Raw genomic sequence first — 144,179 nt, forward strand, 5'->3', positions numbered from 1 at the left:
TTTGTCACTGAGCTCTAGTGCTTTTTTGACGCAATAAAAATTAATCTATGGCGATTTCTGGGCTTGATACTATCGCTCGGCCTTCGGCCTCGCCTTTTTCTACGTTAGCTGAGCCCCCCTGCATACAATTTGTATGGAGAATTTAGTTCCTTTAGGAAAACGGGTGAACGCTTGGCGGCCACCAAATCTCTCAAAGTATGGCAACACTGGAAATTTTCGTTTTTCCAAGCGATACTCCTTAACAAACTACGTAATCGCCCTATACTACTCGACTTTCCCAAATGTTGCCAACTACCCGAGAAACGCATTTGAAAAATCAGAAAACTGAAACTTTTTACAAAATGGCCGCCCGCTCAGCCGCCATCTTGAATTTCTGACATTTCGGATTTTTCCCATAATCTGGGTCGTATAACCAACCAAACGTCATTTTTATTTTTTTTCTGCCATATCTCCTTCTGTCCGTCCTTAACTTTAAAGACACCCATGTCGAAAAAAATACTTTTCCCCGTAACTCCCAGTGTTGCCAGGTGATCGAGATGAAAATGGTCAAATGTCATTTGCACGACCCTTTTGCAGGAGGCGTCGTCCAAATTTTTGACCGGAAGTCGTTATTTCTACTTTCGACATTTTTGGACCAAATCTCCTAAGGTATGGCAACACTGGAGAAATTTCTTCACCCAAGCGAAACCTCTCGACAGGACACACAACCGCCTCATACAACTCGAATTTCCCAAATGTTGCCAACTACTCGAAAAATGAATTCCAAAATTTCGAAATTTTCAACTTTTTACAAAATGGCCGCCCACGCCGCCGCCATCTTGATTTTCTGACATTTCGGATTTTTCCCATAATCTGGGTCGTATATCCAACCAAACGTCATTTTTATTTTTTTTCTGCCATTATTCTTTCTGTCTGTCACTAACTTTAAAGACACCCATGTCGCAAAAAAAACTTTTCCCCATAACTTTCAGTGTTGCCAGACTTTTTTGATAAAAATGGTGAAATGTCATTCGGGTCCCCAAATGTCACCAGACTGCATACCAAGTTTTTGGAATTTCTGGAAATTTCCATTTTCTACTATCCGGGGCCGTGGTGGAAAATTTTCTTCCAAAATGGTAGTTTTTTCCGATTCATGGCAACACTCGAATAACAGACCAACAATCGCCCGGAACATTGTACCCCACTCCGGTGTCGCCATCTGCCGGAAAATTGCTACCAAAGTTTGGGAATTTTTTGATCGCAACAAAATGGCCGACGGCTCAGCCGCCATCTTGTTTTTTGATAATCTGTGAATGTGGCCTTGAAGCAGACTATATAAGTCACAAAAACTCAAAAAAAAATTTCAAAAAAAATGGCGCATCTCGGAGTGACACCTCCCTAAAAACACCTCGAAATCGCATTTTCAATCCAAGATGGCGGCGCGGCCATTTTGTTTTTCCGTTTTTTTCTCACATTTTTGAACACACTTTGGCAACCCCAACAAACCACCAAAAAAGAAAAAATTCAGGATGAAAAACAAAAAAGTTGGAGTTTCAAAAAGTGCCGCCATTTTGTTTTTTGGTTCAAAAAATGTAATAAAGCTGTCAGTCAAAAAATCTAGTTTAAAACAAACACTAACAATTTTACCCCTCTCCCCTCTAAATACCCCAAAAATACCCCTGATCAGTCAGTGAGTGAGTGAGTGAGTGGTAATCGAGCTTTATATAATATAGATTAAGTATAGATTTCCGAATATACACGAACGCCTAAGAGGAACGAGAGGTGGGAATAGTCCCGTATTTTTTTCGTGCTTTCTAGTAGGTAATTTTGCCACACCTACTATGAACAACAGCTATTACCTACCAAACCAAAAATGCAAACTATAGGTCTAGCCAGTCAGTGACTGAGATGTGTTTTTGTTATGTCAAATGTCACCGAGACTTCAGATTTTTATGCTCTGTCACGTTATAATTTATATCAAATGTCAAAATCATCCTTCCCGTGTCGCTCACATACCTCAGGCACTGAGTTAAGGGCTTGATCTATAAATGATGTTTATGACTTAGCCATATAACATATTGAACTATACACAGACAACAAAATCCGTTTAAGATATTGACAGTATTGTAAAGTTGCCAGTAAAAAATAAACGGGTATTACAAAAGTTGCCAGTACAAAAAAAGATAAATTAGTTTACGGTGAACAGGTTTTACCTTTGTAGTTTGCTGCATCGTCTTCCCAGAGCTTGGCAGGTCTGGTCGGTGACTTTTTTGCATTTGTTCAGGTTTAAGTCTTCGATGTTTGGGCATGACTGAAAAAATAATCCTCAATGAGAAACGTAGTAAGTTAGAGCGCTTTCACATTTAGGCGACTTTAGCAGCTCGATAAACGCGGGACAGACCCGCTGCCGATAATTTCATACTATGTGACAGCGGATAATGCCTTCACATTCTGTGACGGGTTTGGAATCTGGATGTTTTCTATGTATAATATGTATGTATTTACAAAAAAAAGTATTTAAGTATGTTTATATCCGTTGTCTAGTACCCATAGTACAAGCCTTGCTTAGTTTGGGACTAGCGGCGCAGTGTAAAATGTCCAAGGATATTTATTTATTTAGTAAAAATACTGTATTTTCATCAACAGCCCTTTACAGTCCACTGCTGGACTATGAGCCTCCTCCACTATAGTGGAGGGTTTTGCCATAATCTCCACGCTTGGCAGGCGGGTTGGAGATCGCAGTTTAAAAGATTGATGTTTTTCAGAGAGCGCTGCTGCCCATTCTCTGTTTGATGTGTAGTCCCTAAGTCGCCTCTTACGACACCCGCGGGAAGAGTAGGGGTTGGTGACAAATGTATTCTACTCTGCCGTCACCACACGGCTGTTGATGACTGTATTTTAACCCCCGACGCAAAAAGAGGAGTTTAATCTATAAAAGCCAAATTTTTGTAATGGTTTATTGTTCCAAAAATTATGTCTCCTGCCTCCGGCCAAAGCTCACAAGTATTTAAACGTATACAATATTATTATACCTGCGCGAGAGTCTTCATCGACCCATCGGCTATGCTCTCGCAGCCTCGTAACGACAGCTGTCGTAGGAACCCGCCGCATCTTTGAGATATGTTCTCGATCACTGGCCCCTGAACAAGTTCAAATTGAAACTATTAGTATGTAGACCCTTTTCAGGGTACTTATACACGTCTCGAAGGACCTGGATGCGGGCGGCGCAAGACCGGTCATTATGGAAATCCTAGGGAAGGCCTTAGTCTAGCAGTGGATGTCATTTGGCTGAAACAAACGAATATACGTCCCGATAGTTTGCTCTATCACTACTTCGGGCTGGTGCTAAGTGGCAGAAGAAACTAAGTCACCTTTTACTTCATCATAATCCATTTAAAAAGAACATTTAGAAACGACTATCAGGATTAGCTGCACGGAGCTGTGCCCGCTTTGTTTGCATCATCATCGTTTCAGGCACAGGACGTCCACTGCTGAACATAGATCTCCCTCAATGATTTTCAGATTGCCTGGTTGGTAGCGGCCTGCATCCAGCGCCTTCCTGCAACCTTTATGAGGTCATCTGACCTTCTTGTGGGTGGATGTCCTACGCTACCCTTGCCGGTATGTGGGCCTACACTTTATTTATTGTTACTTTTACCAAAAATATAAATATTATTGTGTTTTCATATCGCCAAACTTAAAACCCCATTCCATCCCAGTAAAAGGATGTTTTTGGGAGAAAAACTAAAAAGTAATATATGGATACGAACCTCCACGTCTCTTTGGAACTCGAACAAGTCTATCCTCTGCCAGTTGGAGCCGTCCAAAGCCAAAATATTCCATAGTTTTGAGACCTGCAATTTGAAATTATGTAAATATTAAGTTTGAGCCAATTTAGGACATAATATTCCATCGATTAAGACTCCCCGCAGACTGCCGACTTTTAGTCAGCCTATAGTAGGTTTCTTGTTGTGTAATTCACGTTAATCTAATGATTTCGGGCAAGTGGGTGATTAACCTGCTGTACCCTAGTCCGGTGGTGGGGCTGCCAGATCAAGTGTCGCAAGTGGAAAAGTGCTTTTTTAAGCAAGCAAGCAAAGCCTACTTACAGAAATAAATGAGTTTTACTGAGTTTTTTTTACTGAACTGGATCGGCCACACTCTCCGAAGGAAACCCGATCACATCCGCAAGCAGGCTCTGGATTGGAGCAAGGAAAACGCAAACATGGTCACCTCAAGCAAACTTGGCGGCGCACTATAGCAGATGAGGCGAAGAAAATCGGCAAGACTTGGAGCGAGATCAAACACGAAGCTCAAGACCGAACGCGATGGAGGACTGTTGTGGATGCCCTCTGCCCCATCTAGGGGGCATAGGACCTTAAGTCAAAGTTTGATCGGCTTTTAATTTGTATGAGGAATCGGCCGATACCAAATTGGTGTAATGTGTGCACTTCCATACATGTTCAGTTCATACTTAATCAACAGCCTGACCAAACTATCGCCCAAGAAAGCCTGTTGTCTGCGGGGAGTCTAAAGGCGATGATGGTCGTAAGAGTAAGCAGGGTACTCATCTAGCCGTGTGTGTAGCATGTAATGTCAGATACTGTATCAAGTGAGTACATAGGCACGAGCCCGCTGCGAGCTGCTCGCGCGTGGCTCGCAGGGAGATCGCAGCGACTCGGTATCACTGCGAGCACAAAGGCGGCTCGCAGTCAAATACGCGATGACCGTGGACGAGCCGTACTCACTTGAAGGTTGGTTACGTTACATGCTACGTTACGTGCTACATGGCAGGTGAGTACCCTGCCTAAAAGAGCTGCCACACTGGCGGATTGCAAGCGTTTTCAAAGTGGAGCGGCGACGCCGCGTGTCTGCGGCGAACACGAGGTGAAAACTCTAGGCAGAATCGCCGCTCCGATTTGAAACCACTTGCAATCCGCCAGTGTGGCAAGGCCCTAACATGCTTTCCAAAGTACTTACGGAATAATGTGTCTTATCAGCCAAGAGATAAAGTTCCGTTTACCTGAGCACATCGGCACAGCGAGACCACGTCCAGATACGACAGGATCTTGAGGAGCAGCTCCTTCGGCAGCTTTTTGTTTATGTGGTTGTCGTCTTCCCCCGTAAACCGGGATATCTGGAAAGATAAAGAAAATTCTTGAGTATTTTTATCATTATCAGAGGGCCTAGTGTGTTTTCATCAAAAAATGTACGTGGAGTTACTTCGCTCCTTAAAAAAACCAGTCCAGATCACCTCTTGGCTATATGGAAAGACTAGCTTTTGCCCGCGGCTTTACCCGCGTGAAATTTCGTTTGTCACAGATCGTCATAAATTATAGCCTATAGGGTTATAAACAATAATATTGTAAAGTTTCATCAAAATCCGTTGAGTAGTTTTTGCGTGAAAGAGTAACAAACATCCAGATATCCAAACATTCGCATTAATATTAGTAGGATATGACGTGGTATATTTACAAGTCTATTATAAAGAGAAAACATTATTTGATTGTTTGTTCTGAAAAGGTTTCGAAACTGGACCGATTTGAAAAAATATTTCACCATTATAATCCTACATTATTTCTGGTGAACATAGGCGGTACGAAGTCCGCCAGGGCAGCTAGTGGGGATGTTATGGATATGTAGTTTCGGTTATGGATACGGTTACGGATATAAGAATAATATTATACCGGCTTCGGTTACGGTTACGGATATTTTTTTATTTCGGATATCCGAAAGTTTCGGTTACGGTTACGGATATCCATAACATCCCTGGCAGTTGTTACACATTTTTTGACCCAAGATTATTCATGTCGTAGCTAGCCTACGGTTACAAAAGTCATTGTGGCGATATAGTTCTAATTGTTGATTTTATCAATTCCATGCCCACGCGCTAAGCATTAGCGGTAATATTGAGGTGCTGCGCAGTAAAATTATTGACAAATTGCGCGAAAAACAAATGTACTGCGAAAAACAACTGCGAAGTTATGTACCTGCGACTTAACTTATAGACAAATCGTAAAAAAATAAACGTATTTAGCACCTGAATGTTTTATCAAAACAATGCTTATGTGCTAGAGCATAGAGTTGTCTCTAAACTTCTATCAATGATGAAGGTAATTTCTGTCTTTACGGGTTTAATCGGACGGACGACATTGCATGTCAACAGCGGCTAGAATTATTTCTTTAGATAATCAGCTGAGACTGGGAAAAATATGCGCCATCTGGGAATTGAACCCAGGACCTTATTTTATCCTACTAATATTATAAATGCGAAAGTTTGGATGTCTAGATGGATGTATGTTTGTTACTCTTTCACGCAAAAACTACTGAGCGAATTTTGACGAAACTTTACAGTATTATTGTTTATAACCCAGAATAACATACATATAGGCTATAATTTATGTCGATCTGTGACAAACTAAATTTGACGCAGGTGAAGCCGTGGGCAAAAGCTAGTTTTGCATAAAATTATAATAATATTTATGACCAAAAACATTTAGGTCATTTGTTTGTATTGAAAATTATAATCAAGATAGAAAAGACAACAAACAAAGGTAGACAAAACAAATGAATGTGATTAAACAATTACGTTGACACCTATTGATAACAGCTGATAAGGAATCAATAACAATACTACAATAATATACGTCAAGACTATCAGGAAATGTTTAATATGAAAATTTTAGTAACATACAGTCATCGTCAAATAAACTCAACATCAAATAAACCGCACCTTCCGCGACGCGAACTTTAACGATTTTCTTCTGACACAATCAAGGTGCCCCAACAATATTGGTGTTATTTGAAAGCCCAATAAATATCCTTAAAGTAAAACACATTTAATTTCTTAATAAATGATTAACATATACCATAAATGTGACTTGAAAAAATACCTCACTTTGGGCTCACCTATGGGATCAATTAGACCAATTTTTATCGTTATAAAACCAAATAATGATTTCACGTGTCCTCTTTAACAGATGGATAGCGATTAATCCCAACTTAACAGTTTTATAGCCATAAAAGTTGGCTCTAGCGTAACTACCTATTTTTTGAAGAAGTGACTCTGGATCCTTCTAAAGACACATTTTTGGGGTAAAAACCTTTCCTTTAATGAAATGAAGGTTAGAACTAGGCTTTTAAATGGTGCCAATATTGGTGGGAAGTGGGGATGCATAGGTTTGAAAATGCTTGTCGCGGGAGGTGCGATTTATTTGATGTCGAGTGTAGTTTGTGACACCGAAAGTGACCAAAAAGTTGACAACACAAACCTTATTCCAATTTTAATAAAGATGTTTTGCAAAGTTTTTGGCTGCATGTGGCTTATGTATATTATTATTCGTCATAGTCTGATGTATAATATTGTTATGTCCTTCTAGCATCTGCTTTACATGGCCAATACCTAATTAAAATAAAACAGATGCAACTCATTAATGATTAAAATATAAACTTTTATGTATACTTTTCAGGTGCATGTTATAATTAATTATTTGAATGTAACGCAAATATGTAAATATATTAAAATTTACAAATTGCATAGCAATTTAAGTTTCTATTTTATTATTAAGTTTGCTATAAAAAAATGTGATAAATTTTATGAAAATTACATTATTAATAAATTTTACTGTTTCCTGGTTTCGAAAAAAATATTTATTGCACAATATTGCAATTGCTATATTTACTAAATAGAAAATACCAAAATTATTTTCACTTAAAAAAACATGAAAAAGAATTTTGTGGCCAAAATTGCAAAACCCAATCACCGAATTTGGGGGTCATTTCCATCGCGTAACGGTACCATCGGAGTTGATTGACCTCCACAGAGGTTGATAAACTGACAGCAAAAACTACGAAATGCAACTAAATGCGCAGAAAACGCGTCGTAAACGTTCAAAAAGTATTTTATCTGTACACTAACAGCGTCGGAATGCTTCCGTGCTTGTTCTAGAGTCAAAAATAGATTCGGATTGTTTATTATGATTACGAACGTACCAGCCGAGTGTAACTTTTATAACTTTGCTACATTTTAATTTGAAAAGGTTATGCATGGAGAAAATTAAACGTGATAGCAAACAAAGGGCTAGGAAGGGCTGTACAGGCATCCGTCAGCTGTTCAGAACAAAAACAAACAAAGAAAACTTGTTCCACCAATCGATAGACCCACCTCGAACTTATTTCTTCCTGAGTACGCCATACTCGGGTACGGAGTTACCTTGGCCACTATGCAAAATTTCACTTACACCAGCACTGAAATTCACACTGTCTGCACAAAAGGTTTACAAAGAAATATGGACGACAAATTGATTTGATTTTTTACAAAATGCAAGCGACAGACCAACTCGTTTATTTTTTCAATCTGACGTTTGTATGGTCCGAATCGCACAGACCTATCTCTACTGCACTTTAAAAAAATATTCACTATTCATCAATAATTCAATTAATTGTAGAATAATATTTACTTAACTAATATTCAAGTCAATTTTGTGTTTTATTCTTTATTTTTAAACATTTTAATACAAGTTTACAAGAATAAATGGTTACAGAAATTATTTCACTAACTAAAATCGGAACGGAATCAATACTTACTTTGACACTTGCAGTATGGTGTTGCCACCGCTAAGCTAACTTACATTTAATATGGTAAAAAATTGCCTTCATGTTTAATTTTATGCAAGGAATCGTTGCATGGTTTTACTGTACTTTTATTACAAGCTTTTTATTACTTTCACATGTCTGGTGTCTGTCGTCAAATCTTGCAACTTAAAATTGACCCACTTCCCGGTTTCCTATTGAGCTGAAATTTTGCATACATGTGTAAGTCCGATGACAATGCAATATTATGGTACCATTGAGCTGGTCTGATGATGGAGTCGGGAGGTGGCCATAGGAACTCCTAAACAAAACGGCGGAAACTCATCGAGTTTGGGTTCGTTGGATTTGTTTTTTCGAGCACTTTAGTGTTAGATAACGTCCAGGGTCCTGAGATTAAGATATAAGCTTTTTATTACTTTCACATGTCTGGTGTCTGTCGTCAAATCTTGCAACTTAAAATTGACCCAGTTCCCGGTTTCCTATTCAGCCGATTTTTGCATACATGTGTAAGTCCGATGACAATGCAATATTATGGTACCATTGAGCTGGTCTGATGATGGAGTCGGGAGGTGGCCATAGGAACTCCTAAACAAAACGGCGGAAACTCATCGAGTTTGGGTTCGTTGGATTTGTTTTTTCGAGCACTTTAGTGTTAGATAACGTCCAGGGTCCTGAGATTAAGATATAACTAAAAAGTGTAAAATAAAATTATAATAAAAATAAACTTTTTTAAAAACAAGCTTTTATTCTGAATTTCGAAAGCTTGTAGCGCAAACAGAGAAAAAGAGGAATAAATTCCATGCGCGATACAAACTTTCGAAATTCAGAATAAAAGCTTGTTTTTAAAAAAGTTTATTTTTATTATAATTTTTATTATCTGTAATCAAAATGAAGTTAACTATGGCTGATCATCATCATTACATAGTCATACCTACATTATACTCAATAATCAATAAGAAGGGTGTGAAAAATAAAGAAAAATAAGTACAAAAATAAATTTCATTCTTTAATACTGTTATACTTATCTTGAATTCACATTAATTATTAAAACATCAGTACAAAAATTTCATCAAAGAAACCTGACTTTTTATCACAATAATAAATCATAACATTTACTGAGTAACATAATCACATCATCTGTTAATCTCTAAGAAAAGGATTTGCTGCCGGGCTCGCAATCTTTTCGAAGGGATAATAGGGATGATCCTGCCAGAACGAGGGTAGAGTGTATCTAGTATTAGAGTTGTAATCGTTGATCCTGTTTATTTCTTCCGGAGCGAGCTTGAAGTCGAATATATTGATGTTTTCTTCTAAACGCTTCGGGTTTACACTCTTTGGTATTGGCACGATGTTTCTGTCAACCTGTAAAAAAATATTTCTATCAATCGGACTTTCAGATACGCATCCCAACTAATCCCAACTAATATTATAAATGCGAAAGTAACTCTGTCTGTCTGTCTGTCTGTCTGTCTGTCTGTCTGTCTGTCTGTTACGCTTTCCCGCTTAAACCTCGCAACCGATTTTGATGAAATTTGGCATAGAGATAGTTTGAGTCCCGGGAAAGAACATAGGATAGTTTTTATCCCGGTTTTTGAAACAGGGACGCGCGCGATAAAGTTTTTCTGTGACAGACAAAATTCCACGCGGGCGAAGCCGCGGGCGGAAAGCTAGTTCAAAATAAATTATGATTTGTTTTTGTGGCTAAAAATCAATAAGTCTCAATTTTAAATTAAAAAGGCAAACGAAGTGAGAAACATAACAAAATACCAAACAAATAAACATTTAAGGAGTTATTACAAAAAGTTAAACGGATGTTGAACTCTTGTTTAAATTGACATTTCGTATGCTTTAATTTGAAACACGTGGTTAACGTCTGTTTAAGTTTTTTTGTAATGACACCGGTCGGTAGTGTAAGCTTTAAAATACTACTGGATCATCACATCACACAACGTTTCTAGCTACAGATCTAACTGTCAGATATAAAGAATTTATACGTACCAACCACCGCAACGCTACTTGAGCTGGAGTTTTGCGGTATTTCTTGGCGACATCAGCCAAACGTAGGTCGGTGAATCTGGGGCCAGGCAGTTCCATGCCATACCTCATCACAAGCGCGCCGAATGGACTGTAACCCATGACAACTATTCCCTCAGAGTGGGCAAACTGTACCAGCTCCGTTTGGATGATTTGAGGGTGGACCTGAAAAATGAATAAACTGAATTAGATAGGTATCGTTTTTATTTATTATGGTGCATTTTTTCGTTAACTTCAAGTTGACAAAAATCTATCATGAGATTTCTTTAATTTATAACTACGTGACTTTTAATAAAGGCATCATTTCCCAGAAGTTTACACTACGATTAAGTGACTTGCACAATAAAAACCGCGATTCAGCATTTTGTTTGAATGATTTAAACATTAGGTATACTCTCATTTCATCCGAATGACGTTCACTGTTAGACCAGGCCTCCCTCAAGGATTTCCACAAAGACCGGTCCTGAGCCGCCCACATCCAGGCACCTCCCGCGACCTTCACCAGATCGTCGGTCCACCTAGTGGGAGGCCTGCCTAAACTAAGTCTTCCGGCTCATCACGAGCCGGACACCACTCGGGTATAGGTACTTTACTCACCTCAATTTGTAAAGCAGTTGGTTTAATTTCCGCTTCTCTCAATAGTCTTGTTAACTGTTCCTTGTTGAAGTTGGACACGCCAATGGACTTGGCCAGCCCGAGGCGTTGGACATCTTCCATCCCACGCCATGTCTCAATGTAGTCAGTATCAGAATGAGAGTAGTCCTCCTGGAAAATGTGGCACTTATGAACGTCAACATACACTAAAAAAAAGGTAGCACCTAAGGAACACTTTACATTTCTCCTTATCTTTTGGGCCGGCCAGTGACGTAACTATAGGGTGGCAGGACTGGCAAAATGCCACGGGCCCTCGACCCTAATCGCACCCACCCCCTTGCTCGCGCTGCTTCAGCGCGATGGTCCCGCGGGCCCCCCTGAAAAATAACTAGATACGCCACAGGGGGCCTCCATGAACGGAATTTACCACGGGCCTTTCATGGTATAGTTACGACACTGGGGCCGGCACCATTTCTTAGAAGATTATAATTATTATCTATTTATTTATTACTTCACGCATAAACTACAATTACATGAATAAATAAATAAACAACATTTTCGTAAAAGAAATCGTACAATTAATTACATCAGTTCTGTTTTCAATGTTACTCACATTGAGACCCATTGGCCAATGCATCAAGTACAAGTCAACATAGCTGAGTCCCAGCTTCGTTAGAGATTCCTTCATTGCTTCCATTACTTCTTCTCGCTTGTGGTCTGTATTCCACAACTAAAAAAACAAGATTGCATGAGTATAGCAATATTCGATTTACTATAGATTTACCGCTAAATTCAGTAAGCGCCTGAGGTATAGGAGCGGCACGGGAGGGTGTTTTTGAGAGTTAAACGTCAGTGAGACTTCAGACGTCAACGTCACCCCTCCCGTGCTGCTCAAATTACATCACCCCCAGGGACTGATTGAGTTAAGCGCTAAACTAAAACTATAGAAATCATTAACATCTTCTTTACAAAATAGTTTGAAAAATACCTTAGTGGTTATAAACAGATCCTCTCGTTTGATTTCACCGCTAGCAAGCTTCATCCTCAGTGCCTCACCAATCTCAGCTTCTGTATTGTAAATAGCAGCTGTGTCGATATGACGGTACCCAGCGTTCAATGCGTGAATGATTGCATCGTGCAGCATGTTATTTTCAGATTTAATTGGGCCATCCTGAAAAATATGTATAAAATATGATTAAATACTTTACGTAGAGTTGCGTACGCTTTGAAATGTTATGTTGTAAGTGTTGTAATTTTTATATCTTTAATTTTAAATTAGCAGTGAAAACTTTTAGGCTTATGTATAACTCATTTTTATATGCTATCTGTATTAAACTATAAGCTGTATGAAAATAATTGCAATTAAAGAAAACAAAATAATAAATAAGCAAAGTTGAAAATAAAAATGTTTTGACTAAAATGGTGAACCAATCACACTCAAAAATAGTGCCCGTATCAAAAAATGGGTGGTGGGGGAATAACCACAGCCGACACTTATAATTGCATTTAAAACAAATATTTTCCTTAAACTAATTAGGCCAAAAAAGTTATCCACAGCAACAACAAATGGGGTAATTCAAAATTAAGAGTTGACATCCCCAAAACGCGCGCTTTTTAAAAACATCCGATTACGTGAAGGTCAAAGGAAACGCATGCACTCATCCAATCGATCAAAATGACAAACGTAAATATTTTTGTTTCTTTTAAATACGTCAGATAAAATTAAATGTGTAAATGCTAAGGTGTTAGGTATTTCCATTATCTATGAATAGTTAGTTACTTTACCTTTCCAAATCCTAAATAGGTGCCAAGAGCTATCGCTGGCATATAATTTCCGTCGTTCATTTTCAATTTCGGAACTTCTACCCCGACCACCATCTGTAAAAATGAAAAAATAATGAGGCATTAAAAATTATAAAATCTATTGATTTTGCCGCTAAATTGTTTTACAACAGACCATCATCCCTCAATCGTTTAGGTTATGTATCGCCACACGAGTTACGTAGAATCAAGTGGCTTGCCTTAGCTCTGTGTTCGTGAATGAATATTCATACTGTAGTCAACAAGATAGCTGTTAATCGCAATTTAAACTAAAGTTAGTGTCGCGCAGCTTCGTCTGCAAAAATACCGGTTTGGCACAGACTATCAAATACTCAACTAAAGTATGAACTTGAAGACCCTTTCAATTTTATTTTTACCCGACTGCGCCAGGAGGGTTATATTTTAAACTTAAAGAATTTAATTGAATAATTTAGTAATAATTGAGTATAAATAACGCCGACAGTAGACTTTTTTGCAACTGTTAATGTTTATTATCTGCAATTATTATAGGCTATTTCAAAGGAAACAGCCTACACGTACCTATAGACAGCCCTTGTGCTATTCTCCTACATTTTATACTAAGTACCTATCTAATATTATGGAGTAACGCCTGACCTGATACTATTAATTATATCATTGTTTTGCATCAAAATCCGTCCAGTATTTTGCGTAAAAGAATAACAAACATCCATCCATTCTTCATAAACGCACGTTTTTAAATAATTTTGTTAAGATTAAATTAAAAGACCTCATCACCAGGAAAAAGGGCTCTAAGATAAAATTAGTAAAATAATACCTAAGCTTTTTGTGTGATAAATTAATGTAATTTTATCCTTAAGATACCATGAAGTTGAACAAAGAAAGAATACCTAAGTTTTTTGTGTGTTAACATTGTTTAAGACACAACAAACTTACTTGTTTATTTTTATTATTATTTAATTTTGTAAGTTTTTTGTGACCGAATTTGCTTTTGCATGTGTAGACTTACAATGTTATTTTTAAGTAGGTATAGCCACAAGAGCACGTTAAACCAAACACTGTGTTCTTATTACAAGCTTTTTTTAAATAATAATAGGATTCATTTTGAAGCGAAAATGTACAGTCTGTAATCCTATAGAGTCCGTGAGGAATTTAGAGGTCAATTGAAAATACATTATCAAGATTACCGCAGTAATGCTAGTTTGCCATTTAAAACAAGATTGCCTTCAATATTTTCCTAGACGATAAGTGCAATTTCAAGGTATAGTTAGTTCATTAACATAGACTATCAGTACCTCTAGTAGGAAAAACTTTCGAAAAATTTTGTATGAAAAATTAAACAGCGCCCCCTAGGGCGGCTATAATATAGGGGGCGCTGTTTAATTTTTCATACAAAATTTTTCGATGACACTTTGAATACGCAACGAAACGAACTCGAAAGTTTTTCCTACTAGAGGTACTGGTCATTATCCACTACAGGATCACGACCTACTTAAATAACCGCTGCGCTGCAACTCTTGTGTAGCCAGGATCTACAGCTTGACCGCCAACAACCCAACCAGTGAAGGTCAAGTTTGTCCCAAGGGAAAGTTAAACTGTCATTGGACGCGCAACGAAATTAATCAGAAGAACATAGGAGTTCGAAGTTAAGGTTCGACTTCCCTCCATTGCAAAGCGGATGACAGGTGACAAAATAAAGGTTTTAGTAACCTTTAAGAAAAGATAGGTAGGTAGGTACGCAAAACTCCGAATTTGTGAATAAACAGGAAATATTAATTACTTACATACCACACAAAAGTACTTAAAACTACAGTGATATTTTAAAGAGGAAAGATTTTATTGTTCGTTTGTAATCGGCCGAAATTACTGGACCGATTTAAAAAATTCTTTCACCATTAATCCTATTATTCCTGATGAACATAGGCGGTACGGAGTTCGCCGAGTCAACTAGTCTTCACTATTAAATGCTACTTGTAAAGAAATAGAAAACCCTGTAAAAATTTAAAAAGAACAAATTGTAACGGTAAAAAATTAAACTTGCCTACTTACGGTAGGATTAATAATTTAGATAGGGCAGTCGCCCGGCAAACGAAAGGTCGTGGGTTCAATTCCTGTCTCAGGCAGTTCGATAGATTAAAGTTGTTTTTTTTTTATTTTCAGTTGTTTATTATTTAAAATTTAGTTTGAGAAGCGACTCTAATCGCTAAGATATTTTTAAAAACTTACGGTACTATCTGCAGAACTCCTGTTCCTGCCAAAACCAAAGTAACCACGGATTCTTCTCAGTACTTCGTTGTCTCCGAAACACATAATATTAATTTGCAAAAATTACAATTAATTTCAATTATCAGCAGTAAAACGCTCGGTATGCTATCCACCCACGAGTAAAATGAGTGTGAGTAGGATGATTTGAAATGAGATAACTACAACTACCTACAAATAAATTGTAAATAATAATATGTAGTACCAACCTACCTACAGTTGCAGAAAGCTAGTTGTTTATGGCACACAGCATTAGACACGCACACAGGTGACTTGTCACCGTGACGGTGCCATATTTTTTTAATGACTAGACCGTTTATGGTTATGTATGGCTTATAATATTATCGAGGCGAATAAAAAAATTAATGAGGTATTACCACAGAATAATAAAATTTAAGTACTAGGTACGTATAGAAGGTTTTCTTCACGAAGGTATTTAAAAAAAATATGCTCAATGTCGTTAACAATTTATTGGTGTAATTTAGCTTGTCTCAAGAGTCGAACACCATTTTGTTGACAAACGTCAGTGATCGGTACTGCGCCGAAGCCATAGGGCTGACTTCGGCAAAATGATGTGTGACGTGAGGTGCCAAACTGCGGAAAATTGCGGAGGAAATAGTACATGAATAAGCATGAATTACGATTTGTGTTGCTATTATTATTCAGGCAGTTAAACTACTGCACAGTATTAATTTACACCACCGTTTTCACATATTTTATTGTCTTTACAATGCAAATGGGTGAAGAATACACGTGCGTGCGTCAATGCTCGCTCTTGAGTGTCCTGTCGATTAAATATCCCAGTAAGTAGGTGCCCGTCACGCGTGTTTTGTTTTCGATGAAAACTCGCGGAGATGAACCCGGCCATTAAAAGCCTACATAGTTTTGCTCATACTTTGGAATAGTTAATCTCAGATTCTAACTTTGTTTTATTTTATTGCTTACGTCAAACGATATTATGTCATTTCAGTTATCTATTTGTTTACCTAAAGATAAAAAAATTAATGAGAGCAATATATTGATGAAAATGATTTTACAACATCACCCTACGTCACACACTTGCGTAAAATGAATCTAAATTAATATTGTCGGCTAACTATACATTAGAATATCGATTATCCGGACTTCGATTATCCGGATATCCAATGAGGATCATTTCGATTTTTAGCTGTGAATGCAGATTTATAGGGCTAAGAAATCCTTAATACACAGTGCAAAAATTTTTGTTCTACGNATATCTTCGTAAGTAATGGTCCGATTTGGATATTTCAAAAAGATATATCTTTCTTATGTCTTAAAGATTAACGTAGATACTAGTTTTATTGAATTTTCTACAACAGTACTGATCCTCATTATCCGGATTCATTCTTCACGATTTCTAATTACCAATTTGAGGTCTGGACTGGACCCATAAAAACGGAAGGCGCCGCCACCGTAACACGGTACGGACGTCGTTTAGTTCATTTTGAAAATACATCCAATGGTCTAAAATTTAGATTTTTAGACTCTAAATGATGTATTGAAAACCCTTTCTATTGTAAAAAGTTAATTATTGTTTGATTTTATTTTGAATTCGATTATCCGGATTTTCGATTATTCGGAACACCCCTGGTTTTAATTGATCCGGATAATAGGGATTCTACTGTACTTAGTGAACTAAAATGAAAAAAAATATATAAAAATAAGGGTGCGCGCGCACGGATGACTTTTGTCACCGTGACAGATGTCTCTCAAAAGATTAAGTACCTACCAGTCCATCCTAAAAAAAAGAGTAGGTAGGTACTACATGGTTCTATATTGGCTCACATAAAATTCTAAATCCTATTCTTTGTCTTACTACCGATTTGAGTTCATAATAATCTCTCTTCATAATTTTATTTTTCATACTTTTTTTATTCATACATTTTTATTACTACCATCGGAGCTCATAACAGTTAGTAATCATAATTTTTTTATCAATACTGTTACTACCAAGAACCATTTAAAATACATAATTTTTATTTTCAGATCTTTTTTCTTCATAACATTCATTGATCATATTGTTTTAATTAATAATGTTGTTACTAAGAACATACTTCAACTCATAATGTTGTTGTTCAGAATAATTTACTTTATAACAGACATACTCGTATCTTTAAAAAAACATGTATAATTTAATAGAGTAGATAAGCATGCAGAGCATGCAGCATGAAAGCAAGCATGCAGCATCCATTGGTATCTCCTCGTCTCCGGCGCTGCGGGATGTGCAGCCCTTCCGCCCTTGCGTAACGAGGCTCAGGCACCCACGCTTGCTTCCGCAGCTTCGGCTTTTTGGATCGCCATCGGTGCCTTCGGCGCCTCGGCGACCAGCCTCAGCCGCTCCAGCTCACCCGGGCGCCTGAGCCTCGTTACAGCGGGCGAGGGCTGCCCTCCCTCCGCGCCTCCGGCTTTTAAATTACACTCTAGGGGTAGGGCAGACAAGACTACGTGGAGTCGGTTTTGCAGCGATTCGTTTCTGTCACGTTAGTTTTGTGGCACAAAATATTGCCTGTTTTGGACCATTTCAAATTAATTTAATGTTAAAATACGATTTAATACGAATATAGACATCATGATTTTCAATAATATGGATAAATACACTTATGAGTAATAAATTTATGAAAACAAATATTAGGATACATCACATTTATGAATATTATAGTTATTTATTCGAATGATTATGAGTTTCGATCATTAGTATAGAAAAATATATGAAAACAAATATTAGTAAAAACTAAGTGTATGATTAGTGATATTATGAATATCAATGATTATGTTTTTAAATATGTAGGTTTTAAATTTTTTATGAAGAATGATCATTATGATATCAAATTGTATGAGAAATATTTTCGGACCTCCAATGATAGGAATTGAAAAGTTATGTAAGAAAATGCGCTACCGTACTACATACGTTGTCTCTCTTTTTCTCTTTTATAAGTGTAAAAGAGAAAACGTCACGGGCATGGCGACAAAAAGTCAACCTGTGGCTAAGATAGTGGTAAAATTGGTTTAATCCTATCCTACGGTCCTACTAATATTTATAAATGCGAAAGTTTGGATGTCAGGATGTTTGTTACTCTTTCACGCAAAAACTACTGGACGGATTTTGATGAAACTTTACAGTATTATTGTTTACAACCCAGAATAACATAAAGGCTATAATTTATGACGATCTGTGACAAACGAAAATTCACGCGGGTGAAGCCGCGGGCAAAAGCTAGTTATAAATAAACTAAATAAGTATGCGTTTTCAAGGCGAGAGTGAATAGGCACTTACAGGGCAGGTATGTACCATCCTAGACTGCATCTCACTTAACACCAGGTGCGATTGCGGTCAAATACCTGCCTTGGCTAGCATAAAAAAAAAAAGTATTTTAGTAAATTGTTCGTATTGGCCGCTGCGATACAAGCTCTCTTTTAGTAATAAATCCTTTTTTACTTTTTTTTTTAAATAATAATATGAAAGTTATAATTTAAAAAAGTACTTACCGAGATAACCGGTAACAACAACACACAACTCGACCACATGGCTGCTGGCATGCAAATGACACGTTAAATCGTACGTTACAGAACTTATTCTATTTTTATATTGTGCGGGAGAACTTTTTGTAGCTTTAAGTTGTGCAGTGCATTTGGTTTCGGTAGGTTCACTTTGTTGTTTTATTGTTGATTCGACCAAACAAGAGTAAATATTAATCTCGAATAAATCGTCAGTTATTCGACATTTTGACATAATTTCCCATACTGAAACTGTCAATGTGCCAGTTATACCAGGAGCAGGCGGCGTAGCATGGGTTGGCACCGGGGCGATCCCCCCCCCGTCATAACTCCAAGGCACCCTCTGGTACCTGGGGTTACCTACCGATTCGAAGATTGAAAGACAATCCCCCCCCGTATCATGACATAGACCGCAGATGTGCCAGTGAGTTCTAATCTGCGTAATGTTCCCCTGAAAGTGAATAGGTACCTACCTACTCAAGAATCTTTCGCACAATAGTTAATTAAAATAGATTTACAACTCACAATAATGAAGTTAGAGCTTTTAACTGTATTTTTAAGAATTAAAAAAAAACTTCTGGTCTTAACACTGTCAAAATTTTAGACTAACCTACCTAATATCGAGGACTAGGAGACTTTGATTGATCAGAAAAATTAAAAATCATAGATTTTTTTTCAAAAACTCGATGATTTCGACGCATGAAGTTTGAAAAAAATAATTTTGCGACTTTTACTTACAGTTTCAGGACTCTGAAAAACTACCAAATCAATTTACCTACCTACGTTTTCATGTAGATATCTCCTACTATACTAACCATCTGGGAATAAAATACTCTTTGAAACAAAAAAAGTAAGTCTTATTTCCAAATTGGTCCAGGCGTCTTCGAGAAAATGAAATAAAAAAAAAATAAGACCTGCTCCTTTTTTTGAAGGCCGCTAATAATTGATAAAAACGAAAGCGCAAGTTATTCTTACTCTTTCTATCCTACATGTTTAGAATGAAAGGGTCGACCCAAAGGATAGTAAAAGTGGTTATGGGACTTGTTTGTTAGGTTTTTTACAAGGACGGGATGTCCAAGGACGATCGCACCATAATAAACATAATGGAATTTTATTCAGTAGTCTTATTATAATTGTAGACATTGTATTGATTTGCTTTCTATAAAATACTTTATTTATTTAAACTTGTATGCACATAGAGCAGTGTACATAAGGCGGACTTAATGCCTTGGCATTTTCTTCCAGTCAACCTTAGGGCCAAACTGAAAAGTAGGCGACTAGGAGACTTCAACGTGTGTAATAGATTTAAAATATTTTATGAAAGAAAGAAAGAAAGAAACATTTATTGCCACGGACATCACAAAAGAAAAAAGAGATAAAATGAAAAAAAAAGCAAATAAGACAGAGGTGACATAAAACATACAATGAATGAGCAAGTAAACTAAGCAGTGCCACCCTGTCGCACAGCGATGCCCATCGCAATGGGACCCCACTCAGCATATGCCGTGGCCCCCGGTGAGGGAAGCCACGACGCTGGTTTTCAGTGTGCCCCATGCCGAGTGAGAGTCACGGACACTAACCTATACTGCATAAAATATACATACATAAATAATAATTATGCAAATAGGCTTTAAAAAAACATTTTACACGTCCCAGTATTAACCCTACCGCTGCTTCGGGACAATAAATGGGTCAGTACCTACTGAGTGCTGAGAAGAAGCAGCGCAAGAAACTCAGTCACTATTAACTATCATTTCAGCCATAGGACGTCCACTGCTGAACATAGGCCTCCCCCAATGCTTTCCATGTTGATGGCCTGCGTCCAGCGCTTCCCTAGATGATGATAGTTATAAAAATATGACGATTCTACTTTGTAAATTGACACCCAAAAACCACACGTCTTGAACCACGTGAATCCATAAAAATCATTTTTTTCAAAAAGTTATTTTTTTAACTACGGACCTTGATTCTCAAATAACGTCCTAAACACAGTGCGTTAGGGTAGTTATTAGATTGTAGTGCTTTGCCGGATACATGGGAGGAATGTTGGTAAATATCAGATTTTTACTGCGGCCTATTGTACAGTCGGAGGGAAAGGTTTTTGTGGTCATCTCAGAGGGAGGACTGTTTTTTGTTAAAGTTAAACTAAAAATAGAAAGATAGCACCCCTGATACATTGAGTTTGAACGACCCGATTTTGTTTGAGTTACGTATATTACCTACAGCTTTTAAATAAATAAATAAATAAATAAACCTTTATTGTATACCATAACAAAAAAAAAATACAACTTTAACACAGCTTAACAATTAAAAATAAGGTGACAAGGGCATCCGGCTCAGCGTAAGCTGTACGGCACTAGGTCCATGCCCGCGGCTTCACCCATGTGAAATTTAGTTTGTCAGAGAGCGTCATAAATTATAGCCTATATCTTATTCTGCGTTATTATAAACAATAATACTGTAAAGTTTCATCAAAATCCGTTCAGTAGTTTTTGCGTGAAAGAGTAACAAACATGTACAACCTCCAGACATACATACAAACTTTCTCATTTAAATATAGTTACCAACTTCCTCAAAAGCTACATTTTTTGTCATGGCTCGATCTTTGAGAGCTTCGCGTTGTAGCTTTCCAGGGCACTTATACACGTCCCAAATATAGCTTGCCCTACCACCACTTCGGGACAACATATGGGCTAGTGCTGAGAAGAAGTGGCGTAAGAAACTCAGTGTTAATGCGAGTCAGACTTACGTTCAATTTGAGATTCCTTCATCATAATTTCAGCCACAGGAAGTCCACTGCTGTACTTGGTCCAATGATTCCCAGTTTGGCCGGTTAGAAGCATCTCTCACCCTTCTAGCGTTGCGGAGCCTTCCTGGGACCTTTTTCTTCCTGCGATCTGTCCACCTTACAAGATTGACGTCCTACGCTGCGCTTAATTACCAGTTCGTTCGTTTCAGCCGAAAGACGTCCACTGCTGGACAAAGGCCTCCCCCAAGGATTTCCACAAAGACCGGTCCTGCGCCGCTCGCGTCCAGGCACCTCCCGCGACCAATTAAGTAGGTAATTACCAGTACGTGAACCTGGCTGCCCCATCGGCCAGTCAGTTCTGCGTGCTACGTGACTAAGTAGTACTTAATTGCTATAATTTTTCTTAGTGTACATTTATGAAACCATTAGTCGTCGTTTCAGCCAAAAGACGTCCACTGCTGGAGTGCTGGATAAAGGCCTCCCCCAAGGATTTCCATAACAACCGGCCCTGCGTCCAGGTTCTTCCCGCAACCTTCACCAGATTGTTGGTCCACCAAGTGGGAAGCCTGCCCACGCTACGTCTTCAGCCCGTGGTCGCCAGCACCACTCGAGAACTTTTCTGACCCACCGGCATTTTTGTACGGAACCTTAACTTGCGAGATAACATGAACCTAACTGTTTTTTTACTTCACACTTCTGCAAAAAATCTCCCAAAAAACTTTTCTCGCTAACTGTACGAAATCATAAGCAGCGATTCTTTGAAAATGCTTTCATTTCGCTCCTAGTGACTGAGTCTGCCAGTTTGAAGTATAATGTACTGAGTTTGGCTCAAGATCTACAAAATGATAGTTGTGTTGGTTGCTATGCTAGCTGCGGCTATGGCTGGGCCGGCTACGGAAAGTTACAAAGACCAGTGTGAGTTTGAGTTGTGTTTATATGTACATTATTACTAGCTTTCCGCCCGCGGCCGCGCGGTTTCGATTTTGTCCGTCACAGAAAAACTTTATCGCGCGCGTCCCTGTTTCAAAAACCGAGATAAAAACTGTCCTATGTTCTTTCCCGGGACTCAAACTATCTCTATGCCAAATTTCATCAAAATCGGAGCAGTGGTTTAGGCGTGAAAGCCACACAGACAGACAGAGTTACTTTCGCATCCCAACTAATATTATAAATGCGAAAGTAACTCTGTCTGTCTGTCTGTCTGTCTGTCTGTCTGTTACGCTTTCCCGCTTAAACCTCGCAACCGATTTTGATGAAATTTGGCATAGAGATAGTTTGAGTCCCGGGAAAGAACATAGGATAGTTTTTATCCCGGTTTTTGAAACAGGGACGCGCGCGATAAAGTTTTTCTGTGACAGACAAAATTCCACGCGGGCGAAGCCGCGGGCGGAAAGCTAGTTTATAATATTTCGCATTTATGAATTCAGGTACCTACTTAATGGGTCTCTTATTGACATATTTCTCGAATGTTCCACAGACTGCACCGACCCTCGCACAATGCAGAAGCACGCAGCATACACAGAGTGGGCTGACGCGTATTCCTGCACACGTCATCGCTGCCAGCCTGGGGGGAGAAACCTGGCCATTTACACTGTGGGGTAAGTTCTGTAGTCATTTAAAGAAGTCCACTGCTGGATAATTTCCCAAGACATCCATTTCTGGACAAGAGCCTGTTCCTTTCAAAGACCAGGCCAAGCAGACCTGGCGTCATCATCCCTATCCACATTACTTAGATGGTTGGCAGTCCACAGTATCTACCTTTCTCTAGAAACTTCCTGCCCCGTACAACTAAACTGTGGAATGGATTGTCGTCTACGGTATTTCCAGAACGATATGACCTGCAAGCTTTCAAGAGGAGAGCGTATCTACATCTTAAAGGCCGGCAAAAAAAGAAATAGACTTGTCCTGAACTGACCGCATCCAGGGACCTACCGAGATAATCACCAAACTGGTGCTACACTGATTGGGAGAACTAATATGCACTCTATTCTTTAAGTCTACGAGAGACTGTAAAAGCCTCGGTCCACAGTCCAGACCAGAGAAAGAAGCTGTTGAGGGCGTTTAAACTAAATAATTTGTATTGCATAATTTACAGTTAGTTCTGTTAACCTCTCGTGCTATGTTAAATTTAATTATGCTTGTGTCACGAGACAATAGTCCAGCGGGAGGCGAGTTTTGGACCAACGTATCTTGGATCTCGAGTCGGGCAGTCCGCACCTTCAACGTTGGACTATTGGCGCCTCAAATGTCTTTTGATTTGATTGTCATTGGTGTTTGCTACTGAAGAGACTAGTCACGCTACCATGACTGATTTTTTTTTATGCATAACAAGGCAGGTATTTGATGACAATCCACCACAACTGATATTGGATTTGAGTTTCAAATGTAATGACATTTTTTAATTTTAGGTGCAAGCGCGTAGAAGCGCCGGAGTCGGCTATCGAGTGTGAGGAAGTGGTCGAAGACACCAACATGCAGTTTCCCTTCTGCTGCACCAGACTTAGGTAAGAGAGATAATGTTTGTGTATTTTATTGTCATAACAACTATCTAAAAGTAATCTTACAGCCTTTAGTTTTCCCATTTTAACGAAGTTGATGTTGATGATGTTGGAGCGCTGAAACTCATTCAGTATGCGGGCACGAAACTGGCGACGGCCAAGCGACGGCGACGCGACGCGACGGCGGAGCGGCGGCGATGAGGAATAGTATTGCGATCGCCCCTTTTCGTGAGCCTCACCATAATACTGTCCATGTTGCATCACTGCCGCTCCGCCATCGCTCGGCCTTTCGCCAGTTTCGTGCCCGCATACTAAGTTTATTATCAAGCGGTAAAGTCCGGTTTCCGAGCACGTAGATTTCGTCCAATGACCCCAAGCTACCCATCCTTATCGCTCGCGCGTAATTAATGCTCGCACACTCACTGCGGCCGCCCGTCGCACAATCGCGACAGCAATATCACAAAATATAACAGAAGGTAAACTCATGTATGTACCTCGCTTTGCATACCTCTCTCGCTCGCACGCTCGGCCGTCGCGCTAGGGTTGTCTTGTCATGTGTTGCGTTTATTTCGTTATGATAGAAAAATGTAACTCTTAATACTATGCAAGAAAGACAATAACAGATATCCACGTATACTTATTTATATTTAGTACGTTATTATAGTAATAGTTTGCAAACAAATACACGAGAAGGAAGTAGTATTTAGTTGAGTGGTTGACACTATTATCCAACTAATATTATAAATGCGAAAGTTTGGATGTCTGGATGTTTGTTGCTCTTTCACGCGATCACTACTGAACGGATTTTGATGTAACTTTACAGTATTATTGTTTATAACCCTGAATAATATATAGGCTATAATTTATGACGATCTGTGACAAACTAAATTTCACGCGGGTGAAGCCGCGGGCAAAAGCTAGTTATCTAATAATTCCTAAAACCTCTCTAAACAATTCGATATTCCTAATAATTGAGTTGGCTTTCAATTTCAATTGAAATTCAAATAAATAACTTACTTACCTCCCCGAATCAACTGGTAATTTAAAAAATGAAAATTCGGCATTTAATGATGAGTTTAAGCAACCAAATACCGAACAATTAAAATACGACTTTTTCTGTTCACTCATTTTCGTCAATTGCGCAAAACAAAATAATATCACAGGCGGTTGACCGGCGCGTGACTCAAGCGAACCACAGGGAACGTGTGGCGAACGTCTGTCTGTCGCGCCACGTCGCGCTCGCATTCGTCCAAGACAGTCTTGCTCGAGCGGTGTCTGTCTATGTGTGCGTGGCTCGAGCGCGTTTAGTATGGAGTTTGTCTTCTGTTATATTTTGTGGCAATATACCTAACTACGCGTGACCGATAAGGATGGATGGGTAGCTTGGTATCCTTCCGTTTGGCCAAATTACTTTTCGCCAAATTTCACTTCGCAAACAACTTATCGCCAAAGTTTCATTTCCCAAATGAACTTTTAGCAAATGTACTTTTCGCAACTGATTCATTTGGTCAAATTATCATTTGGTCAAATTTTACTTGGCAAATGTTTAAATAGCAAATGTTTTATTTTGCCAAATATTAGATCCCAAATAATTTATTTGGTCAAATTGACACTTCACATTCTTACCCACCGTTACCCACAAATCAAAGCACAAGGCAAATGATCATGGTTTTCACAAGAATTTTATGTAAAACAAAGAGATTGCAGAAAATAGTATAGATGCGAAAGTAGGTTTTGCAGAAAATAGTAGGTTAGGTTAGGTTAGAACAGTGACCCTTAACGCGCGAAGGCGAGCGAAGCGTGCCGCGGCAGCGGCCGCCGAGCGCTAGAATCACCTCTATTGTTAATTAATCATTTAGTTTCGATAAAAATAATGAAATATGAAAATAAATTTAGAACAAATTTTATATTAACTACCCACTAAACAAAATAATAACCACAAGCTAATTTGTATTCCATTTTATGCACCAATCAAATTATTTTGTAAATAGTTTATCGTGAAATATTTTTGCCAAATGAAACATTTGGCAAAACATACTTTGCCAAACAATAATTTGCTCAACAATAATATGCCAAAAAAGACATTTGCGAATTAAAAGTTTGCAATAAGTTGTTTTGCCAAATGAGAATTTGCCAAATGAAAATTTGCGAAACGTTGTTTGCCATGTGATAATTTGGGAAACGTTTTTTGGCCAAACATTAGTAATCCGGGTAGCTTGGGGTCATTAGACGAAATTCTACGTGCTCGGCGACCGGACTTAAGACTCTGGCTAACCAGGAGTTGCCTAAAACCAGATCTGAAATCAGTACATTCTTCAGTTTGTGGTAGCTGCCAAGGTATAGATCTTGGCTACACAGCAGTTGCAGTTGAAATGGGCAGAACGAGGGTTGCAAAACCATTTACCTGTGTTCTTCTAGATGCCTGGTGGTAGTGAGGGGTGAAGTCTGGACCAGGGTGCTGGGGCAGCCGTGGGAGACTCTCCCTGCCGCTCCGTGGAGCCACATGTACAAGATGAAGAAACCGCCTCCAGGGGACAGCACCTTCTTGCCCAAGTGAGTATCAACTGGTCTTCTTAGCCCTTTTGAATCGCGTAATTAAAAACTCTTTCAGTTCATGCTTTTTTTGACACTGTAGGCCCCAGACATGATTCTGAGAAAGGACTAAACATTATGTACCCATGCACTGAAATTATACGTACAGAGATAGTATATATCAAGTTACTGTGGTATTACCTATTATGTATTTTATTTCATTTTGTTGTTATCATCAAGTTTTTTAGACTCCACTGGACCACGACCTTCTATAATCTACAATGACCTATGGAGGATTTGGTCTTCCCACACTGGCCAGATGGTTAGACCTGGTGTTAAATCACACTGAACATAGGCCTCCCCCAATGATTTCCATATTGATTGGTTGATAATGGTCTGCATCCAGCCCCTTCCTACCTTTATGAGGTCGTTGGTTTACCTAGTTGTAGGTGGACGTCGCACGCTGTGCTTTCCGGTATGTGGCCTCCACTCCAGAACCTTGCTGCCCCATAGTTACTGCCCCATCTAATTTGCCAGAGGCTATCTGATCGTTTTATCCACGAAGACGCGCCCCACTAATTTTTGGTCGCGGGGAGTTCGGTCCGGGCAATCCAAGCGTTATTATTGTGGTGTGCGTGTGCACTCATGGATGATTTAGCGTGTACCGATAACACTCAAACATTAGCGGAAGAATGGTGGGGCGCGACTTCGTGGACGATCTATAATGGAGGAGGTTTGTGTATTTCTCCCTTAATCGCATTAACATCATGGGAAGAGTGGGCCTGGTCCTCTCTGATCCACGACTATTATGCTCGTTTTCGCCATCAGTCCCTAATTTTTAAGTGACCCCTATGGTAACACATAACAGGAATTTTGTTTCTTTATAGGGGTCACTTAAAAATTAGGGATTGATGGTGAAATTACAGGGATGTTTTTTAGATCTCCCAACGAAGGTCCGATCTACGAACTAGCGTCAGACACTGAGGACAGGGAGAAGGTGCTCCGAGCCAACAAGAAGAGTACCACGGAGTCGCCGGATTGCAACGAGGTGGCGCCACGAGCGGTGCCCACGCCCGACATCGTTGTGAGAACATTTTGTATTATTACGAGTATTTTTAAATCTCACGTCACCCTATGATTTTACAATCTGTTAGCGAAGCTGTGCAAGTTTTCAACTGTCTTGTTCTTCGCAATCTTACAATAGCATAGAGCTGGGATGATGAAGGTGAACCTATGGCACGCGGTACAATATTTTGGGCACGCCATCGATCACAAAGTATGAAACAAAATCAGCCTTGCTAGCGATATTCTTTGTCAAAACTGAGTTATCTACACTAATATTAAAAGAGGATTAAGATTTTATTGTTTATTTGTTTAGATCTTTTTATAGTCACTCTGCATTTTCGTAACAGTCACTCTGCAATTTTGCCATCTTTCAATACTAACTGAAGTCTGCAATCTTGCAATATTCACTTAGTACCTAATGCAACAGTCACTCTGCAATTCTGTAATTTTTCAATAGTCACTCTGCAATTCTGCCATCTTTCAATAGTTACTCTGCCAACATTTTGACACTTTGTAATAATTTACCATAGGGTTTGCGCTTGTCTTTCCTTATTAACTATTATGTTTGTCGTTCGTTTCCTCTACAACAAATAGAATAAGCAACGTACAATTTCTGCGTTCACAGATCGCGCTGTCGACCAACAACGACGTGAAAGAACACAAAAAGAACGAGAATACAAGGTTAAAGAAATATAGACTTAAAATAAAACTACTAGATAGGGCTCAAAATAATAAATTAGGGCTACAGCAGACATGCTACTTTTTCCTAGGCGCAGACCACCGACAGATCAATAAGTAAGTATGTACCTAATTGAAGGGAACGTTCCTGAGTGACGCTGATCGCTCGGCGCCGACGCTTAATACATTTCAGCTGTCAGCGCTGACGGTCAGCGTGCGTCAGCGTGACTCTAAAACCAGCCTAAGACACCCGTGCGCGCGCGCCTTTAGCAGCGCAGTGATAAAATTTTATCGATGTATGGGCTATCGCGTAAAATCGATAAAAATGCCGCGATAAAAGCTACTGCGCACCTTATGTGAGGAATACCTTCGTTCAGTCCTATCTAGTATGTAGTTCGTAAGTCTGTGTAAAACAATAATGTTTTCTGGATCTATTATTTTTTTATACTTTTGAAGATATTAATGTACCGGTTTGAAGGAACAAGTTGCGTAGGTAAGGGTTAAAAAGATTTTATTATACTTATTTTTATTTTCTGGAAAGGGTTGGCCATTTCACCCTTTATAGGGTAGCCTTGCTAATATAATTTGAACCATATTCACTTGACATAAGATGGAGGAAACAATTTTTTTTAACATGTGCCATAAAGAGGGTAGTTAAAGTTTTTTATTGTAAACGACTTCACCCTTAAGATCTCGGACTGATACGAAAGTTAATGGGTCAAAAAACGCGCTCGTAAAATAAATTCTAAATGATTCTTTTTTACAAGCTTTTTATTACTTTCACATGTTTTTTATAGTAAACCAAGCATTTAGCTGAATGGATAGGGGGCTTGTTCCCACGAAGACATCCTGTTTTTTGCAGGAACTGCTTTTTGTAGTCGATTTTTGAGTGACCCCTATGGTCACACATAACAGGAATTTTGTTTTCATAGGGGTCACTTAAAAATTTGGGATTCATGGTGAAAACGGGCATAAGTGTTTTAATGTTAAGGTTCACAAGAACATCCCCTTTACTTAGTGTCCCGCAAAAAACGGAACCATTCGAATTTATAATTGGTGTTTCCAGTTTGCACGAACGTCCAGATTTGCGGGATTCTTCTGCATTACTCGATTGCCTTGGGAACAAGTTACATGGATGATAATATTATAAAAAATCCATAATATTTTTACCCGACTACGCCATAAGGGTTATGCTTATCCATTTTTTTAAATTTATTATTTTTTTTACCAACTAAAGGCACAAAAGAGTAAGGAAGCAGCCGCCTACCGGTCCATTTTACGAAGAAGAATTATCTGAGCACCACAACGAAGTGGATAATGAAGAATCTATGCCGACTGAGAAGGTAAGAACTGACCTAAGAGTTCACCTAAATAATCCATTCTTTTTCCTTAGCTTAAAGGATCACTGGCAGAGAATGCTTTATGGCATTAAGTTCGCATTAATTATGTAGGTAATTAATAACATAACAAATATAATTTTCTTATAAGGAATACGAGGAATGAAGAGTTAGAAGGCATGTTTTTATAATACTATACTTACTAGGTATAACTGTTTTAGTTAATTAAATTACTTTATACGTTTCAGCCAGCTGACCCTATTTCGGAAGAGAAATTCTACGTAAACGCTTATGGAGTCACACAAAAACCATACAAGGTAATAAAAACAAAAAAAATAAATTATTTACTAACATTGAGGAAGGCGATTTTATGTTTAACTAGCGGCCGCCCGCGATTTCGTACGCGTGGATCCCGTTTTACCCCCTTAGGAGTGGAGTTTCGTAAAATCCTTTCTTAGCGGATGCCTACGTCATAACATCTACCTGCATGCCCAGCCCGATCCGTCCAGTGGTTTGGGCTGTGCGTTGATGGATCACTATGTCAGTCAGTCAGTCAGTCAGTCACCTTTGAGTTATTATATTTAGATTAAAATGTATGTTTATTTATTACAGTCTCAGCACCACCAAGTGGCGTGGACGGAGATCCCGAATGGCCAGTGGAACGAACACGAGCCTATTCCAGATGTTGACACCACGGTCCGGGTATGACATCAATTAATGACTTTCTTACTTGAAATAGCAGGCCTTTCCAAACTTTTTACTGTGACGCCCTTGGGAATATGCCATTTTTTCGACAAATCAATTAAAATCAAAACATAAGAATGCAAATTAAATGAGGTAAGCAGATTTTACAGCTCGTAGACATGATGACCACCCAAGCAGCTTGGGGCAGAAAAGTTCTCAAGTGGCGACCACAGGCCGGAAGACGTCGTGTGGACAGGCCTCTTCGGCAGATTTATTTATTTATATTAGGTAGACCAGGGCACAAAATCCTATTTTGTGACCAGGGTTTACATAGTCTCAGTTATTATTAGTACCTTCTACCGTTTTTTCTATTTATATTTCAACCGGCAGACAGTGGTGACTGAGTTTGTTTCGGCGCTTCTTCTCAGCACTTGCCAAATGTTGGTCTCGAAGCGCTGGTACAAAAAGATTATGAGACATGTGAAGGTTCCATAAGAGCAAAGCTTCTTTTTCATTACTCTTTTTTTTAAATGAAAATATTTGACGATTTGACCTACTTACTATTCTAAGCAATTAAGAAATTTTGACTTAAACTTTGACTTTGAAATGTCTTCAGGACGGTAGCCACCAGCCCGAGTTCCCACCTCTAGAAGAGAAGCAGCCAGTCTTCAAGGAAGAGAAACCTACCAACCTCCAAGCGTTGGTAGACGCCATCGGCACCAGGATGAGAGACATCGAAAACGTGGTGCAAAGGATGAGCGAGAAGGTACATCAGGCAAAGACTCCCACTCCGGAGTTTAGCAGTGCTGAGAAGAGGTAAGAACTAAGGGCTCTTAGAAAACGTTTTTGCAGGCACCGTTTTTGTAGGATAGGCTAAGGCTGGTTTTAGTGTCACGCGGACCGTCCGGTGCGGACCCGCTCCGCACGGGCAATCTGTATGAACTTCTAGGGAGCGTTTTAGAGTAATGCGGTCCAGAACCGCTCCGCTAGGTCAAAGCAGAGTTATCAACTCGGAAATGGATCAACGCCGTATCGCATTTCGCGAGCTGTCATCGCCTTTCGCAACCGCGAGGTGAGGCGTTTATGTTACGGTGCGGATACGTGTGCGTTGCGGTATGGAGTTTCATACGAATAATACTGAGCGCCTTGAGTGGATACGGTTACGATCCCTTTCTGGGTTGATAAGTGTGCTACGACCTTAATACGTGTTTTAATATGACATTCACACAAACGACCCGTTTGCGGGAACCTCTTCTTTCTGAATCTCGTTCCCATCGCTGCTAATCCTGTGTAGCCAGGACCTACAGCTTGACCGCCAAAACCCAAGCAATCCAGGCCAAGTTTCTCCCGGGGGCGGGGGGAAAGTTAAACTGTCATTGGACCCGCAACGAAATTAACCAGAAGAAGATAGGGCAAATTTAAAGAGTTTTTTTTAACAAACTGAGGAAAAAACAGTAATTGTCCAAAGTGGGAATAGCCCGTTTTGAACTCCTCAATTTGCGTCGAAACCAGCAGCTACCTACCTAATGGTTTAGGATGCGCGCTTCGACAAACTTTAATCGATTTTGCACGATAAGCCCATACATTTGTCGTCTAAAATCATCGATAAGATTTTATCAACTCATCTTGACAGCCAATTGATCAAGAGTCCAAATGTCTAATTAAAATGTTACTAGCTGTGCCCCGCGGTGTTGCCCGCGGTAAAACGTAGCCTATATGTTAGTTCAGGGTGTCAGCTAACTCCATACCAAATATTAAAATAGCTCCAGCCGTTTAGACGTGAAGAAGTAACAAACATACACACTCACAAACTTTTGCCTTTATAATATTAGTGTGATTATCCGTACCTACTACCAACGAAGTTACATCGACCGTGTTTCAACAGGTCACTGTCAGATGTGGAAGGAACCCCTCCACCGAGGAAACACCATAAAGGGGAGAAGGAACACGGCAAGGACCGGACTAAGAGACCCAACCCTGATGGAGACCATTACAAAAGGTAACTTTTAATCAAACCGAATCTTACTAATTTTCTCTTGCAAGTTGGATAAAAGACTCCCCCAAGGTTTTCTACAACGATAGACGGAAGACGTAGTGGTATGTCTCCCAATCGGTGAACCGATGCTTTCATGAAGGTCGCGGGAAGCACCTGGATCCGGGCAGGCACTAGTCATTGTCAATATCCTTAGCAGGCCTGTGACCAGCTTTCCTTTGGTTGTAACGACTTACAATAGTCAACGGTGTTCTTCTTCTTCTTTTCGTGTCGACAACAAACCTACACAGTGTCAGCCCAAAACTTCGCCACAAGAGTGGCGTTGTCAGCAGCACTCATCAAATCCTCCTGAGTGCAGTTGCTTGGGCACTCAGGGCACGACATCAGGTTCTTCATCGACTGGGGAACAAAACCGCACCGGCCACTCCATGTTTAAGGCATCCAAGGATCCCCAACGGTGGTTATAAATCTACTCTTGGGGCACACTGAAAACCAGCGTCGTGAGTCACAGCATATTATGTTGATATGCCCTTCGAGCATAATTATCAAGATAAATGGTAAGTACTTACACCGCAGGAGAACCAAATTGACTGACATAGCCCGCTGAATCGCTAGAATCAAGTGGCAGTGGGCGGGGCACATAGCTCGTAGAGCTGATGGCCGCTGGGGCAGGAAAGTTCTCGGGTGGCGACCACGAGCCGGAAGACGTAGTGTGGGCAGGCGTCCCACTAGGTGGACTGACGATTTGTAGGCCTAGCGGTCAAGCGGTTATCACGCCATTTTATCGATTTTGCCCATACATTTTGACGTCGATAAAGTATATCACTTACTTACTCACGAAATCCTTGGGGGAGGCCTTTCACCTTTGTCCAGCAGTGGACGTCATTCGGCTGAAACGAACGAAAGTACTTACTGTCTATAAAGACTTTCTATACTATTTTAATTCACGAATTTCCCCAGGTTCTCAGTAAGGAATAGAGGCAGCAAGTACCTCCACGCAGCGACAGACAGCACGACTGAACAGCCTCTCTTCGTGGAAGACAACAACATGAACGGCTACTTCAGCGACGCTAGCAACAGCGTGCTGAGGAGAGCTAACCCTCCCAAGGTTGGTACTTGAATCTATAGCTATAGTTAGTTTTAATCCGCGGGCAAAATGCCCTGAATCAATCGGCTTGACCATTACTTTACCATCAGGTGAGGATACAGGCCAAGAGCTTCCTCGTTGTGGATAAAAAAAATGCAGTAGACTCGAGAGGTCTGAGAGACTGGCTCATCAACACAGGCAACAAGTTTGTTTTTAACATGTGTGCGAGGAATACAATTTTTTTTTCGAAATTCAATCCTTTAGAGGGATGAAGCTATTTCTGTTATAAAAGTTCACTAACTGATCTATCCACACTAATCCACACACAGCTCAAACACCTAAAATTGCACTAAAATTCAGTACGCAGGTAAGTAGGTACACATAGTTATTAAAACGTAGACATCCACTAAATAATTTTCCAAAATTCACCCCCTAAGGGGATGTAATGGGCGATGGGGAAGGCAAATTAGATTTTTTAGGGAACACCCCCTTTTCGTTTCCCCATCCCCGTTTCGATACCGATCGGAAGTTCCATTTAGTGTCCGACCGAATATGGATTTTAAGCCGAAAACGGAAACGAAAACGAAGCTTCGGCTGCAGTCTCATTTTCGGCCGAAAACGAAAACGAAAATGACCTTCAACTCTCAAATTTTAATCTGAAATTATGTAAAAACTTTGAAAACCGTTAATGTTTTGACCAAAAACATAATGATGTTTGACAGTTGTTTTTGATAAGGATTGATTAAAGAAAACCGGCATTAAAACACAAAAAAATGAATTATGAATTCTTAGTAGAATATTATTTCCGGTGTATATTGAAATATTGGGAAGTGAAGAAGAAATAAAGGGTGTCCAGTGGGAATTTTTCAACTTCAAAAATGATTCATACAAATAAATTAATATTTTTTTATTAATTATTACTAATGCAAACTGGAGTTTAACAATGCGGATATATTTTTTTATAGGCAATGTCTTTTTAATGATGCCCGTTTTACTATAGGCACTCTCACAGCCGGACCCTTACATTCGCAACTATGCGAGAGCAAATCGCGATAATAATTTTCCTGCAACTTCACGGCGGATATTTTCTTACAGAACCTGAATTATTTAAGGATAGTTTTGCTGTAAACTTTTGACTTGAGATATCCCCACAAGAAAAAGTCGCATGGTGTGAGATCTGATGACCGAGGCGGCTAGAAAAAATAGTCCTCAGTGTCTCCTTCGAGGTACTCTCCGTGTGTGGTGAGACACCTTCTTGCTGTGAAGCAAGACACATCGACCAGTGACTCATGGCGTATTTCAAATCCGCATTAGACTCTATTTTGAAACAATTAAACTTATTGAAAACTCTTTGGTTTTATTTGTATTCAATTTTGAACTTGGAAAATTTTCGCTGGACACCCTTTACAATGTAACCTCACTTCAAAACTTCAAAAGAGTGTGACAATACCGCGTCCGTTCAAGTCTGATTGGAACCATGAGTGCATCAGATTCACTCCCGAAGATATCGGAACGATAAACGTCACCATCTTATTCACGTATTTCTGATATTCGGTTTGGCCGAAGCTTCGGCTGGTTTTTGGCCGAAAACGAAAATATGGCCGAATGTCCATTTATTGGCCGAAAATGGCCGAAAACGAAAACGAAAACGAATATTCGGTCGGTCACTAGTTCCATTTCTAGCCCCCCTAGACCATTGCAAGACATGACCGTTGCGATTTCAAAATCCATTCGCTCCCGCGCTTACTCTTTAGTTACTTCGCTCCGTGAAACGATTTCGATATCGCAGCTGTTACGTTTTGCCACTTATCTAGCCCTGAAGTGATTTCGAATTAAGTAGGTACAACTGCCACGTTTTACCACTTATCTAGGGGGGTAGTTTCCCCTGCCCCCCTCGTCATTGCCCATAGACGCCTCTTAAAGGACGAAGCACACTTATCAAAACGGAAACGGATCGTAACCGTATCAACTTACTGCAACGTACACTTATCCGCGCCGTAACGCAAACGCCTTCCCTCACGGTGGACAGCGCGCGAAAGGATACAGTGTTGATGTTGCAGTCAAAATTATTAGTCGGTCAAAACCAGTTTTGACTGATTTCAAAAGTGGTATATTGGTGGATATTGACCAAGGGCATCAGTCAAACAGTGGTTTTGACCGATTATTATGAGTTTTGATGGTTACAGGAGGGCCCCCGCTGAAAATCAGTTTTAAGATAAGCCGCCAGGTCTTGATGTATGCTGAGCGGGTGCCTTTTTGTCACAGGGACACAAGCAGTTATCTGTCCACTTATGTATCTCTCTCTGTATGTATCTATGTCTTGCCTGCTTGTATACCTTTCTTTCAAATAAAAAGTTTTCTATTCTATTCTTAGTCAACCCCTTGATCCCTTTCCGAGTTGATAAGTGTGCTATGACCTCAAAGCTTCCTGACCGATGTTTTTGCCCTCAGCTGAGGGACGCCGACGCCAACTCGACGAGTGGCGAGCGCATCGCTCCGGAGGCTTTGGAGGGCCATGACGACACATACATAAGCCATAGGCACTGCAACCATAGCGCTATTGTGAGTATAGTCTGGTCTGTGAGCACGTAGAATTCTGTCCAATGACCCCAAGCTACCCATCCTTATCGCTCACGCGTAATTATGTTGCTGTCGCGCTCGCACATTCACTGCGGGCGCCCGTCGCACAGTCGCGATAAGGATGGGTAGCTTGGGGCACAAAATATAACAGAAGGTAAACTCATGTATGTACCTCGCTTTGCATACCTCTCTCGCTCGCACGCTCGGCCGTCGCGCTAGGGTTGTCTTGTCATGTGTTGCGTTTATTTCGTTATGATAGAAAAATGTAACTCTTAATACTATGCAAGAAAGACAATAACAGATATCCACGTATACTTATTTATATTTAGTACGTTATTATAGTAATAGTTTGCAAACAAATACACGAGAAGGAAGTAGTATTTAGTTGAGTGGTTGACACTATTATCCAACTAATATTATAAATGCGAAAGTTTGGATGTCTGGATGTTTGTTGCTCTTTCACGCGATCACTACTGAACGGATTTTGATGTAACTTTACAGTATTATTGTTTATAACCCTGAATAATATATAGGCTATAATTTATGACGATCTGTGACAAACTAAATTTCACGCGGGTGAAGCCGCGGGCAAAAGCTAGTTATCTAATAATTCCTAAAACCTCTCTAAACAATTCGATATTCCTAATAATTGAGTTGGCTTTCAATTTCAATTGAAATTCAAATAAATAACTTACTTACCTCCCCGAATCAACTGGTAATTTAAAAAATGAAAATTCGGCATTTAATGATGAGTTTAAGCAACCAAATACCGAACAATTAAAATACGACTTTTTCTGTTCACTCATTTTCGTCAATTGCGCAAAACAAAATAATATCACAGGCGGTTGACCGGCGCGTGACTCAAGCGAACCACAGGGAACGTGTGGCGAACGTCTGTCTGTCGCGCCACGTCGCGCTCGCATTCGTCCAAGACAGTCTTGCTCGAGCGGTGTCTGTCTATGTGTGCGTGGCTCGAGCGCGTTTAGTATGGAGTTTGTCTTCTGTTATATTTTGTGCTTGGGGTCATTGGACAAAATTCTACGTGCTCACAGACCGGGCTTTAGAAACACTGAATAATAATATGTATACGTACAGAAAGTTTTCTTTGCGATGGTATTTAAAAAGAAAACTACTCAATGTCCTCAACAATATGGTGTAATTTAGCTGGTCTCAGAGCCGAGCACCGTTTCGTTTACATGCGTCAGTGATCGATACTGTGCCGATGCGATTGGGAAAGAAGAAAAAATACGCGTGTGGTGCGCTACACCACACGCGTATTTTTTCTTCTTTCCATACTCAGATTAAGGATCCTGGTCTTAGTTTCCATAGCTTTTGAACCTTCTGGATTGAACCGCGCGTGTTTTGTTTTCGATGCCTACCTACTCGGGAGATGAACAGACCTGGTAGAATGTATTAATTTAACTGCAGATCCAAGGTAGGGTTCGATTCCCAGAGCGGGCAGATATTTCTGTTCGGTTTGGTTGGTGGTAGGGCTTGTTCTGCCACCTGGCTAGCTACCACCGTCTTACCTAAGTCTGTCACACCCAAAGTAGCCAAAAACACGTCTTTAGGGATGTTTCCTGGGTATAAAAGCGAGAGTTTTAATTAGTCCGTCAGTTACTTATCAAAAAATACTCGACACGTATTTTTCACTTTTTCAAAATAATGAAAATTTTAAGAGATAAAGCGCGCCAAAGTTCAAAAGAAGAGGGCCGTGACGTCAATGAGTGCTTAAATAAAAGTGCAGCACTGTGAAAAAAAAAATTAAGAAACTCGCCTAATAAGGTTGTGTTGCCATCTTTTTGGCCACTTTGGGTGCAACAAACTATTTTACGAAAATAATCTAAAATACAACTTTCAAATTGTTCCAGGAGCCCCAAGCCACCTACATGGCCCCTGTCGAAAATCGTCGCAAGTCCACCCACATCCTATCAGACGTCTCAGAAGAACTGGAGAAGAAGAAGAAAAAACACTCGCATAAGAAGAAGAAAGGCAAAGGCAGAAACCATAAGAAACACCATAAAGAAGACAAGAAGAAGCGAGTGAATAAAGTTAACTCCGTGGAGCTGGATAGGAATGTGGTCTCGCTAGAAGACAGTAGTGCTATGGCTAGGAAATGATTCCCAATAGTACTTACAGACAAACCTATCGAAACAACACACAAAGGCTCAGAACAGACGGTGAAACGCAAATGCAACGAAACTGCAACTTTCTGATCGTTCTGATGCAACTTTCTGTTGATTCTGATGAATGAAACTGAAACTGAAAGTTTCAAACTGGTCGCGTCATGTGTGGTCTCTCAACGGACGCTATGGCAGAAACTTAGATGCAATTAACTCAAAAACAGTTGCAGTTTCGTTGCAGTTGCGTTTCACCGTCTGTTCTGGGCCTAAGTTCTCTTCAAATAATGATCATTTTAGCCACAGGACGTCCACTGCTGAACATAGGCCTCCCCCAATGATTTCCATATTGGCCGGTTGGTAGCGGCCTGCGTCCAGCGCCTTCCTGCTATCTTTATGAGGTCGTCGGTCCACCTTAGGACGTCCTACACTGCGTTTTCCGGTACGTGGCCTCCATTCCAGAACCTCGCTGCCCTCTTCAAATAGTAATATTACTAAACTAGACAAGCTATTTGGAATAAGTCTGGTTATAAGTACTTAATGCCCATTTTCACCATCAATCCCTAATTGTTAAGTGACCCCTATTGGTAACACATAATAGGAATTTTGTTTTCAAAGGGGTCACTGAAAAATTAGGGATTGAGGGCGAAAACGGGCATTAGTCTTTTATTTTTGATTTATTTAAATAATAGCTTTTGATGAGCTTCCTTCACGCGTGAAATTCAGTTTGTTACAGATGTAAAAATTATAATATTGTAGTTTCATCAAAATCCTTTCAGTAGTTTTTGCGTGAAAGAGTAACAAACATCCATACAAACTTTCGCCTTTATAATATTAGTAAGATTTTGTTGCAAAACAGCAACAAAATCTTACTATATATTCAAATGTAGATTTTAACTGTATTATGTTCTTCATAAGCCTTGATAAATGGCTCTGCCATTATAAAAACTTGTGTATTTTAGTAATCCTTAGCCATTTGTTGAAGTGTTTTTTGTGGTTTTATTTGAAGGTATATTTAAGTATAATAAAGTTAACTACTGACCTACTTAGATAAAAAAAATTAAATCAATAAAACAATAAAATATACGTCTTTGCATTTATTTACAACATAATTTTTAACAAGCTTAAAATTTAACTATCATCTATCTACATATACTAGTGTACAACAAAATGCATATAATACATATAATTTACATACAAGTCTATTCATTTATTATTTATAATATTCAGTAGAAGAGGTATAGATTGTTTCATCCACGAAGACGCGCCCCACCATTCTTCCGCTAATGTTTGAGTGTTATCGGTACACGCTAAATGCTCCATGAGTGCACACACACACTACAGTAATGCCTTACGGCTTGCTCGGACCACACTCCCCGCACCCCGCGCGACCGAGACCAAACATTTGTGAGGCGTGTCTTTGTGGATGAAACGAACTATTATGTATATGTATAGATGTGCAAGTTACTTGGTAGACAATACATAGCAAGGTGTTATATTTATTCATAAATAAATCTAAGTCCTGTATTAGTTTAAAACTGAGAAAGTCTCTCTGATATGATCTGTCCAAAGATATTTTTCCATGAATGGTGAAACCAGTTGGCTTCTATCGAAAATATTAGTATTGCCAACTATAATCCCTGGCTATTGTATATGTCACCATTAAATTGTACACTCCGTCAATTTATAATATAACACGTGAGATTATACTAACGCGCGTGGACGGCGCAGGGTGACACACGAACCAATCACAGAGCTCTATTCAACGCTGTGCGTTCGATTTTCTGCTTCACTTAAGCAAACATTGTTTGTGAATACTGGTATAATAGTGGTTTAGGTTACATTAGATTGTAATCTGATGGAATTCACAATTTAATGGTGACATTTACATTATACACCCAATAAAATAAAGTCACTAAAAGACTTGACGTTCTGGAAACTATGTAGTTAGTTTGTATACGTAATTTGACTGTGTACTTACAGTTCCGAGCTAGTTCATTCACTAACTACATCAGACTATTGGTTATTACGAGTATTATAAATAAAAAGTTTTGTTTATAACACAAAAATGGGCAGTGCAATATAAAACGTATACTACCCGTTCGTGAGTGATGTCATATCGTCAGCGGCAAACTTATCGCGAACGGAGTACATTATTGAGGGTAGAAAGTGTAGCTTAAAACAAGTTAAAATTATTTGTGTAAAACATTTTGTTCTTTATAGATTTTGTTTTTATGACTACAAAACAACTTCTTTTGAATATCACAAAAGCTAGCTGTACTTATTTTGAATATTGTAACATCTTTTTAGTAGCTGCAAATAATTTTCTACAAATATTTCTGTAATAGCATCTGAGTTTAAACCTAAAAAACATTGAAATTTTTCACAATTAACAAACACAAAAAGTACAGTGATATCTTCGTAAAGCTGTAACGGATAACAATCTAACTTACATTTTACTGGTGTATATTTTCGATCACTAGCTTCTCTGTGCTGTACATATCTCCGATCACGACCTGTAATACGTAAAAATTACATTTAACTGACGTAGATTTGTTATCTCTGAAAACCTGGATTGTGGAGACCAGAAGACGGACATATCAACAGGTTTTATTAAAACTTGTAATCGTAATAAACTGTAATTGAAATTTCAATCAGCCGTTGAGTCAGCAAGACTGGTAGAGATTTTTTTTTCTGCATAACAAGGCAGTTATTGGACCACAATTGCACCTGATGTTAAGTGGGATGCACAGGTACATAATAATCTGCCCTGTAAGTGCCTATTCACTCTCGCCTTGAAAAGGCCCGGATCATAGTCTTCGGGAAAGACAGCAGCAGATGTTATAAGGCATTATCAAAAATCAAAATCAAAAATATTTATTCAGTTTAGACCACAAGTGGCACTTATGATTAAGTTCGCCAATCGTATTTTCTTCATGGGATAAGGTTTAAATAAATATACATACCTGACGTCTAATGATGCCCAAGTTTTCCTTTGCATAATCAAACTCCTTCTTAACAAGTTTAGGATTTGATAGAGTTTTGTTAGCCCTAAATGCATCTTGAACTTTCCTAAGAGCGTAGGACCTGAAATTTATTAACTACAATATAGAGAAAGTGACTTGAAACTCCATGTTGAAGTGAAAATAGCTCAATTTGCTATATTTAAAATGTAAAGCAACCATGAAACTGTAATAGGAATATTTTTAGCTAGCAGAAAACTACAAATTTTGTTGCAATCTTATGCAAAATACGATAATTTATACAATTTTGAGGTTATGTAATATTTTTCAAATAAATCTGCAGTTACCTGAAGTTGTAATTGGGAAACTTCTGAGATTCTCTCATAAGTAATTTATACATCGAAAGAATTTGCATCTTTGGTACGCCTGAAGACATTTTCAGATTTTTTTAGAAGGTTCAATTTTCACAAGAATTTTTCAGGGAAAATTGTGTAAATAAAAGTACGTTCGGTTTTGCGCAGTTAATGCTTATGTCAAAAGAAAAAGTTGATTTATTTCATAATTATTCATTTTAAAAATCAAAATTACAATAAATAAGTAAAATTGTTGTTTTAAATAGACATACAAATAAATAATTTATAATAAAACAGACTAATTATGATTTAAATCAGTATTAAACATGATTGTAAAACTTAGAACGGAACGTTATATCTACACTCGTTCCGTTTAAGGCACTTGTTTATTCAAAATAAATAATAAAAATATGAACTTTTAGGACCCGTAATATTCTTATTTGTAAGAAAAAATTTTTTACTCTAAGTAAATAAATAATGAAAATATTATGTAATAAATTAAATTAGAAACCAAACCTTCCTACAAAATGTTTACGTGATCGCACTTGCACAAGTCGACCGACAAAAAAATTTATATGTCAAAAAAGTGTTGCTATTTTAAGAATTTCTCCACTTAATTAGGATATTTAATTGAAATACTCGAAACTAAAAGCAATATCATAATATAGGCCCTGTTGTGGCCCCTGTGCCACTCATTTTTATACTTTTACATACATAAAAAAGTTCACAACCACTTTGTAAGACAAATCCACCAGGAAATTTGACTACTACAAAGGTTGATGAGAATCATTCGTTTCTATTATTAAGTTAAAAAATAAAGAAGGTTAAAAACATAGGTGTTATAAGAATAGGATAATTCATCCATATTCATTTAATTTTCATCATGCAACTAGTAGGTAACTTACTGTACCACCATCCATACAAATATTGTAGGAACATCCGGTGCATTTTCAAATTTCAACTTAGGGAATTTATATGAGGTATCATGGCAACACCAAATTAGTCGCAGTCATGTATTGAGCGAGGCATAGTGTATCAATGTGAATTTTAACGTTAAATTAAATATTTAACCACCATAACAACATCAAAATTTATTTAACCAAAACTGCTATCATTTGGTGATCGTTTGCAATCGACCGAGTTATTTTACAGTGAGTATTTTCAGTTGAAATACGTACGTACATATTGTGTTGATATTTACGTACATGTAATTTAGTTTTCAGCATAATCTGGTGTCTAGAATAGCCTTGTATACCTAGTAGTTGCGAAGAACGTGGGATATTAATCATATTCTTTATTGGAAGTAACTATTCTTGAGCTATAAATAACCTCTGAGGTAGGTAAACAATCCAACACTCTTGTTGTGTAATTTTTTCTTATTGGGTTAGGGTACTCATCATGCATGCAATGTTTATATTAGTAACATCGTTGCTCCAGTTGGTCTCTGACTGTCTAAGTAATATTAATTACTGTGTAACCTTATTTCTGGTGTTGAAATCATGTTGAGTAACTTAACTTTGTAAAGATCTAATAGGCTATCATACAAGAAAATTACTTTTTTTAATGGACAGTTTTACAAGGCATTCTGTAAATTCTCAGTAATTAATTTTAATGTAACAAAGTGGGTATTTCCACGCGACTTTGTTGTGTTTTAATTGCTTTTATGATAGATATTTACATATCTGTGTATTTTTATACAAGTGTGTGTGACATTGGTCAGATTATGAGGACAAGTTTTATTCTCATTGTTAATGTTTTTTTTTAGAATAATTTAAATAATTTAAATCTTATGTTAGTACAATTTTTCAATTGAGTTTCCTGTAGTAAAGCCATAAGTGACTAAAGTAACTTTCATAACTTTCTATTAATCCTAAAGAAGTGATAGGACTACATATGTCTAGGGACGTACCTACTGAGTGCTCTAAAGTTTGGTAAAATTTTTCTAGACTGCATTTGATTTTGTGTTGAATCTTTGGTCTTTACATCTCTAAAAGGTAGGTAGGTTTGTCTTTCCCCAGAGATGTGCATAGTGGATATAAACAAATTCTTCTACTAATATGAAGATCTTAATTTCTTAATATTCACTATATGTATTTTATTGAAAATTCACATTTTTACAACTGCATGAGATATGTCAGTGCTTAAATGAAATATGAACGGTGATAAGTTAATAATCAAAGTAAAAAGTGGTTTAAAATTCAATGAAGTTCAAAGTTTTAATAAATATTTTTCTGTTTTAAAAATATGATAGTACGTCTTCAATGAAACCAAATAAAATCTATATCCTGGTGCCTCTGACCAACTTTATTTACAATAAACAGATTTTTTTTTTTAAAACTAAGGCAAACTTAACTCTAAACAAAATAAAAATATAAACTTATATGTATTACTCAAAAATAAAAGTGTGTCCGTGAGGCAAAGAGGCGAGAATGCTGGCTGCATTTCCTCGCTGAATGGCAATACTAAGCCTTTGTGCAAGGAAAGAGCCAGCATTTAGATTTTCCGAAATTTTAATTAATTTAGGGGAAATGTTCCGAAACAGTAATTTAGCATTCGGTCCCCAAGGTCCGAAGGTCTCGACACCAAAAGGCGCAAATATGTAGTCATTAGAAAGTGACTCATATTTGTGCCGTTTGGCTAACTCAGCCGACTCTGCTGCAGCCCCAGCTTTAGCAACTGATTCCCTGAGGTGGGAAGGGGCTAAAGTGTCGACACATGTAGCGTCCCAAACTAAAGCCCGTCCCCGTTCCCAGGGAACCAGAGTGAGACCATCAGGTCTCTTGCCATCATCACGGACCAATCCACGTGGTTCTAACGTGGAAGGAACGTTGATGCTGGCAAGGGCTCTCCTGATGGCGTCGTTGAGAGCAGCGTGTCGGGCGAGACGACCAGCACTTTGATGGTTATAACATATACGTATAGTAGTCTGTTTGTCAGTTTAAATATTCAACTAAGCTTCATACAAATTACTTAAGTAAATATTGAGTGTAAACCAAATAGATGCTGAACTAGTGTCAACTGTATGTACCGACAGTAAACAATCTGGGTTATTTAGTTCTAAAAAGAGAAACTTTGCAACTAAATGATGTATAGGTAGTTTTATTTAAATTATTAATACTAGGGTACAAAAAATGTCTAGTTACTAGGCCCTAGTCACTTAAACAATTCAGTGCCTGTGTGACTCAAAATGTGGGATCTCTTTTCACACCCACATGGTGTAAAAACACCAAAAAAAACTGTAGATTACACACATTTTCTCCTCATAATTTATGTAACTTTCCATGATTTCACTATAAGCCATTAGTTTTTCACCATAGCTGCTACGATATTACGAAACGTATCATAAAAGTCATGGGCATAAAAATGGCGCGGCTCAAAACATCGTGTGGAACCGGTTTTCGCGCGCATTTCTTGTTATCGAACGAGTATCGCGCCAAAAGTCATTTTTGCACAAAAAAAATATAAACAGAGGTAAATATTTAAAGCTCATACAGGCTCTTAATTCATATTTTGTTTTTGTGTTTAAATTTTTCCATATGAACACTAGCGGCCGCCCGCGACTTCGTAGGCATGGACCCTGTCTTACCTCCTTAGGGGTGGAGTTTCGTAAAATCCGTTCTTAGCGGATGTCTACACCCTTTAAGGATTTCAAGTTTGTAGGTGTTAATAGTTTCTGAGATTTCGTGATTAATAAGTGAGTGGTATTTCGCATTTAGATTATTGCGATTTTTGTAGAGTTTTTCCGACTACTTTTCGCTACTACGCGAATATGTGTTAATCACTGTAAATTCGCCCACTCACGTTCCGCAAATATTTTTGGAGCAGTTTATACAGTTTACAGTAGAAGTGCATACAATGAACTAAATTAAATTAGTTAATCTGAAAATTATTTGAAGCGCGTAACATTTTCACAAAGCTAAAATATTTTCTGACATCCCACTGTCCCACACAGTTCTGTCACAAAATATCTGTCGTCTGACCAAACTTGCATTGTACATGCAGCGTTAAATCCCTTACATGATTTTCAAAGTCGCACTAAAGTAAGGTGCACGGTTTGCAGTGCAAAATCTTATGCGTAGTAGGTACTAATCAAATCCCTACTAATAATGATGAAACTACGAAAGTAACTGTCTGTCTGTGTAGCTTTCACGCCTAAATCACTGAACTGATTTTGATGAAATTTGTCAGAGAGGTGGTTTAAGACCCGGGAAAGGATATAGGATAGTTTTTATCCCGGTTTTTGAAACACGGACGCGCAGAAGTTTTTCTGTGACAGACAAAATTTCACGCGGGAAGAAATATGGGCGGAAAGCTTGTCAAAAATATTAATTTAATTTTTACCAGTATTTTGGCACTTACGAACGTCAAAGTTTAAAAAAAGGTAGCCCTTATAAGTCACTTTACATGTCTCCTTACCTCTTGGGCCCAATCTTCGAGACAAAATAATAAAGTGAATTAATATCAAGTGCCGAGAAGAAACGCCGGTACAACTCGATACCAGTCCTAATTGACCAGTCAATACTCGATGTATGAGTTGCTATTTAAGCCTAATTTGAATGGCATTACTAAAATAGAACCTGACGTCATCCCGGGCTTCCATTTTTGTCGGTCGGAAGGCATTTATCAGGTGGTGATATGTATCGAAATATAGCAAGTAGGTAGGTGTCAGACTATGCATTTTTGCTGCAAAATAGCTTCTATGACGAGGTCATAAGATGCTACGGTGATAAGATTGATATGCACAGTCTTTTATTTTCCGAACTTCCACGGGATAGGCAAGTAATATATTCAGGTATTATAGATAATTATATCATGCATCAATATAAAGTAAATATAGCTGCCAATTTTCTAGTGTAACGGAGAAAAAAATGTTTTCTGAAAATCATAAATTATTAAATAATTCCTAAATTACTGCAGCAATAACCATTTATTTTTGCATAAAGGTAGACGTTATAGTGATAGGTAAATTTATTTACAAAATTCTGACTTAATGTAATTTTTTTAGAAAATATGCTTCTAAAACTGTTTTTTTTATAAAATCACAAAATCGAATATTTCTTCGAAACTAAACAAATTCAACTACTAGTTCCTTCATCAATTTTATACATAATAGTAATATCTAACGATTGAATTAATAAAACAGGGATGTCCGCTTCTAAGCCAAAATAAAACACTGTGATATGCTGTCGTCTAAACATTTTGCGCACGCACTTAGATGGATGTTAAGTTGAGATTTTGCTAAGGATTGTCTGTATGTTTATTTTTGACATTATTATTACTAGCGGCCGCTAGGAATTCTTTTTACACGATGTGTCTCGAAATTGGATAAAGGTGACTGAGTTTCTTCCGCCACTTCTTCTCAGCACCAGCCCATATGTTGTCCCGAAGTGGTGGAAGGGCAAGCTGTATTTGGGACGTATACACGTGCCCTGGAAAGGGTCTAAGTACTGAATAAATGATTTGACTGCACACGATGCAAAACGTCAATGTCGAGTCTCTACAATATCGATGGCATTTTGACTTTGAAAAGGGGCATAAAACAGTCACCCATATTATCGCCCGTATTCACAAACGATGCTTGCTTAAGTGAAGCAGCAACTCGAACGCACAGCGTTGAATAGAGCTCCGTGATTGGTTCGTGTGGGACCCTGTGCGTCCACGAGCACTGTAAGACTTCATAGTTTGTGAATACGGGCGTGAATCTTTTCAAATTCAAATTCAAATTATTTATTGCATGTCACATGGGTAAGGGTTGACAGGAACATAATATTGAACATGTGACGCCCAGTGAAGGCGTTGCAAAAACTTAAAAATAACATTAAATAAAATAGAGAATTATTACCTAAAATAAAATTAAATAAACATTAAAATTATAAAATCAAATAAACATTAAAATTAGAAAATTAAATACTAATAGAGCCTGACCAGGAACATAAAAACCCTGGCATAGAGGCGCGTCAATTGCATTTGATAGTGCAACACTGAGTACAGTCGTACCTGTGTTAAATTAATAGTAGCCTATTAGCACGTTATAAGTTAGCACTTTATGTATCAGGATTCAGGATTACGGGCTAATTTGATATTTTCATAAATTAACGAAAATATAAAATATTATTATAGGTAACCTGATTTAAATAAATTAAATGAAACCATCAATCGAGCTAGTAGAATTTATTTTATTATTCATCAATAATCAAATTCAGAACTTGAATATTCAACTGCAATGTCTGCTCATGAACGCTTCAAATTCGGTACTTCTTTCCCAATCCCATAAAACTCAACACTTAGAAAGTGACAAAAAATTTTAAAATAGGTAGTTGAAACAAACCACATCCACAGCTAATTTTCATAGTGGACTGTACTATACGATAAACATGTCAGTCAATTTGACAACCTTTGTCGGAAACATTATTCAATGAAAATATTGTCCGAACCCTTAGTATTTCTCTTCGACAAATACTTTAACACATTGTAAACCACTTTTCTTTCACGACTATAAAAATATTTTAGCAATTTAATTCATAAAACCAATTGCGCACATTTAAAATAAAGTTTGTTTACACTTTGACAGCAATAGACTGACATGCAAGGTGACATGTCAATGAAGTTTTCAGTTACTGTTGCCATTAAAAGAAATTAGTACCATTAGTTTTCCGCAACATGGCGAGGGTTTTTATGTTCCTGGTCAGGCTATAAATTATACAATTACATTATTATTATTATTATATAAACAAAGACAGACCATTGCAAATAAACAATTATTCTATTCTATTCTATTCTACATAATATTTTCATTAAAAAATTCAGAGATGGAATAATAGCTTTTGAGAGTGAGAAACTTCTTTAATTGTTTTTCATATGATGATATTTTATCTATATTTTTAATTTCATTTGGGATGTGGTTATATATNTGTGATATGCTGTCGTCTAAACATTTTGCGCACGCACTTAGATGGATGTTAAGTTGAGATTTTGCTAAGGATTGTCTGTATGTTTATTTTTGACATTATTATTACTAGCGGCCGCTAGGAATTCTTTTTACACGATGTGTCTCGAAATTGGATAAAGGTGACTGAGTTTCTTCCGCCACTTCTTCTCAGCACCAGCCCATATGTTGTCCCGAAGTGGTGGAAGGGCAAGCTGTATTTGGGACGTATACACGTGCCCTGGAAAGGGTCTAAGTACTGAATAAATGATTTGACTGCACACGATGCAAAACGTCAATGTCGAGTCTCTACAATATCGATGGCATTTTGACTTTGAAAAGGGGCATAAAACAGTCACCCATATTATCGCCCGTATTCACAAACGATGCTTGCTTAAGTGAAGCAGCAACTCGAACGCACAGCGTTGAATAGAGCTCCGTGATTGGTTCGTGTGGGACCCTGTGCGTCCACGAGCACTGTAAGACTTCATAGTTTGTGAATACGGGCGTGAATCTTTTCAAATTCAAATTCAAATTATTTATTGCATGTCACATGGGTAAGGGTTGACAGGAACATAATATTGAACATGTGACGCCCAGTGAAGGCGTTGCAAAAACTTAAAAATAACATTAAATAAAATAGAGAATTATTACCTAAAATAAAATTAAATAAACATTAAAATTATAAAATCAAATAAACATTAAAATTAGAAAATTAAATACTAATAGAGCCTGACCAGGAACATAAAAACCCTGGCATAGAGGCGCGTCAATTGCATTTGATAGTGCAACACTGAGTACAGTCGTACCTGTGTTAAATTAATAGTAGCCTATTAGCACGTTATAAGTTAGCACTTTATGTATCAGGATTCAGGATTACGGGCTAATTTGATATTTTCATAAATTAACGAAAATATAAAATATTATTATAGGTAACCTGATTTAAATAAATTAAATGAAACCATCAATCGAGCTAGTAGAATTTATTTTATTATTCATCAATAATCAAATTCAGAACTTGAATATTCAACTGCAATGTCTGCTCATGAACGCTTCAAATTCGGTACTTCTTTCCCAATCCCATAAAACTCAACACTTAGAAAGTGACAAAAAATTTTAAAATAGGTAGTTGAAACAAACCACATCCACAGCTAATTTTCATAGTGGACTGTACTATACGATAAACATGTCAGTCAATTTGACAACCTTTGTCGGAAACATTATTCAATGAAAATATTGTCCGAACCCTTAGTATTTCTCTTCGATTTTTAAAATATGCCACATAGATTTTTTTTTATATTTTTCTGATAACCAGCACAACTTGCCTCAACACCCAGTTCCGGCTTGACGTTACATTACGGGACACCCTGTATATTTTTATTAACATTGAGTGTGGCGCGGAAGAGTATAATTCGAGTTTAGTAGTTGGTATCTTCAGTTTGTTTTGATAACGATTATTGCGTATCGTCATCTTCTTTTCTCACAGCATAAAAACGAAAGTTTTCGTACATTGCAGTGCAGCAGTGATGACTCACGACACTGAGATGTGGCCCTTGACCTCTTAAATACACTTCAAGCACTTGAGAGAGCTACGCTTGGAGTTTCTCTACGTGATGCCACAATGAGAACATCTGTATAAGAAAAAAAATCATCGTTAGCTTCTCGAAATAGCGGTGACAATCACTTTCACGGCCAACTTTCGCATCTTTAAATTATGTATTTTACAGGAGAGCGTTTTGAAAGCTTAAAACGAACATATGGTGCAGTTTTTTTGACTAAATATGATTTTCACTAAGCCTAAGCGCAGACCACCGATTTTTAGTGTAATGTGCGCATTTCCATACATGCCCATATTGATCAACTGCCCGACTAAACTATCGGCCGACGAAAAATCGATGGTCTGCGTCTAGGCTTATACGAAATATGGTGCAGTTTTTGACTGAATATATTTCCACTAAAACAGCAGATTCTTAAGTTTGCCGTGGATGTGCTAGGAATATTCTAAACTAGCGACCCGCCCCAGTTTCGCACGGGTGCTAAGTATACATATAAATCTTGCTCTTGAATCAACCTATCTATTAAAAAAAACCGCATCAAAATCCGCTGCGTAGTTTTAAAGATCAAAGCATACATAGGGACAGACAGCGGAAAGCAACTTTGTTTTATTATGTAATGATTATTTATGAACCTTCTACAAAGTATTAAGAAAACATTAAAAATAATGAATGAAATCGTCTTATTTATTCTCAAATACTGACGTGACCAAGGGCAACACGGATTCATTTTTATTGTTAAACATAAACTGCAATAAAAGTAACCAAAACCGGTCCCACGACATTTTAAATGTCATTGTGGTTCTGTTTTTATTTACAAAAGCCCTTATCACAAGTGTTGATGTGCTACGAAATAAAATCTTGATACTTGATGGTTCAAGTAACCAAGTTGAGTCCCTTGACAAAGTATTAGTCGTGACATTTTTGATTCGAAATCGCTTCGTTCTATCTTCGGTGATCTGTCAGTCAGTCCCAGGCTCGCAGCAAGAGAAATGTATCTCAGATTTAAGAGTAGCCATGATGTAAAGATAAAGATATTTATTTGCAAGAGGTAATTAGTAATGTATTATAAAGTATTGCTATACAGTAATACCAGAGTGTAATACCTCGCTTTACGCGACCCCGTATTGCGCGGTTTCACTACAACGCTAATTTCAAATTTCGCATTCAAATGCCTCAAATTACGCGAAAGAATGTGTAAGTTGTTGTAGTCATTAACTTCTCTTTGGTCGCGGGAATCCTCGCTACCTCTGCACATTCTGATAGAAAAATTGGGGACTCCGCCTCCAACGACCTTGTTCTATGGGGATTCCCTCGTTCGTTTCCTTTATTCCGGCGTGTTTAGCTCGGCTAGCAGTCGTGTTTTAACATTTATTGATTCGTATTTTATTGTATTCTATTTTTATAGAATACAATAAACTAGCTTTCCGCCTTGTCTGTCACAGAAAAGCTTTATCGCGTGGCTATAAACCTCACGGAGCCCGAGACCTTTCCAACGAATACAAAACCGTGGAAATCGGTTCGTGCGTTCTGGAGTTATAGCATCCAGGAAGGAAAACCCGACTTATTTTTATATAGTAGATTTTTGACGATGTTTAATCATCAACCTTGATATGAATTTCAGTTAACGCGATTTTTACCGGAACGTATCCCTCGCGTAAAGCGGGGTATTACTGTACCTAAGTTTTGCTATTCCTATCGATGGAAAAAGTAGTACAAGCAATGTGTAAAGCCTGCGCTGTGTATTTGTCTGCCGCTTAGGGTTGCAATAATGGTCATAATTGGCAGGATTCTCCAGATTTTTTGTATATTCTCCCGACTCCCGACAAAACCAAAATCTTCCGACAAACATTTTAATTTGATTTGTTTCAGTACACTACATGGCACATGATGGCGAGAAACAAAGCTGGGACGATGACGAGCGCTTCTATTCTTCAGGCCGAGACAGCGACGACAGCCCTATACTATCCTACAGGTTAGTATCAGAATTCCCGTCTGCCCAGATCTTCCATTTGCCTATGATACGAGATTATTCCCACCTCTCGTTCCCACCGCTGCAACTCCTGTGTAGCCAGGATCTACAGCTTGACCGCCAATAATAACCCAACCAGTGAAGGTTTTTGCCCCGGGGTAAAGTCTGCCGCCTCTGTGGTCTAGTGGTAAGACCACCTGCTTCAGTCGCAGAGGTCCCGGGTTCGATTCCCAGTGGGGGCAGATTTTTCTGTTCGGTTTGGTTGGTGGTAGGGCTTGTTGTAAGTCCGCCTGGCTAGCTACCACCATCTTACCTAAGTCTGTCGCCATAACAACAGTGTTAACAGCATTGTTGTGTTCCGGCAGTTAGAGGTAAGATAGTCAGTTCCTCCGTGGTTGAGGATTCCGGGTGAAGCTCGCTTCCACCTTCGGCCTGATCGTCACTTATTATCAGGTGAGATACAGGCCAAGAGCTTCCTCTTTGTGGATAAAAAAAGTTAAACTGTCATTGGACCGGCAACGAAATTAATCAGAAGAACATAGGAGTTCGAAGTTAAGGTTCGACTTCCCTCCATTGCAAAGCGGATGACAGGTGACAAACAAAGGTTTAGTAACCTTTAAGAAAAGACCTATGCCTATGGTAGAAAGCCTATGACAGTAGAGGGTCGTGCTCCTTTAGTGGAGACTCTATGACCTGACGATGATGGTATATCTTTAAATACATATAACTCAAAGGTGACTGACTGACTGACATAGTGATCTATCAACGCACAGCCCAAACCACTGGACGGATCGGGCTGAAAGGCATGCAGGTAGATGTTATGACGTAGGCATCCGCTAAGAAAGGATTGTACGAAACTCCACCCCTAAGGGGGTAAAACGGGATCCACGCGTACAAAGTCGCGGGCGGCCGCTAGTCTATGAATAACTAGCTGACCCGGCGAACTTTGTTCCGCCTTAATGGCAATAAATAAACAAATTAATGGGATAAAAAGTATCCTATGTCCTTCTCCTGGCTCTAAACTACCTCCCTGCCAATTTTCAGCTAAATCGGTTCAGCCGTTCTTGAGTTATAAGTGGAGTAACTAACACGACTTTCTTTTATATATATAGATATAGATAGATAGGCATTCATAACCAGTCTGGCCAACGTGGGGGGTGAAGGCCAAATACTCCATTTGCCTGTTAAATTAGAGGTACTCTTGCAGTGGAGACTGAATGACTTGACGATGACGTAACTGCCTTATTTATTTACTTATTTATTTATTATTCTTCTAACTTCTTCTTTTTTTCGTATCAACAAACCTACACAGCGTCGGCCCAAAACTCCGCCACAAGAGTGGCGTTGTCAGTAGCCTTCATTAAATCATCCTGCTTGCAGTTGTTTGGGCACGCAGGGCACGACATCATGTGCTTCGTCGACTGGGAAACAAAACCACACCTGCACTCCAAGAACAGATTGTCCTTACTACCTGACGCTGTGCGAGTCTGCACTATGCCCATGCGGCGAGGAAGTCGAAGAGAGCCGCGATCACGCACTTTGGGAATGTAATCTCTGACGAAGCTCGACAGAAGATGCTGGATGCGACACGGAGAGCCGAGCAAGGACTTGTTTATCACCAGGACCTCACGAGTAGTCGCAGTAACTGGATCGCGCTGCGCGAGTTCGCGCACCTGGCACACAATCAGGCGAAGTTATGAGAAGAAGTGATGACATTTATCAACGATAGCAGCCCGACGCGAAGTACCGTATTTGTGGTGTCAAGCCCCAGAAGGGGGAGAATTGACTATGAGAAGGGACATGGATCAGATAAATTTGTAGGGAGTCAAGCAAAGCGCCCGGGGAAAGGAGACCAGAGCAAGTACCCGCGCGCTCTCCCGAGATTCGGTTCGTACGCCGTGAGGCAGGAAGAACCATGGGTGGTGGTGTCCTTACTACGGCTGACCTGCGTCCGAAGTCTATTTAAAGACTTCCTCATTAGTAGTTAGTATTCGAGATAATGGTTTTGTTAATCAGGAACTCAAATTAGGAACAGGCAGCTCTAAAAAAGTTTGTAGTTTAAGAACACCTGCCCGCCAAATGTTGGTCTCTTAGCGCTTAGGGCAAAAAAACTATGAGACATGTAACGCTTAGTGCCTTTTCACACGTTCCGGTTGCCGGCTATCCGGCGCCGGGTACCCGGTGGTGAAGTGTATGGGCATGGTACGTAGCTTTCACATGTTCCGGCGTAATTAATCCGGCATGCCCATACATTTGACGCCGGGTAACCTTCGCCGGTTAGCCGGCAACCGGGACGTGTGAAAAGGGCCTTACATTGTTTTTAGCCTATTTTCTTTCAATATTTTACGGTGTTTTTAAGTACTATTTTAATTTTCATCATCATCATCATCATCATTCAGCCATAGGACGTCCACTGCTGAACATAGGAATCCCCCAATGCTTTCCATGTTGATCGATTGGTAGCGACCTGCGTACAGCGCTTCCCTGCTACCTTTATGATGTCGTCGGTCCACCTTGTAGGTGGTGGACGTTCCACGCTACGATTTTAATTTTAATATACTATAAAATAAAGGATTTTTTACCTTGATAAACCACATGGAAACAAGTGTGAAATGTTCTCTTTAATTAATTCTAAAACTAAGCGGAAATATGGGCACTGCTTATCTTACCGGGTTTTATTTTAATCTTAAATTAATTTAATTAATCCTATACTTTAGCTCACATTTTGCCTCATTATCCTTTATCGAATACTAACGCCCGTATTCACAAACATTACTATGAGGTCTCACAGTGCGCGTGAACGCAGAGGGTGACATACGAACCAATCACAGAGCTCTATTCAACGCTGTGCGTTCGATTTGCTGCTTCAATTATGCAAGTATCGTTTATGAACACGGGCGTTACAGGTTTACATACCTATTTCAGATTTTAATAAATAATATTATTTACTTAACTTAATATTTGTACCGATTTAATGCTCAAAGACTGTCCCAAATAAAGAGAAAAGAAAATATGAAAGAAAATGTTTTAGGAATCTTGTCGAAATGTTAAAAGTTCGGGTTACAAAACTAAAAAAAAGTGACAAAGGATAGGATTACAACTAAATGAATGATTTTAAATGAAGTTTAGGTTCGTTTCACCCGAATGACGTCCACTGCTGGACAAAGGCCTCCCCCAAGGATTTCCACAAAGACCGGTCCTGCGCCGCCCGCATCCAGGCACCTCCCGCGACCTTCACCAGATCGTCGGTCCTCCTAGTGGGAGGCCTGCCCACACTACGTCTTCCGGCTCGTGGTCGCTATTCGAGAACTTTTCTGCCCCAACGGCCATCAGCTCTGCGAGCTATGTAGTTTAGGTCATCATCATCATCATCATTTCAGCCACAGGACGTCCACTGCTGAACATAGGCCTCACCCAATGATTTCCACAATGGCCAGTTGGTGGCGGCCTGCATCCAGCGTCTTCCCGCTACCTTTATGAGGTCGTCGGTCCACCCAGTTTAAGTACCTTTAGGTAGGTAGGTTAGTGTACCTTTTCATTATCACAGAGCTACAGTAAAAAGCGAAACAAGGTCATGCGCGTTTCCTGCTATGAAACAATGGGAAAAAAATAATTAAACAAACCGCTGACAATAGAAATGGTTCAGTCTACTAAGTACTTGTTTTCTTCATGGCCATGCGATGGATTGTTATTGATTGGAACGATTTATCTTTTAAATGCGGGCATAGTTATAGTTATAGTTTTTTATAGTTACTTTTGTGAAGCCTCAATGTAACCTTGTTGGTGTTCAAATAAATAAATAAATAAATAGTGCATAAATTAGTAACCTACGGCTGATTTTGTGAGACTGACGAACGCACAGCGTTGAATAGAGCTCTGTGATTGGTTCGTGTGTCACCCTGTGCGTCCACGCGCACTGTGAGACCTCATAGTAATGTTTGTGAATACGGGCGTAAGTTCTCAGCACTTGCCAAATGTTTGTCTCGAAGCTCTGGTAGGGCAGAAAATAATGATACAATACACTGAAAGTTGCATTTTCTCCTCGTTAAAAAAACAATGCCGAATTATAAAGCCAATTTCGATTTTTGCTCTACATACGATTAATTTTTATACGGGTGTTCCTACCTACCATGCGTATCGATCAAACCGCCATGTATGACTCGCGATTGTGCATAATTGTGAAGTTTATTTTTTGTTAAAATTGTATTTAAAAAATCATATGCCAAATCAAATTGGGCAATAGAAGAAGTTACCTGCTATTATAATGCGAACCAACCGAACCTTTGTTTGTCACCTGTCATCCGCTTTGCAATGGAGGGAAGTCGAACCTTAATTTCGAACTCCTGCAATGTTCTTCTGATTAATTTCGTTGCGGGTCCAATGACAGTTTAACTTTCCCCCGGGACAAGCTTGACCTTCATTGGTTGGGTTTTTGTGGCGGTCAAGCTGTAGATCCTGGCTACACAGGAGTTGCAGTGGTGGGAACGAGAGGTGGGAATAATCCCGTATTATAATGCGAACATTAGACGTCCCCAACCCGTCTGGCCAGCGTGGGGAGTGTAAGCCAAATCCTCTTGCCTCTGGTAAATTAGAGAGGGTCGAGCTCCTGCAATGGAGACTAAATGACCTGATGATGGTGATGATTCTCTTGTCCCTTTTGACGTAAAGCATGACGTACGTAATGTTGACGTTCAGCCAAACTAACGCGATCAGACTTAAATGCATTGATCGCCATCGCTGGCCGCTGCACGCCAGCTGATCGCGTTGGTTTGGCTGAACCTTTAGGCCTCAGCCTCGAGTTTAGCGGGCAGCGGGGCGGCGGCGGTAGCGGCGCGGGAGCGGCAGGATCTTATGCGTAAAATCAAATAGACCGGTTCTCGAAAACAGCGGCGCGGGAGCAGGCAACGAGCGGGCAACGGCGCAGGAGCGGGCAACGAGCGGGCAGCGCACTCCTTCTTTTGCCCACAATAAATCGAGCGTTAGGAATAAATTTGAATCGAAATAAAATTGTCGCCGTTGTTCAGACATTTCGTTTGCGAATAAAAACAAATATCTCGACAACACAACCCCGAACACAACACTTCGCCGCTAAAGCGCCGCGCGAGCTGCCCGCTTGTTTCGAGAACGGGTCTGCGTTGCCCGCCCCGCTCCCGCGCCGCCACCGCTCCCGCGCCGCTGCCTGCTAAACTCGAGGCTGAGGCCTTAGAGATGTAATGCGTGCCGCAAAAACATTTCATCATCATCATCAACGTCATTTCACCCATACGACGTCCACTGCTGAACGTAGGCCTCCCTTAATGACTTCCAGCGGCCTGTATTTATGAGGTCGTCAGTTCACCATGTGGGTAAACATTGGTGGAAAAACATTTAATAACTTCGTAAATTAGGACGTTTAAAATTCTGCCTAGAATTTGCTTTTGGTATAAAATAATGATTTGTGAATCAATCAAAAAGCTATCTATAATCTCATTCCCGCAAAGTAAAATTAATCTTGTAATCAAACATGATTTTTAATCTAAATCTGAATCTATAATCTCTAATCAATTTAATCTGTAATCTATGATTCATTACTATCATGTCGCATTTTATTACAAAACATCCAATTAAATTGATAAAAACATTCCAATTAGTTCAATTGAGCTGTTTCTAATCATGCCTTAGTTTTTAATCCATTAATCGCACACGCCGTCAGTACATGTTACTTAATTAATTAATTTGTCAACTAAGTTCGTTAAAATTGAAAATGGCCTTCAAATGTGCTGGCCGTTAAAAATGACTAAACAAAAAAATGCGCCAGCTCAGTAACTGATGGAATGCTTTAGGCAGTGTTTTTCAACCTTTTTCATGACACGACACGACCCCCCTAGTATAAAAAATATTTTGCGACCCCCCGACTGCTCGCTTTTTTTCATGCATTTTTTAAGGTTACAAAGATGTAAGGACTGAATTTTTCAATATACAGCATTTTATGCATTTGCAAAATTAAATTTCGGAGAAATCTAACTTTAAAACTTTACTGTTTTTTTACTGACTTAGTTTTTACGACCAGGTTGAAAAACACTGCTTTAGGGTATAATATAACATCACCCTACAGCCAATAAGGGCGGAGCAGTAAAGAAAAATGTTGCAAAAACGGGAAATATTATTCAAACTTTCCACGCGTACGAAGTCGCGGGCACGGCTAAAGCCTGGCCCGTGAGCACGTAGAATCCCGTCCAATGACCCCAAGCTACCCATCCCTATCGCTCGCGCGTAATTATGTTGCTGTCGCGCTCGCACACTCACTGCGGGCGCCCGTCGCACAGTCGCGACAGCACCATAATTACGCGCGTGCAATAGGGATGGGTAGCTTGGGGTCATTGGACGGGATTCTACGTGCTCACGGACCAGGCTTTAGCGAAATTATAAAAATGCGGGCATGGCTGAAATCCGCAACACAAGAAAAACGCACTAACGCCCGTATTCACAAACGATGCTTGCTTAAATGAAGCAGCAAATCGAATGCACAGCGTTGAATAGAGCTCTGTGATTAGTTCGTGTGTCACCCTGTGTGTCCACGCGCACTGTGAAACCTCATAGTAATGTTTGTGAATACGGGCGTAAATTATTAAGTATTTGTTCCAGATACGACCGCCACCGCCGCTATGCGTCATATACACAGGCCTCGGAGCCTCACGGGCCCCGCGAGAGGAGGTCCGCCGTCACCGCGCTGGCCAAGTGCTTCCTGTTCTCCGCCGCCATGATCCTGTTCTGCGCGCTGCTCTACATCCCGGCCTACAACCGCGCCAGCGACCAGCTGCCCAAAGGTGCGTCATCATCATTACAGCTATGCACCCAGCCCTGAACGAACCAAAGTCGCTGACATAGCCCGACGGATTAGCAAGCTGAAGTGGCAATGGGCAGGGCACATGGTACGCAGAACTGACGGCCGATGGGGCAGAAAAGTTCTGGAATGGAGGCCGCGTACCGGAAAACGCAGCGTGAGACGTCCACCTACAAGGTGGACCGACGACATCGTAAAGGTATCAGGGAAGCGCTGGATGCAGGCCGCTACCAATCGATCAACATGGAAAGCATTGGGGGAGGCCTATGTTCAGCAGTGCACGTCCTATGGCTGAAATTATGATGATGATGATGACCCAGCCCTGGACAAAGAGAAAATAGCCCAAACGGTACCAGCTGCCCAAAGGTGCGTCATTATCCAACAGCCCAAGGACATCTACTCCTTGACGAAAGCCCAACGGTGTCAACTCCTCAAAGGTGAGTTCATCATCATTGCAGCCAAAGGACATTCCCTCCTTGACAATAGCGTCCCCAAGGGCAATTCCAAGGTTGCCAGTCACTTAAAAAGGGTCTGGTATCAGATTTCTCCTATTACCACCGTCTCAGAGACTTGGACCTCACTTTTTGCTTAAAAAGTGACGTCATCATTCAGCCAAAGGACGTTCACTGCTGGACAAAAGTCTTCCTCAAGGATTTTCTCAACTCTAGACCTACGCTGTCCGCGGGCTCTTCGGGCTCTTCTTGCGGTGTCCTTCCCGCAAACTTCACTAGATCGTCGGTCCACTGAGTGGTAGGCCGTAACACTGTGTCTTCTGGTTCGTGATCGCCGCTCAAGAACTTTTCTGCTCCTAAGACCATCAGGCCTTCATCAGTCCACCGAATGAGAGTCGCTTTAGACACTGTCTAAGGTCAGTTCAGCATCATTTCTGCCTATCGTCTGCTAGATAAAGGCGACAATAGCCCAACGATGTCAGCTGCTTATAGGTTCGTTGGTCTCATACCCTTACAGCGTCCCAATGCTTCTCATAGAAGACCTTCTGTCTCAATGCTGGGCGAAAGTATCCCCCCACATTCCTCCACGACGACGTCACTTTTTACTTACTTGATGACTTCATCATTCAGCCAAAGGATGTCCACTGCAGAAGAAAGATTCCAAAGTGTCTTATTGCTGGGAAAAGGTCTAGTCCCATTTCCCTCCAACGATAAAGGTCCAAAGGTGACAAAAGCACAACGGCTTCGTGTTGGATCCGAGGGTCCCCATCTAGACTTACGCTTCCACAGATGTTGCAAGAAAACACTAGCTGATGACGTCACTTTTTGACCAACTCAAAAGACGTCCTCTGTTGGACAGAGGTGTTCCCGAAGGATATCTGGAATAAGGAAGGACGGTACGCTGTACGGGTAACGCTACCCGTATCCAGGTGTTTTTCAGGACCTTCACTAGATCGTCTGTCCACTGAGTGACTGAGGGAAAGGCTTGTCCTCACCGCGTCTTTTAATTCATGGTCGTCACTCAAGAACTTTTCTTCCCTAACTGGCATCAGGCCAGTAAACGCTATTATTATAACAATAGCTTCTAATTTCCCCTCTTTTTCAGGTCTAGTAGCCGGCTGGTCGGTACACACGAATCGGGACACAAAAATATACGTACAGCCGAACAACGTAACCCTAATTCACGAGCCGAAAGACATATGCTCCAAGCTAGATAGAAACAAAAAGAACAAACTGTTCCTTCTTATAGTGGTTTGTTCCTCAACCACTAATTTCGAAAGAAGAGTTGCCATACGCGAAACGTGGGGCAACCGAGACATATACAGAAATCTGGAAAAAGTCTTCAATACTGTCTCGGATAAATACAAAAGTTACAATTATACGTATGACTTGTACCCAGAATCTCATAATGTTAGTGTGAATGTTAGTAAGTCTAAGAGAGACATATCCATTGGCAGTATTTTGCCAGAATTAGCTAAGGTGTTGCAGAATAATATGGTTAATACAAAGACTGAGGATGTACCTGAGAAGCGGTTTGAGGACGACGATGATCCGGTGTTGCCAGAGTTCGACATGAATAAAGAGTTGGGGGAGAACGCTGAGAATTATGATTATGAATATGAATCCAATATTATGAGAATACCTCCAAGAGGTGAGTGGAATTATTATAAATATATAAATATAAATATAAATATCAATATCCTTGGACATTTAACACTGCGCTTCTAGTCCCAAACTAAGCAAAGCTTGTACTATGGTTACTAGACAACGGATATAAACATACTGAAATACTTTTTTTTTGTAAATACATGATTATTATATATAGAAAACACCCTTATGTTTTCTTTCTTGCCCGTTTTCATCATCAATACCTAATTTTTAAGTGACCCATATGAAAATAAATTCTTTTTATTGTGTTACCATAGGGGTCACTTAAAAATTGGGAATTGATGTCTTCAATTTTATTAAGGCGTGATTTTTGCGAAAGTAGAGCTCCGAGTGACTTATTTATTTATTTGATTTATTTATCTATATTAAAGAAACATACAGACTTGTTTGAATTTGTTGTTTATAAATGCGAAAATAATTTGTATCTGTTTTTCATATTAAAAATACTCAACTTTGGATTTAATTTTTATAAACAAATAGACCTTGCAGTAGGTCATACTTTTTTTAAATGTATTGCTTTTGTTAAATAAAAAAATCTAGGGTAATAAATGTTATTAATTTATTTCCTTATTTTTCTTGTATCGAAGTAATACAAATAGATTGCTTCTAATACATTACATTTTGATACAGGTTACGAAGACAGTCCGAGTTTGGGGAAAATACTAAAAATGTTGAAAGAAAAAGACGTTTTCCCCGAAAAGGTGGAGGAAAAAACAGAAGAGGCTGACAACACCGAACCAGAGTTCAAACTTGTGTTCCTGTTAGGGTTGCCAACGCAGAATAACGACACGGAGGTCCAGAGTAAAATTGACGAAGAGGTGAGCGAACAAAACGTGATAGATACATTGTCCAACTTTATACGAAACGACTTCGTACGCGTGGATCGCGTTTTACCCCCCTTAGGGGTGGAGTTTCGTAAAATCCTTTCTTAGCGGATGCCTACGTCATAACATCTACCTGCATGCCAAATTTCAGCCCGATCCGTCCAGTGGTTTGGGCTGTGCGTTGATAGATCACTATGTCAGTCAGTCAGTCAGTCAGCCAGTCACCTTTGAGCCTATATACATATATTTAGATTGTTTTTCTGCGTTTACTCTTCAGGTAGAGAGGTACGGTGACGTCATTCAGGAGGGGTTTATAGATTCGTACAATAATCTGACGCTGAAGTCAATTATGATGCTGAAGTGGATCACGAATCAGTGCAATGAGAGTGGTAAGTAAACCATTATCATCATCATCATCATAATCATCAGGTCAGATTTTTTTTTCATAGGGGTCACATTTTACAATTAGAGATTGATGGTGAAAACGGGCATAAGTAGATCAGATGGAAAAGCAGTCAGGTCGTGGGTTCGATTCCCGTCTTAGGCAGTTTGATTTTTTCAAGTTATTTATAATTTTCAAATTAGTTTGAGATGCCTCTCTTAACACTATAGAAATTTTAATAGCTAATTGAAAATTAATGCACCATCTTGTTTTAACTTTAACGAACGTCAAAAATCTGTCAAACTCCACAGAAAACAGCCTAATATTTGTTATGTCTGTTCCAGTCCGCTACATCCTAAAGACAGACGATGATATGTACATAAACGTGCCAAAACTGATGTTCAATCTGAAGAACCGTTCGCGAGACTTCGATGAGAAGGTGGCGTCGGGGGCGAAAGACCACGAGTACTTGTTGATTGGAGCCCTAATATGTGGAGCGAGACCTGTGCTGGATAGCAATAATAAATGGTCAGTTTATTTTAGTTTTTTCTAATGTCTTCTACTTTTTCTTGTTTTTTTCTTATTCCTTCACAGGTACAGTTGTACCCGCAACCACAGAGGAACTGGTTGTCTTACTCCAACTGCCGAAAGACAACGATGCTGTTAATAATGTTTTTGCAGTGACAGATTTAAATAAGGTGATAAGAGAAGGAGGTATATAGGTTTATTTCCCCACAGGTACAGGGCTACCTACCGAGTACAGGGTACACTCAGAACTGACTACATAAATATGTGTCTGTAGTCTGGTCTGCGAGCACGTAGAATTTTGTCCAATGACCCCAAGCTACCCATCCTTATCGCTCGCGCGTAATTATGTTGCTGTCGCGCTCGCACACTCACTGCGGGCGCCCGTCGCACAGTCGCGACAGCAATATACTTAATTACGCGCGAGCGATAAGGATGGGTAGCTTGGGGTCATTGGACAAAATTCTACGTGCTCCCGGACCAGACTATAGATCTATTATTTCATGAGTATCCGTTCTAAAGGTCTGTCCACCTACAGGTATAGTCCTCGCTACATGTACGGCAGACGCGTGTGCCCTCACTACCTGTCGGGTACAGGGTACACTGAACTTTTTCTATGTAGTATCCCACATAACCACAGATCTGTCTCCCCACAGGTACAGTCCCTGCTACATGTACGGCGGGCGGGTGTACCCTCGGTACCTATCGGGTACCTACAGGGTACACTGAACTATTTATATGTATTATCCAATATAACCACCAGTCTGTCCCCCACAGGTACAGTCCCCGGTACATGTACGGCGGGCGGGTGTACCCTTGGTACCTATCGGGTACAGGGTACGCTCTATATTTATAGCTGGTTAACCCATATAACTTAACAGGTCTGTCCCTCCACAGGTACAGTCCCCGCTACATGTACGGCGGGCGGGTGTACCCTCGGTACCTATCGGGTACAGGGTACGCTCTATATTTATAGCTGGTTAACCCATATATATAATTCAACAGTTCTGTCCGTCCACAGGTACAGTCCCCGTTACATGTACGGCGGGCGCGTGTACCCTCGGTACCTATCAGGTACAGGGTACACTGAACTATTTCCATGTATTATCCCACATAACTACAGGTCTGTCTCCCCACAGGTACAGTCCCCGCTACATGTACGGTGGGCGCGTGTACCCTCGGTACCTATCGGGTACAGGGTACACTGAACTATTTCTATGTATTATCCCACATAACCACAGGTCTGTCTCCCCACAGGTACAGTCCCCGCTACATGTACGGCGGGCGGGTGTACCCTCGGTACCTATCGGGTACAGGGTACGCTCTATATTTATAGCTGGTTAACCCATATAACTTAACAGGTCTGTCCCTCCACAGGTACAGTCCTCGCTACATGTACGGCGGGCGCGTGTACCCTCGGTACCTATCGGGTACAGGGTACGCTCTGAGCTCGCGTGCTGCCAGCGCCCTCTACTCGGCGGCTCTCAGAACTAATTACTTCCACTTGGAGGATATTTATATCACTGGTGAGTGTTATTAAGTCTTTCTTTAAAAAAGTTATGTATAATGTTGAATAGATATGGAGGCGATAATAACCCAACGGAATCGGACAGCTTATTCAAGATTCGAGAGTCGCTAGGTCGAACTCACTAATAACAAATTACTAAACCTTTTAAAGAGAAAATGGAAACGCCTTTTTCTAGCGTGCCGCGTCTATGAAAAGAAATGTAGAAGATTATTTAGTATTTATGAATCTTTTTATTTGGGTAATAAATTAATAACTTCAATCCACAACTTTTCAAAGAGAACATAATATACAGGGTGTCCCGTAATGTAACGTCAAGCCGGAACTGGGTGTTGAGGCAAGTTGTGCTGGTTATCAGAAAAATATAAAAAAAAATCTATGTGGCATATTTTAAAAATAATAGGCATTTAAAATAAATCAAAAAATTCTACTCCAGGTGACGGTCCTTTTACTCGTGTTGTCACAAATCTTCACTTTTTCTAAATTTTTTTTTTGTTATTTAACCCTGAATAATGCTTCTCTAAATTGTTATCAAAATTACAAAACCAGCTGCTCCAACTTGGATGAAAAAAATACATTATTCCCAAAAAAAATATCAAAATAAAAATTTTGCCTAGTTTAAACTGACTGTACTGAAAAAAAATTGTACTATTGAGTGTGGCAAGTGACGTCATAATTTGGCGCATTTAGTAAGGATTCTAAAATGGTATAACACTTTGTAAAATCTTGCTGTAATTGTCGACAATTTTTGTTTATTGGAAATAATCCCGTTTTTAACTTTATCTACTTTGGTAAAAAATATTATTCTAATGTGCCCAAAATTCAAGTTTCTGGCTTAAGTGAGGTGGAGAAGCCATTTTAAAAGGTATGAGCGGGACGGAGAGGGCCATCTTACCAAGCAGGGATGTTATGGATATCCGTAACCGTAACCGAAACTATCGGATATCCGAAATAAAAAAATGTCCATAACCGTAACCGAAACTGATTCAAAAGTTACGGATAGTTTCGGATAAAGGCCAAACTGCAAAACTCTATGAAATCTGCAGTATACACGCCGCAGCTGCAATGCCGCGCTGCCGATTTCATAGTTTTGCAGTTTGCGGTTGCAGTTTGCGGTCTGCGGCCCGTCTTGGAATTGTACCTTAAATCTTAATATTTGTTACCAACTTGTCTGGCATTCGCTGGCACCATCTAATATGCCAGCCTGTTTTACCTTTATCATACATAGGTGTCGTCTTAGTTGGTACATAAAGTAGCTATGTGGGTCACGCTCACGCAGCATCTTGCTATTTGAATTACACCTACATTTTTGAAATTCAAATAATTCCGTAACCGAAATTATCCGAGACTTTCGGATAATCTGAAATTATTTCATATCCGTGACCATAACCGAAACCGGTATAATATTATTCTAATATCCGTAACCGTATCCATAACCGAAACTTCATATCCTTATTATCCCTGTTACCAAGTACAAGTGCAGACAGAGAAGGTAGTAAAGGCGCGCGCGCACGGGTGACTTTTGTCACAGTATGTCAACTACTAATTACTGTCATGGTGACGAATTTTGGGCACATTAGAATAATAATTTTTAACCAAGGTAGATAAAGTTAAAAACGGGATTATTTCCAAAAAAAACAAAAATTGTCGACAATTACAGCAAAAATTTTCCAAGTGTTGTACCATTTTGGAATCCTTACTAAATGCGCCAAATTATGACGTCACTTGCCACACTCGCGTAGTACATTTTTGTTTCAGTACAATCAGTTTAAACTAGGCAAAATTTTAATTTTGAAATTTTTTTTGGGAATTATGTATTTTTTTCATCCAAGCTGGAGCAGCTGGTTTTGTAATTTTGATAACAATTTAGAGAAGCATTATTCAGAGTTACACAACAAAAAAAAAATTTGGAAAAAGTGAAGATTTGTGGCAACACGAGCAAAAGGACCGTCACCTGAAGTAGAATTTTTTGATTTTTTTTAAATGCCTATTATTTTTAAAATATGGCACATAGATTTTTTTTTATATTTTTCTGATAACCAGCACAACTTGCCTCAACACCCAGTTTCGGCTTGACGTTACATTACGGGACACCCTGTATATTTTTTCCTCTGAGAATCCAACAAGTTAACGGAGTTGAAGAAAAAGTGATGTCATCTTTTTGTCATACAAAAACTATGATAGAACTGTCTTGACGGCTCAAAAAAACTACTAGTTATTGCCTATTACGCATTTTGTCTTTGTGGAAATCCTTGGGGGAGGCCTTTGTCCAGTAGTGGACGTCTTTCGGCTGAAACGAACGAACGAACGCTTTTGTGTCAAAAACTCTTTAAACCAATAGGTTTAAGGAATGAATGAATTTTATTATATGATTTATTTCTACCCAGGCATGTGCGCCATCCGGTCCTCCCCCCGGATAATCCCGCGGGACGACCCGGACTTCTCATACCGGGCGGGCAGCACGCGCGCCGAATGCGCCGCGCATTCGCACGCGACCACGCACCGCGTGTCGCCGCGGCGCATGCGGCTGTTACATCGGCGGTTAGGGCGCCTGGACCTGGCAGATAGGTAAGTCCCACTGCTGGGGGTAAGCCCACTAACTAGCACAGTAGTCATTGGGAGTCCAGAACTGAACCTGAGTCTTCAAGGAGCGCGATCTCTTGCTTTTATCATAGATTCTAGATTGCACAGACGCCTGGCGTGACTATTCGGATTCTTCTTACTCAGAGGCAGGGCTTCCTTACCCCAAAGGGGAGAGAGCAATACAGAGAGTACGTTCTTAGGTATTTTCCTCCAGTCACTGCCATCTAGATACTTGGGTTCATCTATCATCAATCTGGGTCTGCTGTCTCGCTCTCTCACTAGTAGCCCCTCCTCCTCTAGTTACTTGGGTTCTTCTATCTAGCTAGGTCTGCTCTCTCACAAGAGCCACTGTGTCTCTCTCGCTCTCACTATAGTCTCACCGCGTGTCGCCGCGGCGCATGCGGCTGTTACATCGGCGGTTAGGGCGCTTAGACCTGGCAGATAGGTAGGTGGTCATTACAGCTAGCAGTGTAGCCAAGGGGTGTCCAGAGCTGGACCTAAGTCATGGAGCGCCACACAGCCAGAAGCCTATTTTATTGTCCGAGTTTTTAAGACTACCTACAGATTCTAGATTGCTGGAAACATGGACCCCCAAGCTAGCAGATAGGTGGAGCCTTTAGCATCTTAGGCTTAGCAGCCTGTGGGAGAACAAAGCTGGACGTAAGTCTTCAAGGAGTTCCGAGCACGATCACCTTTGCCAGATGAAGGCCGACGCTAGCGAGCACACCTAATGTAAACTCATGGTAAGCACATTGGTAACATAATTCTAGGGGTGAATCCTTCCACTGGTACAGTGTACCCAAACTACTCAACGAGTACGGGGTACACCCTGAACTACTTCTATCTACATAAGTACCCGCTCTAAAGATCTGTACCTTTATAGTTACAGTCTCAGGTACACCTACGTCGGGTGCGTGTACCCGCGTTACCTATTGGTTACAGGGTACACTATATTTTCCCATATATCTACAGGTTTGTCCCCCCACAGGTACAGTCCCCGGTACATGTATACAACGTGTTAATGAAAAAGCGCAAAATTTTAACCAAAAAAATATTTTAATTACGCCGTGTTACTTAACTCTATTATCAGAGGTGAATGAACTATCTACGTTAACTACTAACCTACTCATAGGCGTGCATGCCTTGCAATCAGCGTGTGAAAGGTCAATACGTTTCCAGAAATGCGTAGAAAAGAGATAACAAGTGCGCGGGGCGAAAACAAAAAGAGTGAATTTTAATAATTTACACAATTCTTTTATAATTAACATAAGTTGGGCTGTCTGAGGTTTTGCGGTTTCATTAACACGTTGTAGAGGGCGCGTGTACCCTCGGTACCTATCGGATACAGGGTACACTTTGAACTAACTACATTAATATGTGCCTACATTTATGCGTACCCTTTCTAAAGGTCTGTCCCCCACAGGTACAGATCCCGGTACACGTATGGATGGCGCGTGTACCCTCGATACCTGTACCCTGTTGGGTATAGGGTACACTCTAGAGTTCGCGCGCTTGATAAGTCTGCTATGAGCTTTAGAGAGTACGTTCATTCTGCTGTTTTCATTCAGCTACCTAGGGTTTTGCGACACCCTGTATAATTATTTATGCTATACATGGTGTTAGGTAAATGGGTATATGAGCCGACACTAGCCCATGTTAACATGGTCATATAAATGGTATGGTGAAGTCAGAAATTTGATATCATCATTTTATTTATTTTTTAATTTTCATACAAAATAATATTTGTAAAATCCGATTTGTATGAAAATTAAAATAATTAAAATGAAGATATCAATTTTCTGACTTCACCATACCATTTATATGAACATGTTAACATGGGCTAGTGTCGGCTCATATACCCATTTACCTAATACCCTGTATATTTATATATTTTAACCACAGTCTTTTGTTTCAGTTGCGAGCGGTGGCGACTCACACAGGTAAGGAAAGAACGCCTTCGCCCGAAACCTACGCCAAAAAAACTAACCAAATACGGCCTTACCTCGACCAAGTAGTGCTGGGCGACTCTGGGCCTTATGTATAGCGACCTAAGGACGCTTGTGTGGTGCTGGAATGTTAGAATCTCGGAGAATCTCTTTAGAATACTTTAGGTTTGGTGGATGGTCTTATGTTGCATTATCTTAGATTAGAACAAAAATGGAAGATAATTTATGTTCCACAAATAAACATTTTTGATTTGATTTGACGGCATAAGCGTCTTCCAGCGACTTGGCCCACTTTTAGCGCGGACCAAGTTGCCGGATTGATTCTAGATAAACTGGATAATGTCCTAAGACAGAGATGGAAAACCTTTATGTTACAACGTGCCATAAAAATTTACAATTTTTTCTACATCAAATTCCATATTGAACTTTGTGATCGGTGGCGTGCCCAAAATGTGTCAAAGTCAAAATTCCTTTATTTGCATGGACTATTAAATAGTGTTTACAAATCGCCAAATATTAAAATAAAAGACTAATAAAAAAAACTTAAAAATTTTGCTCTTTAAGCAGCCTTGTGTGCCATCATTGGCACGCGTGCCATAGGTGTGCCATCCCTGTCCTAGGACATCATTTTTGACAGCTCACAATCGGTCTGACCTACGCTATACGCGCGCGCAAAGCTTTGTATATTTTAAAAGTGGACGAACAATTTAATTATAAAAAAATAAAAGTCCATGGCATCTATTTTTCCTTTATAAAATACAATAAAATTGACACTATCTGACGGTGACATTCGCCATATTGTCAAGGAATGTTTTTTCCATTAAACGTATCTTCCCTTTTTGTTCTAATCTAAGTGCATTATGGATGTCGTGCTGTGATGATGATGATGGTGATTTGTTGTAGCTAGGTGATGAACTTTATTAACAGTATTAATGATATTTACCGACTTTAAAAAAAAAGGAGGTTCTCAATTCGGTTGGCAAGCAGGTAGGTATATTAGGTATGTTTTTTTATTTACTATTTTGTCTCAAAATCTTGTGTCTACAGACTAATAACGGTAATAACTAATTGCGGTAGTAGTAATAGGCATGTTTTCAATTTTTTATTTTGGTGTTTGAAAGATAGTTTGAAAGATTACTTCGGTAGTATTAAAATTCCCCGAGATATCACTCTTTGAAAATCTCATTGACGTTCCCAAAACGTCAAATGTCATGACGTCACGTGTTCGGCAGCTATATTAAATATTATTTCCAAAGCTTTTTTTAACACCTCATGTCGTCACATCGTGTAAGGAATTTGTTCGGCAACTATATTAAATATTGTGTTTTCACAATAAGGCAAAGATATAAATTTTGTCATATTCAATAGCAATGATTCATAAGGAAAAGAAGAACTATCCAAAGGGTTCTTTTATTAATTTAATAGTAATAGGGCCAAAATCGTAGTGTTGCTTGTCGCGGGGACAGATTTTTAGCCAACTTCGAAAAAAAGAAGGATCTGAGTTTGAGCTGTAAGTTTCTCCTCGATTATAAATTTATATAAATAGATGATAAGCTTATCATCATCATCATCAAAGCACGGTGATGCTTCTTTTGATGGTAAGAAGACTGTGATCGTGCGAGTATTGATAAGTGAAACGTTTTATAGTGTACCGAGGTGCGTTGGAGATGTATTTTTGCATTGTGATGCATTGCGCCATCTGTCGGGCATAATAACAAGCTGTCACAGAACCACTGGATATTTATTTTATATTTAAAAAGAATTTTAGTATTTTTTTTGCAAAAATTACTATTATTCCCGGTTTTTTTTTAAAGATTACAAGTTTTTTTATACACAGATTACTAAAAAAAATAGGCATTCAATGTCTCGTGGATGGGATTTTTTATCTTTAAAATATTTTATAAATTGTATATCAATTTTGGTACTTGTTTGAAACAAAATTAAATATTTCGTGGATTGTCTGTGACAGCTTGTATACTAAAATCCTGACAAAAAGTGTCTAATAACATAATAATTATCAGCTATGTGACATAATAACAATGAACAAATAAATGTGCCAGTAATAATATTTAGTGAAAGAACATGCCTTTGCATTTTGTTTTGCTTTAAAAAACATAAGTACAAATATATTTAACTAGCTGACCCGGCGAACTTTGTTCCGCCTTAATGGCAATAAATAAGCAGATTTTTTTTTTATTTCGAACGGGATAAAAAGTATCCTATGTCCTTCTCCTGGCTCTAAACTACCTCCCTGACAATTTTCAGCTAAATCGGTTCAGCCGTTCTTGAGTTATAAGCGAAGTAACTAACACGACTTTCTTTTATATATATAGATTATACTGGCTATGATATCAAATTAAATAAGTACATATTTACACGGAATTATATTATTTTGTTGTGTAAAAATTGGTTGTATATTAACGTATATTATTATTATTATATTGATTAAATTCGTTGCTTGTTTCGTTGAATAATTCTGAAGTTATTTCTAAAATATACGTCAGGTCCTGTTTATTATTATTACTAATGCTTTCTATGATTTTATATGAAAGGAAATGTAAACATTTTTATTATTAATGTGCTGTCATTGTTTTATTTTATTTAATTTAAATGTTAGAGAGTAAGATATCAAATTTTCTATATAAGTCTAACGATGGAAGTAAATATTTAATAAGATTTTGTTACATACCGTAATTGAGCCATAATTAACAAATTTTTAGTTTATTTATGGTTTGAAGTGTTGCTTACATGATGGCTGACAAAATAATAAAGAAATAGAAATAGATAGTAACTGAATATAAAAATATTGTTTCCAATATTACGCGGTGCATTGGGCTTTTAAGATTCCTAAAATCTACATGCACCATTCAAATAAATAAAAATTATAGCTTCACTGTTATTATTTTCATAATAATAAATGAGAATAATAACTCCACATTATTATTTTCATTTATTTCAGTCATTTTGTAGGCAAACACTTAAACGCACTTTAAACGTAGTCTGTGCTCGTGAAAATATTAAGTGCAAGCGGAATTGTTCTCTAGTATTATGTATTTGTACACAAAATTGCTTGCGCTAAATATTTTCTCAAGTATATTATGCTTTATTGGGTTTGTTGGGTGTATTGAATTTATACTACTTCATTATTATACGGTTAAAGTTTTCAGGAACATACAGGGTGTAAAAATAAGGGAGGTTTATAGGAGTGGTTAAGAACCAATCAAAGAAAGAGGAAAATTACAACTCTGATATTTAAAAATGTAATTGACAAGACTAAGTTTTTGTAGATATGCTGAACTGAAGAAAAGATAACGACAATTTTATCTGGATAAGAATTCAAATAAAAAACTGTCCGTTTTTTAACTACATTCTTACTCCGTTCTATGATAGATTCTTGGCCTTACAGTTGGATCCCTGTTTTTACACCCTGTATACATATCTACAGAATAGGCATGCATGGGCTAAGCATTAGTGCCTTAAGATTTGCAACCGTGCAGTGCAATGCTTCCAAAATTACAATGGGTTAACAATACATAGCTTTGTATGTGCACTTACATCATTACATAATCTAGCGAAAATATCATAATCATTAACTAATAATGGGATATGCTTTATACATGATTCATATACAGGTAGTGTGAAAGGGATGGGGTAGAAATATATTTATTTTATAAATAAAAATATAGTCTCTAGAGTAACTTATTTATTGGCACTACAATTTTCTTTCATTTTTCACTTGGAGTGGGTTCATTAGATTTTTTTTCGTATAATATTTTTGAACTCCCTGCGAGTTATTTTTACGAACAACTTTAAAACAAAAAAAAAAAGTTTCAAGGTCCAAATTACTTGTGATATTCCAACCTCTCCCTTACATCCTGTGTATATTTTATGTATACGCGCTTTACATTCTACTCTACTCTACACTAACATTTTACATATCTTTCATTGTTCACTGTTTCTTTTTATTATGTTCAATAATACAGTTTCACGTTGTCACTATTCGAAACGTTATGAAAAGATAAACCGAAATTTTTACAGTTTTTAGAACTTTTGTGGAAAATTTCCTGGGTTTTATACGGTAAAATTACATAATTGCGGTAAAAATACAGCTTGCTTTTTGTAAACATTTCAATAAATTAAGGAAGTTAATAATTGAGGTAAATATTTGTCTGTCCGCTATTGTCGTTTTTCTTCGTTTTAAATGGGTTCTTTTTTTATTTTTTATGGGGATGTCAGGATTTTTATGCTCTTTTTTGTTTATTTTCTTTTTTAATCCTTTCCAGATTAAATTGGAGCGAGAAAATACGTACGTATTTTACAAGTATCTTCGGATGATTGTAAGTCAAGAATGCTAGGAAAAAAAATATTTTTATTTTGTAAAAAAACATCTAATCTCAAGCCAATCTAGGCAACTTCGACTGATTTATACTCAATTTAAGACTAGAAGATTATTTATTGAGAAAGAAAAATAGGTCCATTATCTTGTGTTCAGTATTTCCCTTTAGGTAAGTCTTTTTAAATGTTTTACAAGTAATATCACTCACGCGTTGGTTAAAAATATAGCAAATGTGCGAAAATTCTTAAAATGGTGCCATTTTAATATCGTTTTATTAAATTTGTACATAAAATCAATTTTAAATTTATATTTTTTTACATTGTGAATTTGGGCTTCCCGTTTTAAATTGTTTATTTAGTTTTTAGCATTTTTTTGCTTTGATTTATATCAATGTTTTCGTGTATATACAAATATATTTTTTTTATTTTGTTATTCATAGTTAGTAGTATACAGGATGTTATGAACGATTGGCTTAGCTCAAATAATTTTCCCGAAAATAAAAATACTTTTTTTATCTCCACAATTAACTACATTTTGCCCTCGTGCCAGTGATTTACTGTTATTTATCAGTTAAAGTAAGAAAAAAACGTTGAAAATATGTAAAAGAAACTGGGAAATAATCCACAATTTCCTAGTATGATCTAAGTTGTACATTTTTTTGTCAATTTGTTCCTTCCATCCTGTATACGAAATATAACGCTAAATATACATAATCAAAGGAAAAGCTAAATACTCGTCTTGATTATTACAATCAAGTGCAAAAACTTTTATTGAGATTATTTTTTTAATGTAGCTGAAAGCTTTTAAATCTTTATTTGTGAAATTATGACTGTGTTTGTTTCATATTATTTCTAAATGTGAATGTACCAGACTTTATAAAATGTATTAAAAAATGAATCTTCAAAAAATATTGGTAGGCGGACAGACAAATCGAAGTACTTCCCATATTTTAACGAATAGTTCTCACACGAAAATCTCTATATATTTTCTTATTTTCATTTATCCATATTATATTTCTTTTCTATTATATCCCTCTGTAATTCACCACATTCCCTATTTTTATTCAAACTATTCCCCTCCCGAGTTGACGGCTTTAAAGCGATGGGACCGTCTAAATTGTATAAGGTACTCGTGATTGACAGTAAAAACCGCCCAAACAAAAGGAAATACGTACATACATAGTCTAAAATTGGAAAGAAACAATGTATAAATGCATTCCAATATTTTTTAGACGAATTTATTTTTAAATCAATTTTTTAACCCAACCTTGAGGATCACCGGTGAGCCCCTTAAAAGCGTTTTTTCACTTTTTTGTACTAAGGCCCATAATGTGCCAGCTTCATCCACCAATTCCAACATTTGGCCCAATTACTATATCGATTGGCCCACATACGAGATTCCATTAAAGGCATCTTCATATTCAATTTAATACTCGTGTCGTTCACCCATTAATCATGTCACACTTTTAATCTCGCTGATGTGTTTAACTAATATAATAGATCGATGTCCTATGATAAAAATATACAAGGTTACTTGGAAAATATTAATAACCATGTTTTTGGCTCTAAACACAAGGTTTGAATATCAAATAGGGTGGTAGTAATTATATTACTACTGCCTATTAAAGTTTGGGTCAATTCTGATTCATATTTAGTTTCGCGATACCAGTGCGGGCAAAATGTATATTACAAGTTTTGCTCGTATACTTACTGCATTGTTAGTGCACTACTCTCACTGAACAATATTACTGTATACAAATTGATATATCCACCTGATCATTACTTTCCATCAGGTGAGATCCAGGCCAAGAGCTTCTCCATTAAGGGTAAAAATATAGCATGATCAGAGATTTAGTATGAAGTGATGACTGAAAATTCGATTTAAACCTCACTAAAATTGTGCCAGAATCGACCGTTGTTACCCATTGTTAATTTACAAGTAACCCTGTATATATAAATTTCGTGTATTTATCTCTTTATATAATTCTTAAATTTGCTCTTCTAAAAATATGTTTGCATTTTGGAGGCATTGCAAAGCACAATAGATACATAGTCATTTGTATATAAAATGTAGGTTTTTTGTACAGTAGGTAATTACATAATTATGACTTCAGAGAAGGAAGGATTATCAGCTGACATATAAATAGTAAATATTTGACAGCTAAATTGCTAAATTCCGGTCGCCGAGCAGATAGATTTCGTCCAATGACCCCAAGCTACCCATCCTTATCACTCGCACGTAATTATATTGCTGTCGTGACTGTGCGACGGGCGGCCGCAGTGAATGTGCAAGCGCGACAGCAATATAATTACACGCGAGCTATATGGAAGGGTAGCTTGAAGTCATTGGACGAAATTCTCTCTGCTCGACAACCGGACTATAAGTATAAAGTTAAATGTATACCGGTGAAATTACGTTGAAATAAGAATTTACACTTGACAAATTACGAGTGCTTGTGATTGGTAAAAAAAATTCAAATTCAACCAATAACAGGCTTGATTTTCATTGAGGGTAGTTTTAAAATTTAAACGTTATACTTTTGTATCCATCCCTGTCGATCAAAGCGAGATGCTGCCATAAGAGATAGAGGTAGGTAGATCTAAAATACGATATCGACTTTAGAAAACAAAATAAATAAAATAAGGGCTACCTTTTCTTTTTTTGTTATTTACATTTTGACGTTCATAAGTGCCACTTGTGGTCTAAACTTTGATTTAATATTAACATTAAAAATAGCAGGTCTCATTACTTGAAACAAGTATACGTAAAAATACATCCATGGTCCATTACATAAATAAAAAAACTATACAATTAATTCCATTCTTACCATTGAAGTTTGTAACATTGTTGATGATACAAAAAATATTAAAAAAATACGAGACTTTTCACGTTTAGTGCCAAACAGCACTTAAAAATTAATAATAGCCATCCAAAAGTAAAAGATTCCTTAGTTATTACAATGTCATAGACCAAGGGATGTGATCAATTTTTATAACTGTGCTCTTGCCAATGACAATTTTTGACATGGCAGGCAACTTTGGTGATCACGTGACATTGGCGAAATCATGGTTGTGTTAAAGTCGCCATAAAAAAGAACAAGAAATACTCATCAGTTCAATAGAGCTCTGTGATTGGTTCATGTGTCACCCTGTGCGTCCACGCGTACTGTGAGACATAATAATATTTGTAAATACGGGCGATAGTTATTGTCTGTTGAGAAAGGTCACTGTTGCTATCTTAACGACTAACAGCACAGTTATAAATAATTGTTTATGTCATGTTTTTGTATCATTACTAGATGTAAACAAACATATTGGCAATGTACTAGACTTTAACCGTTACGTCCTCGATGATAGTTAGATAGGCGCAGTCAAACTGCGAGTTGTAGGTTAAGGTCAGGTGAGTTAGGCCGGGGCTACACTGAAGGCGAAAAATATACAAGAAAAAATAGATTAAAATAAAAAAAAATACTCAGGGACGCTTACCTGTTGCTTACCCTACCTTTTGCTTTACCGACTTAAAATATTTTTTATCGGCAATATATTTTTTTAAACCACATAACATGTGATGAAAAAAATAAGTTAGTTATAATTTTTTTACCTTGTCAATGACAAGGGAAAATTCTTTTTTAAGACATCTTTCCTAATTTTGATCTCCAAATGTTAAAAAAAAACATTGCTTAAAAACTAAAAGAAAAACAAATGTGTAAAGGAATATTTTAAAATGATGATGTGCGCCTTTAGTTTACTAGCTACCAAATTGTTTACTAGATTTTTTTATTGGTGATTTATAAAAAAATAAAAAATACTTTTACATTATCCGCTGATAGTCAAGCCCCGACTTTACTGTAGCCCCAATAGTAGGTAGTTCAGTGAGAATGTGATTTGTAAACTCAATAATTATGATATTAAAATAACTCTCTTCATTAAAAAACTACATCGCGCTCGAAGTAATGTAAGATAAATTAAGATCAAAGTAAAAGGAACGTTATGTACATTATTTAAAGGATAATTTTGTTTTAAATTTCTTCGGTCGGGTAAAATCTACTATTTTCGACATACGAAATAATTAAAATTCCCTGAAACAATTTTGAACTTCATGTCTTTGAAATTAGATCCCAAGTTGATTGAGGGTTTTTTGGAAGGTTCAAAATATATCCTTATTCGTATTTTATTAGGATTTAAGTTGTGACATTTTTAAATGCAATTTAAAAAATAAGAAATGTAATGCCCAATTTCGTAAAACGGTCTCTCACCACAATGCTGTCTGGTTTTTGATGCAATTGAATTGAAAACAATGAAAGCCTTAAACTACACTGGTCATCACAAAAATCGACCCTCCCGCGACAAGCAATTTCAAACGTATGCATCCCCACTTCCCACCAATATTGGCACCATTTAAAAGCCTAGTTCTAAACTTAATTTCATTAAAGGAAAGGTTTTTACCCCAAAAATGTGTCTGTAGAAGAATCCAGAGTCACTTCTTCAAAAAATAGGCAGTTACGCTTGAGCCAACTTTTTTATGGCTATAAAACTGTTACGTTGGGATTAATCGCTATCCATCTGTTAAAGAGGACACGTGAGATCATTATTTGGTTTTATAACCATAAAAATTGGTCTAATTGATCCCAGAGGAGAGCCCAAAGTGAGGTCTTTTTTCAAGTCACATTTATGTATTGTATATCGCGTTTATGTTAATCGTTTATTAAGAAATTAAATGTGTTTTTCTTTAAGGATATTTATTGGGCTTTCAAATAAAACCAATATTGTTGTGGCACCATGATTGTGTCAGTAGAAACGAGTTTTCCTGTAAAACGTAGGTGGGCCGATTTTTGTGATGACCAGTATAGTAATTAGAGTTAATATAAAAATTTAGTTATTAAAGTTATTTGCGAATTAACGCCAGCGTTTCTACCTAAACCGAATGATTTTTTTTCAATTGATTTTGAAACTTATTGGGATAAAGTTAAAAATCAATTGGATTACCAGTAAATTGACATCTTTTAAAACATAAACTTCCTATTAAATATGCATTAAGTTTATATTTATATTTGATTAAATATAAGTATTTTTTATGTATAAATCTTAAAAATTCGTATAGTTTATTTTATTTATAATTAAGTATTTATACCTACGTATATAAACTATGTAAAGCTCAATAGATAAGCTAGACTTCTTATGTAACGGCCACTAGCAGATCATGAACTTTTAATCTTTGTTTTAAGGTTTAAAATCGAATGAGCAGTTTTGAAATTTTGTAGTAGCTCAATAATATGGCAAGGTTACTAACAATGGCACATAGATTTACATATTGAAGCACTTTATTAAGTTTATTTAGTTGTGAAAGGTGCGATTTTTCAACAAAATTGTAAACATAGGACTGTCACTGTCAAACTATTTCGATGGTTGCCATTTTTCGTCAAATGTTGCCATGCCAAAAATACATTTAGGTTTTTTTATATACTTTGTTCGAAAATGAACTTTTTAAAATGGTTGTTTTTAAATTGATAATGAATTTTATTGCAATAATCAATTATTTTATCTCTACATCGGTTGTTACTACATATTTAGTCATATTATACTTGATCGTTTCTAAAAGTTGTATTCATCTTGAAAGAATGCGTTATGGTCTAATTCTTCTTTTTAACTGGCAACTTTTTAGTGTTAATTTTCACTAATTGCTTGCTCAGTCAGCCTTGATAGAAATTCAGTTGTGATTTTATATTTTAACAAGCGTTTAATGTGTCTTGGATGCTAGTTGTCATCAATCTGTCATAAATATGTGCCTATATTATGTATAGAAGAGGATTCCGTGGAGGGTAGTTGAACGGGAAGCATGGTCGATCTGTTTTAATGGTTTCAATTTATTAATTAATGTACAACTTTAGTGTACAAATTTGGTGTTATTTTGTGTTCTAAAGTGCAGTGAAGTGATAAATTATAAAAAACATTGAAATACTTCGAATTTGAGCGCGCATCGAGTGTCGAGTGGGTTGTCGTATGAACATCCCGCTTTGGACCCGGTGGCGTCTCGAAACCTGCTTACGGGCATACTTAACTCCACGGAATCCATGAAAAATCAATAGAACTGAAACACCCACGTTCTATTGATAACTATGTCAATATTTTTCACTCGACATTGGCAGAAATAAACCTCCCAGAGAGGTTTGGTTGCCCCAAAAAAAAAAATGTATAGAAAAGCGAACACTTTAAGCTACGAGCTAGTAAGTTTTTATTTACTAAGTTTTCCAATTTTTATTCTTTTTTGAAGAAATCTTATAGTCTTCCTTTGTGATTTATTTTAAAATTCGTCTTTTTTATACTGTAAAGGTTTTTTTTAAAATTAGGGAACAAAATATAACGAGCTACATAGTGTAGCGTCGAACTAATATGTCGTACTGTGTCGTCGGCTATGTCGTACGACGTCAGCCTATGTCGTCTGAAGTCAGTATAATATGAGTATTTCGTGGAATGTAGGAATACGTCGTGAGACGTCGTTAGACATCAAAATATATGGTACGACGTCGTCTGATGTCAAAATATGTCGTGCGACATCTTTCTATGTTGTGGGGTGTCACCCCCTATCTTCTTACATGACTTTTTTGTACAACTTTTCTTTCGTATTCGTATATCACCCGATATCGCACGAGATATTCAACTCTAGTATTTGCGAGGTATAAAATATTATGTACATTTTTCTGTTAAATAAAAAAAAATCATCCGCCCGTTGTAAGAAATATGGAAAGCCTTGGTAGATGTAATAAAAACAATAATGCTGTTATAAACATTCTCACATAGTTTATCTGTGATCTTAGATCGAATCGTGTATAATCGTGGATTATAAAAACTTTTGAATTAACCAATCAAAAGCAATGCAATGACTAAAAGCGCGCGCGCACGTGTGACTTTTTTCACCGTAACATTATGTCTTTCTTTTTCTCTTTATAAAAGTGTAAAGAGAAAGACATACTGGTCACGGTGACGAAAACGTGCAAGTCACCCGTACGCGCATATCCTGATAATACATTTTGTGTTTTAAACTCAAAAAAATAGAGATTAATAAAATTTTGCTAATACAAGGCAGATATTAAACACTTGCATGATTTGGTATGAAACGAAACATTGAATTAGGTTGTGGAGGATATAGCATAGTTATACTGAATGTAGTGGCTGAGAGACTGGAAATTTAAGCGTTTTGGATTGATTAAATGGTTAAAAAACTTGTAAATAATACATTTATATGCTTGATTTTGCTTGAATCTGAACCGTTGTAAATTTCTTCTTTCTCAGCCACAGCTAAGGCCATTCTACGATCGCCATATTATTAATGTAATATAGTACATATTTTTCCATATTGTTCGAAAGTTTTAAGGTATGTTGAGATGAAGTTAAATAATTTAATAAAGTTAGCTTTTGCCTTTTTAAAAGTCCTGAAGCATAGTGTTCCAGATGTGATTTTTTGATAATAAAAATTGGAAAGTTTTTTGTTAGTTTTATTTTTGCTGAAACTTATAAAAATATTAATAATAAAAAAAAATAGTAGAATTAAATTGAGGTTTACTTCATAACCAGAAAAATGCGTGAATAAACCATTATAAGAATAAAAACCTGTATGGTTTTTTTTTCTTGTATGGTTTTCGTTTTTTAATTGACTGCGCCAGAAGAAGGGCTATTTACCCTAGTAAATACATTTTATTAATGACGACTGTATTTTTTATTTGCAAGTGGGTAAATGGAGTAAAATTAGATTTTTGTTGTACCTAATTGGAATTTATCTCACCCTCTTATTTCAAGAAAACATTATTTTCAACCTTGCTTATCTTTTATAAATTGGGTAAAGGTTCGAAAATCAAAAGCCTTGTACAAAATTTTATTTTATTTTATATCTCCCGCTCCCAAAAATAACATAATTAATACACAAATAATCCCAATATTTATAATAATATCATTATTTCAAATTATTATTCAATTGCATCCGAAGTTGCAGATATAAGAGTTGACGAAGTAACGCAGCAGATGGCGCGCGCGATAGAAGAAGGTTTCTCTCTCGTAGATGTTCAGGAAGGTCAGATCGTGCGACAGGAAGTTCGCTGTTGGCTTGTCTGTGAAAAATAAAAACTATTAACACCAGCCCATAGTTGGGAAGACCTTGTGCATTGCAGTGGGACGTGTAGTTGAAGCCAATCATCATCAATGTTGATTTCGCTGCAGGAACATGACCCTCTCCAATTTGCCAGAGGCAAATGGAGGATTAGCCTTACACTCCCCACGCTGGCCAGACGGGTTGGGGCTTGATGTTCCCATATTACATTGTCCTCAAGGGCCAACGTAAAAGCATGTTTGTCCCTAAGCCAGCGCAACCTTTGAGGCGAGGCGAGTCGAAGATACCAAGAAAATAATAGTACATTTAAAATTAAGGTTTTGTTAAAAAAAACTTCTTAGTCTCTTAGCTGCGTCTCGCTAGGTTTGCCCTATTCCTAGACTTAGTCGCCTCTAACAACATCCACGGAAGAGTGGAGTCCGAACCCATGTAACCCAGGACAGTTCTCTAGAATCTACATAGATTGGGTTAGTAGTAGTTTCGCACGATTTTCCTTCGAAACGTCCCCTTTCAATAATAATTTTTTTTAGTAGGCGTTTCGCCCGGATGTACCTATTAAAAGTATTAAAATCGCGTGCGATTCGACTCTTTTTTTTAACTAGTAGTATGCGATTACTAGTTCTCAAAGGGGTGGATGCGCACCCGTTTTTAATACTTTTGATACATCCGGGCGAAACGCCTACTAAAAAAAATATTATTGAAAAGGGACGTTTCGCACATTCGTGCGAAGGAAAATCGTGCGAAACTACTACTAACCCCATAGATTGTAGATGTTAGAAAAATATTTATGACTTGGCCACTACAACCCCAACCACGAAAAAAGGGAGTGTTTATAACTAAAGTTCTTTTTCTTTTAGTTCTATAGTCAGCGGTCCGCCCCGGGTGCCAAGCATCAGGGGGTGACACAAGTCGCGCAGATTAGTACTCACTAGCGCATCTGCATGGCAAGTCTGCGGTCCATGTCATGATACGGGTCTTTTAATCCTCGAATCGGTAGGTAACCCCAAAAAATCCTGGGGGGTGATCGCCCCGGGTGCCAACCCATGCTACGCCGCCTCTGTCTATAGTTACCAAGTGGATCAATGTTGAAGATCGGCAGCGCGGTGACGTCACCCAGCACGTAGGCCGAGCACAGGTCCAGTTTGTCGGCGTGTTTCAGGTTCGTGGTCATGCGGATGAGAGCTGGGAAGAAAAGGAATATTGTTAAGATTATTCTGGGACTTAGATATTCCGCCATTTAGGCCTAAAGTAGGCAATGATTGGTTACACCCGGAAACGGATAGGTATTAAATACATTAGGATAACACTGATCTTTTAAATAAAACACATGCTTAAAATACTGTGGGTATTAGACAAGGAATATACCTAAAACAGTATTTATAAAAATGTTTAAGTACATACATAGAAAACATCCAAACATTATTGTTCAAGTTGATTAAAATAACGATTTTTTTATTTTCAAAAAGAGAATGAAAGTGCGTCTCGAAAAAAAAAACAATTTTTATTTCATGATATTAACAACTTGGGCTTACAAATTTAAAAAAAATATTGTCTAAATATTAAAGTTCTTGTAATGACTTCCTGTCGGTAAATTCAAACTTTATTCGGCATAGATGGCGCTAGTCATTGGCCTATAGAAACTTCTGTCATCGTGTCTCGTGAACCAATCACGTCATTGCTTGAAAATATTTTAATCTGCCACCGTATTTTATAACTTTTTGTTTTGATTTTCAAGAAAATGTTTTTTTAAATTGTGAGCCACTGTAAAACTGTGAAGTGAATTGTGTAACTCCATAAGTACTTGTGAAGAACGATTGAAGAAGTTTTTTCAAACTCCACGGGGTCTTGGCTTCAGCCCATGGACCTATAAAAAAAGGCGGACGGAACTCGCGCTACAACAAAACTGTGACGCAAAATTTTGGCGTTTGTCTATTGTGTGAGTGAATTTAGGGATGCCATGTTAGCCAAAACATTTTACCCATTTATTTTAAGAAAAACATAGATCGGCAGATGTTACTTGGAAATGTAGACAGAATTATTCCGTGCCATTTTAAAAGGATGAAAGGTGCGTTGAGGTAGGCGCGAAATTTTCAATGTTCAAATTTTCTTACATTGTTTGCAAGTCAGTGTGTCAAGGTATGTAGTTATGTACATAATGTTGATCAAAAATGATTCACGCAGTTACAAATTACGAATCTTGTGTATATTATAATCATAATCTTATGCATCATCAATATATTATTATTATCTCTGATAGTTTTTTTTTAACATACAACCTGACACTGACTTGAAATCAATGTAAGAAAATTTGAATTTTGCAGTTCCACATTTTTGGGAAGGATCAAATTTGCCTATGAAAATATATCCCATTAAAACACAATTATTATGATAAATTATTTTATTTCCATAGTATGCGTAATAAATAACTAAAAAGTCCTAAAATTATTATTAATTTCCCATATTTCGGGTAATTTTCCCACGTAAATAACTGAGAACACTGGTCTTTGACGTATTATTTTTTCGAGTGAATGACGTTTGATTTCAATTAATTTCAATATTTTAATGTCGGGAAATAAGTGATTGGATTATTATTTTGCCTGTGAAATGTGATTCCTTAATTTTTGTTTGTTCGAACAGAACGGTTTTTACACAATTTCATCACACAAGACATGTCGTATTCGTGTTGTTTTTTCGCTGCTTAAATGTGTCAACTGTGTGAAGTTTGCACTCGAAGTGGTGTAACAGGGTGTGAATGTGTGCGTGCCGGCCTGTACGTACAGGCAAGCTGGTGTATCCTAATGTCACAGTATTTTGTTGATGAGAATCCGTCCGACTTTTTTTATAGGTCCATGCTTCAGCCAGTGAAGGCGATCATCAGTTCTGCAGGTTAGTGGGTTTCCTATCAATATACCTAGTAAATATTTATGAACGTTAATTTGTGTCTTTTTTGCCGTCCGTAGTGTAGGTACTCGTATATTTTACAGTTATTTTTTTCTGAGCGATTACCGATTTTTTTTCTGAGCGATTTTTGTTAAGGTTGATTTATCTACGCAATTCACATTATCTGGTTATCGGAGGTCTAGGTACCCGCACCAAGTCTTTCTTTTCGTGGTCGCTACCTGAGAATTTTTTTGCCCGAACGGCCATCAGCTCTACGAGTGTCTCGTAGTGCAGGGAAAAGTTGAGGGTGGTTGAGAACACCAGACCACGTGGTAGATCACCAATGAGATGGACGGACCAGGTCAAGGCCGCAATTAAGTGTTCGGTTAACGAAAATGCCCGGAAAGCTGCAGTCCGCGAGGAATGGCGCCGTATTGCGAGGAACATCACTCATCGTGATTCACAATGATGACCACGACCACTCTGACAAGAGTGTACCGACTGAGAAGAAGAAGAAAGGTAATCATCATCATCATCATCATTTCAGCCATAGGACGTCCACTGCTGAACATAGGCCTCCCCTAATGCTTTCCACGTTGATCGATTGGTAGCAGCCTGCATCCAGCGCTTCCTTGCTACCTTTACGATGTCGTCAGTCCACCTTGCAGGTGGACGTCACACGCTGCGTTTTCCGGTACGCGGCCTCCATTCCAGAAAGGTAATACTCACGGTAATTTCCCCTGATGTGGTAGTTGTATTCCGTGTCCTCCCCTAAGGAGTGGTGCTGGATGAGTGTGCGGTTCGAATCCAGGTCGAGTTTGGGGCAGTCCACCGACAGGACTAGGGTGTCTCTGTCTATGTTGAAGCTTTAGAAAGAGAGGAAAACATTGTTATTTTTCATCATCATCGGGTTATTTATTTAGTCTCCACTGCAGTCTCTAATTTACCAGAGACAAATGAAGAATTTGGTCTAGACTAGTTAGACTGTTTAAGGCCCAGTTTTTTGATTCTTAGGTAAAATAACAAATTGTTAAATTTTGCTACTAATGGTTAAATATTAAAAAAAAATTAACTATTAATAGTTAAAAAATGTACTAAAAGTCAAGCTAACCATTGTTCGAAAAACATTTTTTTCTGATATTTAACTACTTTAACTACGAATCAAAAAACCGGGCCTAAGTAGATACCTACCTAGGATCCTGTTATATTTTGAACCAACTAAAATGGGTTCACAATATAGGTAAGTAATTTAACGAAATTGGAACATTTTATTAGGTCATTTCTGATCTTTATTAAACCGAACCGGTATTTGACGAGATTTACTTAAGTTTAAAAAAATCAAATGACGCAGTTAAAGTTAAACTACAAAATTGGCCTCGAGCGAGACTTTTTTCAGCATTTTGTAGCATCACTTCAGCACTTGACTTTCAAAAAACATATCGATTCAGTTATAATTTTATTAATACTTATTCATACTCACAAGAACTCCGAAACGTAGCATTTATTATGATTCCTCACGATCAACACGTTATCCACGTACGACGAGTTAAAGTATGGCGTCTCGAACCGCTGGTTTCTCACTGTGTACTGGCTTGGCACCGAACCCACGACCTTCTTGTTGCATTTGCTGTTAGCTGCCAGGTTGTCGGCGATGCATTTGTAGTCGTTTAAGTAGCATGGTCTCACTTTGCCAGATTTGGGTTGTGGTACTGGAGGTGAAGCTAAAAAAAATTAAAAAATAAAACTTCATTTGTAGCCAATTACAATTTTACATAGAAAGATTGAAGCGTTAATGACGAATTGTAGTCGAACACTGGGTGCTACAGGGTGTTAAGAAAGTTAGATTTATTACACACGGATACTTATAAAAGCTCTTTTTGTGAAAAATTTAAAATATTTTGACTTTTATGCCTAAACTGTGCAGCAGTAGAATTAAGGGAAACTGATTTAACTTTTTATTAAGGCGTAATTTAAAAAAACTGTGGAATACAATAAATTAAAAAAATAACATTATTTATTTCATTCATAATGGACTACGGAACCCTAAAAATTAACTACGCTTAAAAATAAAGGAAAAAATCAAAATAATCATCTACTTAGTTATCCAAATTTAAGATTTTTAGCCCTTTTTGAGGTTTCCTTAAAATCTTTTTTTTTTGTATTTTTTTCCAATTTCTATAGATATTTTACTTACCGGCCCAGGCGGCAGCGAGAATCACAGATAAAACAATAAGTCTGGACGCCATTTTGTGATGAGTCTGACACGACTCTCTGCTCTATGTTCTGCGAAACTACTGCACAATAATTCAAATTAACAGCCGCTGGTTCTGGAAAAGTATGGGACAATATTTATGTCATTTGCTCAGCTGTGCAAACTTTGGTCCAATTGACGCGAATAAAAGTATGAAAACGATTATAATTCGATAAATACTTTGTTTACTTTAATTTAAACTTGGCTTTTCTCGCAACTTTGCTTTAGGCTGAGTTGCAGCTGCTAACTTTAACCGTAACTATAGCGATAACTGGCGTCTTTTGTATGGAGTTTGACATATTTTTGACGTCTTTATGCTTAGTTAAAGGAAGATGATGCAACCCGCTATTCATTCACTTAGCCCAGCCTTATTGTTCGGTGTAATTTTTGAAAGTACTAAGTATTTTAGATTTCTATACCCACCTAAGTACCTACACGTCCCAAATCTAGCATGCCCCACTGCCACTTCGGGACATCATATCAGGTGGTAGGAGGAAGTGATTGGTTGCCACTTGCACTGTCTACTTATTATCCACAGTTGGGTCAACAGACGTTTTGACCACACTCGTTCGTTTCAGTTATAGTTAGGTACATGGCTACTTACTCTGGATAAAGACCTCCTCCAAAGATTTCCATTTCCACAATGACCGCTCCTGCGTTGCCCGCATCCAGGTGCTTCCCGCTACCTTCACCAGATCGTCAGTCCACCGAGTGGGAGACTTACTTATACAGCTTCTATGTGTCTTCTTGCCCATTGCCACATAAGTTAGGCAAGTGATATTTAATCAAATAGCAAACAGACAAACAGCCTAACTTCGTCGATATTACGTATATAAAACAAAGAGCGTATGTTTTTCATGCTTTTGTGTCAATTTAATTGTGTCTGCTCACACAAGAACAAATGAACGCACGTAAATGGTATGTAAATAAAATAAATAAGTCAATAAAGGAAATGATTTATTTCGGTGTGTTGTCATGAAGAAAAATTGCTCTGACGATATACATAGTTATTTTATTTTGGATAAGTTAACATTATGTTATATTGTGTAATTTATTTATTTATTTATTTATTTATTTATTTATTTATTTATTTATTTGAACACCAACAAGGTTACATTGAGGCTTCACAAAAGTAGGTAACTATAAAAAAAATGACACTTGTTAAATGCAAACTTAATTATAGGTGAAAACATCATGCGTTAGAGACTAAAGCAACAGCAATTAGGGATTAAAAACTAAAAATACTTATTTAATATGGTGTAAAAAAGTCCCTATGCTTGTTCAAATCGGTGAGATTTGTCCAAGCATGTGGACTTGTATTTACGTAAACAAAGGAAAAAAATATCAACATTAACATTATTGGATTAATACATAACGCCCCTTTTATCAGCGGTTACAATGACGTCAGGTTCTAGATTCGAATCCCAGGTAGAACTAGGATACATATACCTACTATCTTACCTAAGTCTGTCGCCATAACAACAATGTTAACAGCATTGGTGTTCCGGCAGTTAGAGGTAAGATAGCCAGTTCCTCCGTGGTTGAGGATTCCGGGTGAAGCTCGCTTCCACCTTCGGCCTGATCGTCACTTACCATCAGATGAGATACAGACCAAGATCTTCCTCGTGGATAAAAAAATAAATATCCATATGGACAATAAAAAATTACACTACCATCTTGTGGGGCCTTACCGGGGGTTTCATTCATCATAATTTATCAATTATTAGCCTACCTTCTTAACGAATGTAAAAACAATAATACTGTAGTTTCATCAAAACTAGTTCAGGAGTTTTTGCGTAGAATACCTGAATATATCCATCCACCTTCTCAAACTTCCACATTGTGTGTGATCAGCACTTTCCATCAGTTGAGATGCAAGCCAAAAGCTTTCTCGTTGTGGATAAAAAAAATTAGTAACTACTATAAACTATAACAAAGTACCTATGTGAAAACTTTAGGATCTAGCCCAACCCATGAAAAATTATTTACGCCTTAATATTGTAATTTTAAATATTGTGAGGCAGGTCTTATTTGCGTTTTATTATTGGGTACTTATTTTGCGTTCCAATTTTACTCATTGTTCCCAGCAGATGGCCAATTGTTACTTATTTCAAAACAAACGCAAAAGTAATAATTGATAACTGTAAAATTAAATGAATCATACGGAACTGTGAGTCAGAAGAAAGATATTTTATTTGCGACAGAATGCAAATATAATTATTTACCAAATTGTATTGCAGTGAGTAAGATATTAATGAGTTGGTACCTATATTGAGATATAAAATGCAGGCGATTTAGAATTGCTTTAAAAGTATCACCATTCAGATATTTTTTTCATGTTTTCATTCTTCATCAAAAATATTTGCTCATAACAACAAACAGCAACAAGAAGCTAAGAATTGGGAATTTTAAAAAATATGAAAGATGTCATATCTCTGAAATGGTGATACCTACTTTTACTATTTCCTTAAGATTTTTTGGGACACCCTGTATGTAGTTAATATACTTTTTTTTGGGACTGGTTAATATACTTACTTAGGCTATTAAAAAAGGGGAAATTAAATAAAAACAACACATTAAAGGCTTAAAAATCATTTTTATTCATAACTATCGTACATTAATAATTATATTCAATAATAATATTAATCAATTAATTAAATACGTTTGACACAGAGTCACTCGCACTCACAAGCGTTATTTTTATTTATATAAATGCAGTTTTTATATATCATACCATTGTTTATACATCGTTTTTGATACAAGGGTTTTTCCAAACAAAACCTCTTATACAATCCTCTAAAATACGTCCTATTTTTTCAACAAAACCAATATATCTCAATATACACATTTTGATACAACTGTACATATTTTATTTACCAACGAATATTCTGCCTTATTGAAATTCCCATAGAGTTCACATTCGTACTTTCCACGATTTGACATCTACTTTTGACATTTGACAAGTCTGTGGTCAGCTAAACCACGCCCACTTAATGACAGCTTAACAATAACTACATTTTGACAGTTTTTAAATTTATTTTCACACTTCTTTTTGCATTTAAGTTAATCTGAATTTGTTTTATTTTTTCACTTTTCAATATCAGGATTATTATAGATGATACTCCATGTCTCCATGTGTCATGAATATAAATTATATGTGCATACAATTAATGAATTTAGTATGGATATCCACGCCTAATCAAAGTGGGAGTGGCTTACAACATTCATTGATGCATTTTTATGTATTCAACTTTCTCAAACATAACTATGTACTTAATTTATAGTTATTCATATCTCAACACACCCTTGCGATTCAAAAACGATATAAAACAAACTTATAAACAGGTTTCAATGTACTCGAAGAACGAACTTATTTACAAATACTAACTTATGGTACAAAATAAATAAAAAAGCATAGACAACTAAGGTCTTAGAGAACGAACAAAACTGGACTTAATTTCAGGCATACAACCCAATCGGGCTAACCTGGCTGGAAGGCGTGTTTTAGAATCGCGCTGACCGCTCGCTGATCGTCGGCGCTGACAGATCAATATGTATGTAATTGAAGGGAACTGAAGGGAACGTTCCTGAGTGACGCTGATCGCTCGGCGCCGACGCTTCATACATTTCGGCTGTCAGCGCTGACGGTCAGCGTGCGTCAGCGTGACTCTAAAACCAGCCGAATGCGATTCTCTTTCTCGCACACCGTCCGTACCAAATCGTCGATGTGACGTCACGGCTGCCAGATGCGCAGTTAACGTAACCGAGCTGTAGATTGACGCTTTTCATTGGTTGAATTACAATATTTAGACCAAGGACAGAATCTATGTTTAAGATTGAATCGAGTTTTAAGTCGTTTTGTAATACGGGCTTTTACCTACTCGGCAAGAGACGCAAGCAATACCTGGTTGTCTCTGTCACTCATGTTAGATTCACTGGTGATTGAGAGAGAAAGATATATCCGAAAATAACAATATTGTAGACTGGGACTTAAACAGATGTCATTTGTAATTTATTTGAGAAATGTAAATTTTTCTGCAAATTCAAATATTATTCCTTACCGAGTATGATAAATATGTATGTCAGCCGACAAATAACTTCAATCGATTTTGAACCATATTCCTATGATATAAAGATCAAAATCCATTGAAGAAGTTCGTCAATTGGCTGTATTTTTGTGATTTAAATAATATCTTACATTAGAAAACGAAAAATTGGTTAAATACATTGAAATGGGGAATAAATGCTAAATAATGGCGAAAACTATGTTTATTAATGAATTTTCAATACAAGTTATAGATCTAGCGATTATTTCAGTCAGTGCCTGAGGAATGGGAGCGGCGCGGGACGTGACATTGACATACAGGGTGTCCCAGAATGGGTGAATCAAACTGATAGTTACTAAAGCCTGGTCCGTGAGCACGTAGAATTTTGTCCAATGACCCCAAGCTACCCATCCTTATCGCTCGCGCGTAATTATATTGCTGTCGCGACTGTGCGACGCGCGCACGCAGTGAGTGTGCAAACGCGACAACAACATAATTATGTGCGAGCGATAAGGATACTAGCTTGGGGTCATTGGACAAAATTCTACGTGCTCACGGACCAGGCTTTATCTATACTTATAATAAATCTGTAGAGAGGTCAATTCTGTACATGAAATATATTTTCAAAATAACTATCAGGGGGTGATTAGTGATCGATACTGATGCCAAAAATGCAATCAGTAAAATTTTTGTCTGTCTGTCTGTCTGTCTGTCTGTCTGTCTGTCTGTCTGTCTGTCTGTCTGTATGTTCCTTATAGAAACAAAAACTACTCGACGGATTTTAACGAAACTTGGTACAATTATTCTTCATACTCCTGGGCAGGTTATAGGATACTTAGGAATTCCCACGGGACCGGGAATTAGCGGGAAAATCTTTTTGTATGAAAAATCTAAACTGCTTAAGTTAGACGCTTGAAATTTGGCATGCAGGTACCTTAGTAAACTTAAAGCTTAGTTACAACAGGATATTGCAAAATTCCCACGGGAACGGGAGTAAGCGGGAAAAACATTTGTATGAAAAAATCTAAACCGCGTAAGATAGACGCTTGAAATTTGGCATGCAGGTACCTTAGTAAACTTAAAGCTTAGTTACAACAGGATATTGCAAAATTCCCACGGGAACGGGAGTTAGCGGGAAAAAACATTTGTATGAAAAAATCTTAACCGTGTAAGATAGATGAAGGGGGTAAAACGGGATCCACGCGTACGAAGTCGCGGGCGGCTGCTAGTCTCTAATAAATATGAAAAAAAAAAAATTGAGTTCGGATTTTTTTAAAATAATGTGCTCTGAACTCGAAATCTAGTCATTATTTTCAAAAGTTTGCTTACAGATAAACGAAGCGATCATGTACAATTAATATTAGTAAGAAAAGAGTACAAATTTAATAAACTCCAAACGCAGCAATTATAGCCAGTTACTTAGGCAAAGCTAATTTTCACTTTAAAACATTTTTTTTTGTGTCCTTATGCGCTTTGTTTTCATATTTTTTAGGGATAGTACATTAGTAGAGCTACCTCTACCAGTTTGATTCACCCATTCTGGGACACCCTGTATAACGTGACAGCACACAAATCTGAAATCTCGCTGACGTTTGACGTTAGAAAAACACTGAGTTAAGCCTACCTATAGTTTCACAACACAAATATATATGTATGACTTCTCTAATTGAAAAAAATATCAAAGAACAATGTTTAATATCGAGACAATATAATCTTAAAGCTATTGTGTTTAAATTAAAACCATTGAAACTACAAAACAAAAGTACATTGAGATTCAACAACTTTAGTTCACATTGAAAACTGTTTATAAGGGCATCAAAGGTTATTTTAAATTGTTTTAAACGTTTATTGTTTTACAAACGACAACACATATTTTTGCTACAAACCTTCAATCTATTTTCAACCTTATGTTGAAAATAAATTGGAGAAATTCGTCATTTGTGTTGGCGACTGTATGTGACAGTAAAATAATTGAAAACATAACCAAAACCAAATTATTATGGTCAAATCAAAAATTTTCTTTCTCGTTCATCATTTAATAAAATCAAAACATTTTAAACTGAGTTTTAAACGGTTAAGTTAAAACATTTAAAATAACCTTTCCAACACACGATATACAAAGTCTAGGTATAGTTAAAAAAGTTAGTCGCCCATGACATGACAGTTAAGCTTAAAAAAGGGAGAAAAACGAAAAAGAACATGACAGATGATTGAAGTTAGAAAACGTGATTCGCCGGCGCCATCTTTGCAACTGACACTTTTGACAGATGTCATAGTGACAGATAATGTCAAATGGCACGGCGCGCGTTAAGAGTGATTTAGCATTTTTAATTTTAATTTACTTTTAAACATTCATTCATCTGTTGCATGATCGGGCAATACAATGATCACATTATTTTTAATAAAAAAAAAGGTTTAAAACCAACATCATCAACTCAAGCGTCCGTACTGCGGAAAAAAACTGATACAATAAATGTACAATACAAATACATACTTACAAACATACAATATTGATGACACATCGGTTCATACAGCGTAGCGTCCCTTCCTTAGCTGGAGCTCAATACAAACATCTTAGGAGTATTAATTTTATATAATGTGAACGCAACAAGTTTTTGGCATGAAGGCACATATACTAACCAACGCCGTCTAATATAACACAAACATATTTAAATATATAAAAATTGAAACCTCATATCGAAGACTGACAGCTGTCAAACTGTCAACGTGGCGCTGTCAAAATCTCTCAATTAACGGTTTCAAATTATAATTTGTTAATCTCTAAAGCTAAAGAAGCAATGATTATATCATTTAATTTAATCTAACGAAGGTTAAATATAATTAGTTTTAATAACCAATGATAAATTAATGAAATTAATTCAATTATTCAACAAAATTTGAGAGATTTTGACAACGATTATTTTTATGATCAAAACACCGACTGACTTGTGTTAGATTTATGCCCGTTTTCACCATCAATCCCTAATTTTTAAGTGACCCCTATGTAAACAAAATTCCTGTTATTTGTTACCATAGGAGCCACTCAAAAATTAGGAATTGATGGTGAAAACGGGCATTAGTCAGGTTTTCTTTACTATTAGTTAAGTGACAATCTATACAAAAACATATCGTGCTATGTAGCTTTCCTTTCCATACATTATTTTCAAAAATTTAAAGTTTAGAACGAAATACAGTCAATTCAAATAGTGATGTACATGATTTTTAGAACATATGTTAGTTATACATAACGTTACCAAATATAGACAGCGACAATAATGTAATAAACGATTTATCCAAAAAAATATCAATGTAATAATTAATCAATTTTGCTTTTCTTTTGACATTTGACTGTCAAAAACATGTCATTAAAAGCACTTTTGACAGCAGAACTTTGGCCTATCATTTAAATTATGCAAAAAAAAGGTATTTTCAAACGTAATAAAATTGTTATGTTAAATAAGAGTGCCCAGCAATGCACAATGGTTATCATTGTGATAGAAGATAGTTAATATCCAAAACTTTTAGTCGCATAAAGACTTGTTTACGAAAAAATATCAAAGAATGAAACAATATCGTAAAATTTCGAATCGATTCATCAATTTCGATAGCAGATTTCTTTTTTAATGTTTTAAAAATAGATTAACTGCTTATTTATTTATTATAAGTAAATATTCCACTATATTTTCATCTAGTCTGCGCTATTTTCAACTGTCTACTTTGATTTATATTGTAAATTCGTGTTCAATATCAAAATCTGATTTTTGACATAGTTTTTTGTTAAAAATAAAAGTTGATTTAGTTAAATTTTTGACGAAAAATTTAACGAGCCATCGATTTTGGTTAGGCATAAATATTTTTTAACAAAAAATTATGCCAAAAAATATGTTAGCACATCTCTACTCCCCGAAATTGTAGGTAATGTGGTGAAGGGCACTTATAGATTTATCCGTTATTTTAAAGAAATATTATGTATGAAAAGACGTACACTTTTAAAGCAAAAGACAACCGTGTAAACATTTAATGGGAAAAGTTTACAAAAATCAATTTTTTAGTTATTCTTTTGCCTTTAAAGTGGACGTCAATAAATATTTTAATATCCTTTTAAGTTTCTATTTAGTAATTCCGAGTTTCTACAAAAAAATCAAGCTACATCGACTTACGAATATCCGATTGCATGTGATTTTAGACAACTTTCATTTTGGCATAATTTCAAAACGTTTTTTATACAGTATAGTTACCATCATATTCTGAACTTTGCTACTAATATTACTGTCAAAATGTCACTTACTCAGTAAAACCAGGGTACAGTCACCGTCAAATAGTTCGTGACGCCCAAAGTAGCCAAAAAGTTCGCAAAGTCTTTGTTACTTAGAATAAGTTTGTGTTGTCAACTTTGGGCCACATTGGGTGTCACGAGCTATTCGACGCTGACTGTACATAGGTGTTAACTACAGTTCAAGTTGTCTAAAACCACATTTGAAGCACTAACCGGGGTGTGAACACGCGGCCACGTCGATTCAAGCTCCTTACTTACCAAGTGCGACAGAGAAACGCCTATTTCAATCTAGCGAGAGGGTGTTGGTGCGATGTGTTACAAGTTACAAATACATAATATCATGTTTTGTTATCAGTTTATAGTCAAATGATTCAGAAACGTCAAATGGCAAAAATCGGAAATAATAACCCAGTATTGATAGTGGCGCCCTTCTGCAAAAGCTGTAATAATTTAGCAATCTTGCGTTTTGTCAAAAATAAACTAATAATTGATAGTAGCGCCTCCCTGTCAAAGTGAAACTACACAGAACACTAGTGTTGGACAACTGTAACATTAGGTGTGATATAACATTGATATACTTGCATTTTCTACACTAATATGTACTATATTATAAAAGAGGAAATATTAGATTGTTTGTTTGTACTGAATAAGCTTCAAAAACTGAACCGATTTGAAAAATTTTTGCTCCATTCTTCTACATTATTGCTGATGAACATAGGCGATACGAAGTTCGCCGAATCAGAGTCTGATTCAAAGTTAGTTGATGGTACTCACTCATGAGCTATGATAGTAATCGCATAATCAAATAACCATCATGTACTCTTGTAAATGCTGCACCTTTACTGATAAAACTTAGCACACCGCACCAACGCTCTTTAATCTTTATATACCTAATACGAAAACCGCGTAATAAATACAAAACCTGTACATACATACAGCTATTTTACACATCACCGCACAGACGAATCTCACTTCACATCACACCTTAAGGCTGGCGTTTCGATAAGTTTTTGACAATGCCAATGGCATGATAAGTCTTGTCTTGTCTGACGCAGTTTGACACCAAAGTTGTTGACACAAGTATTCACATAGTCAAACGATTCTGAAACGTCAGGTGGCAAAAAATAATATTGACAGTAGACGTAGTGTCTTGGCAGTTACAAGTAACATCTTGATGTTACTGAGTGGGTGACCTTTTTTGGCAACTTTGTTAATTTTTTTGTGTATGTCTTTTGTTGCCAAAATATTTTGTTTTCTTTTTTTCTTTCTAGCGCCCTCCTGTAAATATCATAATTATATGGTGACCCAACGTGGCAATAATCGGAACTAATAATCTGTACAAATATTATAAATGCGAAAGGTACTCTGTCTTGCGTTCACGCCTAAGCCACTGAACCGATTTTGATGAAACTTGGCATAGAGATAGTTTGAGTCCCGGGAAAGGACATAGGATAGTTTTTATCCCGGTTTTTGAAACAGGGACGCGCGCGATGCTTTTTCTGTGACAGACAAAATTCCACGCGAGCGAAGCCGCGGGCGGAAAGCTAGTCCAGTATAGATAGTAGCGCCCTCCTGACAATGTCATGTCTGAGACACTTCAGTGTTGTCTAACTAATATACCCTTGCCCTGACATCTGACACATGTCATAAAACTTATTGAAACGTCAGCCATCATAGATCTAATCTTAAGCTACCCTTACATACGACGCGCGCGCTGCCCAATACCAAATAAAAGGAACGTGTCTTTTGTAACTCACATAACTTCACGTTACATAGTTTATTATTTTTATCTTCCAGATAAAGTTACAGATAGTTGACTGTCATATTTTATCTGTCACTTAGTACTTTAACATCCGCATTCACAAACATCACTACGAGGTCTCACAATGTGCGTGAACGCACAGGGTGACACACGAACCAATCACAGAGCTCTATTCAACGCTATGCGTTCGATTTGCTGCTTCACTAAAGCAAGCATTGTTTGTGAATACGGGCGATAGTTATCAGGTACTTTAACACTCGTTTTCACAAACATTACTATGAGGTCTCACAGTGTGGACGCACAGGGTCCCAAAAACCTATTCATAGACAATACTTGAATGGCGGAGTGACACACACGAACCAATCACAGAGCTCTATTCAACGCTGTGCGTTCTATTTGCTGCTTCACTTAAGCGAGCATCGTTTGTGAATACGGGTGAAAACTACTCAACTGTGATTTTTGATGTCATTAGGAATGTATTAGGAATTAGCCGACTTCCAAAAAAGGGGATCTTTTAAAGAAGAAAAATAATAAACTATGTACGCCATAAACAAACCATACAACGTAATATTAAAGGAATAATGTCCAAAATACAATATCAACTGTCGGTCAAATGACTAGTGCTGTTACCCTTAAAATATGCGGGTAGGTTCACATTTTGTTGTTTACATTTACCCTATTCTCAAATTAGGGACACACGGAGAGAAATTACACTTGGGTTTAGAAAGAGACGCAGACAGTTTCAATTGAAGAGCGCTATCTCTATCACACTTTTTTTTAACTAAAATATTTTCACAAAATTGTTCAATTGATTTTGAATGTTAAAGTTCAATTTCTTGAGGAAATTAGTTGTAGGTTGCTTTTAAAGAAAAGTACAATGTTGGAAGACTTTTGCTGACAATTTGATAGAAAACTAGTACTTTTAGAACAAGGTTTAGTGGTATCACTGTCTCTTTCTATCATAGAGAAAACAATATTCGATAGAAAGAGACGAAGTATGCACAAAAATTAACTTTATTTCGTGTAAATGACAGAGATAGCTATACAAATAAAAATCGCCGTCTCTTTCTCAACACCGTTTCTCTCGAGTAACATCAAGCGTTCGTCACGCGACTTAGAGCTCAAACACTCCGACTTAAAGTTGTTTATACAACACCGCGTTCAACCGACATTCGTCACAAATAAACGTTTAAATAACCGCCCGCCGCGTTCGACTGTGCTACACTTTGACAGTTCTTTCGTCGCCATCTTGTTCTTTGACAGTTATAGACGCCATTTTGTTTGGTTTTTGACGTTTGAGTAACGTTCCATCAGGTTATGAAGTTGTCAAAATAATTAGTACTTTAAAAATGTGTTAAATATTTTTTTCATTTATTCTTTACAGTATTATTTTTTCTGTTTTTGCAAAAAGTGATATTTATTCCGTGTTCATAAAATAAAAAAGTGTGATGCTATTTAGTTAATTATGTATTTGTGATGTGTTTACATTTTACACAGTGAAAGTTTTACTTTAGCTTTTAAAAGATTAGTGAATCAAATTTTCAAGACTATATTTATTACTGTATTCATTGGAACTAAACAAAATCTTGACATATTATTTTTTAATTAATCCGTAACCGATTAATGATCGGCACACCATTTTAACAAGCATAGGTCGCGCAGCGAAAGTTGTCAACATAAGCAAAGATTTGTATCTGATTTGTATGTTCAAATACTAAGGTCCTTACCTATGAAATTAGCGTTTTGTATGGAGAATTTACGAAAATATTTTTTTTGAAATTTTGTAGGTAGTTTGAAACAACACTTATGCAATAGAAAACATTAAGTTTTTTTAATTGGTATCTGTATAAAAATATTTTTATTTTTGTAACGAAAACTGATGCCACTTAGGACGCAGCTCGTCCTAATCTTTGAAGATTTAATTCTTATTGAAAAAAATCAAAATTTGTTAAAAATGTATATAGAAGTTGGTTAAAAGTAAGTCCTTGAAATCAAATTTCAAATAAAAAAGAACGATGAACATAGCTACAATATGAAGGAAATACTAATGAATATTGAAGAAAAAATAACGCTAATTTCATAGGTAAGGACCAATATTACATCAAGTGTGACTATGTCTTCGCCTCAACTCTTTTTGCGCGACCTATGATCTTCTTTATAACGTGTCAGTTACATTTAGGGTTGCCAGATGCCAGGGAAATCCGGGATTGTCCCGGAATTTTGCGTCATGTCCCGTGTCCAGTAATTAGACATTACTGTCCCGGATTTCCGAAAACCTAATAGTTATGTGTCAAAATAAACTAATATATGTAATAACAAATGACACGGCTGGCCTGCCTGTGAGTCCTATTATGTACGTTGACGTACATTACTTATTTAATAAGTGTGTATTTGAAAATAAATGGCATTTTTCTTTTAAAATACAAATTAAATCATTTGAGAAACCAAGATATTTTTACTATGGCCAAGTCCCAAGACCGTTGTCCTAGTAGGATTGTCCCGGATTTGGTAAGTTTCCATCTGGCAACCCTAGTTACGTTACGTCACCAAGCAACCAAGATGGCGTCCAAGATGGCGTCCAAGATGGCGTCCAAGATGGCGGCTGCCTAGCGCGCGTCAGTCTGCGTGGCGCGCGTGGTGGTGCGCGCGCGCCGCCGCCGCTACGTGCCGCCGGAACCGCCGCCGCCGGGACGGCCCGCCTCCTCGCGCTGCTTGCTTATGTACACCTGGGGCAGATAGGGGAAGTCTTAACAGTCTGTCAGAGCCAAATTATGCGGTACAAGAATATTATCGTGGTACAGTTAGCGTCAAATAGTTTTGTGTTATTAACTTCTTGGACACTTTGGGTGTCACGAACTACACACATCAACATGATCTAGGGATATTTCAATTAAACCTAAATAACTAAAATTCTATTCACTTTTTGTTAATCACGCAACGAGAGTTGAGGCCACTAATACAAGCAAAGATTTGTATCTGTATACGCTGTCTGCGAGAACGTCTTGCGTAGTCGCGCTGACAAGTGATTTCTGACTCGCTTGCAGACATTTAACAAAAGCGAGGTAGGTACTATACTTGATTATTTGTGTTCTATATTAAAATATTACATCATTGCGAGTATATTATATTAAGAATTATTTGCATTGATTGAGAAAATCTCCAACGTCGAGCTATTGGAACGCTCCCAGGAAATTCCGATCGACCAGCAGATCAAGCGCCGCAAGTGGAACTGGATTGGCCACACTCTCAAGGGACCCCGATCACATCCCTAAGCAGGCTCTGGATTGGAACCCCCAAGGAAAACGCAAACGTGGTCGCCCCAAACACACTTGGCGGCGCACTGTAGCGGACGAGGCGAAGAAGATCGGCAAGACTTGGAGCGAGATCAAACGTGAAGCTCAAGACCGAACGAGATGGAGGACTGTTGTGGACGCCCTCTGCCCCATCTAGGGGACATAGGACCTTAAGTCAAGTAAGTCACGTCTCCTGACATTTTGCGAATCTGACGTTTTGTGAATCATTTTGACATTTGGCGCCTAACTAAACCGTCATAAATGATGTTGCTGACTCACCTGCAGCAGCCGGTACTTGCTGACGGACAGGTGCTTGAGATGCGGCTGCATACGCTCCTCGCCCAGCGCGAAGGTAAAGGCCACCATGCAGAACACAGCTGCTTTGCGCACAGCAGAGTTCTGGTGGTCGGCCAGCTGGAAGAAGAGTGGGCGGTTAGATGGAGGTGTTTTTGATTGGTGCTGTTCAAAAATCCCCTAGGCCCCCTTAGGGGTCCCCTGAACGACACCCTAGGAATAACATCAAGGAGACAACAAAACTTTCAATCATCTTTGATTGGGTAACATATAAGCAATGTATTGTTTAGTTGCTTGTTTCCCGTCTGTCTTACTCCTTAACAAGAACTTTTGCACGTCGCATGCGACAGAATATGCTGGAATTAACTAAATTAACACCAATCTGTAACCATGTTCTTGCAAATAAATGATTTTATTATTATTATTATTATTTATTATTATCCTTCCATCAGAGACCGAGGGCTAGCACCTGTGTGAAAGGACGTTTTCTCACCTGTCCGACACCTTTAGTTAGAAACCGAGGACTAGCACGTTTTGCTGACCTGTTCACCTTCTTCCATCAGAGGCCGAAGGCTAGCACCTGGGTGGAAGGATGTTTTGCTGACTAGCACCTAGATGGAAGAATGTTTTGTCGACTAGCACCTATGTGGAAGCATGTTTTGTTGACTAGCACCTAGATGGAAGGATGTTTTGCTGACTAGCACCTGGGTGGAAGGATGTTTTGTTGACTAGCACCTGTGTGGAAGGACTAGCACCTGTGTGGAAGGACTAGCACCTAGATGGAAGCATGTTTAGTCACCTGTCCGACGCCCTCCATGAGCGAGGCCACGGTCTCGTCGCTGAGCTCGTGGCTGCGAGCCTTGGCCACCTCTGCGGCGAGCTTGAGGAGGCTAGCACCTGTGTGGAAGGATGTTAGTCACCTGTCCGACCCCTTCTATCAGAGACCAAGAGCTAGCGCCTGAATGGAAGCACATTTTGCTGACTAGCACCTGTGTAGAAGCATGTTTTGTTGACTAGCACCTGTGTGGAAGGACTAGCACCTAGATGGAAGCATGTTTAGTTACCTGTCCGACGCCCTCCATGAGCGAGGCCACAGTCTCGTCGCTCAGCTCGTGGCTGCGAGCCTTGGCCACCTCTGCGGCGAGCTTGAGCGCGCACAGGGACGTGGGATAGCCGCGGGTGCGGATCACCGGCTTGAGGAGAGCTAGCACCTGAGTGGAAATCATTTTGTTATTAACTGTGTAAAACATTAATTACACCACTGAATTGAACCTATAAGGCCCGGTTTTTTGATTCGTAGTTAAAATAACCAATGGTCAAATTTGACAGATGTCAAATGACAAGTGGTTAAGTATCAGAAAAAAATGTTTTTCGAACAATGGTTAGCTTGAATTTTAGTACATTTTTTAACTATTAGTTAACATTTTGTTAATATTTAACCATTAGTAGCAAAATTTAACAATTTGTTATTTTAACTATGAATCAAAAAACTGGGCCTAAGGCTGGTTTTAGTATCGCGCTGACCGCTCGCTGATCTTCGGCGCTGACAGATAAATATGTATGTTATGAGGGTTTTCGCGTATGAAAAATCCACCAGATGGCAATACGTAGACGCAAGGTCCAAATGCTGCATGATTGGTTATTTTTGACATGACATTGACAGATATGTCAAAATCCACCAATCACGCAGCAGTCAGACCCCACATCCACGTCCCGCCATCTAGCGGATCTTTCATATGGGAAAACCCTCATTGAAGGGAACGTTTCTGAGTGACGCTGATCGCTCGGCGCCGACGCTTCATTATCATACATTTCGGCTGTCAGCGCTGACGGTCAGCGTGACTCTAAAACCAGACTCATACATTTCGGCTCTCAGCGCTGACGGTCAGCGTGCGTCAGCGTGACTCTAAAACCAGCCTCATACATTTCGGCTGTCAGCGCTGACGGTCAGTTTGCGTCAGCGTGACTCTAAAACCAGCCCCATACATTTCGGCTGTCAGCGCTGACGGTCAGTTTGCGTCAGCGTGACTCTAAAACCAGCCCCATACATTTCGGCTGTCAGCGTTGACGGTCAGCGTGACTCTAAAACCAGCCTCATACAATTCGGCTGTCAGCGCTGACGGTCAGTGTGACTCTAAAACCAGCCTCATACAATTCGGCTGTCAGCGCTGACGGTCAGCGTGACTCTAAAACCAGCCTAAAATACTATAAAAATTTATTAAGCTTGTTAATTACCTGCTGTGCCGGCAATGCCTGAGCGATGTGCGGCATACCGGCGTCCACTGCTCGCATCACCTGCGGAAAACAATTCAAAATATTACAATGAAAAATCAACAAACCTACAGAGAAATCTATTTTTCATAAAAGATTCGATCTTAAAACCGTCAGTAAGTATCAAACATTAGGCCCAGTTTTTTGATTCATAGTTAAATTAACTAACTGTTAAATTTTGCAACTAATGGTGAAATATTAACAAAATGATAACTAATAGTTAAAAAATGTACTAAAAGTCAAGCTAACCATTGTTCGAAAAACATTTTTTTCTGATATTTGACCACTTGTCATTTGACATCTGTCAAATTTGACTATTGGTTAATTTAACTACGAATCAAAAAACTGGGCCTAAGTGATAGAGCGAAGATTCTCTAACATGGTTCTAACTGGCACAAAATAACTTTTTTTAATGTAGTGTCAACCTGTCCCCATTCTATTTTCGCTCTGTGCGCACTTTATTGTGTCTTGTCCACCGTCTGTCTATGTCCGTCTACTCTATTGTCGAGCTGTCCACAGTCAATGTCGACCTGTCCACAGTCTATGTCGACTTGTCCACACTCTTATGTCAATCTGTATAGTCAATGTCAACCTGTCCACACTTTATGTCGTGTCGTCCTGTCCATTGTCTATATCGACCTGTATACAGTCTACGTCGACTCTCTCTCTTCGTATATGTCACTCTATTGTCGAGCTGTTCCCACTCTATTATCAACCTGTCCACACTATTGTCTTCCTGCCCCCCACACTATTGTCACCCTGTCACCATACTATTGTCACCCTGTCCCCACACAATTGTCACTCTGTCCCCACACTATTGTCACCCTGTCCTGGCTCAATTGTCACCCTGTCCCTTACCTCTTTATTGAGCGCTCCGTATGCGTTGATAAGCTTCAGCAGTATAAGGTCGAAGTAGTCCAGCCACTGGGCGCGCGTCTCGGATCGCCGGCACAGCCAGATTAACACTTTCACTGCCTCCACATATGTATTGAAGACTTGTTTGCACACTTACTGCCCTGTATGATGACCTGTCTATACTCGCTTCTTTCTTGGAGCTTGACGGCTTGTAAAAACCTCTGTTGATAACGTTTTATCTACACTCTTCGCTAATTGTCGCCCTTTCCCACTCTAGTGTCGCTTCTATCATTTTCCACACTCTATTGTCGCTGTGTCCATACACTATCATCGTCCTGTCCTGCTATATTGTCGAACTGTCCCCACTCTATTATTACCCTGTCCAGACTATTGTCACCCTGTCCCCACACTCTGTCACCCTGTCCACACACTACTGTCACCCTGCCCCCCCCCCACTACTGTCACCCTGTCCACACACTAATGTCTCCCTATTCCCACGCTATTGTCACCATGTCCCCACACTAGTGTCATCCTGTCCCCACTATTGTCACCCTGCCCTCACTCAATTGTCACCACTGTTGTCACCCTGTCCCCACTATTGTCTCCCTGTCACCACTATTGTCACCCTGTCTCCACACTATTGTCACTCTGTCCCCACCTTATTGTCACCCTGTCCTCCTTACCTCCTTGTTTAAAGCTCCGTACGCGTTGATAAGCTTCAGCAGTATAAGGTCGAAGTAGTCCAGCCACTGGGCGCGCGTCTCGGATCGGCGGCACAGCCAGATTAACACTTTCACTTACTTCCCTGTAGATGTAGACTTATCTACACTAACTGCTTTATTTCTTCTTCCTTGTCGACCTGTCTACAGTCATCTCCTTCTTGGCATTTGACAGATTGTCAAAACCTCTGTTGATAACGTCTTGTCTACACACTTCGCTGTATTGTCGACCTGTCCCCACTCTATGACAATCTGTCCAGTCTATATTGGCCTTGTCCCCACACTATTGTAACCATGTTACCACTATTATCTCCCTGTCCCCACTATTGTCACTCACTGTTGTCACTTTGACCCCACACTATTGTCACCCTGTGCTCACGCTATTCTCACCCTGTCCCCACGATTGTCACGCTGACACCACACTATTGTCACCCTGTCCCCACACTATTGTCACCCTGTCCTGCCTCATTTGCCACCCTGTCCCCACTATTGTCACCCTGTCCTCACTCATTTGTCACCCTGTCCCCACTACTGTCACCCTGTCCCCACCCTATTGTCACTCTGTCCCTTACCTCCTTGTTTAACGCTCCGTATGCGTTGATAAGCTTCAGCAGTATAAGGTCGAAGTAGTCCAGCCACTGGGCGCGCGTTTCGGATCGGCGGCACAGCCAGATTAACACTTTCACTGCCTCGGCCGCGGCGCGCTCGTTGGCCGTGCCCCAGCCTGGACGGGTTAAGTGGTTAGCCTTTAGTAAAACACGCGAACTTTTACAGTGGTTTAAAAATGAAATCATTTGTTGCATGCTAAGGACAGAAACTAGTGAATGGTACTCAAGGAGAAAGAAAGAATAATTAAATTTCAACAACAAAAAACTACCAGAAGAATTAATTATCAAAATGAGTGTACACTACAACTGTATGGCTTCTTTTCAACGATTTTTAGAAGAAATAGCCTGTTATAGAAACCTTAGTACAAATGAAAGTGAGCTTACAGATAGATCCATGCGCGTATACAGGGTGGAAACGATAAGTGATCTCATTCGATTATTTATAAACTATACAAGCTATCCAAAAACTAGTTACTGATCCTGAAAGTGCTTCACGAGCTCTATCTAACGGTACCAATAATAGGTTACAAAATAAACTGAATCTATCCGAAAATTCAATGTTTCAAGCTTCCATACATTTAGTACTGCCAGTCATGGCACTCATGTTTTGATAATATTATAGCAAGTAAAGCCTAAAACCAATGTTTTTTATGAATAATTTTAAACAAGAATGCAATTTAGAGTTCAATTTAAGTATTTATTACTGAATAAAAAAAAAATAACACTTCTAATATTGTGTAGCTGGCATACATTTAGTATGGAGCCTGAAAACATTGAATTTTCAGAAAGATCCAGTTAATTCTGTAACCTATTACTGATACCGTTTGAAAGAGCTCGTGAAGCACTTTCAGGATCAATAACCAGTTTTTCGATATCTTGTATAGTTTAGAAATAATCGAGTGAGATCACTTATCGTTTCCACCCTGTATAGCGGGGGGCCCAAAATGGTCTGGTGTTGTAACTTGGGGATTTGAATAATGATAGTAGATAGTATCAACTCATGAGCTATGATACTAATCGCAAACCCCGTGACATGGCATGTCCTAGGCCATGATATTCGCTTACCTGAAGACTGCTGTGCGTTGGAAGCGTTCTCAGTGTTCTCCTTGTCGCCCGAACCCTCTTCGATCGTCAGCGCCGCCAGCGCCACCCTGACGATGTTTCTGAAACAATCACAATAATTGAATTTAGGAATTAAATATAAGGTAGGTGTGTAGAAAGGATGATGGATGGAAATGACACCACAAACATAACTGGGTCATTGTCAAATTTTGCGCAGGTAAATGTAACTTAAAATCATATTTTTTTCAAAATAAATATATGCTTAGATATTACTTTTTTCTATGTCCGTGTCCGTTATAACAACTGAATTATTATCTATTACAGTTTGCCGCGATGTTTAACCAATAATTTAAGATTTATTCCAGATTTAATGGATCAGGGTGAAAAAAAATACAACTTTGTTACCATTACGTTTTAGCTTTTATTATGAAATTAAACAAGTCAGTCGCAAATATTTTGGGACTAATATTAAACAGTATTATATCTTTTACATATATTTAGAATCATAACAGTCTTTTTTTAAGTTTAACAATCATCAATCTAAACTCTTAAACAACTCTGTTACTTCTTGAATATTAAAATACCTTAAATTCTACTTAAGTCCTCCAAATATCTATTTATCAGCAGCTAACTGGAACATAATACTGTAAAAATATCTAATAAATTAACGCATCGCGATATTTGCTATATTATATTGACTAGCTTTTCTTTAAAATCTTACTATGTTCTTTAATCTTTGGGACAGAAAAGTAACAGAGTTGTAACACAGTAACATAGTTGTTATTTTTATTGAATAATATGTAATAATTTGCACTTATTGAGCTTGAGATCCAAATCACTTCATCAAAACATTAACTTATGACTGTAATTTATCAATCAAGAGCTTACTTTCTTATAGATTCCTTATCTTTATAGTAATAAAAATTAGATTTTCTTGGAAGAGTAGCTGAAAATTTGAAATAACTTATTTCTCAAGTTTAACTAAGGGATTATAACGTAAACTAATGAAAAAACATTCATTTACTTACGTGAATAGGTAGGTAACAAAGTGGATGCGCAATAAAAACACGCAGCACGTTCAACACCTTGCGGTCGACTGCCGAGCGACTTACCTCTCCTCCCGATCTAACGAACTCCCACGACGAATGCAGACATCCCACCCAAGATTAAACAATATCCAAAATACCGCCATTTCCATTTTGAGTCGTGAATTAGTTAGTAACATAGTGGTCCAGGTGGTTCCAGATAGTACGTGGGACAAAGTTTAGAAAATTATTTAAAAAGTACATTTTATACTGACTGATTTTAAAACATATTTTATTGAATATTTATAATACTCTGTTTACGATGATAATTTATTTTAAGAAGGTTACTATAGTAGAAAATGCAATTATTTGATGTTTATTGTAACGGAATGCTACATGGGACAGGTACAATTTGTAAGGAAAACCTTTCTGTTACCAATAATGACCACTCTGTTACTTTAAAAAAAAATAAAAATATTGAAACTTGAGTCGTTATTCCAATAGTGGATGTTCGCTAATGCGATGTATTTTGTATTTAATACATAATTCGTAAAGGATTTTGACATTATTACTAACAAAAAAATAAAAAATGTTGAGGGACACATTTACCTGCGCAAAATTTGACAATGACCCAACTATTGGAGCCGGGACCATTTTGCAAAAAAGTATGTTTATCTTCGAACACAACCAGATCTGAGGCTGGTGGCCATAGTAAAAGTTGTTCGTCTTGGACTTGGTAAGACCTTTCAAACGACACTAGAAGCATATCTATTGGAGCCGGGTTGTTTTTTGTTATTGTCGACCTGTGTGTCGGTTCGTGAGTCACCCTGTGCGTCCACGCGCACTGTGAAACCTCATAGTAATGTTTGTGAATACGGGCGACAGCCCGCAAGAGTCGCTAAAATCAAATGGCAGTGGGCGGGGCACATAGCTCGCAGAGCTGATGGTCGCTGGGGCAGGAAAGGAGTGGCTACCACGAGCCGGAAGACGTAGTGTGGGCAGGCCTCCCACTAGGTGGACCGACGAACTGGCGAAGGTCGCGGGAGGTGCCTGGATGCGGTCGGCGCAGGACCGGTCTTTGTGGAAATCCTTGTGGTAGGCCTTTGTCCAGCAGTGGATGTTTTTCGGCTGAAACGAACGAACCTGTCTTGTTCATAAAAAAGTACTTACTTGAAATACTCGCAAGGCGCGCGGCAATCTCCATATTTCAAAAGCTCATGTGTGGCCAGCAATAGACGCTCCCATTGTTCAGGCGGCGCTTGCGTCGCGTCAAGCTTGCATAGGGCTTCTAAGACTTCTTGTTCACGGAGGCCCGCTGCGAAAGATGCGTTAAAATTAGGAAAAAACCGGGTAAATACAAGTCGGACTCTCGTTCTGACAGTTCCGTACAAGTTGTAGATATGTATAAAGCCCGGTCTGTGAGCACGTCGAATTTTGTCCAATGACCCCAAGCTACCCATCCTTATCGCTCGCGCGTAATTATATTGCTGTCGCGACTGTGCGACGGGCGCCCGCAGTGAGTGTGCGAGCGCGACAGCGACATAATTACGCGCGAGCGATAAGGATAGGTAGCTTGGGGACATTGGACAAAATTCTACGTGCTCACAGACCAGACTATAAAAGTCTGTCGCCATAATAACAATGTTAACAGCATTGTTGTGTTCCGGTAGTTAGAGGTAAGATAGTCAGTTCCTCCGTGGTTGAGGATTCCGGGTGAAGCTCGCTTCCACCTGCGGCCTGATCGTCACTTACCATCAGGTGAGATACAGGCCAAGAGCTTCCTCGTTGTGGATAAAAAAAGATCGTTTCATAGACTCGGACGCGCCCCACCATTCTTCCGCTAATGTTTGAGTGTTATCGGTCCACGCGAATGCTCCATGAGTGCACACGCACACTACAGTAATGCCTTACGGCTTGCTCGGACCACACTCCCCGCACCCCGCGCGACCGGGACCAAACATTGCTGGGGCAAGGCCGAGTGGATGAAACGATCTATATGTCAACGCGAAATTGTGAACTCCGTCAGTTTATAATATAACGCGTGAGACTGTAAACTAACAGTGGGTTAGGTTAGGTTAGATTGTAATCTAACTACGTCAGATTATAATCTGACGAAATTCACAATGTTACGGTGACATATACAATACATCCTGGTGATAGATAGACAGACGGTGGAGTCTTACGCCTGTATTCCCAAACGATGCTTGATTAAGTGAAGCAGCAAATTGAACGCACAGCGTTGAATGGAGCTCTGTGATTGGTTCGTGTGTCACCCTGTGCGTCCACGCGCACTGTGAGACCTCATAGTAATGTTTGAGAATACGGGCGTTAGTAATAGGGTTAAGTTTGGATTTTAAAGTTTTGATTGACCTTTGGAAGTTTGGATACGGAACCCTAAAAAGGTTTAAATAAGTAGTGATATGTAAATAAGTGCTGAAGTGGCAATGGGCAGGGCACATAGTACGCAGAACTGACGGCTGATGGGGCAGAAAGGTTCTGGAATGGAGGCCGCGTACCGGAAAACGCAGCGTGGGACGTCCACCTACAAGGTGGACCGACGACATCGTAAAGGTAGCAGGGAAGCGCTGGACGCAAGCCGCTACCAATCGATCAACATGGAAAGCATTGGGGGAGGCCTATATTCAGCAGTGGACGTCCTATGGCTGAAATGATGATGATGATGTAATTAACTTACATTTGGTAATAATATATCCATTCTCGTCCGTTTCGTAAGGTTTCATCTTGTCTCTGCCAAGGTGACTTGAATTGAATTCTCTGCGAAAAAAAAACAAAAAATTAATATTGATTTGATATTAATGTTGCAGCGGAGGACGTCCACCCACAAGGTGGACCGACGACCTCGTAAAGGTAGCAGGAAAGCGCTGGATGCAGGCCGCCACCAACCGGCCATTGTGGAATTGGGGGAGGCCTATGTTCACCAGTGGACGTCCTATGGCTGAAACAGGGTTGCCAACAGAGGCGGGGCAAGACCTAAATTTGATGTGGGCAAGACAGATTTCGCGAGGCCTTGTTCTGTGGCGACCTGAAGACGGATTTATATATAATGAAATAATAAAAAAAAAGGGTCAAAGGTCTACCTATACATTGACAGTTTCTGATTTCTTGATTCAGTGATTATTTTTAAAGGAATATTGCGCCAAAGAATAATGTTCGTCACTTAAAACCGTGTTGTTGCTTAATTTTGTGTCTGATTATGGCTGAATTTGTTTGGAAAAAAATATATTTTTATTTTTAACTACATTGTTTAATTATCAAGAATTTATATTTAATAGTCAATGTTCGTATTGTGATATTGTCATCTCCTCCTTGTATACATTTTTTCAAAATTTTTGATGCGCGAGGCCCCTTGTACCGCGAGGCCGTAGGCGGTGGCCCACGTCGCCTACGCCTTACGCCGCCTCTGGTTGCCAACTCTACGTATTTTTACGTAGATCTACGTATTTTAAGCCTTCCTTGCAAACCTACGAACTTTAGTCCCAGAATCTACGTATTTTCTATCAAATTTGCAAAATAGGCTGAATGGGCATTGTTTCCTTTACTTTTGCGAAAAAGTTCGATCATGGTTCCGATCACGGTTATTTGGCATGTGGCAAAAGTCGGAACTAATGTTATTTTGACATTTCCCCATAGAAAAAATGCTGTACAGCGCCCCCCTGTAAATGTCACTGACACTATAAAAATATTTCGAACTAAGATTGTGCTAAGATTTCGAAGATGTTGTTGTATTTCTATATTTTTCAACTTCCTTCCTTCTTTCCAACAAATATAATTATGTATAAATTTAATTTGTCTGAAAATGATACACAATAAAAGTGTACTTTACTACTTTTAGGGTAATATAAATTGTCGTTTTATTACTTTTACCTACCTCTACTCTCTTCATTTCACTCAGAAAAAAAAGTACGTAGATCTACGTATTTTCTATATGGAAATTGTACCATTTCTACGTAATTTTCTAATCTGTCCTACGACTTTTTCAAAATCCGAGTTGGCAACACTGGCTGAAATGATAATGATGATTTGTATTTTCATAGTAATTTCTTAGTGACCAATATATCACACACAAATATCACAAAATATATTGGTCACTTCCAAAAATTTTAGTTATTATGTATAATTGTAGGAATGTAACTAAGTAATTATACAATATTAGGAAATCACTAAGATCTTAAAGTCAAGAAAAAATCATATGATATCGCCTTTTAAAACCGTACAACGCCATCTATGGGTGAGCCACCGAATTACTACGTACTGTCCTACAAGGCCACCCATTGAATACGGAGGGTTGAGGTAAGGAGAACCATCCGTATAAGCTGTAAATAGTTGCAAAACCTTCCAATAGATAGAGCTAGTGTAGGTTTAGGGGTCATATGAAGGTACCGGTTGTTGATGGAATGAAGAATACCGAGTTGTTTGGACCTTAATCCCACGCAATAATGTTGACATTATTCCTTCCATCACCGGGGAACCAGACACAGGTTAGCCTACCATCCCTACATTGTTGACATTCCACCAGCTCGCACTAAGCGTTTCGATGACTCTTTTATAATGAGAACAGCTAGGGACATGAATTCGCTGCCTGCTGCTGTCTTCCCTGAAGACTATAATCCGAGCCTTTGCAAGGCCAGAGTGAATAGGCAGTTACAGGGCAGATATGTACCATCCTAAAGCCCGGTCTGTGAGCACGTAGAATTTTGTCCAATGAACCCAAGCTACCCATCCTTATCGCTCGCGCGTCATTATATTGCTGTCGCGACTGTGCGACGGGCGCCCGCAGTGAGTGTGCGAGCGCGACAGCAACATAATTACGCGCGAGCGATAAGGTTGGGTAGCTTGGGGTCATTGGACGAAATTCTACGTTCTCGGCGACCGGACTTTAGAAATGTTTGCAAACTGTGAATCAAATTGTACGTTAATCCAAGGCAAGAAGGTTGACATTAGCTCACCCGTGCGCGTGAGGGTAGTCAAGCCTCCCTTGAAGTACAAGCGAGCACTTTTTAGTGCTGGGAGCTTCCTTTGAGCTGAAATTTCTCTAGCTCCAATATTTTAAACTGATTTTGGACCTTAATCTCAGGCAATAAGGTTGACATTAGCTCACCCGTGCGCGTGAGGGTAGTCGAGCCTTGCGTGCGGTACAGGCGAAGACTCTTTAGTGCTGGGAGCTTCTTCAGAACTGTCTGCAGAGGCCGCGCGCGCCAGAGCTTCTCTGAGGGTAGATAGACATTATTAGATTAGAACAAGACGAATACAGGGTGTTGCTTTAAAGTTTAGTTCGTGTCACCACTCCCCCACTCTATTGTCTATGAATAGGTTTATGGGACCCTGTTTTGAAAATTTTGAATGACTTAAAAAAAATCGAACCTACGACCTTCCGCTTGCCGGGCGATTGCTCTTCCAACTGAGCTACTTAGACACTGGATGACCCGTCGAAATTTTCAAGTGTTACAGCCAGCGTTATTTTCAGCCAGCCAGGTTGCCAGCGGGTTCGATGCCCGCCTTACGCAGTTCGATTTTAGTTTTATTAGTCCTACTAAGTAATATTATAAATGCGAAAGTTTGGGTGTCTGGATGTTTGTTACTGTTTCACGCAAAAACTACTGAACGGATTTTGATGAAACTTTACAGTATTATTGTTTATAACACAGAATAACATTACAGGCTATAATTTATGACGACCTGTGACAGACTAAATTTCACGCGGGTGAAGCCGCGGACAAAAGCTAGTATTTTTTTTTTTATATTTCACAAGTACATAATCTTACGTAAACACGATCGTCGTCGAGTCATGTCCCTGCAGTGGAGACTAAATGACCTGGTAATGATATTTCTTTCTTTTTCCATACATCCCTTCTTTTTTAAAGAGTGTAAAAGTAACTTACGCGTTATAATGCCCGTTGGGGACGCCATTGTGGCCGCGGTTGGACAGCGTGACGTCAGACATCTGGCTGATGCCCGAGTCCTTGCTCGACATATGATTGCCGCACTCCGCTGAAACAAGACAAGTAAGGTTGAGACTTGAACAAATGAGGGTTTTCGCGAATGAAAGATCCGCTAGATGGCGGGACGTGGATGTGGGGTCTGACTGTTGCGTGATTGGTGGATTTTGACATATCTGTTAGGTAGGTCCAACTTCGAGAAAGAGGTCAATCGTCGAATCCAACTCGGATGGGCAGCGTTCGGGATGCTTCGCCATATACTCACGTCCGAAATACCGCAGTGTCTCAAGTCGAAAGTATTTGACCAATGTGTGTTGCCAGTGATGGTATACGGATCTGAGACGTGGTCGCTTACTATGGGCCTCATCTGTCAATTTCATGTCAAAAATAACCAATCATGCAGCATTTGGACCTCGCGTCTACGTATTGCCGTCTGGCGGATTTTTCATTCGCGAAAACCCTCATTGGCTAAGTTCGTTTCAGCCAAATGACGTCCACTGCTGGATAAAGGCCTCCCCCAAGGATTCCCATTCCTGCGCTGTCCGCATCACGACCTTCACCGGATCGTCGGTCCACCTAGTGGGAGGCCTGCCCAGTGCCCACGCTACGTCTTTCGGCCCGTGGTTGGCCACTCGAGAACTTTTCTGCCCCAGCGGCTATGGTTCCTACGAGTTATGTGCCCCGCCCACTGCCACTTGATTTTAGTGAATTTGCAGGCTATGTCGGTCACTTTCATCATCAACAGCCGTTTACAGTCCGCTGCTGAACTATGAGCCTCCTCCACTATAGTGGAGGGTTTTGCCATAATCCCCACGCTTGGCAGGCGGGTTGGAGATCGCATTTTAAAAGATTGATGTTTGTCAGAGAGCGCTGCTGTCCTTTCTCTGTTTGATGTGTAGTCCCTAAGTCGCCTCTTACGACACCCGCGGGAAGAGTAGGGGTTGGTGACAAATGTATACTATTCTGCCGTCACCACACGGCCACTTTAGGTCTCCTCATTTTTGATTCGATCACGCAGAGAAACTCCAAGTGGTGTATCCACGTACAACGTCATTATGCCGAGTTGCTGTGCTGCTGTGTCGCTGCTGGACGGATGTGGATGCGGTTAAATAAATAAATAAAGTTCTTTGTTGCCTTTAAAGCCCGGTCGCCGAGCACGTAGAATTTCGTCCAACGACCCCAAGCTACCCATCCTTTTCACTCGCGCGTAATTAAATCGCGACTGTGTGACGGGCGGCCGCAGTGAGTGTGCGAACTTGGGGTCAATGGACGAAATTCTACGTGCTCAGCGACCGAACTTTAGATGAATATTTTATGATGCGGTTGTGCTCACCATTAGCATGCTGCGCGGTATAGGTGTGTATCTTGCTGGTGGTCTTCCAACGTGACACGAGTGACGAGGCAACGGGACACGAGTGACATGGCACGGTGACACGAGTGACGAGGCAACGTGGAACGAGTGACGAGGCAACGTGACACGAGTGACGAGGCAACGGGACACGAGTGACGAGGCAACGTGGAACGAGTGACGAGGCAACGTGACGCGAGTGACGAGGCTACGTGACACGAGTGACGAGGCAACGGGACACGAGTGACATGGCACGGTGACACGAGTGACGAGGCAACGTGGAACGAGTGACGAGGCAACGTGACACGAGTGACGAGGCAACGGGACACGAGTGACGAGGCAACGTGGAACGAGTGACGAGGCAACGTGACGCGAGTGACGAGGCTACGTGACACGAGTGACGAGGCAACGTGACACGAGTGACGAGGCAACGTGACACGAGTGACGAGGCAACGTGACGCGAGTGACGAGGCAACGGGACACGAGTGACGAGGCAACGTGACACGAGTGACGAGGCAACGTGACACGTGTGACGAGGCAACGTGACACGAGTGACGAGGCACGGTGACACGAGTGACGAGGCAACGTGACACGAGTGACGAGGCACTGTGACACGAGTGACGAGGCAACGTGACACGAGTGACGAGGCAACGTGACACGAGTGACGAGGCAACGTGACACGAGTAACGAGGCAATGTGACACGAGTGACGAGGCTACGTGACGCGAGTGACGAGGCTACGTGACACGAGTGACGAAGCAACGTGACACGAGTGACGAAGCAACATGACACGAGTGACGAGGCAACGTGGAACGAGTGACGAGGCAACGTGACACGAGTGACGAGGCTACGTGACACGAGTGACGAGGCTACGTGACACGAGTGACGAGGCAACGTGACACGAATGACGAGGCAAAGTGTCACGAGTAACGAGGCAACGTGACACGAGTGACGAGGCACGGTGACGAGGCTACGCGACACGAGTGACGAGGCAACGTGACACGAGTGACGAGGCAACGTGACACTAGTGACGAGGCAACGTGACACGAGTGACGAGGCACGTGACAGGAGTGACGAAGCAATATGACACGAGTGACGAGGCGACGTGACACGAGTGACGAGGCAACGTGGAACGAGTAACGAGGCAACGTGACACGAGTGACGAGGCAACGTGACACGAGTGACGAGGCAACGTGACACGAGTGACGAGGCAACGTGACACGAGTGACGAGGCACTGTGACACGAGTGACGAGGCAACGTGACACGAGTGACGAGGCAACGTGACACGAGTGACGAGGCAACGTGACACGAGTGACGAGGCAACGTGACACGAGTGACGAGGCAACGTGACACGAGTGACGAGGCAACGTGACACGAGTGACGAGGCAACGTGACACGAGTGACGAGGCAACGTGACACGAGTGACGAGGCAACGTGACACGAGTGACGAGGCAACGTGACACGAGTGACGAGGCAACGTGACACGAGTGACGAGGCAACGTGACACGAGTGACGAGGCAACGTGACACGAGTGACGAGGCAACGTGACACGAGTGACGAGGCAACGTGACACGAGTGACGAGGCAACGTGACACGAGTGACGAGGCAACGTGACACGAGTGACGAGGCAACGTGACACGAGTGACGAGGCAACGTGACACGAGTGACGAGGCAACGTGACACGAGTGACGAGGCAACGTGACACGAGTGACGAGGCAACGTGACACGAGTGACGAGGCAACGTGACACGAGTGACGAGGCAACGTGACACGAGTGACGAGGCAACGTGACACGAGTGACGAGGCAACGTGACACGAGTGACGAGGCAACGTGACACGAGTGACGAGGCAACGTGACACGAGTGACGAGGCAACGTGACACGAGTGACGAGGCAACGTGACACGAGTGACGAGGCAACGTGACACGAGTGACGAGGCAACGTGACACGAGTGACGAGGCAACGTGACACGAGTGACGAGGCAACGTGACACGAGTGACGAGGCAACGTGACACGAGTGACGAGGCAACGTGACACGAGTGACGAGGCAACGTGACACGAGTGACGAGGCAACGTGACACGAGTGACGAGGCAACGTGACACGAGTGACGAGGCAACGTGACACGAGTGACGAGGCAACGTGACACGAGTGACGAGGCAACGTGACACGAGTGACGAGGCAACGTGACACGAGTGACGAGGCAACGTGACACGAGTGACGAGGCAACGTGACACGAGTGACGAGGCAACGTGACACGAGTGACGAGGCAACGTGACACGAGTGACGAGGCAACGTGACACGAGTGACGAGGCAACGTGACACGAGTGACGAGGCAACGTGACACGAGTGACGAGGCAACGTGACACGAGTGACGAGGCAACGTGACACGTGTGACGAGGCAACGTGACACGAGTGACGAGGCAACGTGACACGAGTGACGAGGCAACGTGACACAAGTGACGAGGCAACGTGACACGAGTGACGAGGCAACGTGACACGTGTGACGAGGCAACGTGACACGAGTGACGAGGCAACGTGACACTCAACGGTTAAAAATGTTCACTTACCATTAGCATGTTGCGCGGTGTAGGTGTGAATCTCGCTGGTGGTCTTCCGTATCCGCGAGTACACGTCTTCAGCCGCGCCCGAGTTGCTAGTGCTACTGACGGTACGCAGCGGGCTGTCGCTGCCAGCTGGACAGATATTGATAAGGTTAAAGTTAAATATCTATATATATAAAAGAAAGTCGTGTTAGTTACTCCACTTATAACTCAAGAACGGCTGAACCGATTTAGCTGAAAATTGACAGGGAGGTAGTTTAGAGCCAGGAGAAGGACATAGGATACTTTTTATCCCGTTCGAAGTTAAAAAAAAAGTCTGCTTATTTATTGCCATTAAGGCGGAACAAAGTTCGCCGGGTCAGCTAGTTTTTTATAAAAATAAAGACATTTTCGACTTCTTCCAGTGTTTCTCTTTGCTTTTCGTTTCTTATTTGTCTTATGCTTCTTTTTGATTTGCTATGTTCGTAGTATATTTCTTTTATGACATCTAAAATAACAGACATCTTTGCAAACATCTTTGACATATTCTGTCTATCTCGCTTTCACGACTTAAACAACTGAAGCGATTTTGATGAAATTTGGCATAGAAATTTAGTCCCGGGAAAGGACATAGGATAGTTTTTATCCCGGTTTTTGAAACAGGGACGCGCGCGATAGTTTTTCTGTGACAGACAAAATTCTACGCGGGCGAAGCCGCAGGCGGAAAGCTAGTGTTTGCATAATCAAATGTAACAAGTTCCAAGTCATAGGTACACCTATAATGACGAATAGGCCCGGTTCCCACCAAGGTTTGTTAGTTAGCAAGGTCCTGGTTATTCAAAACGCTTCTCCGCTCCGTTTTGGTGGCAACCGGGCCATAGGCTGAAATGATAATGCCTCCCCAACCCATCTGGCTAGCGTGGGGAGTGTATTTATGGTTTAGAGTTTAAAAAAGCTAGCTCTATGTCTATGGTCTCTCTGTGGAAAAATGGCCGACTGAAAAGTTTTGTTTTGATGTGCTCCGTTGTAATAATTATATTTTGCATGTGTAAGATTGCAATAAACAAGCAAGTTGAAGATAATCATGGCGCTTTATTAAAAGAACCCCATAACAACAATAGAAAGAAACTTTTATTATGATGAACATCACTTAGTAAGGACAGAGAACCTATACAGAAAAAAAAGACAGAAATAGCACATAAATATTACAAGGAAATAAAAAGTGAACTGAGCAGTGCTATCCTGTCGCAACAGCGATGCCCATCAAAATCAAAATATTTATTCAGTTTAGACCACAAGTGGCACTTATGTTCTAATCATCGCAATGGGACCCCACTCAGCATATGCCGTGGCCCACGGTGGGGTAGGCCACGACACTGGTTTTCAGTGGGCCCCATGCCTCTATATTAGAGTCGTGCTCCTGGAGTGGATACTAAATGGTCTGATGATGATGATAAGTGTACTTACTGCTGGAAGTCCTTCTGACGTGTTGTTGAACGACTCCGTTCACCATCGCTTGGGTTTCCGCGGGTAGTTCGCTCATTAGCGCCGTGAACTGGAACAAACATTATAGATAATAAATATATTATTACGTTGATATTTCGTAATGTCACGATACATTTCATAACAAACAGCATCCCATACTAGTTGTTGCGGGTGTGTGATGTGACGTCACACTCAGCTGAGTGTGGAGTACCTGGAATTGGCTAATCCCATACAATGTTTCGATCAAACTCCTCCTATGTTCTTCTGATTAATTTGGTTGCGGGTCCAATGACAGTTTAACTTTCCCCCGGGACAAACTTGACCTTCACTGGTTGGGTTGTTGCAAGTTGTAGATCCTGGCAACACAGGAGTTGCAGCGGTGGGAACGAGAGGGAATATCATCATCATCATCATTTCACCCATAGGACGTCCACTGCTGAACATACTCCCACAATGCTTTGATCGATTGGTAGCGGCCTGCGTGCAGCGTTTCCCTGCTATCTTTATGATGTCGTCGGTCCACCTTGTGGGTGGACGTCCCACGCTGCGTTTTCCGGTACGCGGCCTCCACTCCAGAACCTTGCTGCCCCATCGGCCGTTAGTTCTGCGTAGGACCGACGAACTGATAAAGGTAGCAGGAAGGCGCTGGATGCAGGCCGCTACCAACCGTGCGATATGGAAGTCATTGGGGGAGGCCTATGTTCAGCAGTGGACGTCCTGTGGCTGAAATGACGATGATGATGATGTCTCTTGTCACATGTCTTACCGGCACGGGGTTGCAGTCATATAGGCACGCGAGCGCGCGTCTTGCGGCTGCCCTAACGTCACCGGCTCGCGGGTCACTCGCCAGTAAGGACACTTTGACCAGGGCGCGGCCTGCTACGCCTGTCGCGCCACCTGTCTCTCCTGTCACAGCTGTCACGCCATCTATCTCCTGTCACGCCACTTGTCTCTTCTGTCACGCTACCTGTCTCTCCCGTCACGCCACCTGTCTCTCCACATATCTCCTTTCACGCCGCTTGTCTCTCCTGTCACGCCACTTGTTTCTCCTGTAACGCCACCTGTCTCTCCTGTCACGCCACCTGTCACTCTTGTCACGCCACATGTCTCCCGTCACGCCACCTGTCTCGCCTGTCACGCCACCTGTCTCCTGTCACGCCACCTGTCTCGCCTGTCACGCCACCTGTCTCCTGTCACGCCACCTGTCTCCTGTCACGCCACCTGTCACTGTCACATGTCTCACCGGCACGGGGTTGCAGTCATAAAGGCACGAGAGCGCGCGTCTCGCGGCCGCTCTGACGTCACCGGCGCGCGGATCGCTCGCCAGCAAGGACACTTTGACCAGGGCGCGGTACGCCTGTCGCGCCACCTGTCTCTCCTGTCACGCCATCTGTCTCCTGTTACGCCACTTGTCTCTTCTGTCACGCTATCTGTCTCTCCTGTCACAGCTGTCACGCCATCTGTCTCCTGTCACGCCACTTCTCTCCTGTCACGCCATCTCTCTCCTGTCACGCCACGTCTCTCCTGTCACGCCACCTCTCTCGTGTCACGCCACTTGTCTCTCCTGTCACGCCACATGTCTCTATTGTCACTCCACCTGTCTCCTATTACGCCACCTGTCTCTCCTGTCACGCTACCTGTCTCTCCCGTCACGCTACCTGTCACTGTCACATGTCTCACCGGCACGGGATTGCAGTCATAAAGGCACGCGAGCGCGCGTCTTGCGGCCGCTCTGACGTCACTGGCGCGCGGGTCGCTCGCCAGTAACGACACTTTGACCAGGGCGCGTCCTGCTACGCCTGTCGCGCCACCTGTCTCTCCTGTCACAGCTGTCACGCCACCTGTCTCTTATCACAGCTGTCACGCCACCTGTCTCTTATCACAGTTGTCACGCCACCTGTCTCTTATCACAGCTGTCACGCCACCTGTCTCCCGTCACGCCACCTGTCTCTGTCACATGTCTTACCGGCACGGGGTTGCAGTCATAAAGGCACGCGAGCGCGCGTCTTGCGGCCGCTCTGACGTCACCGGCGCGCGGGTCGCTCGCCAGCAAGGACACTTTGACCAGAGCGCGGCCCGCTACGCCTGTCGCGCCACCTGTGGACAAACAAGACAAAATTATTACTTTTAAACTTTTCCCCGGGACAAACGTGAGCTTCGCTGGTAGGGTTTTTATGGCGGTCAAGCTGTAGATCTGAACTATCCAGGAGTTGTAGCAGTCGAAATAATTCCTTTATTTTTTTGCAATCTTTTGGTTTCAGCCGAATGACTTTCGGTATCACAGAAAGACAAGTCTTTTAGAGCTTCAAAGTATCTAGAGACTAAAATTTAATGGTATAAGCGTGAAAAGGTGACACAAAGTTACATTCACATTCAGTCTCCACTGCAAAAGCATGACCCTTTAATTACGGGAGACGAATGGAGGAAGACCTACATTTTACACGCTAGGCAGACGAGCTGGGGAGGCCTGGCGTTTGAATATTTATATCTTAGTCGCCTTTCCCGTAGTAAGAGTAGAAGCAGGCCTGTTCATCTCCGCGATTTTACATCGAAAACAAAACACGCACGATGGCCCACCTACAGGATACTATTCGACAAGGCCTCACATACGAGCGAACATTGACTCACGCACGCGTATTCTTGTGTATGATGGAAGAAAATAAAGAAAAAAGTATACTAAATACTGTGCAGTATTTAACTGCCTAAATAATAATAAAAACACAGAATGTACTTTTTTAAGTTGCCTCAAGACACTGAGAGGTAAATAAGTAGTTAATATTATTTATGATAATTCATACTAAATCATGTATTTCCTCCGCCATTTTCCGCAGTTTGGCACCTCACGTCACATCATTTTACCGAAGTCAGCCCTATAGCTTCGGCGCAGTGCCGATCACTGACGTTTGTCAACAAAATGGTGCTTGACTCTTGAGACAGGCTAAATTACACCATATTGTTTATGACATTGAGCATACATTTTTTTAAATACCTTCGTGAAGTAAAACTTCTGTACTGTGGTATTATTATGTGGTACTACCCGCTGAAAACCAGCGTGGGGGCACGCGTGACTCGATTAATGCTGAGCGGGCGCCTTTTTGGCACAAAAATATGCATGTATAGTTTTAAGTCCCTTTGTTCTGTTTTTTATTTTCTTTTTGTGTCAAATAAAGTTTTTCTTTCTTATTCTTACTATTTTTCTAAAAACACCTTCATTTCACAACAAAATCAGTAGCGAACTTACCATGTAGCGCCACCGCTAAGCTATTGGGCGTGCAGTAATCGTGCGCCAAGTCAGCCAGGAATCGAAGCGCGGCCACCTTGGTTTTCGTGGTCGGGGCCGTTGCGCCATCTGCTAGGAACCTGGAGAAAAGTGGTAGTTTAGGAGTTTCCTTCTTGAATATAGTACTATACAGAGTGTCTCATAAATAGTGTTAAGCCAAAACCCAGAGGTAGTCTGGTCGCCGAGCACGTAGAATTTCTTCCAATGACCCCAAGCGTCCCATCCTTATTGCTTGAGCGTAATTATATTGCTGTCGCGACTGTGCGACGGGTGGCCACAGTGAGTGTGTGAGCGCGACAGCAACAAATTACGCGCGAGCGATAAGGATGGGTAGCTTGGGGTCATTGGACAAAATTCTACGTGCTCGGAGACCGGACTTTAGTCGAATCACCTCTGTGTATATTCAGTGATTTTTAAAAAAGATGCAAGGAGAACAGAAATTGTAACCTGAAAGAGCAACATACAAAAAAAACTTTGGAGTTTTTCTTCAATTCTTATGGGACCGTATTGCTATCGGAATTTATTGTAATGAACCTTAATAAAATACACGTGACGTCAAACGTCTCTTTTTCAAAATTTTTTAACTTTTGGTTCAAAACATTTATGCGTTTCCATACAACCTGTATAGAATAACAGTGTTTTGAAAGCTGATAAAAAGTATGTCTGGAGATGTCATTTTACACTTATAAGCCACACAATCACAAACCCCATTTTTGTCTGAATACCCGCAAAATACTGAAGACTCACCTGAATATATTGTGTAGCTGTAATTCAGCCGGGAAGCACTCGTGTATGACGTCCAATGTCTTCATGATCTTGCTTTGGACTGAGCCCAAAATGTCCGTGCCGAGTTTCATGAGCAATCTGTTGACAAAACCAATTTATACTAATTAGAAATTGCTATAATCTACCTTTGTGTCTATGGGGTCCGAGAAAAAATTGATGATATTCGCGTGAGACAGAATCGAGTACATTCCAAGGGGCATAACATACATACAGGGTGGAGACGATAAGTGATCTCACTCGATTCGAGATCACTTATCGTTTCCACCCTGTATACAGTTATTTAATTATATTTTTAGCGTTAAGAGTCGCATATCAAACTAATTTGAAAATAACTTGAAAAAATCGAACTGCCTAAGGCGGGAATTGAACCCACGATTCATTACGCAATTCGATACACAATTCCCGCCTTAGGCAGTTCGATTTTTTCAAGTTATTTATAATTTTCATACATATACAGTCACATAATATTAAAAACTACACAAGACATCATAAAACCAGTTACTGGTCCTGAAAGTGCTTCATGAGATCTATCAATCGGTTCTTACCTAAACACCAGCTGGTATAGCCAGTCTTTAAGCTGCTGCCAATGTACCAGCAGTAATTCGCACAACTAGGTAGGTGGATAGAAGTACATACATATTTTATATTAGGACTAGGCCAGCGTGTCTGCCAAAATCTACCTTAATGTCTATGGGTTCCGTGAAAAATTTGGCGATTTCTGCGTGAATCCAGAACATTCTAGTTTAGAAGACTCCATAGGATCACCAAGTCACGATTGACTATTGACCACCTACATGGTTAAAGATTTGAACTTCTTCAGGCCTATTTATTTATTTATTTATTTAAAGACTTTATTGCACACACAACAATGTTCAGTACAAAAAGGCGAGCTTAATGCCATAAGTCATTCTCTACCAGCTGACCTTGAGCAAAACAGAGATATTGAGTAGGCGGTGCTAAAAAGCTACAAAAATGTACACAATATAATAAATAAAATATTATAATATATATACATAAATACATACATATAATTTATATAAAATGGATGACGAGAGGTAAGGGAGGATAGGAGAGGATAAGGGAGAAAAGGAGAGAATAAGGGAGATTAAGACGACTTGATGCGTTCAAGAAAATGTTTGCGCACAGAGTGTTTGAAAACAAACTTACTAGGAGCCTGCCTGATGTTCTCGGGAAGAGCGTTCCAAAGGCGAATGGAATTGAGGAGAAATGAATTAGAGAGGAAACCAGTGCGGTGGGAAGGAGTGGAGAGAAGGAGCGTGTTGGACGAACGAAGTTGACGTGCGTGCGTCGAACTCAGAAGTTCAAACTGTGTTTTCAAGTAGGAAGGGGAGTTAGGGTCATTTAAGATGGTGAAAAGGGTGGTAAGGATTCTAACATTGCGCCGTGCAGGGACAGGTAGCCAATGGAGCTCAGACCGGTGGGAAGAGACATGGTCATATTTGCGAAGACAAAATATGAACCGGATGCAATTGTTCAGAAGGCGGTCAAGTTTGTTGAGGAGAACTTGATTAAGGTCCGGATAACACACATCAGCATAATCGATGACCGGAAGAATAAGAGCGTGGACAAACGAAATCTTTGTTTTAACAGGGAGAAAATACTTCAATCTCCAAAGAGAGCGCAGTGTGGCGGTGACCCTTCGACTAACCTCGGAAACATGTGTCGTCCAGCTGAGAGTAGAATCGAGATATATGTAGTCAGGGTAAAAAACTTCGTCACCGCGATTCAGGACACCACTGTAACTGGAACTCTCGCTAAAGAGCCGCTCTATACAAACGGAGGGTCTTGCTATACTGGTCTTACCTGAACACCAACTGGTATAGCCAGTCTTTAAGCTGCTGCCAATGTACCAGCAGCAACTCGCACACAGCATCCAGTAGTAGTGAGAACACTTTCGTGTGCGCGTCCACAAACATTTTGTTGAGGAGTTCTGTGAGTCGCTTCAACTGCTCGTCGGTTAGGAGGCGACCGCTGTTTAGGTAGTTGGCCTGTGGAAAAAAAATGTTGATATATGTAGTTTGGGGGAGAAGGCAAAAGAATTGCAATGGGACTTGTACAGTCGCCGTCAGATACATTGGAGCAGACAAACAGACCAAATAAGTATTTCTGAACAGTTTAAAGTGTCAATAAGTTCCATACCTACACTACAAATTACCAATAATATCTGAACATTCATTACTTCATTAATATCTGAGCAGATGCTAGTCAATAACTTCTATACACACAACTAATCAATAATATCTGACACTCATAACGTCACTTATTTGCCAGAGTATGATAAGACCAACCCTACTCTTATTGCGAGTGTCGTAAGAGGCGAATACGGGACCAATTTGCGAACATCAGGCCTCCACAGCCTGGTCGGGTCGGCTATACGCAGACGACTCGCTCCAGCTATGTGATCGGATCGCCTACGCTCCAGCTATGTGTTGTAGAGGTGGCATGACACTTACCAAGTGTGTGAGGCCATCCTTCCTCTCAGTCCAGAGCGTAAACAAGCACAAAGTGCGATTATGTTATAGGAGGCGACTCGTGCTCCTGCAGGAAAGACTAATGCCCGTTTTCACCATCAATCCCTAATTTTTAAGTGATTCCTATGTCAACAATTCTTGTTATTTGTCAACTTAAAAATTAGGGATTGATGGTGAAAACGGGCATAAATAACCTAATGTTATACTACCTCAAAATTCTTACTAATTGTGTAACGCCATCCTTCTTTTTAGTCCAGTGCGTGCATCCCGGTAGATGTCGTAAAATAACACTAAGGGGAAACGATCTGAAGGGCAGTGTGGGCCAAATTCACCTCTGGTATATGAGGGTTGTATTCCTAATGCTATAATGTTCTTACCAAGTGTTGAAGGCCATCTTTCCTCTCCGGACCGGAGCCGGACCATGACACGCTGGGCTATAGTCGCCTTGATAGCTTGACCATTCTACTATATGTAGTCAGTCACACAAATGAGAGGTCTAGGTCGACTTGAGGATGATGAGGTTGTCACAAGGATCTTCCCAGACGCTTGAAGTCATTATCTACCGCAAACCTTCCTTGAAGCGACTAAAGGACAAAATCCTCCCCAATGGTCAAATTCTCCATTGTTAGTCATTAGTCAGTAAATTGTCAAAAGCGACCAAGAGAGGGTTGTGTTCCTTTAGTGAAGACTTAGATAACCTGCAGTAAAGAGTAAGTACTGATGATACATTGTGACAAGAGTCCCAGGAACTTACCAAGAGTGTAAGGCTACCGTTTCTCTCGGTCTAGTACGTAAATGCCATTTTTCTGGATGTGCTCCTGCAATGGAGACTAAATGACCTGATGATGATATGCTGTGTTGGAAAAAGAGGTGGTATGATACTCACAAAGTGTGCGAGGCCAGCCTTCCTCTCGATCCAAAACATGCACCATACTCTTCCCGTGGATGTCATAAAAGGCATAAGAAAGGTGGAATGACACAGCTAAGGTTCTTACCAAGTGTGTGAGGCCATCCTTCCTCTCGGTCCAGTGCGTGCAGGCACATAGTTCAATAATATCATCCGGCGGGGGCGGCGGCGGCGGGGAGCCGCACTCCCAGCCGAGTCGGCTAGCTGAGCCGGACCATGACACGCTCTGGGAGGAAGAAAAAAGAACATTTATTATTTGAAGAAGACAATTCTGTATAATTTAAAGCAAAATTCATTTATTTTGCAAGTAGTTTAAAAAGTTATTTTACACATTCCAGTATTACTTTAATCCTACCACTGCTTCGGAAAAATAGATCAGATCGGGCCGGTGCTGAAAAGAAGCAGCACAAGAAACTCAGCTCTGTCTGGATTTATATAGACGGTCAAGCTGTAGATCCTGGCGACACTAGAATTGCAGCGGTGGGAACGAGAGGTGGGCAGTCCCCTTTCTTTTTCTGTCACTTGTGACCACAGATTTATCAGTATCAGACTCAATCAAACGTGACGGTTTAGCGTGAAGAAGCTTTACTAGAGATCTGATAACGGCTCCAGCTTAACTATATTCATGATTGCGTTGATGGTGAGTTCCTCACAATCGGCTTAAAGTAAAGAAAAAACCTTTATATGATTCTGTTTCCTTCAGACCTGACCTAAATTTTTACCACTTATTTCTAAAGAATACTTATCATTATAACTCACATCATGCCTCCTGTAGGAGTCCAGACTCCTCTCCGAGCAGACGCTGGAAGCTTCAGAGTCGTCGTCCCTGCCGCGGCCGCCGTCGCACGCCGAACTGTCTTCGGGGCTCTGCGGAATGTTAAAATTGAGTTTAAAAGTTATTCAGAATTAAATAGAAATCAGGGCTACTCCCGTACCTCCATTTATGTAGTTTAGGGTCATCCGTCACTATCACATGCTGGCACTTCGCTTTGCAAGAGAGGGATGGAAGCATTGGAAACTACGAATAAAGTTATTGAGAGTAGCCCCGTAAGTCATATCATGCTTATGAGTATGATACTCCTCGCTCAGTTTAGCTAAGAGCATGACAGGTTTATTTCATTACATTTTAAATTAGCTACACCTGCGCGAAGAGAATGTAACTGATCCGAACGCGCTGTAGGAGCGACCCGTCTACGTTTAGTCGACCCGACCACGCTGCTGGAGCGACCCGTCTACGTATAGCCGACCGTCCTGAGTGACGTCACCGTCACCTCTATTGATGACTTACCCTCAGCGTTCCTTTCGCGTCCCTCTTCTGTCACAGCAGCCGCAGCGTGGCATCAACCGCTTCGCGTCTGCATATAGCCGACCCGACCACGCTGCCGGAGCGACCGTCCTGTGTGACGACGCCTCTATATACGACTTACCCTCAGCGTTCCCTCCGCGTCCCTCGTCTGCTGCACAGCAGCTCGACCCGACCACGCTGCTGGAGCGACCCGTCTGCGTATAGCCGACCCGACCAAGCTGCTGGAGCGACCCGTCTGCTTATAGCCGACCCGACCAAACTGCTGGAGCGACCCGTCTGCTTATAGCCGACCCGACCAAACTGCTGGAGCGACCCGTCTGCTTATAGTCGACCCGACCAAACTGCTGGACCGACCGTCACCTCTATTGACGACTTACCCTCAGCGTTCCTCGTCTGGCGCAGCAGGCGCAGCGTGGCATCGACTCACTCCCGTGTAAGTATAGCCGACCCGACCACGCTGCTGGAGCGACCCGTCTGCTTATAGCCTACCCGAGGACGCTGCTGGACCGACCGTCCCGTGTGACGGTTTACCCTCAGCGGGCCTCAGCGTCCTTCGTCTGTCGCAGCAGCCGCAGCGTGGCATCGACCGCCTCACGTGTAAGTATAGCCGACCCGACCACGCTGCCGGAGCGACCGTCCTGTGTGACGACGCCTCTATATACGACTTACCCTCAGCGCTCCCTCCGCGTTTCTCGTCTTGGAGCGACCCATCTGCGTATAGCCGACCCGACCACGCTGCTGGACCGACCGTCCTGTGTGACGACTTACCCTCAGCGTTCCCTCTGCATCCCTAGTTTGTCGCAGCAGCCGCAGCGTGGCGGTGGGCGCGCGGGAGGGCGCGGTCCTCTCGACCGACTCGCGTCTGCGGATGGCCGACCCGACCACGCTGCTGGACCGACCCGTTCTGTAGCAAATATTGTTATTAGACATCGTACACTACAATCCACCTACAAGGTAGATAGATGACTTTTGCTGTAAGGAACTGGATGCAGACTGTTACCAATCAGTCAATCTTGGAATCATTGAAGACCTATGTTTAGCAGTGGATGTCCTTTAGCAAAAATCATCATTAGATAATAATCAGGAAGCGGCGGTTGCAGGTTTACATCCTAGATGTATTAGCGCTCAACATTTATCGCTCGTCAAGTAAGATTTTGCCACCAAAGAGCTGGTCAAACTGGTGAGCGCAAATAAAATGATGTCAACAACCTTAAAGCACACTTTTCTACAACAAAAAAACTAAATATATTTTCATTACATTTACAGGCTTCTGATTGCTAGAACTTAATATTTAGAGCAATCAAAGACTGGGATTGATTCCAGTTGTGTGTGCTGTTCTATAATAAAGACTGTATGAACCAGCGTTGCCAGACGTCCCGATTTTGGCGGGACGTCCCGATTTTTAAATAAAATTTATATGTCCCGCGCGGGACAGACTCGGTCCCGCTTTTCGGAGAGAGACATTCACTTCACCAGACTATTGTTTGAAACGCCATATTATTCTAAAGATTTTTTTTTATTTCGATTTTGGTTTATTTTTTCTTTTTTTATTCTAAAGACGAATTTAACGATAGAGTAAATCTGATTTAAAATATTATGTTTTTGTTAAAATACATTTTCTATGGCTACTTTGGCTATCTATTGTCACGTAAACGTAATTTTAAGTCAAATAAAAAGATCAATATTTGAAAACCTCTGATTGTATACGTTTTTTTACTATGTCCCGCTTTTGACGGAAGAATCCCGCTATTTTCACTCAAAAAGTACCAAGTCCCGACTTGGCGAAAAAAAAACTGGCAACGCTGGTATGAACTGACCTGGTAGGACTGGTCTCCCTGGAACCCGCTAGAGACCGGGGAATGCCCGAGGGCCGTCTGCGCGCGCTGGCCAGAGACATGGGGCCGCTGCTACGAGACGAAGGCGACGATGACCTGGACGTAGCTGGTGATTGGAAAGAACATTGGTTAGTCTTTGTGTTAGGTTAATTTTAGGCTGGCTTGCACCATCTTAGGCACAGAACAGATGGTGAAACGAAACTGCAACTTTCTGATGATTCTTATGAATGAAACTGAAACTGAAAGTTTCAAACTGGTCGCGTCATGTGTGGTCTCTCAACGGACGCTATGGCAGAAACTTAGATGCAACTCAAAAGTAAATAGCAGTTGCAGTTTCGTTGCAGTTGCGTTTCACCGTCTGTTCTGTGCCTTACTTTTAACTGTAACAAATGTCAAGTCTGTCAAACTCAGAAAGTAAGGATGAAGAAGTAAGGTGGTGAAACCAGTCATAAAGTAATATAGATGACCCACGCTGAACTGTCCCACCAAACTCAATGACAGGGGGCGCTACCATGGCAAAAATTGGAACCAGCGATCCGGTATTGACGGTGGCGCCCCACTGTCAATGTCATGCATAGGACAGTTCAGTATTTTGGAACTACACAGATATTTAAGTGACAGTCACAGAGGCACAGATTATTGTCCGATTTTTTACTTAAGAGATTAATATATTTTGTTGATAATGCCAAACGACTTTTTTACATCCAATATGCCTCTGTACCACCTCATTACCAGGGTGTTCTTTGTGGTAATAATTTATTTTCAATAATATGAATTGAAAAAGAAGTGGGAATTATTATCGAGTTAATAATAATATCCAGTTTGAATACATGTTGGACGATGGTTGACTCATAAGCCAAACTAATCTAGTCTGAATAAATAACAAAGTTTCATGAGCATGCAGGTCTGAACTTCCACTAGCGCAATCTGTGAAAAGTTATGCCCGTGTTACCCCATTGAATGAATAAATAATACTCACGTTGCGACTGGGACACGGTGGGTCGGGATCTAGAGCGTCCCACGACTCTCTCCGGACTGGGAGGGACACCGCTAGCCGTCCCGCTTACTGGGGATCTCTTCGCGCGCGCTGTGTGAGACAAATATTTGTTATTTGATAGCACACTAATGACACAGTCAGCCACACTGTTAACTATCCATTTTTGCTCTCGCTCTCATCAAATGGCGATTTTTTGCGATAGAACGAGACGACACGACAGGCAATGGATAGTTAACACTGTTGGCGATGGTACAGCAGCGTCAAATAGTTATCAAAGTGGACAAAAAGTTGATAACACAACCCTATTTCAATAGACGTGTTGACACCACTGATCAATTGACGTACTTTTTGAAACTGTCAAAACGAAACTCTCCCATAGACTTTGTATGGCACTACAAGCAAATGACGTCACTATTTTGTCAACTCGATTAAACTACTTTTTTCAATTACAGTGCGAGCAAAAATCGCAATTTACAGGTAATTTAAAATTAATTAAGTTTATAAGACCAGAATGAAAACTTTTAAAAAAAAATTACATTTCGAATTATTGGGGAATGGTGTCAAATTGTCTATTGTAACAAAGACGTGTAGCGAACTTATTGGCTACTACACTGACAAAATTCAGCGCGAGGTGCGCTGAATTTTGTCAGTGTGTGCGTGCGCGCCGCATACGTATTGGCGCGCTCACATACAAACCGCGCTCGGGCGTTTCTATGAAGATGACCTACTCATTTGTATTTACTCTGGTGTCATGAACTATTTGACGCTGACTGTGACTGACAAAATGACGAATTTTCACTATGGATTTTAGACATTTGTCCCACTGCCGGCCAGTAAGCGACTATAGATGACCCAAACTGAACTGTCCCACCAAACTCATTGACAGAAGGGCGCCACCATCGTTCAACTTTAAGGCTTCCACAGACCAAACGCGGGTCAGAAGCAGTGCCGGTCAGTTGCAGCGCGGCAGTAGGCACACTGAAGGCAGCGCAGTTTCTAAGCAGTTGCAACGCGGGCGGGTTGGATTGGATCGCGGGCCCTAGTTCAAATTTGGTGTGACACACTTCAAAGAGTTTCTTGTATTACAACTTGCGCGGGCCCGCATTCAAACTGCGCTGCTATTGCCCCGCGTTTCATCATCACTCATTCAAAAATCAGAACCAGCGAGGTATTGACGGTGGCGCCCCGCTGTTAACGTCACGGGTAGGACAGTTCAGTTTAGGTCATCTTTATCAACTATTTTATAGCTCTAGACGTCACGCACGCCATGAATGTTGTCAAGTCAAACGTCAATTCTGATAGCTTTATCGCTGTATAGTGGCTACAAACGAGTGTGCGAGTAAATATTTTTTTAAATTAAGTAAAACTAATTAGTATTAAGCTACGTATTATAAAGTAGAGTTGTTTGTTTCTTTAATAAAGATAAAATAAATAAATAAAAATACTACTGGTTCCTATCTAGGCAAGCATAGCTAATATTTTATTTGACAGCTTTCGTCGCTGCGATTAGCTAATAGGGATGTTTCCTGGGTAAAAAGGCAAGAGTTTAACCCTACGGTGGTCGCGCTCTAAAATATCACGTTAGTGGTCGCGCGGATTACATGCGTAAGCCATTTTATGGAGTAAAAAAAGAAGACATCGCTTTATAAAAGCATGTTTCTTTATTTTTTATATTTATTGTTATGTATTAGTTAATGAAATAATCAAACAAAGAAACGAGCAGTTCTTCTCAGTTTTTATAAATTAACCAAAACATAAAAGTCATCATTTTTCATCAAGAAAATGTCAACTTTGGCAGTTTAGAAATTATTTAGTACTAATTGCACTTATTTATTAATTATATTTTGGTTTTTTTTATGAAACTAGCCTATTGAGTACAATCAGCGATAAGCTATTAATACAAATAGGGTGATTGCTATAGTAATTGGCCTATACATAGTTATTGGCATATTGGATTGTTAATAAGTAAGAGAAAAAAAATTTACTACATTGGACTGCGTATTGCTCAGAAAAAATAGAAAATTTGTCTCTTCCTTTCTTAATAACTTCCATTAGGCTTGTTTCTTTTCATTTTAGGCAAGTTGGCCAATAACTATGTATTGGCTAATTACTGTAGCGATCATCCTAACCATTTCTTTTATTGACGTGGGACCTCCATCTATTGTTTTTTGAGCGAGAAAATATTTGATTTCGTCGCTTACTTGACGGAGTTAGAACAAGTGCTTTGACGTCACTGACCTCTACACACTAGACTGGCTGTTGTTTTAATATTTTTGTGCCTATTTGATTTTCGCCATTTGGCGCTGTAGGCCATGCTGTAGGCAGATAGTGTGATAGTGTCCATGGAACTAAAATTAGTGATTTTCTTTCCCGTTTACTTCTATGGTTATTCCATACAACGTCAAAATTAGTTCTCGGGACACTCGTAGTGGCGCTTCAAATCGGCACAAAATTAGCTGTCATTAGGCTAGTTTCCTAAAAAATTTTTTTTGTCCGTCATGTTTAATATCAAAAAATATTGGACACATATTTTTATTTGTCAATCTAACAAATAATTACATAGTTATGGTGCGTTGAAGTTCCGCACGACGTCACAACGTGCGGCACTTTTATGCAAGCATTGACGTCACGGGCCTCTTCTTATGAACTTTGGCGCGCTTTATCTCTTTAAATTTTCATTAGTGTGAAAAAGTAAAAAATTACGTGTAGAGTATTTTTTGATAAGTTAACTGACGGACTAATTAAGACTTTTGCTTTTTGACCCAGGAAACATTCCTTTTGTATGAGACAGCCTGACCAGTGGTGAGTAGAGGTTAGTGATTGACGTTTATATTTTTCTAACAGGGTCAAAAGTCAAGAGATTTTTTTTCATTTTGAAGGTATACTAAGGACTGTACGAATATAATAATAATAATAAAAATAAAAATTGTTTATTTCTGTAAATCATTTACAATAAAGTTACCGGGGTCTCCCAGAAAGTAATCGTAAGATACTTGTGTTGGGAGTACCTCGCTCTTCCACCTTAGTTACAAATTAGTTTAGATTTACGTGATAGATTTGCTAGTAGTAGGTAATAACATTGTTAAGTACACAAGGTTATAATTGAGGTAAGTGTGCATGGGTGTGATGTGTATGTATGTAAATGTGAGGTAAGTGTCCTTAGGTGTGATATGAGTATATGTATNAATAATAGAAAAAACAACCCCCAAGGGTGGAAAATTGGGGATGAACTTTTTTATACGCAATATCTCCGCCGTTTATAAATCAATTTGAACGATTATTTTTTTGTTGAATAGGTATTATCAAAAGAGTAGTTTCATGCGAATTTGAAGAAAATATTTCACCCCCAAGGGTGGAAAATTGGGGATGAACTTTTTTATACGCAATATTTTTAATTTTTAGTTTTTTTTGTGTTCACGCATTTGAAGTCGGTTTTATTTTTTTTAAAAGTTAATTATTTAAAGCCTACTAGGTCATGAAATTGAAAAAAAGTTACAAAATTATTGATAACTTCTAAACTACGAAAAAGCCGCGGGCAAAAGCGTGTAATATTATAATATTATCATTATCCCAATCCCAACTAATATTATAAATGCGAAAGTAACTCTGTCTGTCTGTCTGTCTGTCTGTCTGTCTGTCTGTCTGTCTGTCTGTCTGTCTGTCTGTCTGTCTGTTACGCTTTCCCGGTTAAACCTCGCAACCGATTTTGATGAAATTTGGCATAGAGATAGTTTGACTCCCGGAATGAACATAGGATAGTTTTTATCCCGGTTTTTGAAACAGGGACGCGCGCGATAAAGTTTTTCTGTGACAGACAAAATTCCACGCGGGCGAAGCCGCGGGCGGAAAGCTAGTGTACTTATGAATTCCACTACTTTATATAAAGATATTAACGAAACACTCTAAATTAAAATTAAATTAAAAATTGTTTATTTCTGTAAATCATTTACAATAAAGTTACCGGGGTCTCCCAGAAAGTAATCGTAAGATACTTGTGTTGGGAGTACCTCGCTCTTCCACCTTAGTTACAAATTAGATTTACGTGATAGATTTGCTAGTAGTAATAACATTGTTAAGTACACAAGGTTATAATTAAGGTAAGTGTGCATGGGTGTGATGTGTATGTATGTAAATGTGAGGTAAGTGTACATGGGTGTGGTGTGTATGTATGTAAATGTGAGGTATATTGTGTGCATGGGTGTGATGTGAGTATATTTTATGTATGTAAATGTGAGGTAAGTGTGCATTGGTGTAATGTGAGTATATGTATGTAAGTGTACAAGTGAGGTAAGTGTGCATGGGTGTGATGAGAGTATAAAATATGTATGTAGATATGAGGCAAATGTGCATGGGTGTGATGTGTATGTTATGTTGTGTGTCAATTTCAACTTCAACTAATTCTTACGAAAATATTTTCCACCTCAACGTAATCGAGTGTAAAAAGCCAATCAGTGAGACATTTCTTACACTCAAACAGTAACTTGGGGTAAATATTAAGAATGCGATTAATTTTATTATAAACGTGGGGGGCTTGGGATAAGTTTTGCCGAGTGGCAAAGACAGTTCGCGAAGGTAGAAGGAAGGTAGGGGCNATCAAGGTTCATCAATTTAAGTTTAAAATAATAGGCAGTAATGTATGAAGAAAGAGCTTCTATTCTGTATCTACCTATGCCCGTGTATTTTTGATCGGTGTCAAATCGGAGTTTTTGGTGCGGGGTACGCGGGTGTTGCTCGCGGCGTGAAGGTCAAACGCCCAAGGTCATTGAGGACTCTAATCGCCTTAAGCCGGCGCGGGCGCGGACGGCGATCAACCCGAACGATTTGACGCAAATCGGTTTATTATTCAATTATTTTGCGAACAGATTAACAAAGGTGTGTGTTAACCTCAGATCATAGAAATGATCTGAGGTGTTAACGATGAAACTGCTTAATTAACCCCAGCAAATTGGTGCGATTTTGTAACGGTTAAGTTATTAAGGTTTAAGATCTTAGTAAAATAATGATTTCAAAGAAAAATCAAACAAGATGTTGGTACTTCTAAACTGTGTAAAATTAAAATCGATTCCCTTTGGTTGAATTAAACCTACACGCATCTAGGTAGCATTTGGAAAAAAAGACTTAACTTTGTTGCATCCAGAAAATAACTGCATTTATAAGAAGATGATGCATGAATTTTCATACAATTTTCGTGAAAAGTTTTTCTCATTACCTGTACCTATTGTATTCTATTTCAATATTATTGTGTTTCTGTGTCAAAATATATCAAATCAAAAATATAGCGGTTGTAAATAATTGTAAACCCAAAGAAGTAGGTAGGAAAGTAATAGAGTTATTTTGCATTTATACAGGGTGACTGGAACTGAACCCGCCATAGCTAATACGCGTATAGAGAAGGTCATTTGCTAATTATTGAACCTTACTTTCAATGACTAAAGTTTATAGTTTAGGAGATATGTTAATTTTTATAATTTTTTCAGATTTTTCCGAAATTTGACCTAAAAACTGCTTCAATTTTTTTTCTCGTGTGATTTCCACAGTTTTTTTTATTTGATATTAATATCGAATATGTCTTTAATCAAATAAAATAAATTTCTGATCCAGATAATGATTGAATAGCTAGTTACGAGCCGCCGAAGTCTAACAAAAGTACAAACCACGATAAAAAATTCTACTTCGAATTCGATTGAAACAAAAATCAATGGTGATAATGGATTGCCAATGATCTTAAAAATATCTCTAGCTTCTCTTCTTTCCAATGATATATCACACGTTGTAATTAGATAATGAAATTTGTCAAAAATTCAAAGTTTATGGAAGAAAATGGAGTAATAATACAAAAATTATCCATACAAAGTTGATTTTGAATTTTTTTAAACTCTTTTCTTCATAATGTGATTATTATTTTTAAATTCATTTTTCAAAAAGCACACAAAAATAGTTATGAAAAGGAGTATAGCAGATAATATGAGATGTTTGAAGAAACTTTGTATGTATATTTTCGTATTATTACTCCATTTTCTTCCATAAACTTTAAATTGTTAATAAATTTCAATATCTAATTACTACGTGTGATATATCATTGGAAAGAAGAGAAGGTAGAGATATTTTTAAGATCATTGGCAATCCATTATCAGCTTTAGTTTTTTTTTAATCGAATTCAAACTTGAATTTTTTATCGTGGTTTGTACTTTTGTTGAACTTTGACGGCTCGTAACTAGTTATTGAATCATAATCTAGATCTGAATTTATTTTATTTGACTCAAGGTTTATTTGATATTAGTATCAAATAAAAAAATCGGTTAAAATCATGCGAAAAAAAAAATTAAGCAGTTTTAAGGTCAAATTTCGGAAAAATCTGAAAAAAGTATAAAAATTTACATATCTCCTAAACTATAAAACTTTAGTCATAGAAAGTATGGTTCAATAATTAGCAAATGACCTCCTCTATACGCGTATTAGCTATGGCGGGTTCAGTTCCAGTCACCCTGTATTTCCAATTCAGTGTTTTAGAACCCCTTTTTATTTGTTTTTTATGCATAAAAAGGCAGTTATTTGACCACAATCGCACCTGATGTTAATTAATAATTGACAAAGCACCTTTGTTAGTTCTTAGCATTATAATAGAGACTGTCTACTGTCTATATCATTACCTGTAATGTGTCTCTACAACAACTTTGGCCCTCACATGTCCTCCAACTCGGCCGCGAAACCATACGCTCATAACTAGTTACCAAGTATCGGTGACCAAGGTAACTTGGCTCAGCTCAAGTCTCAACTTGAAGCTCAGCTCGCTAACTCGAGACGTCACTTAAGCTCAACTGTAACTTAATAGTTGTGATATAGCGCAGGATAGGAATGCAAATTACGTTAGGGTAATGGCTCGTTCGAGAGGGTATTGAGAGGGATATATTATAGGTAGGGTAGTGTCACTTTGATAGTAAATTAATAATGGAATGGAATTTTTCATACTCACACTTCGATTTGGTTCCATCTCCAATGAAATAACTAGGTATACGCACATTTAGTAATACGTTTGTATAATCTAAAAGTTTAGCTGAATGTGTTTCAGTTTGATATCTTCTTCATACACTTAATCCGTTTTGTTCTAGAAGACTAAAGAATCATAAAAATATTATGAAAAAAATATCTTAACTAAGTACTTGTGCAAAAAATAAAGTTATGACAGCTGCTTAAACTGCTGGTTTGCTTGCAAGTTGCACATTTCGGGCAGTTAGACGTTTGAATTTGTTGGATTAAAATTAGTTAGAGGTCGGACGATTGTAGTAGGTAGGTACATTTATCTACATTAAATGATTTCCCATACTTCTCTCACTCTTTTTGTCTCACCAAGCTAGGTGCTAATATACGTATCAGGCACAAAAGCTAAACGAAACTAGATACGCTATAAACGAAAAAGGAACAAAACAAGTAACATTTATCAATTGAAAACACTCCAGCAACTTCATAACTGTACTCCCCGATAACTGGTATAATCGAGTGAGGCGGAGAGCAATTGAAAACTGCCGTGGAATGTACAGTCGAATCGAAAGCACATCAGGCTTTACATTTTTGTTGCAAAATAGCCTGTAATACAACGAGATAAGATGCCACTATGTTAAGCTTGATATACTGTCGCAGTAGACGTACAAATCTTTTAACATTTAGCAATAGGGTGTGATATTCCATGGCGTTTTAACATTTACTTTAGTTTATATAGTCTATCGGTAAATTGTAAATAAATAAATAAATAAACCTTTATTACTCACACAAAAATCAAACAGAGTTACATAGTGAATGTATAGATACGTTTGATGTTCATTCTTGTGTGAGTCTGATGCCTATGCTAGGTATTTAGTATACCTGTATTACAGGTCATCAGGCTCCCACCACCTCAGGTCACTAAGTATCTTCTATGTGCCATACAATCAGCTTTCACTTTACAGTTTAATATTAATACTTACTCGTGTTAGAAATACAAGAAATAGGTGTGTGTGTAGTATGTGTTTGTGTAGTGTATGTGTAATGTGTATGCGTGAATGTGCGTGCATTTTTTAGATTATGTTAAGTAAATAATATGTATATGAACCTAGCTATACTACTATAATATATTTGTTTTATCAAAATAATATTTAATATCCAGTTATAGAAGTAACAAATTGAAGTCACAACCCTGTGAAGTTAAGTCCTTAATTTAACCTACCTAAGTTCCAACTTCAAGTTTTTTCAGAGACTTTCAAGTGTCAAGAATAGGTTTGGTAAAAGATCACTGGGCAACTAAGTAGTTAAATGAATTTTAATAGCTCTGTTCTTGAACTAAGATTCACACTAAGGTAAACAAGTGTAATATTTAATTTTATTTCGGATATAAAATAATAACGTTAATTTTACCAACCAAATATTCATAACTTTATGAACCAAAAAAGTTTATTTTGCTAACAACCTACTTTTGCTGTGATCTAGTCTAGACTCCATCTGTCTCTTTTAAAACCCTGTGAGAGAAAGAGACACCTAGCTAATAATATATTCGTTGATACCAAGTTCCTTAGTTAATGGCCATTAAACTAGATTAATGGCTTATTTTTGCCGAAACTCGGCAAGTTTGTAATTTGTTTGAGTCCTTCAAAAACGTTTCTCAGATTGTGAAAACTTTTCAGACGTAGTTCAATATTGAAGATGAGGTATTTTAAGAGAATTTTGCTTAAAAAGTTCTTAAGACTTTGAAAGAAGGTACTTAAAGCGTATTAAAATCACAAGTCCTCAGCACATTTGACTACACAATTTTTGTTGGAAAACAGAACTTAATATTACATAAGTATAGCCTGACCAGGAACATAAAAACCCTGGCACAGAGGCGCTTCAATTGCATTTGATAGTGCAACACTGAGTACAGTCGTACATGTGTTAAATTAATAGGCTTAATTATGTATCAGGATTCAGGATTACGGGCTAATTTAAAATATTATTTAAAAAATATTATTAAAGATAACCTGGTTTAAATAAATTAAATGAAACCATCAATCGAGCTAGTAGGATTTATTTTATTATTCATCAATAATCAAATTCAGAACATGAATATTCAACTGCAATGTCTGCTCATGAACGCTTCAAACTCGGTACTTCTTTCCCAATTCCATAAAATTCAAAACTTAGAAAGTGACAAAAAACTTTAAAATAGGTAGTTGAAACAGACTACAGCTAATTTTCATAGTGGACTGTACCATACGATAAACATGTCAGTCAATTTGACAACCTTTGTCGGAAACATTATTCAATGAAAATATTGTCCGAACCCTTAGTATTTCTCTTCGACAAATACTTTAACACATTGTGAACCACTTTTCTTTCACGACTATAAAAAGATTTTAGCAATTTAATTCACAAAATCAATTGCGCACATTTAAAATAAAGTTTGTTTACACTTTGACAGCAATAGACTGACATGCAAGGTGACATGTCAATGAAGTTTTCAGTTACTGTTGCCATTAAAAGAAATTAGTACCATTAGTTTTCCGCAACATGGCGAGGGTTTTTATGTTCCTGGTCAGGCTATAAAACGCGGCACTGACATATGGTCACTGTATTTTTTTTACTACAAATCCTTTTTATCCCAACTAATATTATAAATGCGAAAGTAACTCTGTCTGTCTGTCTGTCTGTCTGTCTGTCTGTCTGTCTGTCTGTCTGTCTGTCTGTCTGTCTGTTACGCTTTCCCGCTTAAACCTCGCAACCGATTTTGATGAAATTTGGCATAGAGATAGTTTGAGTCCCGGGAAAGAACATAGGATAGTTTTTATCCCGGTTTTTGAAACAGGGACGCGCGCGATAAAGTTTTTCTGTGACAGACAAAATTCCACGCGGGCGAAGCCGCGGGCGGAAAGCTAGTTATTCATAAAGTTTATATTGTAACAAAATCGATTAAAATTTATTGTTATACTTCTAAGACACTCCACTTAAATGCAACCATAAATAACTCTTATACCCCTGCTATTAGTAATCACAATTACAATTTACACCTCCCTACAGAGATTTTTGACTTATTATTACCGAGCCCCCTATTCTCCAACCGCGCGACATTATTTCGAATAAATCATAAAAAACCGCCACATGTTTGCGCTCCTTGTAGCTAGGGAGGAGAGTGGTTACAGAAGCACACCTCCGTTATTACTTCAAGTGCCCTCCTGTGCTCAATCTAGGAGGCCGTGGCTTGGGTAGGAGCGCAGCGAGTAGTGTAGATTGAGTACAAGCGTAGATTTATTGTGGGTACACATCGCTTCCAGACATTATATTATCGTCAAAAAGATAAATAAAACCAAAATCAAGGTAATTAAAGCATGAGGGTTCGTCAAAGCTTGTACTTACAAACTACTTACATTATAACTACTTTACAGTAATATTTCATACCAAAGAGATGAAATATTATGAAGTATTAAATAATTTGATTTGATTATCTCGTAAGATTCAAGGATCTTTCCTGTAATATTATAATAACAAGTTAAAGTAAATTTGAAACGAAATTAAATATTTGTTTTGTTCTGTGTTTTCGATCCATCTTCTTTATCGTAATAACAAAACGCTTGATGTCCCGCCACAGCCTTACCCGCGACCACTTCAGACGCATGTAGTCCGAGTGTTGAAAGCGATTTGATCTATCGAGTGGTGGATGACGAGTTCTCGATCGTTCCGATTTGTTTCTCGATTGTCGCGGTCACTCGAGTGTGCTTTGTCTACGCTCTTGACAGTTTCCCACTTTTCCGGAATTTTGTTTGTTATTTGTAGTCGTATACTCAATACTCGCTTATTTTCGTGACTTCGTCTGTGTCGATGAAAAATATAACCTTTATGTCAGACTATGATATGATTATCTAATACAGGCACAAAATATAATATTTATTTTCTGGCAAACAGATTTATTCAACCCTATAATGTCCTAACGTTTTATTGGGTACGTATAAAAATACACAAATAATTTTGCGCAATGTTATGCCTCATTTGGGAATTGAACCGAGAACCTTTGGATCGAGAGAATTCTGCTCTACGTGCTGCGGTCATGGCCAAATGGACTTTGATTTAATTTCTCAATAATTTAACTAAATAATTAACTTAAAAAAAATGTTTTAAGAAATGTGTTTGGTTGTTATTAGGTACCTACTTATGTTAAGCATAATGAATAGTATAGCCTCAAAAGTTAGAGATAGAGCTTCTACCTATAATATTCTAGTACCTACTAACAAAATAGAGAATTGACAGTGACTGGATCATAAAATTATGTTCTTTGAGGCATTCTCACAAAAATTCAACATAGACTGATAACGAATTAATGAAATAAATATTATAAAGCTAGCAATAAAATTGTTGTGTTCTGGCAATTAGAGGTAAGATAGCCAGTGCGGTTGAGGATACTGGGTGAAGTTCGCTTCCATCTTCGGCCTGATCATCACTTTCCATTAGGTGAGATGCAGGCCAAGACCTTCCCCGTTGCGGATAAAAAAACAAATCTTGCGATAAAGTTTTGGAAATATATGTTTACCAAACACACGGTGCCCAACCATTTTCCGTGTCCATTTCTTTCCCTGTGCTCCTGGCCTACTTTTGTCGCCACGCGTCGGCAATTATTTGTCAATTTGTCGCGACAATGTCGGCGATTGTTATCACCCATGTGGGGAGGGGCAGTCCCTTTTTGCATTGTGGGATATTAGGGAATAAAAAGAGGAAAAATTAGCCTCCAATAGAGGTCTTACCATTGAAGTGGGAGGTGTGATTGTGGCGTTTTAATTCTAATTCTATACCAATTACTGTTACATAGGAAATGTACAGAATACGACACTTTAAAGTAAGAACTGTGGGGTCTTATGATTATAATCGTAGGAGCGAGTTTGCAACAAATATTGGAATCAATTTCAATCATTTCAAATTAAACTAACTGTAGCGATAAAAAATCTGACCAAAGAAAAAATCTGGATTGAAATATTACTTGCTAAACGGAAGATAGATAAGTAATTATTACAAGGGATATAAAAAAGGCCACTTAGTTGAAATTAAAATCCTACCGAAGCCCAAAACAATCATTATTATTTTTCTGTTGAGCGAAAGTAAAAACATTCTCAGAAACAATAAATGAATATTTCCTGGAAATCCTCGAGGTATTTAGGGAAATAAAATAACATTTTATTCGCCTATCTTATGTTTTTTTGTTTTGTTTTATTAAATCTTAATTGTAAATAACTTCGTAATAACGTCCCGTTTAGTGATAGTAGGTAATGAGAACGTAAAATACGAGTATGTAACATTCTTCAAACAACAATGACATGCTACAATCAACATTTTATAACTGTCAAAAACTACAATAAATTAAGATTCTGTCCTTATAGCTCGTTAAAGTTCTAGTGCGTGCTTTTTTGGATCACATACTTACTCCTACTTATCAGCAGTTCTGTCTGCTAAATCTGCTTGGAGTAGAGGGAGCCTAATGACCTGTTGGGTAGGATGACCTGATAGGTACAGGTTTCTCAAGTGGTCCTAAAATTTGAAAATGACAATACAAATGCCGTAGAAGCGGAATTTTAACAGTGCATAACACATTACACGTCTTAAGAGCAAAATATTTGACGATTTGTAAGTATGTACTATTTAAATAGTGAATATGTTACAGGAAATGTATGAAATCTAGGAATTGTATACTATTCCTAGGAAATGTATACAATTCCGAAGCTATTTAGGAAATGTGTAAAATATTGCTTCAGAGATTTTTTAATACGCACATATCCTAGGAAATGTATACTTTTCCTAGGAATTTTATAAAATTCCAAGATTGAATTAGGAAATGTATAAAACTAAGCGGCACGGCACTAGTGCAGTCGCGTGCTCGTGTGCCCATTGGCCGATAGGTACTTTTAACTCACAATTAGGTACTTTTAACTCACAATTATAACCTGACAGTTGTTTACGCACTATTATACTTTGGCTGAAAAAAATATTTGCTAAAATTTATTGGCATAACTTTCTTTCGGCATTACGCATATTATTACGCTGAAGTATTGGAAATCCATAATCTCAATAAACATCTCTTTTATTAAACTACTATTGGCATGAAGGTTTTAGTACTCCTGTAGCTGGATAACAAAGTCTCGGTTAGGTTAGGTTAGACTTGCGACCTTACATAAACACAGCTGCCGCGGTAGCGGCCGCCAAGCGCTTTTTAAGTTTCGGTGAAAAAAAAAGTGGCGTAATAAAAATAATTTTGTGTAAAAAAATTTTAGGCTTAAAACTTGTGTGCCATAGACAATTAGGCGTACAAAAAATTTGGCGATTCGATAGAGACCCCGCGTAATCGGATGATGCAATACCCTCCCCTCACACCGCATATCTAGGCGTATTCATTGAAATCTTATACATTTCCGATTGCTGCTTAGGAAATGTGTAAATTGCCTAGGATATGTATCTAATATAATTTACATCACACATTTTAGGGTGATTTTAGGAATTATACACAATTCCTAGGAATTGTATACAATGACGGATTTCATACATTTCCTGTAACAAATACATTAAATAAAGAAATTTGGACTTTGACACGAGTGGAATAATTATGTACACTCCTAAACTGTCTCAACCCTGCTCTAGTTACAGCTTGTTAATACGCTTCGATACAGGTCGAACGACTCAGAGCGGCCATTCTGGGAATTACCAAACTTGAGCAGTAAAACTGGAAGAACACCTGTTAGGGGCGGCGATAGCTCAGGACTGGAGTAAAACTTGCTGTTTATTAATGCCCCATTTTTCGATAGAGTTGACACCCTTATTACTTACGTATTTGCTATAATATTCCAAATTAAAGGTAGAGCAAGCTATGTTTGTGTATGTATGTGGGCAGGCCTCCCACTAGGTGGACCGACGATCTGGTGAAGGTCGCGGGAGGTGCCTGAATGCGAGCGGCGCAGGACCGGTCTTTGTGGAAATCCTTGGGGGAGGCCTTTGTCCAGCAGTGGACGTCTTTCGGCTGAAACGAATGAGCGAAGCTATGTTGGTAGAGCGTAGGACGTCCACCCATAAGATGGACCGACGACCTCATAAAGGTAGCGAGAAAGCGCTGGATGCAGGCCGCCACCAACCGGCCATTGTGGGAAATCATTGGGGGATGCCTATGTTCAGCAGTGGACGTCCTATGGCTGAAATGATGATGATGATGATGAAGCTATGTTAGGTGTAAAAGTGTCATGGAAAGGACCTACATACTAATAAAAAACTTGAATTTGAAAATGGTGTTAGTATGTTTTTACTTTACTTACATATTTTTTGGAAATGTATAAAGCCTGGTCCGTGAGCACTAGAATCCCGTCCAATGACCACAAGCTACCCATCCTTATCGCTCGCGCGTAATTATATTGCTGTCGTGACTGTGCGACGCGCGCCCGCAGTGAGTGTGCGAGCGCGACAGCAAACATAAGGGTTACGTGCGAGCGACAAGGATGGGCAGCTTGGGGTCATTGGACGGGATTTTACGTGCTCACGGACCAGGCTTTAGACACATTGCTAAAATGATTTTACCCACACGAGTTTTTTTCGTTTTTTTCCTAGGAATAAGAAAGAATTTTGAGACGACATTCAAAACTCGTTTCACGCTTAATAAAGCCTGTGAATTGAATTCCAATATTTAGAGCGTCCTAGTCTTGAATTTTTGAGTGTACTGTTGTAGTAGGCGTCATTCTAATATTAATTTTTTTTTTATCTACCATTAGTAACCAAAGCCAAGTTTACTGAGTTATTCTTCCAAAATGGCATCATTTCGTAGACTCTCACCGTTGGCTTAGCCTTTGAGTTCCTGCCAATGAACACTCCATTTTATTTTGCAACGAGATAATAATAATTCCCATCCAAA

At 39.2% G+C, this 144,179-nt stretch overlaps 7 protein-coding genes across 11 annotated transcripts in view; 2 read left to right on the plus strand and 5 right to left on the minus strand.

The window, feature by feature from the left end:
* Positions 1-2,147: 2,147 nt before the first annotated feature.
* LOC114362699 (F-box/LRR-repeat protein 20) lies at positions 2,148-8,349 on the minus strand. Its single transcript, XM_028318184.1, has 5 exons — positions 8,144-8,349; positions 5,003-5,116; positions 3,750-3,833; positions 3,012-3,119; positions 2,148-2,290 (listed from the first exon to the last, which is right to left on the minus strand). The coding sequence occupies exons 1-5, from the start codon at positions 8,171-8,173 to the stop codon at positions 2,189-2,191; spliced, it is 438 nt and encodes a 145-aa protein (XP_028173985.1). The 5' UTR covers positions 8,174-8,349; the 3' UTR covers positions 2,148-2,188.
* A 1,207-nt stretch (positions 8,350-9,556) lies between these two features.
* LOC114362696 (aldo-keto reductase AKR2E4) lies at positions 9,557-18,857 on the minus strand. 4 transcript variants are annotated; one of them, XM_028318180.1, is made up of 7 exons: positions 18,769-18,857; positions 12,985-13,077; positions 12,188-12,370; positions 11,813-11,929; positions 11,203-11,370; positions 10,570-10,770; positions 9,557-9,933 (listed from the first exon to the last, which is right to left on the minus strand). In XM_028318180.1, the coding sequence occupies exons 1-7, from the start codon at positions 18,817-18,819 to the stop codon at positions 9,712-9,714; spliced, it is 1,035 nt and encodes a 344-aa protein (XP_028173981.1). In that variant the 5' UTR covers positions 18,820-18,857; the 3' UTR covers positions 9,557-9,711. The 4 variants fall into 4 exon arrangements, with proteins under 4 accessions (XP_028173981.1, XP_028173980.1, XP_028173978.1 ...); XM_028318179.1 differs by lacking the exon at positions 18,769-18,857 and adding an exon at positions 15,226-15,409 and having other exon boundaries at positions 11,203-11,367; XM_028318177.1 differs by lacking the exon at positions 18,769-18,857 and adding an exon at positions 15,226-15,407.
* A 3,396-nt stretch (positions 18,858-22,253) lies between these two features.
* LOC114362695 (uncharacterized) lies at positions 22,254-38,286 on the plus strand. Of its 2 annotated transcripts, XM_028318176.1 has the most exons (13): positions 22,254-22,441; positions 23,004-23,124; positions 23,935-24,030; positions 26,443-26,577; positions 27,496-27,640; positions 28,247-28,302; positions 29,537-29,642; positions 29,885-29,953; positions 30,249-30,338; positions 30,937-31,136; positions 32,206-32,319; positions 33,274-33,421; positions 37,852-38,286. In XM_028318176.1, the coding sequence occupies exons 1-13, from the start codon at positions 22,369-22,371 to the stop codon at positions 38,098-38,100; spliced, it is 1,602 nt and encodes a 533-aa protein (XP_028173977.1). In that variant the 5' UTR covers positions 22,254-22,368; the 3' UTR covers positions 38,101-38,286. The 2 variants fall into 2 exon arrangements, with proteins under 2 accessions (XP_028173977.1, XP_028173976.1); XM_028318175.1 differs by lacking the exons at positions 22,254-22,441; positions 23,004-23,124 and adding an exon at positions 35,852-35,962 and having other exon boundaries at positions 23,942-24,030.
* Positions 38,287-39,574: 1,288 nt separating this feature from the next.
* bcn92 (LYR motif-containing protein bcn92) lies at positions 39,575-41,584 on the minus strand. Its single transcript, XM_028318182.1, has 3 exons — positions 41,411-41,584; positions 41,067-41,187; positions 39,575-40,616 (listed from the first exon to the last, which is right to left on the minus strand). Exons 1-3 carry the CDS (start codon positions 41,497-41,499, stop codon positions 40,557-40,559), a joined length of 270 nt encoding a protein of 89 aa, XP_028173983.1. The 5' UTR covers positions 41,500-41,584; the 3' UTR covers positions 39,575-40,556.
* A 774-nt stretch (positions 41,585-42,358) lies between these two features.
* On the plus strand, positions 42,359-73,278 carry LOC114362691 (uncharacterized). The gene is made up of 11 exons (XM_028318157.1): positions 42,359-42,567; positions 51,767-51,869; positions 58,491-58,672; positions 60,247-60,792; positions 61,440-61,627; positions 61,911-62,022; positions 62,360-62,543; positions 63,918-64,066; positions 66,453-66,633; positions 68,564-68,588; positions 72,878-73,278. The coding sequence occupies exons 2-11, from the start codon at positions 51,775-51,777 to the stop codon at positions 72,947-72,949; spliced, it is 1,734 nt and encodes a 577-aa protein (XP_028173958.1). The 5' UTR covers positions 42,359-42,567; positions 51,767-51,774; the 3' UTR covers positions 72,950-73,278.
* Positions 73,279-80,790: 7,512 nt separating this feature from the next.
* P25 (silk protein P25) lies at positions 80,791-86,241 on the minus strand. The gene is made up of 5 exons (XM_028318225.1): positions 86,105-86,241; positions 85,391-85,631; positions 84,640-84,776; positions 82,102-82,212; positions 80,791-81,031 (listed from the first exon to the last, which is right to left on the minus strand). Exons 1-5 carry the CDS (start codon positions 86,154-86,156, stop codon positions 80,895-80,897), a joined length of 678 nt encoding a protein of 225 aa, XP_028174026.1. The 5' UTR covers positions 86,157-86,241; the 3' UTR covers positions 80,791-80,894.
* A 10,368-nt stretch (positions 86,242-96,609) lies between these two features.
* The window catches only part of chb (CLIP-associating protein), a 49,470-nt gene continuing 1,900 nt past the window's right edge, over positions 96,610-144,179 (minus strand). The window contains exons 2-22 of the mRNA XM_028318183.1: positions 129,287-129,394; positions 128,290-128,413; positions 127,241-127,376; positions 125,926-126,033; positions 125,255-125,392; positions 123,592-123,776; positions 121,729-121,845; positions 120,943-121,061; positions 119,668-119,798; positions 117,684-117,771; positions 116,244-116,369; positions 112,273-112,381; positions 111,492-111,599; positions 109,068-109,147; positions 107,543-107,687; positions 105,351-105,448; positions 104,250-104,401; positions 102,068-102,127; positions 100,897-101,043; positions 99,818-99,952; positions 96,610-98,971 (exon numbers count right to left, since the gene is read on the minus strand). Coding sequence (XP_028173984.1) covers positions 98,906-98,971; positions 99,818-99,952; positions 100,897-101,043; positions 102,068-102,127; positions 104,250-104,401; positions 105,351-105,448; positions 107,543-107,687; positions 109,068-109,147; positions 111,492-111,599; positions 112,273-112,381; positions 116,244-116,369; positions 117,684-117,771; positions 119,668-119,798; positions 120,943-121,061; positions 121,729-121,845; positions 123,592-123,776; positions 125,255-125,392; positions 125,926-126,033; positions 127,241-127,376; positions 128,290-128,413; positions 129,287-129,394 — 2,480 coding nt within the window. The 3' untranslated portion in view covers positions 96,610-98,905. The remainder of the gene's footprint in view (positions 98,972-99,817; positions 99,953-100,896; positions 101,044-102,067; positions 102,128-104,249; positions 104,402-105,350; positions 105,449-107,542; positions 107,688-109,067; positions 109,148-111,491; positions 111,600-112,272; positions 112,382-116,243; positions 116,370-117,683; positions 117,772-119,667; positions 119,799-120,942; positions 121,062-121,728; positions 121,846-123,591; positions 123,777-125,254; positions 125,393-125,925; positions 126,034-127,240; positions 127,377-128,289; positions 128,414-129,286; positions 129,395-144,179) is intronic.

This window comes from Ostrinia furnacalis, unplaced genomic scaffold (genome assembly GCF_004193835.3).
Source record: "Ostrinia furnacalis isolate ACB-3 unplaced genomic scaffold, ASM419383v2 OfSCF6691, whole genome shotgun sequence".
NCBI lineage: Eukaryota > Metazoa > Arthropoda > Insecta > Lepidoptera > Crambidae > Ostrinia > Ostrinia furnacalis.

What these genes read in the sequence shown, in the direction of transcription:
- LOC114362699 (XM_028318184.1), bottom strand. Translation starts at nt 8,173, where the DNA reads ATGGCGTACTCAGGAAGAAATAAGTTCGAG. An exon ending in CAGGAAGAAATAAGTTCGAG is followed by an intron (nt 5,117 to 8,143) that starts GTGGGTCTATCG and finishes TTATCTTTCCAG; the next exon opens with ATATCCCGGTTTACGGGGGA. An exon ending in CGATGAAGACTCTCGCGCAG is followed by an intron (nt 2,291 to 3,011) that starts GTATAATAATAT and finishes TTATTTTTTCAG; the next exon opens with TCATGCCCAAACATCGAAGA.
- LOC114362696 (XM_028318177.1), bottom strand. Translation starts at nt 15,309, where the DNA reads ATGTGTTTCGGAGACAACGAAGTACTGAGAAGAATCCGTGGTTACTTT. An exon ending in GGAGTTCTGCAGATAGTACC is followed by an intron (nt 13,078 to 15,225) that starts GTAAGTTTTTAA and finishes TCATTTTTACAG; the next exon opens with ATGGTGGTCGGGGTAGAAGT. An exon ending in ATTGGCCAATGGGTCTCAAT is followed by an intron (nt 11,371 to 11,812) that starts GTGAGTAACATT and finishes CACATTTTCCAG; the next exon opens with GAGGACTACTCTCATTCTGA.
- LOC114362695 (XM_028318176.1), top strand. Translation starts at nt 22,369, where the DNA reads ATGATAGTTGTGTTGGTTGCTATGCTAGCTGCGGCTATGGCTGGGCCG. An exon ending in GGAAAGTTACAAAGACCAGT is followed by an intron (nt 22,442 to 23,003) that starts GTGAGTTTGAGT and finishes AATGTTCCACAG; the next exon opens with ACTGCACCGACCCTCGCACA. An exon ending in TCACACAAAAACCATACAAG is followed by an intron (nt 29,954 to 30,248) that starts GTAATAAAAACA and finishes TATTTATTACAG; the next exon opens with TCTCAGCACCACCAAGTGGC.
- bcn92 (XM_028318182.1), bottom strand. Translation starts at nt 41,499, where the DNA reads ATGTCTTCAGGCGTACCAAAGATGCAAATTCTTTCGATGTATAAATTA. An exon ending in TTTCCCAATTACAACTTCAG is followed by an intron (nt 41,188 to 41,410) that starts GTAACTGCAGAT and finishes AATAAATTTCAG; the next exon opens with GTCCTACGCTCTTAGGAAAG. An exon ending in TGGGCATCATTAGACGTCAG is followed by an intron (nt 40,617 to 41,066) that starts GTATGTATATTT and finishes TACGTATTACAG; the next exon opens with GTCGTGATCGGAGATATGTA.
- LOC114362691 (XM_028318157.1), top strand. Translation starts at nt 51,775, where the DNA reads ATGGCACATGATGGCGAGAAACAAAGCTGGGACGATGACGAGCGCTTC. An exon ending in TATGAGAATACCTCCAAGAG is followed by an intron (nt 60,793 to 61,439) that starts GTGAGTGGAATT and finishes ATTTTGATACAG; the next exon opens with GTTACGAAGACAGTCCGAGT. An exon ending in CGCCTGGACCTGGCAGATAG is followed by an intron (nt 66,634 to 68,563) that starts GTAAGTCCCACT and finishes CTTTTGTTTCAG; the next exon opens with TTGCGAGCGGTGGCGACTCA.
- P25 (XM_028318225.1), bottom strand. Translation starts at nt 86,156, where the DNA reads ATGGCGTCCAGACTTATTGTTTTATCTGTGATTCTCGCTGCCGCCTGG. An exon ending in TCTCGCTGCCGCCTGGGCCG is followed by an intron (nt 85,632 to 86,104) that starts GTAAGTAAAATA and finishes AATTTTTTTTAG; the next exon opens with CTTCACCTCCAGTACCACAA. An exon ending in TGCTACGTTTCGGAGTTCTT is followed by an intron (nt 84,777 to 85,390) that starts GTGAGTATGAAT and finishes CTCTTTCTAAAG; the next exon opens with CTTCAACATAGACAGAGACA.